At 47.2% G+C, this 127,301-nt stretch overlaps 4 protein-coding genes and 1 non-coding gene across 10 annotated transcripts; 2 read left to right on the top strand and 3 right to left on the bottom strand.

Moving 5' to 3' along the window:
• The first annotated feature begins 2,276 nt into the window (after positions 1–2,276).
• LOC123455555 (tubulin beta-2A chain) lies at positions 2,277–5,903 on the top strand. The gene is made up of 4 exons (XM_045136532.1): positions 2,277–2,416; positions 3,550–3,658; positions 3,937–4,047; positions 4,651–5,903. The coding sequence occupies exons 1-4, from the start codon at positions 2,360–2,362 to the stop codon at positions 5,709–5,711; spliced, it is 1,338 nt and encodes a 445-aa protein (XP_044992467.1). The 5' UTR covers positions 2,277–2,359; the 3' UTR covers positions 5,712–5,903.
• Positions 5,904–6,080: 177 nt separating this feature from the next.
• Bphl (biphenyl hydrolase like) lies at positions 6,081–52,857 on the bottom strand. The gene is made up of 7 exons (XM_045136533.1): positions 52,748–52,857; positions 46,606–46,709; positions 43,340–43,506; positions 36,650–36,803; positions 23,029–23,160; positions 17,319–17,442; positions 6,081–6,453 (listed from the first exon to the last, which is right to left on the bottom strand). The coding sequence occupies exons 1-7, from the start codon at positions 52,852–52,854 to the stop codon at positions 6,366–6,368; spliced, it is 876 nt and encodes a 291-aa protein (XP_044992468.1). The 5' UTR covers positions 52,855–52,857; the 3' UTR covers positions 6,081–6,365.
• Positions 52,858–53,926: 1,069 nt separating this feature from the next.
• Ripk1 (receptor interacting serine/threonine kinase 1) lies at positions 53,927–97,735 on the bottom strand. 6 transcript variants are annotated; one of them, XM_045136535.1, is made up of 12 exons: positions 97,595–97,735; positions 97,151–97,483; positions 82,501–82,739; positions 81,209–81,365; positions 77,727–77,864; positions 73,694–73,922; positions 67,682–67,831; positions 66,591–66,667; positions 65,839–65,929; positions 63,153–63,710; positions 58,630–58,782; positions 53,927–55,683 (listed from the first exon to the last, which is right to left on the bottom strand). In XM_045136535.1, exons 4-12 carry the CDS (start codon positions 81,329–81,331, stop codon positions 55,397–55,399), a joined length of 1,806 nt encoding a protein of 601 aa, XP_044992470.1. In that variant the 5' UTR covers positions 81,332–81,365; positions 82,501–82,739; positions 97,151–97,483; positions 97,595–97,735; the 3' UTR covers positions 53,927–55,396. The 6 variants fall into 6 exon arrangements, with proteins under 6 accessions (XP_044992470.1, XP_044992475.1, XP_044992474.1 ...); XM_045136540.1 differs by lacking the exons at positions 97,151–97,483; positions 97,595–97,735 and adding an exon at positions 95,148–95,219; XM_045136539.1 differs by lacking the exons at positions 97,151–97,483; positions 97,595–97,735 and adding an exon at positions 94,774–94,856.
• LOC123455635 lies at positions 74,547–74,653 on the top strand. Its single transcript, XR_006634024.1, has one exon. It is a non-coding gene; the product is annotated as a U6 spliceosomal RNA (small nuclear RNA).
• Positions 97,736–102,289: 4,554 nt separating the features above from the next.
• Positions 102,290–102,955, bottom strand: LOC123455577 (diamine acetyltransferase 1-like). The gene has a single exon (XM_045136909.1). The coding sequence runs from the start codon at positions 102,809–102,811 to the stop codon at positions 102,290–102,292; it is 522 nt and encodes a 173-aa protein (XP_044992844.1). The 5' UTR covers positions 102,812–102,955.
• Between the last annotated feature and the right edge of the window lie 24,346 nt (positions 102,956–127,301).

Here is a 127,301-nt window from a genome sequence, read left to right on the forward strand (position 1 = left end):
CCCAGCACACAGGCATCTCTCCTCCACACCTTTCAGATATGCGAGACAGGCTCAGAGCAGAGGCAGCATGAAGGAGCTACAAAGGAGCGAGCTAGGGAGCAGCAGGGCAGACATGCTCTGGGGTAACCCAGTCCCCACCTCCCAGGATCATCCTCCCCATGTCATATTCTATGTTCCTGTTGGCTTTAAACTTCCACATTTAACGAGACAACAAAGGCCAACAGGAACTGTCTCCAGAAATTCTTTGTGAAAATGCCACAACCAGTGACATTATCCAGAGCAGGGTCGTTTCTGGTGAGGTTCTGAAGGCTCCAGTTGGCTGTGAACAGCCAAAATGTGGAGCTGGAGGCAGGAGGGAGAAGATGAAGGCCAAGCCCTGGTCCCTGGTGAGAAAAGCTTCAAGTGCAGGCCTGGCAGCATAGGAGGGAGAGGAGACACTTATTCTGACACGAGGAGCCACAGCACCAGCAGCCTGAACTGATGGGGGACCCTGAAGACCTGGCTCCCCAAGCGGGCTGATGGAGATGTGACTTAATTGCCTTGATGCTTCCATCTGTGGTCCAGACCCACTATTAATGCTGCAAGCCGGATTCATATTTATAATGATAGCTTCACCTTGGGCTTTATGGAGGCATTTTTGTTCCATAAACCTGACTAGCTTTCATATATAGCTTCTCATTTCCTGCTCACAAAGCCAGCTCCGGGGAACCTACAATTATCATCATTTTATATTTGGAGAAACTGTCTCCAGAGAGGAAAAGGTGGAGGCCCCTGTTCACTGCCCACTGTTCATGATTGGATTGTTCTGGAGAATAATGTAGGCTGGTCTGGACCTCATCCTGCCCAAGCTTTTGAAGCTTGCCTGGCTTTCTCCTTATGGAGAGGATGCAGCAGATTCCTTGGCTTAAAAGCTTTGTGACCACTCAGGTTTCACAATCTTGCTTTTCTGACCTGTGAAGCTGGCATAGTAATATACTTTTGGTAGAACCATTTCTGTGTTTTTTATATTGTCCTCATTATCACTTTTTTTTTTTTACTTTTTAAATTTTTATTTATTTATTTTATTTTTTGAGGTAAGGTCTTATTCTAACCCAGGCTGACCTGGGGACTCACTCTGTAATCTCAGGCTGGCCTTGAATTCACAGCTATCCTCCCACCTCTGCCTCTAGAGTGCTGAGATTAAAAGCATGTACCACCATACCTGGCCTCATTATCACATTTTAAATGTAAACAAGCAAACAATTTCAAAAATATTTTATCTTGCACAGCATATCAAAAGATTATCATTTTTTTTTTTTTTTTTTGGTTTTTCGAGGTAGGGTCTCACCCTGGTCCAGGCTGACCTGGAATTAACTATGTAGTCTCAGGGTGGCCTCGAACTCATGGTGATCCTCCTACCTCTGCCTCCCGAGTGCTGGGATTAAAGACGTGCGCCACCACGCCCGGCATTTTGATTTCTTTTCTTTTTTTTTTCAAGGTAGGGTTTAGCATTATTTTACCTTAGTGTGCCCATAAACACAGGTGTGTATTTCATATCTATTTCAACATCTCAATTCGGACACCTGTGGCTGGTGGTTATTCAACTGGACATCGCAGGTCTGTAAGGTTCTCTGAGAATTAGATGGCTGTGTAAGGTGCGCACCTTACTGCAGCTGGCTCTCCTTTCTTCCTTCTCTCCCCAGAGGGCACACTGGCCTCTTTTAGGAGGCATCTACCAGGATTCCGGAATCCAAAGCAGATACGTGACAAATCCAGCCCAAGCACTCCTCTTCTCCCCGTCGACCATCTTTACCTGTAGCGCCTGCAGACACCCATGCCACCATGCTCTCATCCTTGAAGAAGCCGTCCATCACCTCCCCCAAGGCCCTCCCCCTCCCATGGGGTACCTGGCCAAATATCCAAAAGTAGGGGAGTCCAGGGCGCACAGCAACTGGGGTGACACCCTATTAGTGCCACTGGGAAGCGACGCCTGTCCCCGCCCCGGAGGCAAGGAACAGCGCTGGGAGCAGCTCCTCCCGCCGGTTGGGGAGAGTGGACGGGGACGGAGGGAGCCGCTGGGTGCTGGAGCGCCCGGGCGGAGTTGGGGGGAACCTCGCCTACGTTGCCAGGCGAGCCGCCCTGGGACGCGGGACGCCAGGGCTGGGCGCGAGGAACGGCCGCTCCGCGCCCCGGCTCCCCCTCGCGGTGCCGCAGTCCCGGCGCACCGCCCACCGCAGCCCCACCCCGTGACGCCGGCGGGCGGGCGGGTCCCGGCATAAAGGCCGGCGCGGGCGGGGGCGGCGGCAGGTCCTGCGCTCGCGAGCTGCGGTCCACCGCTCCCAGGGCAGCGCCTCCTCCGCTCCGCTCCGCAGCCGGCACCATGCGCGAGATTGTGCACATCCAGGCGGGCCAGTGCGGCAACCAGATCGGAGCCAAGGTGGGCACTCAGGGCCGGGAAGGCAGGGGGTGTCCCAAGGCTGGTGGGTGGGGACCCGGCGCTGGGGAACCCGCTGCATTCGGACCACGGCCCGGACGGCTCGACCCGCCGCGTCGCGCGAGGCCACTTGGCCCGTGGGCGTCTGAAATCCGGACTCATCCTGGGGCTCAGGGACGCCACCCCCTTCTGCGGGGCGCGGCTGGCATGCTTGTCTCCAAAACTTGGGTCGGGGGTGCCACCATCTCGTGTATCGATAGTCTCGAGTGAAGTGTAATTTGAATATTTTTGCCTTTCGTTGGAATGAAAAAAAAATGCAGTGTCATTGGGTTGACATGTGACAGGCGTCTCTTAGGATTAACAGACCAGGGTGTTAGGTCAATTCACACGGGCACCATCTGGGCATGGTGACATGAAGCGCCATAACCTTCCTTCTTTCCGGTCTGCGTGGCGGCAGGTGACTGCGTTGGGTGGGGGCCGTGCACCCGGACCGCATAGGAAGCAGCGTGCATGGATGGGTGTGGGCGGTGCAAGGACGTGGTCTCTTTCAAAACCGCCATATTGCCCACCCGACCTCCCCGCCCGCTTCCTGCTGCCAAGTCACAATGGAGGCTGCACCCTCACGGTGGCCAGCTTTTTCCAGGATTGTCCTACCTCTCTTGCCACACGCCCAGCCCGGGGGCAGTAGCCTGAGGCCAATATGTAGGTCAGTGGTATAGAGCTGTGCTGTTGAAAGCGGCTTGGGGTCTGAGCCAGGAGCCATTGATCCCTGGAGGCGCAGGAGGCGGGGCCACCGGACCCTCCCCTCTCCCCATACCCATTCATCAGCCTAGATGTAGGACACTCACGCCCGGTGGCAGAGAGCCCCAGCCTCCCAGCTTCCTGGTCTGGCAGGCATCTGCGGTGCCCCTCCTCCTCCTGGCCCCTCCCAGTGCTGCATCTGTGGTCATAACATGGCCGATGCTCTGCGGATGGCCCCGCACCTTCTCCGCAGCCTCTGCCGCCACAGCCGCAGCCACCACAGCCCAGGAAAGGGGACCAGCAGCTCTCTGGCCTCTTGTCTGACCAGCTGCTGTTCAAAGCCTTCCTGGGAAAAGTTAGAACCCCGGGCCACCAGCTGACTGTCTTCATTTCAGTTTTGGGAGGTCATCAGTGATGAGCATGGCATCGACCCCACCGGCAGTTACCATGGAGACAGTGACCTGCAGCTGGAGAGAATCAACGTGTATTACAATGAAGCTGCTGGTGAGGACCTGCTCCCCCACTGTGGGGAGGAAGTGGCTGGGAGCACACGGGTGGCAGTGGAGTGCTTTTGCATATCACTTAAAATGCCAACTGCAAGAAAAAATGCACTTTACACTTCCCAAAGACTGCGTGATTGGCCTGATGTGACGTATACTCTGTCTCCATTTTCTTTTTCTTCCCTTTGGGGAAATGCTGGAATCTTCAGTGAGCAGTTCAGCTAAGAGTCCATATTTCCTTGCCAAGCCCAGGTCTAAGGCAGCTCTTCTTCCTTCCCACAGGCAACAAATACGTACCCCGGGCCATCCTGGTGGACCTGGAGCCGGGCACCATGGACTCGGTGAGGTCGGGACCATTCGGCCAGATCTTCAGGCCAGACAACTTTGTGTTTGGTATGTCCTCATGCTCCATGGGAGCTGGCCAAGTGACTCACCTCCTTCCTGGCTCCTTCACAGCCCTGTGCTCAGCCCTGAGCCGGACCTGCCGCAGACAGCAAGGCCTGGCCTCACCCACCCTACTGCGGTCTGTGGCCACTCTCACCAGCTCAGGGGACTGTGCAAGGACTCCACATGGAGCAGCCTTGGGGGTGGGAATGGGGATAGAGAACAAGGATGACTTCAAGCAGGGTGTCATGGGCTGCAGGTAATTTCAAAGGATTACTGGCACTAGCTAACTTCAAGACACCAGGGTCCAAAAGCAAAGTTGAGACAGTCTCTAGAGCGCCTTCCCCCGCCTGCTTAATTGTACCTAATTAGAGTATTCAGTCTGCTCAGTACTTAATTTTAGAAGCAGCTGAGCTTGGTTAAATGCTGTCTTCTTCCCAATTATGTCTTGACTTCATTAGGATGCCCAGGGTTATTAAGGGTCACTGACACAGGAGCTATTTCTTTACAAAAGGGTAGCTAAAAGAATACCAAAGATTTCCTAAGACAGCTCCACCATCTCCACAGTTTCAATGACAGGCACATTCCTAATACTTCCTTTCCCTCCTGCAGGCCAGAGTGGTGCCGGAAACAACTGGGCCAAGGGCCACTACACAGAGGGCGCCGAGCTGGTGGACTCTGTCCTGGACGTGGTGAGGAAGGAGTCAGAAAGCTGTGACTGTCTGCAGGGCTTCCAGCTCACCCACTCGCTGGGGGGTGGCACTGGCTCTGGCATGGGCACCCTGCTCATCAGCAAGATCCGGGAAGAGTACCCCGACCGCATCATGAACACCTTCAGTGTCATGCCCTCGCCCAAGGTCTCTGACACTGTGGTCGAGCCCTACAACGCCACCCTCTCCGTGCACCAGCTGGTGGAGAACACGGATGAGACTTATTCCATCGACAACGAGGCCCTGTATGACATCTGCTTCCGCACGCTCAAGCTGACCACCCCCACCTACGGGGACCTCAACCACCTGGTGTCGGCCACCATGAGCGGGGTGACCACCTGCCTGCGCTTCCCGGGCCAGCTGAACGCAGACCTGCGCAAGCTGGCCGTGAACATGGTGCCCTTCCCGCGCCTGCACTTCTTCATGCCCGGCTTCGCGCCGCTGACCAGCAGGGGCAGCCAGCAGTACCGGGCGCTGACCGTGCCCGAGCTCACGCAGCAGATGTTCGACTCCAAGAACATGATGGCCGCGTGCGACCCGCGCCACGGCCGCTACCTGACGGTGGCCGCCATCTTCCGGGGCCGCATGTCCATGAAGGAGGTGGACGAGCAGATGCTCAACGTGCAGAACAAGAACAGCAGCTACTTCGTGGAGTGGATCCCCAACAACGTGAAGACGGCCGTGTGCGACATCCCACCCCGGGGCCTCAAGATGTCGGCCACCTTCATCGGCAACAGCACGGCCATCCAGGAGCTGTTCAAGCGCATCTCGGAGCAGTTCACGGCCATGTTCCGGCGCAAGGCCTTCCTGCACTGGTACACGGGCGAGGGCATGGACGAGATGGAGTTCACCGAGGCCGAGAGCAACATGAACGACCTGGTGTCCGAGTACCAGCAGTACCAGGACGCCACGGCCGACGAGCAGGGCGAGTTCGAGGAGGAGGAGGGCGAGGACGAGGCCTGAGAACTTCTCCAATGTGCTGTGCATCCGTAGTGAACTCTTTTTGTCCTCCAGCATGGTCTTTCTATTTGTCAACTATGGTGCTCAGTTTTGCCTCTGTCAGAAATTCACTGGTGATGTAATAATGTGGACCTTCTAAAGATCACAGTATTGTCTGTTAAGATATCTATACTAATAAAAAGCATGTGTATAAGACCTGTAGTTCTTCTTGCTCTTTTATTCTTTCACCTTTCACTAGTTTTGAAAGCCTCAGGGTTTGATCTTAACAGTAGTGCTGAGTTTCCTCTGTGGTGTTTTTACTTTGCAGGGCTCCAAACTCCCTAGGAAGCTGCAAATCAAGATGCCCTAAAACAGCATCAAGAACACTACAAATGTTGTATGTGAAATTTATTTGAAAATAAATTGTGGTAGAAACTTGAAGAATAGGATGATAGAAACTCATTTTAATGTTACCAAATTATTCATTCTTGTAGCTGCTATTAAAGCTACTGGCTGGTTTCAATATACCATTTTCCCCGCTTGATTAGGATCACTTGTGAGAGAGGGTGGAACATGCACAGGACTGTGAGGGAAGGCATGTCAGAGCCTGTGGTAACCACGACAGCATGATCAATCCCATTGATTCCAAACTACCAAGACACCAGTCCTGGAGTGTTTTCATTGGAGGAAGTCCTCTACCAGCTTATTGAATTCATTTGCAAACCGTAAGTGCAGGTTGTGCTTGCCTTCTGGCATCAGGTGCAACCTACAACAAAATAAAACAGTGGCAGGCCACTTTAATCCTTTCCCCACCAACACTGCATGAACATTCATAAACTCAAAAGCTGCCACATTTTCCCCATGATTACTAAGTGGGGAGACCCGTAAGCTAATTATAAACACTTTCCATGAGGGCTGGAGAGATAGCTTAGTGATTAAGCGCTTTGCCTGTGAAGCCTAAGGACCCAGGACCCACGTTAGCCAGATGCACAAGGGGGCACAAGCGTCTGGAGTTCATTTGCAGTGGCTGGAGGCCCTGACACACCCATTCTCTCTTTCTCTCTCTCTCTCTCTCTCTGCCTCCTTCTCTGTCACTCTCAAATAAATAAATAAACAAATAAACTTTCCACGAATATGGTTATCAGGGTAAACCCCTGGACAGTCTGACCTCCCTGCAGGTTGAAAATAAGGCCTTCATTTAATAGTGACAAGCTGCATTTGAATCACACCAGATAATAAGTTGGCTGGGAAACTGTGATTTGGCAACTATTATTTTAAGTTTTTTGTTTTTTAAGAGCAAATATTGGAAAGATTAAAATACCCAGATCTGGTTACTCACTTGTAATCCCAGCACATGAGAGGCAGAGATGGAGGATCACACATTTGAGGCCAGCAGCAAATTCAAGGCCAGGTTGGGCTCAACAAAGCAAAAACCTGGTCTTCAAAACAAAAGAATGAAGAAATGTCCAGAACTCACTGGGCAGGGCAGGTGAGTTTCTTGGGCTATCTGTATGTAGTAAGGAAGCCAAGTCGGAATTCCCAGCCAGCAGCTGCCCATGTTTAAGGCTCGAAGCCAGCCTATCATGTTTGGAATACACATGCCTGACTACAGACACCAGACAGATGGCAAAATTCCTTAGGACCTGTGGGTGGGTGATGGGCTCATCAGCAGTCCTGTGCTAGAGCCACTTCTGCAGCTGTCACGGCTCATCGTGGTGGCCCCTGTCCTTGAAGGCTGTCTCCCATTTCGTAAGATCTTGGTCAGAAGGGAATGGTTTGCAGTTTAATAAAAACCATCACTAGCTGGGCGTGGTGGTGCACGCCTTTAATCTCAGCTCTCGGGAGGCAGAGGTAGGAGGATCACTGAATCCTAGGCCAGCTACAGAGTGAGTTCCAGGTCATCCTGAGCTGGAGTGAGACTCTATACCTTGAACAAATAAACTGCTCACTTGCCAGCACTTACACTAAAACAAACAAAAAAAGAAAACCAGGTGCACAAAATGACACATGGATCTGGAGATTGTTTGCAGTGGCAGGAGTCCTTGAGGCACCCATAGTCTCTCAAAAAGAAGTAACTTAAAAAAAACTAATCTCTGAAATCTGGGCTGGAGAGATGGTTTAGCAGTTAAGGAGCTTGCCTCAAACCCTAATGACCCGGATTCGATTCCCCAGTACCCATATGTATAGCCAGATGCACATCGTGGCACATACATCTGGAGTTGACTGGCAGTGCTTGGAGGGCCCTGGCATGCCCATTTTATCTTTCTGTCTTGTCTCTATCTCTGCTTGCAAATAAATAAGTAAATAAATTAAACAATATATTTTACAAAATCTCTGAAATCTGTATTTTACTTATTAGCTTCCAAAATGGAGAAATAGTAAAAATTCTAAATAAAGCTTTGGAATATATGCTAAGGTTCAAGCCATTTTTTCTACAGTGGCAACAGGATGTTAAGAGGACCACATTGGAGCAAAATTCCAGTGGCTACATTGTATATTTTTTTGTTCTTTCAGCAGCAGAGACTGTTGGATCTCTGTGTGCTCTAGGGAGTACTCTTGGGGAAGGCAGCTGGCCTTGGAAAATGCTAGGCCTCTTGCCACTCAACCGTACCAGTGACAGGCAGGGGTGGGGACCAAAATAATAAATGGGAAAGAAAAAAATCTATTGTTGCTATGTTCTAGAGGCCACTGGAAGGTTAATAACGCTGTTAATAACAGGAACACCTAAAAAATATTTTTTATTTATTTGCAGGGAAAGAGAGAAAAAAATTGGCATGCCAGGACCTTTTGCCACTGGTAACAAAACCTCAGACACATGCACCACTTTGTGCATCTGGCTTTACATGGGTACTGGGGAATTGAACCTGGGCCAGCAGGCTTTGTTATCAAGTGCTCTTAACTTCTGAGCTATCTCCCCAGCTGATAACTAGAACATTTTAAGTTCAACCTATGCTGCTCGGAAGAAACACTGTACTAACCCTAAGGCAGGCATGGGGCTCAGGAGTGCCTGAGGCTATGGTGTTCTGGAGACAAAAAGAACTGCCCAGGATGCTGAGATAACAGAACAGTATGTCTGGGCTAAACTTCACCCCTCATCTGAGCTAAGCTGAGATTCTAAGGCTGAGAAACCCTGACCTGATAGCTCTGAAGATATCCTCAAGAGATGCCAAGCTAGCTGCCAGGTCCTCTGCCCTGTGTCCACAATGTATTTCTTCCTGGTGAGAACAGAAGGGGCCAGCTGTGAATCTGTTCTTAGCCTCTCAGTCCTGCCTGCAATCTTTCTACCAAATCTTTAGATCTTAGGGGTAATAAAAGCAAGGCCCCTCATATTCAAAGTATGGCAGACCTACTCTGGGTGTTAGTTAGGTGCATGGGTGGGCAGATGGATTGATGGATGGCTGCATGCATGCATGCATGAACAGAAAGATATAAGCATGAAGAAAACTGTTCTACTTGATACCTTCTGGGGGTCCTTAATGCAATGTCTTCCTTAAGGCCTGACACAAGGTTCACTCTATGAGAAACCTACGGTGTATGCTCCTGGAAACAAGACCACTACAGCCAGGCGTAAACACTGGCCATCAGGGCCACCAGAGCAGTTCTGCTGACCCAGTTCTCACCCAACAACAAGAGGGGTCTAGCACACACCTCATGGAGGGTGCCTTTCAAACACTCCCCCTGTCCAGAGGTAGCCCACCACTAAACACAGGGCTCACCTGACAGCCGAGGGGGTCCCACAAAATGTGTGCAAGTTCCTATGCACTGAGTGGGAGGGGGAGGGAGTTCCTTGTAGCACGTAGCATCTTTAAAAGAGACATGACCCTATACTGACTGTTTGGAGTGTGAGAAGCCGTGAGATCAAGGTAAACCCAGTGGTCATTTTATCTTTGCTGGGCACAACCCTTCTAGGACAAGATGGCATGAGTGAGACACTAGTCTCACCATTCTACCCTTCTCTCTCACTTTCAAATTAAACTGGGAGAGCTACAGACACTGACAAGAACATAAGGAGTGTGCTAGTGTGTGTCTTCACTTTGCATGAAGTGGGCCAAACTCGCGGTTGTTTATGAACCTTTCAAATGGCTAGGAAGAACGTGAGCATGTGTTTTCATTGAACACAGAAAGAGTTGCTGGAGCTGGGCATGGCGCACAACTTTAATCCCAGCACTCAGGAGGCAGAGGTAAGATTGCCTTGTGTTCGAGGCCATCCTGAGACTACATAGTTAATTCTGGGTCAGCCTGGGCCAGAGTGAGACCCTACCTCAAAAAATAAAAAGAGGGCTGGAGAGATGGCTTAGCGGTTAAGTACTTGCCTGTGAAGCCTAAGGACCCCGGTTCGAGGCTCAGTTCCCCAGGTCCCACGTTAGCCAGATGCACAAGGGGGCGCACGCATCTGGAGTTCGTTTGCAGAGGCTGGAAGCCCTGGTGCGCCCATTCTCTCTCTCTCCCTCTCTGTCTTTCTCTCTGTGTCTGTCGCTCTCAAAAAAAAAAAATAAATAAAAATAAAATAAAATAAAAAGAGTTGCTGGTTTTCTGTCTCGGGATCTTGTCCATCATGAAAGAAAAGAGTGGCATGGCTATGGAGTGGCCTTGTCCCCACCTCCCATATAAAGGCAAGAAGCAGCAGCCATGTGATCTTGGGCAAAGAAGTTCCTGAGGGAAAATGCTGAGCTGTGGCCTGAACAGTGCGTGCAGTAGGCAAGGAAGGGGCTAAGGCAAGCTGATACAGCTGGTTCTGAGATCCAGATCTGTCTGCTAATTCCTAAGAGCTGAACATGTCAAAAACATGGTTATGAAATGAACTGTATGTCCCTTCCCCCAGTTAATATCCTGAAATCCCAGTCTTTTCAGAGTGAGTTAGTTCAAAATGACGTCACACAGATGGTAGGCCCTAATTCATTACAACTGGTGTCCTTTTAAGAAGAGCAAATTTGCCAGGCTTCGTGGCGTATACCTTTAATCCCAGCACTCAGGACACAGAGGTAGGAGGATCGCCATGAGTTCGAGGCCCCCCCTGGGCTATATATAGAGTGAGTTTCAGGTCAGCCTGAGCTAGAGTGAGACCCTACCTCAAAAAAACAAAAAAAATAAAGAGCAAATTTGGACACGTGTTCAGAGGAAAGGCCAGCAGAGACACTGCAAAAGAAGGGCATCTATAAGCCAGGGTCAGAAGATCCAGGAGAAACTTGGCAGGCATGAAAACTACAAGGCCTAAGGGGCCATGGAGTCTTGTTCCATGGTCTCAGAAAGACGCTGGGGCTAGGCATTGTGTGTCAGTGTTGGAGTCCCTGTAATGCCAAGTAAGAGCACTGCACTGAGAGACCACTGTGTGAAGCCCCAAGTGTAAAGCCTAAGTTGTAATCGAGACCCCAGGACGTTAGAGATGCCAGGACCTTGGCACTTCAGCACAGGAAAGCTGGGGCTCAGAATTAAGCTGGCCTAAGAGAGAGGCAGCAATGGAGGGATGGGCTGATTCCATTATGAGCCCCAGATGCCAAAGGAGTGGTATTTGCCCTGCTGGGCTTCAGTCTTGCTTTGGTCCAATCTTTCCTTGCTATGCTCTATTCCTCTCCTTTGGAATGGAAACATTTACCCTGTGCCATGATATATTAGAAAGATGTAACAAAAAAAGCTATAGGCACTCAGCTGAGGAAGTGACTTTGAGTGTCAGAAGTGACTCTGGACTTCTGAACAGTGCTGGACCTGTTGAAAATGTTGGGGACTTCTGAAGTTGGTCTGAATGCATTCTACATTATGAGATGGTCATGAGTCTGAGGGCACAAGAGGTGAAAGGTTGTCATTTAAAGTGATGTGTTTGGGACTGAAGAGATTGCTTAGTGGTTAAGGCATTTGTCTGCAAAGCCTAAGGATCCAGGTTCAATTCCCCAGTATCCACATAAGCCAGATGCACAAGGTGGTGCATGCATCTGGAGTTCGTTTCCAGTGGCCAGAGGCCCTAGCATGCCCATTCTCTCTACCTGCCTCTCTCAAAATAAATAAATAAATAAAAATTTTCAAATAGGGCTAGAGAAATGGCTCAGTACTCAAGGCACTGGCCTGCAAAGCCTAAACACCCAGGTTCAATTCCCCAGGACCCATGTTAGCCAGATGTACAAGGGGGCACATGTGTCTGGAGTTTGTTTGTGGTAGCTGGAGGCCCTGGTGCACCCATTCTCTCTTTCTCCTTCCCTGTTTCTGTCAAATAAATTAAATTAAACTTAAAATTAAAAAAAAAAATTTTAAGTGATATGTTTGGGTGTCAAGTTGACAAGAGGAGGGCTTGTGATGATTAATCTCTACTGCCAACTTGATTGGATCTAGAATCACCTAGTAGACAAATTTCTGCACATGTCTAAGGAGGGAGTCTCAAGAGTGGGTTAACTTAGGGGAAGATCTTCCCTACCTGTGGGTGGCACCATTTCATGGACTGAATGAAAGGGAAAGAGCAAGTTGAGCCCTAGCACTCATCACTCTGCTTCCTGACTGCATGCGTGATGTGACCAGCTGCTTCGTGCTCCCGCCACCATGACAGACAACAACCTCAAATGCAAGCCAGTGGCTTTTGTCAGGTATCTTGTCGTAGACAAGAAATAGAAGTTAACAAGCTGTAACTAATACAGCTGCTTATAATGAAGTGTGCAGCACCTCTGTATACTGTACTGGAAGTGAAAAGCAGATGGTTGCACAGGGACGCTGGGCATCACTGCAAAGTTGAAAAGTCTCCATTGGAAGCATGGCTAGGTTAAGACCTCTTAACTTTTCTTTTTTTTTGGTTTTTCGAGGTAGGGGCTCACTCTAGCCCAGGCTGATCTGGAATTCACTATATAGTCTCAGGGTGGCCTTGAACTCACAGCAGTCCTCCTACCTCTTTCTCCCAAGTGCTGGGATTAAAGGTGTGCAGCACCGGCTTAAGAACTCAATTCTGTGTGGCAGCTTGGCTTCACAGCCTGAGCACACAGTGGCTTGACCAAACGATGCCATTACATCCTCTCTACGACCTGTTAGCCCTAGCTCTGGAGTGTGATGGGTACCAACTCCTGCACAATGAGAATTCTCTGATGGCAGGTGACACTGGCCTCGTGGTGACATCATGCTTTGTTACAGGAATCACCCCCAAGAGACTGACAGGTCCCAAGTGAGGAGCTTGGTCAGCCCTTCTCCATCCAGGAGGAAGGTCTGGACATGCAGGGGCCCAGAGACCGGGTGGGGTCAGGGAAGGAGGACCAAAAGGGCGGGGTCTGTCTCCACTGCTGCAGCCAAGACAAGGCTCGTGGGTGCTCCGCACCTCGGACTTCTGCACAAGAGTTGTGTGGGAGGAATTCAGCTGCCTAAAAACTTAAAACCACTGAACTTGAGTGATGTCTAAGGCCCCTTTGCTTCCAAGAGACCTGTGTTTCTATCCCCACTAGGGGAGAAAAGAGAAGACAGGCAAAACTGAAGCAGGTCTCCTTCCAGGGAGGGAAAGGCATATAGTGATGTTTGTTTACACAACATAGGAACTTCCTGGTAAAAAGCTGTGAAGGGATATATTGTGCCTTCAAGTAATTAAGAAGCTGGGCTGCCCCTCGTCTCATGAGCGGTACGGTCACAGGAGGAATGTGGATCTCTGGGAACCCAGCTTATTTTTGTGAGCTCCCAAGCAAGACAGCCATTTTTTTTTAGGTAGGCTCATGTCCAACATAGAGAGGTCCTAGCAGAGGAAGTGGAAAATACAGACCAGTTTTAGACAACCGTTGCTAATAACACTTCACACTCAATCCATCCATCTTAAAGAATGCTGCTATAAAAATGATCTTTCATAAAATGCACAATATTGATGTGTTCTGTTGCTAGGAGATGGCTGGAACAGAATTCTTAAACTAAACTTTCTTGCAGACTGACTTTTATTGAGCCTGGCTCTTTCAGAAGGCACTCAATGCATTTAGCATGAGGATCAGTGCTTTGTAAAAACCTGCTGCTTTCTGAAACAGAAAGCAATTAGTGAAGCCACCTAGCACCAGGCATCTTACCATCACGGTATGGGTGCACTTATGAGATGCAGCTGTGCTGTGGTAGAAACTCTCTCAGGAGAGAAAAATAATATATATCTAGGGCTGGGGAGATGGCTCAGCGGTTAAGGCATTTGCCTGTGGAGGCTAAGAACCCAGGTTCAACTCCCCAGAGCCCACATAAGCCAGCTACACAAAGTGGTGCATGTGTCTGGGGTTTGTCTGCAATAGCTAAAGGCCCTAGCAACCCATTCTCTCTCTCTCTCTCTGCCCCCTCTCTAACAAATAAAAAAATCAAGAATATATTTTTAAAAATCTAGGACTTGTAAGTCAGTAGGTATACAACCTTGAACCATTGCTTAGCATCAATCAGCCTTGATTTCTCGTCTGTAAAGTGAGTATATTTTTCTTAAGTTTGTAGCAAAGCATAGATCTTTTATGTAAAACAACTTAAAAAAATTTTTTTGAGAGAGAATGAATGAATGAGAACATGTCACAGCCTCTTGCTGCTACAAACTCTAGACGTATGTGCCACACACTTTGTATGTACTGGGTAACTGAATCTGGGCCAGCAGGCATTGCAAGCAATGTCTTAACTGCTGAGTCATCTCCCTAGACTCCTAAAATGTCCTTTAAAACATAAAATGCTATGTGAAAACAGCAATTTGTATACACTAAATATGTAAAATTAAGATAAAGCATAAAGACTGAGATTATCTATCTATCTTTGGGGAAGATTAATGAAAAGAAATACAGTATCAAATTTTGTGCCACAACCATGTCTTTAGTTAGTATTACATTTTCATAAAAAGCTTATTTGAAAGATGCTTATTGCATATTACCTCACCTGTACACTTTCCTAGACTCCTCTGCTCCCAGCAATGTGATCATGATCTGACTTCTACTTTACTCTCATTGGCTCTATGCTCTATCTATCCCATGGATTATTTGTTACATACAATCATGTGGGGTTTTTTTATTCATTGCTGAACTAGTAATAAGGGGGATGTGTGGAATAGAGTGAGACCCTTTGATCTAAAGAATGTTATATACCTGTACAGAAATTATAGTAGGAATTATATTTTGCTCTGGAATAAGAAACATCTCCCCTTATTGGAGAATTCCCAGAGGCACCCACTGTTGAGATAACTGGAGGTGAGTGGGCTGTTGGACACCCACCTTCCCTGGTGGACTGCAGGGGTTTGGAGGACAGGGACCACAATGCCGTGACCAGCATGCTGAGCAGGGCTGGCCCTGGACAGGCATCAGGACCACGCACATAGAGGTGTAGGAGGAGGGAGAATTTTCTTAGGCTGCTAGTAAGTCCAACAGTGAAAGTACTCAAAGCCGTCCTGAGTAACTCAGAGATGTCTAGAATAACGTGCAGTCTCTGGCGAGGCCAAGGCACACTTGAATGTTCACTGTCTAACACTTCTGTTTATGACATAAAGCACGCCAGGATTCCCTCTATGCTCCCAATTCTCACCTCCAACACTTGCATCTGTGACACGTGCAGAGCTTCTTCAACTCTGAATTGACAGCCTAATGTCAGCTGAAGAGTTTAAAACATAATTTTGTATTTCACACAGAAATTATGAGATTGAATGATGGATGCTCTGCTGATACAGGTTTTCTGATGTCCAAGGATGACTAGCAGATGTAAACATAAAGTAATCAGGCAACATGTACCTTCCATTTAATCTAGAGCCACAAACATGGCTGGGGTATTTTTAATTTTTTAAAATTTATGTATTTGTGTGTGTGTCTGTGTATATGCCACTGTCTCGTGTTTCTGAATATGAACGCCCATCTGGCTCTATGTGGGTGGCTGGGGAACTGAACCTGGAACAGCAGGCTTCGGAAACAAGTGCCTTTAACTGCTGAGCCATCACCCAAGCCCCATATGTTGTGTTTTGATTCATAACGGGCTCTTCATTTTGCTGTGTACGTATTTCAGGCTGAAATAACTTGAAAATTTTATATCATAATTTTAAGTAGAGCAAACAGGTTTCAGAGGTGAATACTGACTTTGGTTTCTAAGCCAGATACAAAAAAAGTGGTGCAAATATCTAGTGTACACATTCATGTGCAGTGACAAGAGACCCTAGCAAACCCCACACATGCAAATAAGTAAAAATTGAAGAAAAAAAAAAGGGGGGGGTCTGGAGAGATGGCTTAGCAGTTAAGTGCTTGCCTGTGAAGTCTAAGGACCCCAGGTTCAAGGCTGGGTTCGAGGCTCGATTCCCTAGGACCCACATTAGCCAGATGCACAAGGGGTGCACGCGTCTGGAGTTCATTTGCAGTGGATGGAGGCCCTGGTGCACCTATTCTCTCTCTCTCTATCTGCCTCTTTCTCTGTCTGTTGCTCTCAAACAAATAAATAAAAATTTTAAAAAGCTAAAATGACTTTATCCATGTACAAAAATCATAATAATAAAGCATTTAAATGTGTGGTTAACAAGGGACAATTGTTTTTCTTTTTTGGGGGTCTGTGATTTTTTTTTTTTTTCAAGGTAGGGTCTCACTCTAGCTCAGGGTGACCTGGAATTCACTATGTCTCAAACTCACAGTGATCCTCCTACTTCTTGCCTCCCAAGTGCTGGGATTGAAGGTGTGTGCCACCATGCCCAGCTAATTTTTTTTTTTTTTTTTACTGAGCAGGTAGTACTTGCTTTATCTAGCATTTTATTTATTTTTTGGGGGGAGGCAGACAGAGAGAATGGGCACACCATGGCTTCTGGCAACTGCAAACTAACTCCAGATACATACACCACCTTGTGCATCTAGCTTACATGGGTACTGGGAATTGGACCTGTGTCAGGCTTTACAAGCAAGTGTCTTAACTGCTGAGCCATCTCTCCAACCTTTATTTTATTTTATTTATTTACTTTTGGTGGTTTTTCAAGGTAGGATCTCACTCTAGCCCAGGCTGACCTGAAATTCACTATGTAGTCTTAGGGTGGCCTCTAACTCATGGCGATCCTCCCACCTCTGCCTCCCAAGTGCTGGAATTAAAGGTGTGCGTCACCACACCCAGTCTTATTTTATTTTTGGTTTCTTGAAGTAGGGTCTGGCTCCTAGTTCAGACTGAACTGGATTTCACTCTGTAGACCCAGGCTGGCCTCAAACTCACAGTGATCCTCCAACCTCTGCCTCCTGAGTGCTGGGATTAAAGAAAGGCATGTGTCACCATGCCTGGCCTAATTTTTTTATAAGATAAAAACTAAACTAAATATTTCCAAATGACACGGGATTGTTTCCGTTAACAATGACTGATACCATCTAGACCAGCATCTTGTTATGGAAGTCAATGTCCTGCACAGCCCTGAGGTGCTTATTAGAGGAGCCCTCGGGTCCACTATCAGCTTCCTACTGTTCTCTGAGTCCCTATGATACGGTAAAGACAGTGGTAGTAACTGGCCAAATAGGCGGTTATACACCCTAAGATCCCCATTTCTGCTTCCTTTCCTTCCTGTGGCTTCTCCCATTTACTCAGAGGCTTCGGGGACCCCCGAGGCTGCCAAGGGTTGGTGAGTCTGGTGCAAGTATCTAGTGTACACATTCATGTGCAGTGACAAGAGACCCTAGCAAACCCCACATGTGCAAATAAGTAAAAATTGAAGCAAAAGAAGACCAGACTCACCGCGATCCTTTGACGTTCTTATGAATGAAGTCGGCATGAAAACGCGGGACCAAAGGGTCCTTCTCCCCGTGCACGATGAGGGTGGGGCACTGGACCAGAGGCAGCAGGTGCCGACAGATGTTACCTGAGAGGCAGAGAGCGCGAAAGAACCTGAGCACAGCTGCCACGCCTGCCCGGCCACTGTTGCGGCTTGGGTCTTCGGTACCTCCCAGCCGCCCGCGTGTTGCTAGCTTGGTCCCCAGAGGGTGCCACTAGGAAATAATGGAACCTTCCAGAGACAGCCTTGTGGGAAGCAGCCCTCGACCCCTGGGGTGTGCACCTTGGGGAGCCGGTGCGATCTTTCCTGCTGACTTTCGACGTGAGCACCTGGCTCTTCCGTGTGCTCCCTCCATGCCCTGCAGCCTCCTCAGAGACCACGAGCAATGCGGCCCGCTGGGGACTGGCGCCTCCAGAAGGCCCCACATTGGCCCTCAGCTTCCCTGTCTATGGAGGCTGGTTTGGGGTTCCCTTCACACCTGATGTTCTTGGGGTTTCCTCTTCCCAAGACTTCTGTGCTCTTTTCCGTTTGTTTTGAAGCTCTGCCAGTAAACAAATGGCTTCACCCGACTGAAATGTGTGATTCATAATTCATATAAAATGAGAAGAAACCACGACAAAGAAACCCGCTGCTTATTTTGCAAATGGGCCACTCCTCAGCCACGTCACAAGAGACACCTGAGGAGCGGCCAGCCACTGGGGAGACCTCACGGCGGGGTGAGCGCGCGCGAGGGCCGACCTCACAGAGGGGTGAGCGCGCGCGAGGGCCGACCTCACAGAGGGGTGAGCGCGCGCGAGGGCCGACCTCACAGAGGGGTGAGCGCGCGCGAGGGCCGACCTCACAGAGGGGTGAGCGCGCGCCAGGGCCGACCTCACAGAGGGGTGAGCGCGCGCCAGGGCCGACCTCACAGAGGGGTGAGCGCGCGCGAGGGCCGACCTCACAGAGGGGTGAGCGCGCGCGAGGGCCGACCTCACAGAGGGGTGAGCGCGCGCGAGGGCCGACCTCACAGAGGGGTGAGCGCGCGCCAGGGCCGACCTCACAGAGGGGTGAGCGCGCGCCAGGGCCGACCTCACAGAGGGGTGAGCGCGCGCCAGGGCCGACCTCACAGAGGGGTGAGCGCGCGCGAGGGCCGACCTCACAGAGGGGTGAGCGCGCACGTGGGCCGACCTCACAGAGGGGTGAGCGCGCGCGAGGGCCGACCTCACAGAGGGGTGAGCGCGCGCGAGGGCCGACCTCACGGCGGGGTGAGCGCGCGCGTGGGCCGACCTCACAGAGGGGTGGGCGCGCGCGTGGGCCGACCTCACAGAGGGGTGAGCGCGCGCGAGGGCCGACCTCACAGAGAGGTGAGCGCGCGCGAGGGCCGACCTCACAGAGGGGTGAGCGCGCGCGAGGGCAGACCTCACAGAGGGGTGAGCGCGCGCCAGGGCCGACCTCACAGAGGGGTGAGCGCGCGCCAGGGCCGACCTCACAGAGGGGTGAGCACGCACGAGGGCCGACCTCACAGAGGGGTGAGGGCGCACAAGGGCAGACCTCACCGCGGGGTGAGCGCGCACGAGGGCCGACCTCACAGAGGAATGAGCACTCAAGAGGGCAGACCTCAGCGCGGGGTGAGCGCGCACGTGGGCAGACCTCACGGCGGGGTGGGCGCGCACGTGGGCAGACCTCACGGCGGGGTGGGCGCGCACGTGGGCAGACCTCACTGAGGGGTGAGCGCGCACGTGGGCAGACCTCCCCGCGGGGTGAGCGCACACGTGGTCCCGAAGCTGCTCTTCTCTTGGGCCTCGCGGGCTCCTGACCACACCTGAGAGCTGGCGGGCGGCCGCCCCACCGGAAGCAGCCTTCTGAGGCAACGTGGACAGCCCGCCCACCGGCCAGCACTGAGCCTCAGGCCCCAGCAGGGAGAACCTTCTTCCTGTGGCTGTGTTGTCCACACATGGGGACAGCCACACGGAAGGTCCTGGCTATCCACGCAGCCGACGCCTCCCTCCGGCCCTGACGTGTCCGCTGGCATTAACAGGGAGGTGATCCACTGAGCTGACTGGAAGCCAGCCCACGTGCAGCTTGCAGGGCTCTGCACCAGACAAGCGGCCTGCTGACCAGACTAGCCCTGCTCTAGACCTCTGCGCGCCGCCGGCCTCTCACCGGACGGCTCCCGGCTGCAGCTGAGGAAAGCCCTCCCGGCGCTCGCCCCGCTCCCGCGGGCCTCGGTGCTTGAGCCCTTGCAGCCTTGTCCAACACGTAGGGCACTTCGTGCTTTCGCTCACTCGGGACGCACAGCCATTTGTAAATTAAGTGCTTTCATAATACTAGCCAGAGCTATTTATAGCCAGTTCATAACTGCCTGTGGCCACACCGGAGCTGAGCTGAGCTACCAGAACTCAAGCCCAGGCCTGGTTCACTCCTCGCTGCAGCTAACCTTGGGCAAGGGAGCATCCCTGGCACAGCCAATGGCCAATGGCTACCGAGGGAGGAGCCCTCAACACCCCCGGCTGTGAGGCGGCTTCCCCACCAGCATGGTGAGTCATGAACTGCTGAGTTAACTCTTCTGTCCTGGTCCTCATATTTCATTACCGTCTTCAATAAAGTATCCAAGTTTACATTTCACACTGGAGTCTATTACATGGGTAACTGTCCCAGACTTTTGTTGCATCTATGTAGGCACATGTTCATACGTATGTACACACCTTTTATGCATGCCTGTGAGACCAGAAGACAACTTCAGGTGTCATCCTCAGGAATGCTGTCCACCTCTCTCTTTTTTTAAAAAAAATTATTTATTTATTTGAGACCAACAGAGAGAAAGGCAGAGACAGAGAGAGAATGGACGCGCCAGGGCCTCCAGCCACTGCAAACGAACTCCAGACGCATGCGCCCCCTTGTGCATCTGGCTAACGTGGGACCTGGGGAATCGAGCCTCGAACTGGGTTCCTTAGGCTTCACAGGCAAGCGGTTAACCACTAAGCCATTTCTCTAGCACATCCACCTCCTTTTGACACAGGGTCTCTCACTGGCCTGGAGGTCACTGATTGGCTAAAGTGGCTGGTCAATGAGCCTCAGCGCTGAGATGTGAAGCATGCATCACCACCCCCAGCATTTATGTGGGTTCTGAGGATCAAACCCAGGGCTTCACACTGGCAAGGCAAAACCCCTCCCCACTGGGCTGTCTCCCCAGCTCCTCAGACACTGGTTTGTGGCAGTTTCTTTTCCTTTCTGAACACAAGGAAGCAAATCCAAGGACCTTGCCTGTGGGCAGATGCTACATTACAACAGGATCAGCACAAGGCACACATTTGCTGTTCTGAACTTAAACCAGACACAGAACAAAGTCCCTATTGCAAAAGTTACTGGAAATGATTACTAAATAGATCAAATTGATCCTTCAGTCACAAACATTCTGTAACTGAGTGTCTTCAAGATTAATTCTTGGCCATTCTATTCCAGCAGCAATTACCAATATAAAATAATAATAACAACAACAATATAGAAAAAGGAAAAACAGATTCTAAACAGCTTGTTATAGTTTGGACCTTTTATTTTTTTGTGTGTGTCTGTTTTTGTTTTTCAAGGTAGGGTCTCACTTTAGCCCAGGCTGACCTAGAATTCACTATGTAGTTTCAGGTGGCCTCAAACTCACGGCAATCCTCCTACCTCTGTCTTGCGAGTGCTGGGATTAAAAGCGTGTGCCACATGCCCAGCTCTTAAAAAATATTTGAGAGAGGGCTGGAGAGATGGCTTAGCGGTTAAGTGCTTGCCTATGAAGCCTAAGGACCCCGGTTCGAGGCTCGGTTCCCCAGGTCCCACGTTAGCCAGATGCACAAGGGGGCGCACGCGTCTGGAGTTCATTTGCAGAGGCTGGAAGCCCTGGCACGCCCATTCTCTCTCTCCCTCTATATGTCTTTCTCTCTGTGTCTGTCGCTCTCAAATAAATAAATTAAAAAAAATATTTGAGAGAGAGAGAGAGAGAGTGAGTGAGAGTGAGTATGGGCATGTCAGGGCCTCTTGTCTCTGCAAACAAACTCCACATGCATACCTCTACTTTGTGCATCTGGCTTTATCTGGGTACTAGGGAACTGAACCCAGGCTATCAGGCTTTGTAAGCAAGTGCCTTTAACTAAACACTGGGCCAACTCTTCAGCCCCATAGTTTGGATCTTAATTCTCAAAGGCCCATGTGCTACAGGCTTGTTCTCAGAATGGCCCTGCTGGAATGTGATGAAATCTTTAAAAGGTGGAGCCTAGTGGGAGGCCTTCAGGGCCCTGAAGGGGTTTATGGGACCTCAGTCTATTCCTCTTTGTTTTTTTGCAATGAGGCAAATGGCTTTGGCTTGACACATGCTCCTGCCACCATACACTGTACTTACTGGCCAGGCCTATAATGATAGATCTTTCTAGCCCTAGACTGGAATCTCCAGTACTGTGAGCCAAAATAAATGACTAAATTACTTACTTAAGGTATTTGTCACAGTCACAGAAAAGTGATTAACATACAGTTATATAAAAATAGGCTGTATGGCCAGGCATGGTGGCACATGCCTTTAATCCCAGCACTTGGGAGGCAGAGGTAGGAGGATCACCATGAGTTCGAGGCCACCCTGAGACTACATAGTGAATTCCAGGTCAGCCTGGGATAAAGTGAGACCCTACCTTGAAAAACTAAAAAAAAAAAAGAAAGAAAGATTGTAATTCAAATCCCTCTGAAAGATGTTAATTCTTACTGGAAATCTTGCTGGTTTTTAGATAAAGGGAGGTAGCTATTGTTCATGACTGAGGTATCCATTGACTCTGAAATGGAAAAGAACAGTCTCTTCCCCACACTGACTCCACTGAGGGTGAAGATCACGGCAGGAACTTCTGCTTTGCTTCCGAGAGATGAGTGGTGGGGGTGGGGGACACATTCAAACAGGAAAAAGGAGAAAGATGCCTGGGGAAATGGCTCAGCAGTTAAAGACACTTGTTTGTCAAGCCTGTCCGCTCGGATTCAATTCCCTATTCATTTGCAGCAGCAAGGGACCCTGGTCATGCAAATAAATAAAATATTATCCACATAGTGGCTTGTTTTCCGATGACCTATCCCAGAGTTAGAAAATAGAAACATGGCTTCTAGAGAGCGATCTGTGTCACCACACACCCAAAGGATGGAAGGGAAGAGAGCAGTGTGCTGTCAGAGGCACAACAGCATGGGCTTTTACACACACAGTCCTGTCTCTAACTTAAGGCAGATTTATTACACAAGGACTCAGGCTGTTTACAATGAGCAGCATTCTCCATTCCCATCAGAGTGCGAGCATAATGGGTGGACTCATTTACCATGGAGGAAGGCTGGAACATCAGGGGAGGAACTACAGTCAGCAAGAGAACCACCAACCAGTCCGTGCAGGGCTGGGGATAAAGCATTGGCTGAGTCCAACCCCCAGACCGTATGGAAAAAGCTGGACACTGAGGCAAGCTTTGTCACCCCAGCACACGAATGGAAGTAGGAGGCAGAGATAAGAGAATTTCTAAGCTCCTGGAGAATAAGCAATCAGCAACAGCAAGAGTGAGAGCCCCACCTCACATGGGCAGAACACAAGCACCACCCAAAAAGTTGTGTCCTGACCTCCCTATGCATGCCTGCAAGCACACATCACACGTAGACATACACACAGAAAATTGAAAAGGAATCCACGCAACCTACCGTCTGGCAGATGTTTAAACTGTGTTATGCCATCCACCCACTTTTCACAGGTTTTGGCCAAGTAGTCATACCCGTAGAGGGTTTCTAGAGGCTTCCTTGCCTTCTCGCTCCATTTAGAAACATCTCGGATGCCTGGAAAACAGAAGTGTGGACAAGGATGGCTTTAGTCTCACACTCAGGTATCATCTTCTAGTATCCTAAGCCCAGACACCTGAGCCTCACACTTACTGTCCCAGCTCAAGCTTCATCCTCACACCCTCTGCCTCGATATTAGGTAGGCCTCCCCAACCACCCGCCATGACCCCCCCTTTCATCAACTGTGCTTAGCACTTACCACTGCTCCACAGGGCTTTCTGTACCCATGGCTGTCTGTCTCCCCTGAGGCCCGTGTCCAGTGTGACGGCTTTCTGTACCCATGGCTGTCTGTCTCCCCTGAGGCCCGTGTCCAGTGTGACGGCTTTCTGTACCCATGGCTGTCTGTCTCCCCTGAGGCCCATGTCCAGTGTGACGGCTTTCTGTACCCATGGCTGTCTGTCTCCCCTGAGGCCCATGTCCAGTGTGATGGCTTTCTGTACTCATGGCCGTATCTGACTCGTGTGCCCAGTGTGAGACTTTCGACACACAGGGCTGTGTGGCAGTTCCAGGGCATTCAATTTGCCCCTTGCTGTACACCAGACCCTTGGCCATACCTTCCACAAAATATCATGCATGGTGAGTGAAGGAAATCAGACATGTATTAAATGCCTTTCGTCCAAGGTATCATTTCTCTAATCAGTGCTACTGTAGTAAGAATGGCATTATAGCTTCCCCTTGGGACCTGGGGACTGTTTTCAGGAATACTTGTGAACTCCAAACTCTGTAGATGTTCTAGCCACTTATACAAAATACAGAGCATTTGCATAGAAGCAACACACATCCTCTCAAATACCTTTTATTATTATTATTATTATTATTATTATTATTATTATTGGTTTTTTCTAGGTAGGGTCTCACTCTCTGGCCCAGACTGACCTGGAATTTACTCTGTAGTCCCAAGTTGGCCTTTAACTCAAAGAAATCTTCCTATCTCTGCTTCCAAAGTGCTAGAAGTAAAGGTGTGCACCACCATGCTCAGCTCTATGTCTATTTTACTTACTGTACCTAATACAACTTACTATATAGTGTAGGGAAATCAAAACCAAAAATGTTCATACATGTTCCATGCAGAAGGGATTTTTTTTCCCCAAATATTTTCAACCATGATTTCTTGAACCCACATACACAGAGATGGAGGGCCAGCTACACATAGAAGTTTTTCTGGTACATTGAGAAACAAGTTTTATTATAAGTTCTATAATTGAAAAAAATAGTGTATAAAAGTGAACTACAAACTGAAAACTATATTATAGATGATTCATTAATAGTAAAGAAATAAGCTGAAATCTACCTTGAGAATGAACCAACTACTGAGATATTTGTTCACCCACTTAGCGCTCTTGGGTATGTGAAATGTTGCTTTTAAGAGCTTTCAGAGGGGTGCTTTTGCTAAAAGACACAGCTGAAAGACAAGGTGCCATTAATGACACGCATCAGCATCCAACAATGGCTTCTACAGAGCTGAGGGCAGTGCCTGGTGCCAGGCAGGATCTCAGGGTTCTCTGAAAATGCAAATGACAGAAGGAAAGACAGTGAGGCCTGCCTTCTGAAGAGGGGTTCCACTGGACCTCTGTGACTGGTTTAGATATCCTCAGAGAAGCTGGAGTGATTTGACTACAGAGGCTGGAGAGGTGGGGGAAACTTCAGAGGAGGGTGTGGTGGAGGAAACTGAATATCAAGAGATTTGGGAAGAGTAGGCAAAGGAGAGAAAGGCTAGCAAGATGGCACAAAGGAAAAAAAAATATTCTTGTAGCGGAGCCGGGGGGTGGGGGCAGAAACTCAAGGATCAACTGCATGCGTGAACATGGGACCTATGTTCAATCCCCAGTACTCTCCCTCCTCTGCCAAAAATTAATTTCAAAATTCCCTGTAGATGCTTGTATTCTGTGAAAGGACCTCTTATAGAAGAAGAGCTCCACACCTTCATAAAATATAATTCTGGGGCTAGGGAGACTGCACTTGTTTGCAAAGCCTGTCAGCCCAGGTTCAAGTCCCCAGTATCCATGGAAAGTCAGATGCGTCAAGTGGCACATGCATCTGGAATTCATTTGCAGTGGCAGGAGGCCTTGGTGTACCCATACTTTCTCTCTCAAGTAAATACCTGTGTGTGAGTGTGTCCCTAGGAGAGACAGTGAGGCCTGATGCAAGGAAAGGCAGCCATCAGCAGGAGAGCCAAGGCCAGCTTGTCAGTCTCACCCTCACCCTCACTGTTGCCTCCATTCTCAGAAGTGACAATCATATAATCTGGTCTCTGTGTACATAACAGCTGTTTCATGTGGGGGCTGGTATCCTGGAGATACTGTCACCCTGTGCCCAAGAGACAGTAGGAAGATGTTCACAGCAACGCTGGAGATAGGCAGCTGTCCACGGGTGAAGGCCTGAGCAGATGAACCTGCCCTATGGGCCCAGTGGTACACGACACAGCAACAGGAACCATGGCGTCATGGGCACCAGCAGCATCAGGAGTCAGGCTGGAGCGACGGCTCAGTGGTCAAAGGTGCTTGCTTGCAAAGCCTGTTGGCCTGGTTCAAATCCCCAGAACTCATGTAAAGTCAGATACAAAGTGGTTCCCATGACAATGGGAGGCACAGCCAGGAGAATCTAAATTTGCAGCAGCAAGAGACCCAGTCTCAGACTGGAGAAATGGCTTAGTGGTTAAGGTGCTTGCCTGCAAAGCCTAAGGACCCAGGTTTGATTCCCCAGAACCCACATAAGCCCAATGCACTAGGTGGCACATGAGTCTGGCGTTCATTTGCAATGGCTGGAGGCCCTGCTGCACCCATTCTCTATCTGCCCCTCCCTCTCTCTCTCTCTTTCTTAATTTAAAAAAAAAAGGAGACCCAGTCTGAAGGAAAGTGGAGCACAGTCCTGACCTCCATATGTGTGCCTTGGCCCACATGCTCCCACCACACACATCACACATACACGCAAAATAAATGAAGAGGTTTCTAAATTTAGTGGAGTCTAGGAGAACATGCAGTGGATTGTGCTTGTGTAGCTCCATGACCAATTCTGTTGCTGGGCAGGGGACAGCAGGAAGGATGCATGCACATACGGCAAGGGTACCGCGGTATCCGTCCTAGGCTGAATGGCAGGTTCATGGGAGTCACAACTCACATAGGCCACAGGGGTTGAATTCCAACTACCTAATATTATGTATTAGCACACTTTGAAGTCAACTTGGAAAAGAAAAGTTCTTTGTGGTGTGAAGGCCTGGATCTTTATGAACAAAGTTGGCTAGTATTCAGCATGGTTTTGTTAAAAATGTTTGTCTGAGAGACAGAGACAAAAAGAGGGAGAAGAAGAGGGAGAGAGAATAAGAATGGGTACGGTGTGCCAGGGCCTCCGGCTGCTGCAAACAAACTCCAGATACGTGCGCTTTGTGCATCTGGCTTTTATGTGAGTACCGGGGGAATTGAACCCAGGCCACCAGCCTTTGCAAGCAAACTTTCTTCTTTGTTTTAAGAGAGAGAGAGAGAATGAGAATGGGCACACCAGGGCCTTCAGCCACTGCAAACAAAGTCCAGACACACGCCACCTTGTGGTGCTAGTGCAGCACTGTGCACTTGTATCACTGCGTCCGGCTGTGTGGATCCTAGAGATCGGAACGTGAGTTCTTAGGCTTTGCAGGCAAGCACCTTAACTGCTATGCCATCTCTCCAGCCCACAAGCAAACATCTTTAATCACTGAGCCATCTCTCCAGTCCTGTGATATTTTTTTCTTGCTGAAACGTATAAATCTTCCTTGTAGGACAGAGATCCTTTTAACTTAGTGAAAGTGGACATATGGAGTGAGAAGTGTGTACTGAGATATCCAACCTGGGAAAGAATTCAGCCTTCCACAGGAAAGAGTATCACATTTCAGGGGAAGGAAGCTTTGGCCCCAGTTAGAGAAGTCATGTGAGCATTGTGGCAGAAGGAAGGCTGGGAAAATACCTGGGGGTAAATTCCAGCCCCTCCCCTATCACTCAATGATACTGAGCAAGTTATTTAACCTCTCTGTGCTAGTTTCCTTGTCAAAAAAAGTATGAATTATAACAGCACTGTGGTCATTTGAACATGGGATGTCTTTTGAATACTTGGTCTCCAGCTGGCAGCACTTCCTTCCAGGTGCTGTGGCAAGCTGTGATGTCCAGCCTCTGCTCCACCATCCTTTCCCTGTCATGATGCAACCTCCCCTTGAGGCTGTAAGCCGAAATAACCCTTTTCCTCCCCTCAGCTGCTTTTGTTTGGGTGTTCTGTCCCAGGAACAAGACAGTAACTGCAATAATCAGTCTGTAGTGAAGTGTAACTAAATATATGACATGTGCTAGGAACAGTGCCTGGCGCATAACACACACAAAAACAAGGGCTGGAGAGACAAGACGGCTCAGAGGAAGTGTGCTTCCCGTGAAAGCATGGGGGTCTGAGAGGGCCTGAGGTGCTGGAATTTAAATCTGTTGGGCATGGTCACACACACTTGTAACCCCAGTCCCACATGGGAGCAGAAATCCATGCTCTGGAAACAGTAAAAAGAGATTCTGGTTCAAAACAAGACCATATGGAGGAGCTACAGAGCAGAACACCCAAGAGTCCACTCCGGCCACTGCAGGCAAGTGTACGGGGCACTGCAAGGGCACACACACATATATATGAGACACACACACATGCAAAAATATTTCTTTAAGGTTAAAAGAAAAATACTCAAGGACCATCATTAAAGGAGTTTTCTTATAAAGCCTGCCAACCCACGTTCCATTCTCCAGCACCATGTAAAGCCAGCAGCAAACAGGCACGTGCATCTGTGATCCCAGTGCACGTATAACAATGGGAGGTGCAGCCAGGAGAATACAAAGCTCACAGGCCTTCATTTGCAACAGCAAGAGATCCTGTCTAGGGCTGGGAAGATGGTTCAGTAGTTAAGGGTGCTTGCCTACAAAGTCTACCGGCCTGGGGTTCAATTCTCAAACCCTACACAAAAAAAGCCAGATCAAAAAGTAGCACAAGTACCCGGCATTCTTTTGCAGTAGCAAGAGGTCTTGGTGTCCCCGCCCCCCAATGTAAATCAATAAATAATTTTTTTGACGTAGGATCTCACTTTAGCCACAGCTGACCAGGAATCCATTATGTAGTCTCAGGCTGGCCTTGACCTCACAACAATCTTCCTCCCTCTGCCTCTGCAGTGCTGGGATTAAAGGTGTGTGCCAATACACCCAGCTTAAATAAATAAATATTTTTAAAGAGATCCTGTCTCAAAGCCGGGTGTGGTGGCACACACCTTTAATCCCAGTACTCGGGAGGCAGAGGTAGGAGGATTGCCATGAGTTCAAGGCCACTCTGACATGACAGAGTTAATTCCAGGTCAGCCTGGACCAGAGTGAAACCCTACCTTGAAAACTCAAAAAAAAAAAAAAAAAAAAAAAAAAAGAGATCCTGTCTCAAAGAAGGCAGAAGAAAGGCATAGACATCTTGAGGTTGTCCTCTGACTTCCACATCAAGGGCTGCGATATGCATGCGCCCATATACACGTGTATGTGTGTGTGTGTGTGTGTGTGTGCGTGTGTGCGCGCACACACACACACAGATGCACATAAATGAATAAAATTTAAAAAATAAAACTATGCAGGACTTGAGGAGATGGCTGGGTGGATAAATTGTTCGCTGCTGAAGCCTGACTACCTGAGTTCGATTCCCAAGCCCATGTAAGAGGCCAGAAGCCATGGTGGGCTCCTGCGATACTAGAACACTGATGGCAAAATGGAGGTGGAGATCAGAGAATTTCTCTGAAGCCTGCAGCCAGCACAGCAAAGACTAAGAGTGAGAGCCAGAGAAAAAAGCCTGCTCAATGAGGCAGAAAGGCAAGGGCAGACCTGAAAGTTGTCCCTGCTCTCTCTCTCATACACACAAACAAAATATTTGTAAAACTTCATTATGGAGCTCGAGAAGATGGCTTGGCAGTTAAGGCGTTTGCCTGCAAAGCCAAAGGACCCCAGGTCAATTCCCCAGAACCCATGTAAGCCAGCTGCACAAGGGCACACATGTATCTAGAGTTCATTTGCAGTGGCTGGAGGCCCTGGCGTGCCCATTCCCTCTCTACCTCTTTTTTTTTTCTCTCAAATAAAGAAAGAACATATAAAAATTTAAAAAATTTAAAACTTCATTATCTTTATGTATTTGCTTCTGTTAAATTACTTCAAAGATGCCATTTCCGTCCCCAAGCACAATTACTACCAAAAATTAGTAATTATGTTTCACAGTTGAGCTCCCAAAACAACCATTTATCTCAGACTATTGGCTGACTGGAAGCAGAGCTCATTTAGATCCCAAAGGAGACATATTTCCTCTTTCTTTTTGTAAAGCATATAATCTGTGCAAAAATCACTGGAACTGCAATGAAAATTTGTGCACTCTAATTAGGAATCAGCCCAGAAAACAGTATTTGAAGTTTGTTCTGGGCCCATCTCCACCAGAATGAGGTGTGAGCTTTGCTTCCGTAGTGTCTGGTCAACAGTGGCTATGGTACAGCACCCCATGTCCATGGAAAACCTGCAAGATGCCCACTGGAATCTACACATGTGCTTTCTCCTTATATCGCCACCAAGTGTGGTTTACTTCATGTTCGGCCCAGTAAGACACAAACAGTGACAGATGAAACAGAACATGTTAAGAACACACCATGATGAAACTGCCACTACTGCCACTTGTGCTGTGTGCCAAAGCAAGGAAACAAGGCTGGCTCTGAAGGCAGGCACGGCAACATACTAATGGTGGCCTCGCAGTGACTGACAGGCAGGTAGCATGCATGGTGTAGACACGCTGGACAGAGGGAGGGCTGGGCAGAATGGAGTACAGGGACAGACAGACATGAGATTCCACTGGTACACTCGGAACGGTGCAGAGTTTAATATTTAGGGATTAGATATTTCTGGAATTTTCCATTCAGAATGTCAGACCAGTGGAGCCAGGGGAGGGAATAGAGAAGGGTTAATCAAAAGTTAAGATGTAGCCAGGCATGGTGGTACACACACACCTTTAATCCCAGCACTTGGGAGGCAGAGGTAGGAAGATCACTGTGAGTTCGAGGCCACCCTGAGACTACATAGTGAATTCCAGGTCAGCCTGAGCTAGAGTGAGTCCCTACCTTGATTTCCCCTCACAAAAAAAGTTAAGATGTTATGAATAAGCCATATAGAAACCTACTTATTTGCTAGCTAATAATATATATGTTTAAAAAAAGAAAAAGAAGCTGGGCGTGATGGCGCATGCCTTTCTAGCACCTGGGAGGCAGAAGGAGGAGGATCACTGTGAGTTCTAGGCCACCCTGAGACTACCAGGTCAGTCTTAGAAAATAAAATAAAGAAAAAGAGGGCTAGAGAAATGGCTCAGCCAAGCCTGCCAGCCTGGGTTTGATTCCCCAATACCCAGGTAAAGCCAGATGCACAAAGTGGCACATGTGGCTGGAGTTAGTTTGTGGTGAGAGGAGTCCATGGTGTGTCCATATTCTTTCTTTCTCTCATAAATAAATATTTAAAACAAACAAATATTAAAGAGATTGCTTGGGCAGAAGTGTCTTGTGGAGGTAGATAATGTCATGCTCAGAAGCCATAGGTTGTTATTAGAAAAATTTTGGTGCCAGAGGTGGAACACCTTCCAGTGAGTTGTTGACCAGGGAGGCCTGATGCCCACAAAACACTACAGGCTATTGCCAGGCTCCTGGTTGCCTACCAAAACTAAATGGTAAGACCCTATAGCTGAAGACACGTGCTTAGGCTACAGGTCACTGAGACATCAAGCTGTAGCTGATCTGGAGGCCTCCTCCTTGTCGACTAGCTGTGAGGATGCTGGAAGGAGCTGTGCAGCACACAGCCTTCTGGGGGAGAGACATCATCAACAGTTTTAACCAGCAGTGGATCCTGCAAGCTTTACAGCTGGTCAGCCAGGCCAAATGTACCAACTGGTGCAATGGTGGCATGTCTGTTAAGGGGGAAACCAACTGCTCTCCGATTGGACTTGAGACCTGTTCCAAAGAAGGGAATTCATGTCTGGTATTGAAAACCTAGCCAAAAGCCCATGAATGGGGAGGTTACAAGCCGTAGAGGAGTAACAACTACTGTTGTCTGGCTAAATGGATATATTATGCCCACCAAACTGCCTCTAAACACTTAAGTTTATGCCCATATTTTAATACTAATCTCATTGTTGGTTAGAGAAGCTTCTCTTTTCAGCTGGCAGTGATCACTGGGATGATTCAAAACTAACCATAGTGTTGAGAAGAAGTGACAGTGGAATATTCAGCACTAAGTGAGACATTTCTATCATACCTTCCAAGGCTCAGGGGCTATTGTGGAAGAGGTGGTCAAAAGAACATAAGAGCCAAAGGAAGGAGAGGAGTGCTTATACTGCTGTCTTCCAGACACAAAGTGACCATGGTATTCATGACCTCACAGTGTGTACACCAGACACGCATTACAGGTGGGGGGGGGGAAGACAACATCAAAATAGAAGAGAGTGCTGAGTGTGGTGGTGCACGTCTTTAATCCCAGCACTGGGGTGGTAGAGGTAGAAGGATAACAAATTCCAGATCAGCCTGGGATAGAGTGAGACTTTACCTAAAAACAAAACAAAAAGAAAAAAGAAAAAGAAAAGAAAAGAAAAGAGAATAGTTGGAAAGATGAAGGGATTCAGTGAAGGGGGACTTGGGAGGGATGATTATGATCATTTGTAAACAGCTGTGTTTATGGAAGTTGTCAATAAAAAGTTAAAAACAAAAGCCAGAATAAAAAACCCCAAATGTCTGACCACAGCTGAATGAAGGCATGGAGAGTAAAGCCCCAGGCAGCGGGGTGGGGGAGGGGCTCGGTGCTCCACCCAGGGTCGCTGACCAAGAGGAAGCATTCAGCAGGAGGGACAGATCAAGAGGAGGGCAACGAGCTCCATGGTTAGACGGCCAGACCTGAGGCATGTGCAAGGCAGCCAGATAAGAAAAAAATGAAACCAAATATCTGGGACTTAGAAGGTAGGAAAGACAGGGGTGGGCATCGACCCACAAGACAGCTGGCCCAGTGGGACCTGCAATCTAACCACCGGGGAGGCTGAGGCAGGAGTATTGCTTGGTCTGAGGAGTTTGATGCCAGCACCATTTCAAGATTCTGTTTAAATCAATAAAAAAGTGAAGAGCAGGTGTGGTAGCTCATGCCTTTAGTCCTAGCACTCAGAAGACTGTAAGAGGAGGATCATCATGAGTTCAAGGCCAACCTGGGATAAAAAGTAACCTAGGTTAGAGTGAGAACCTTACCTTGGAAAAAAAAAAAAATAGAGGGTGGGTATGGGAGATGGCTCAGCAGTTAAAGAAACTTGCTTGTATGCCCTGCCAGCCCAGGTTCAATTCCCCAGCACACACATAAAGCCAGACACACTTTTGTGTGACACACAAAATGCGTAGGTGCACTTGCAGCAACAAGAGACCCTGGCACGTGCACGTGTGTACATGTGGGCGCACATACACGCACCACATGCAAATACATTTAAAAAATTAAAATAGAAACTACTTATATTTTTTAAAAAGTGGGGGCTGACATGTTCTCTCTCATATGTGGATCCTAGCTACAGATGACTGGGCTTCTGCGTGAGAATGAAAATACTTAGTAGCAGAGGCCAGTAAGTTAAAAAGGGGACATAAAGGGTAGAGAAAGGAAGGGAGGAGGAGGATACTTAATAGGTTGATATTGTATATATGTAACTACAATGATTGTAATGGGGAGGTAATATGATGGAGAATGGAATTTCAAATGGGAAAGTGTGGGGGTGGGGAGGGAGGGAATTACCATGGGATATATTTTATAATCATGGAAAATGTTAATAAAAATTAAAAAAAAAAGTGGGGGCTGGAGAGATGGCTTAGTGGTTAAGGTACTTGCCTGCAAAGCCTAAGGATCCAGGTTTGATATCCCAGGACCCATGTAAAGCAGATGCACAAGGTGGCATATGTATCTGGCATTCATTCACAGTGGCTTGGGGCCCTGGCATGCCCATTCTTTCTATCTGCCTCTTTTTCTCTCTCAAATAAAAATAAATTTTTAAAAGAGTGAAAAGACGACACCATGGCACGGTCATGGCTCTGACATGTCAGAGGACCAGCAGGAACAGAGGCCTGGCAAAAACTACAGTGGCCAGAAATTGAGCTCAGAGGAAGCTCCAGTAGAGGGTCTGGCTCGTCCGTGAACATCACGAGCCTATTTCCAAATGAAGCGCCATGAACAAGTACGAAGTGGCAGTGGGCTTGGTCACACAGAAGGTACTCTCTCCACTGGCCTGCTGGTCGAGGCCACCTTGTCAGAAGGCAGAGACAGACTCGGGGATGAGGAGGTGGCAGTGATGGCTGGGGAGAGAGATGGAGACATACTGGACCACAGTGAGGAATGGAAGCATGAGACAGTCTTCTGTGCTGTGTTCACAGAGAAAGTCAGAACCCCCGGGACGCAGAGCTCACCTCCTAGTGACTGGGGCAAAGGAGTGCATGGGTGACAGTGTCCAGGATGAAGGATCACTGTACAGGCATGTTAAAGGTCCTGGAGAGTCATCAGGCCTTCGGACTTTGGGATTCCTTCTCAGAGGCAGTGACGGGGAGCTAGCTGGAAGGTGGGGCTGGTGCAAGCCAGCCAGAGCATGGAGGTGAGAGGGGAAGGTATGCTCAGGAAATACAGTCTCGCAATGCAAGAGGCACAGGAAGGCAGGGAGCAGAAGAGGCTAGAACACTGAGTGGAGCCAGACTGGCAGGGGCCACCTGAGCATGTGGACTTCTTTAAGGTCACTGAGGTTTTTTAAGTGGGGATGAAATGACCTGATTTTGCCTTATAAAGGACACTCTTTATTGGTGGACAAGGTGTCATAAGAGGTCACAGGCCTGACCCGGGAGGTTGGAGGGGAGGGGAAGAGAGGTGGGTATAAGTGGGAGGTGTTGAGAGTGCCATCCATCAACAAGAGAGTCACCATGACACCAGAGGAGGACTGCGCTCTTGCCCTTGCCCTCGCCCTCAAGATGCCCACCTCCATGGAGGTGGCTTATATGCGGTCAGAGGGTGGCCAGGAGCGAGCTTTACATAGGATTAGTACATGTTGCTGTCACCTCCTTGCTGGGAAAAGCACCTGACCAAAAGCAACTGATGGCAGCAAAGCTTTTATTTTGGCTTACAGCCTTGAGGGGATGCTCCATGATGGCAAGGGAAAGCATGGCATGAACAGAGGTCACATGTCACCTCCCTGCCACAGCAGGTAGAAAACAGCAGTAGGAGAATGAACTGAACTCTATCTAGCAGGGGGAGCTGAGTATGTACTCCTAAGCCTGCCCCCAACAACACACCTCCTCCACAAAGCTCCACCTCCCAATTGCCATCAGCTGGGGACCAAGCATTCAGAACACACGTGTTCATGAGAGACATCTGATTCAAACCACCATAGGAGGTTTGGGCTGAAGGCTGAGAGTGGGTTTGGGAAAGTGAACAGAGATGGGACAAGGAAAGGTCATGAAATAATGTGTTCTATTTCAGAATAAAGTCTTAAGAGAACTGAAATCACATAAGGTATATTTTCAGGATCCTATGGAATTAAATTAGATATCAATAGTAGAAAGAGAACTGGGAAACCCTAGACATTTGGAGATTAAACATTTTACATGTACCTATGGGTGAAAGAGAAAGTCTGTTGGGAAATTAGAAAAACTTTGTGAACTGAAGGAGAAAAACAGTTGTTGGGAGTGCAGACTGGAGGCCCAGGGTAACACAGCATTAAATGCTTCTATCAGAAGAAGGGAAGTGTCTCAAATCAAGAAGCAGAGATACCCTTTGAGACGATAGGTACAAAGCAATGGAGTAAGGAAGGCAGCAGTGACCCATTAGTCTGAAGATGGCACCAAAAGTGGCTTCTTTGAAAAGATCAGTAAAACTGACAAATCCTTTAGCCAGATTAACCGGGGGGGGGGGGGGAGACAAAAAAAAAACCATTACCAACATTAGGGGAACGAGGAATCATCTTACTGCAGACCCTTGAAGCCTACCGAGGGCAGTGAGGGATCGTTGCCCAGCGTGGAGGCCCAGGGAAGGATCCAGTGAGATCAGGAGAATCACCGTCTCCCAGACCGGCGGCAGCAGGGGCACGCGCAGGGAGTGACAGTGCAGAGGCTTACTGTGCACAGGGCATGCGCTAAGCCAGGCAGGAGGATTGGGGTTAAACCTGATTTACCACTTCAAATTTCTTTTCTTTTTTTCTTTTTCTGAGGTGGGGGTCTTGCTCTAGCCCAGACTGACCTAGAATTCACCATGTAGTCTCAAGGCTGGCCTCAAACTCAGAGCCATCCTCCTACCTCTGCCTCCTGAGTGCTGGGAATAGAGGCATGTGCCCCCATGCCTGGCTTCAAATTTCTTTATAAAACAAGAAGGCCATGAAGCACTACCATTTGACAGTAGGACTTGGCCCCTGAGTAACTCACTAAGTCACAGGAATGGCAGAATAGCTGAAAAGGACCCAGCTTGCGGAGCAGTCTACAGACTTTCCTGTCATGGCTATAGGATAAATGTTTAAGGCTCTGCAGGCCCCAGGCTATAGGGTAGATACTGATATCTGTGAAGAGAAAATGCCTGGCCTACCCAGACCTAGCTGCCTGGGGCGGGCCATGTGGTCTGCTATTAGTACACTTGGGGCAAAAGCTTCTAGGCAGAAGGGGAGGGGCCTGGCAGGCCAGGCTGGCAGGCGGAGGTGGGACAGCCCAAGTAGCCCACTTTCCCCTGCGCACCCCCAGCCATGGAGCCCTTCTCTCCTCTTACCTAGATAGCTTGCTGGGGGCCAAGCAACTCCCTAGCCGGGTACCTAGTACTTGCCAACTCTACCCACATGCCCTGGCTACCAGGGTAGGCCAGGTTAGCAATTCTAAGAGTGGAAGAGACATGAGGAAGGGTTAGGAAGTGGATGCTCCAGCCTGGCCTCCAGAATTAGCCTGAGTCTTACAACAGTAGGTGGCAGGCCTCAGTTCACTGGCCCTCCTCTAACGCCTCCAGAACCCTCAAGGGGAAAACGGAAGAGCCCCAAATATGTAGATAGCATAGACCACAGTCACCACTTGACAGGTTTGTTTCTGAGTCCAGTGCTCCCTTTTGCACTCATTTCTTTATTTCTGAGACAAGGTCATGCTACATTGACCAGGCTGGTTTCTCAACCTCCCAAGTGACTCGGATTATACATACGCCACTGTGCCTGGTTTTTGTTTTATTTCAAATGAGGTTATGAGTAGCACTTCACATCACCCCCTCCTTCCTTCAAGCTCACCATCTTGGTAGTGAATGTAAACACTACTCTAGTCTGAGTCATTGAAGTTTCACTTCTGGAAATAGAATGCTATATATTTCCAGGCTGGTTACACTGCGTGACTTTTCTGGCCTTAGAGCTGAGAACCGGAAGTGGATGAGATGTGACTTGTCAATACATTGTTACCCTTTCCCTGGATGTCAGAACTTACCCTGATAAATCCTGTCATCCTCCTCAGTGACGTAGGCATTTGCTCCCCAAATCACCATCTTGCGGATATAAGCTGGGTACTTGGCAGCCGCAATGAGTGCGGTTATGCCGCCGTCACTCCAGCCCAGCAGCGAGGCCTGCTTAAACTTCAGAGCCTGTGATCAACACGGCAGGATGCGAAATGTGGGTCACTGTTCCTCTCTGCTAAAAGAGCTGAGTGGTGGTGATAAGAGTCCCAGAGTCTCCCATTTGAGGACCCAGTGCAAATATAACAGTCATTAAAACTTGAGTACAGCCCAGGGAGGTAGCTCAGCAGATAAAGGCACTTGCTTGCCAAGTCTGCTGGCCTGGGTGCAATTTCCCAGCCACCTTTACATAAAGCCAGATGAACATTTATTTGCAGGAGCAAGAGACCCTGGGACACCCATGCAAATAAATAAATAATTTTTAAATCTTGAGTAAATAGTATGGTTTTGAATTATGCAGAAAATACCTTCTGGGGAACTGGGTGTGGTGGCACATGCCTTTAATCCAGGCACTCGGGAGGCAGAGGTAGGAGGATTACCGTTGAGTTTGAGGCCACCCTGAGACTACAGAGTGAATTCCAGGTCAGCTTCAGCTAGAGAGAAACCCTACCTCAAAAAACCAAATGTATGTATGTATGTATGTCTGTCTGTCTGTCTGTCTGTCTGTCTGTCTATCTATCTATCTATCTATCTATCTATCTATCTATCTATCTATCTTCCTTCTGGTCAGATAAAATGTCAAGAAAAAGGAAAAGGACCAACAGAGATCAGTCATATTTGAAAATGACACCATGTGTGCACCTGTGTGTGCATACTTGAACAAGACTTTTAGAACTAGTCTTTGGATTAGAGAGGGACTTAAGACTGTTGGATAAGGAGCTGGGAAGATGACGCAGTGATGAAAAACACTTGCTTGTGAATCCTGGCCTGGGTTCCATTCCTCAGCACCCATGTCAAGCTGGACACAAAGTAATGTGTGCATCTGGTGTCCATTTTCAAAATACTTGCTAGCATAGCTCAGTTGGTGGAGTGCTTTCCTAGAATGCATGAGGCCTTGGGTTCAATTCTCAACATAGCACAAGCCAGGCCTGGTGGCACATGCCTGTAATCCCTGTATTCAGGAGGTGGAGGCAGGAGATCAGACAGATGTTCAAAGTTATCCACAGCTACACAGAGAGTTTGAGGCCAGCTTAGGAAACATGAAACCTGTTCTCAAAAAAGGGGGGTGCTGGAGAGATGGCTTAGTGGTTAAGGTGTTTAACTGCAAAGCCATAGAACCCAAGGACCCAGGTTTGACTCTCCAGGACCCACATAAGACAGATACACAAGGGGGCGCATGCATCTGGAGTTCATTTGCAGTGGCTGGAGGCCGTGGCACACCCATTCATTCTGTCTCTCAAATAAACAAATAAAAGCAAAAAAATCTGTTGATCTGATGAGATGGCTTAGTGGTTGAAGTGCTTGTCTGCAAAGCCTATGGACCCAGGTTTGATTCCCCAGTACCCATGTAGCCATCTGGAGTTTGTTTGCAGTGGCTAGAGGTTCTGGCATGCACATTCTCTCTATCTGCCTTTCTTTCTTTCTCTCTCAAATAAATAAATATTTAAACAACTGGTATTATTGTATGAAGTGAAGTTGGGTATCTGGTAAAGCTACTAACTGTAGTAACTGCCGTTGTAGGAAGGGTTGGCTGGAGACACGACAGACGAACATGGTGTCATGTTGATGCCATAAGACTTGCAGTGTATCAAGCAGGATTCTGGAAATGAGTCTGGCACAGAAATAGAAAACTGACAAAGCATTGGAGAGAGGCTATTTAGAAACAAAACTAGAATGCTTGAGAATATTCAAGAATTATCAAATATTTATCAAGATACCTACTGACAGGGTTGCACATGGGTGTAAGTACCCTGGTGTGGTGGTTTGATTCAGGTGTCCCCCATAAACTTAGGTATTCAGAATGCTAGGTTCCCAGCTGATGGAGATTTCAGAATTAAAGCTTTCTGGAGGAAGTGTATTGTTGTGAGTGGACTTATGGGTGTTATAGCCAGTTTTCCCTTGCCAGTGTTTGGCACACTCTCTTGTTGCTATTGTCTACCTTATGTTGGCCAGGGGGTGATGTCCACCCTCTGCTCATGCCATCATTTTCCCCTGCCATTGTGGAGCTTCCCCTTCAGTCTGTGAGCCAAGATAAACCTCTTTTTCCCACAAGCTGCTGTTGGTTGGGTGATTTCTGCCAGCAATATGAACCTGGCTGCAACAGTAAAGTGGTACCAGGAGTAGGATGGCTGCTAGACACCTGACTATGTGGCTTTGGCCTTTTGGAGCTGAACTTCAAGAGGAATGCAGAAGGATTTGAAACCTTAGCCTAAGAGATGCCTTGCAGTGCTGTAAGTTCAGCTTAGTGGACTAGTCTGGTCAGAGTTGAAAGACCTGAATGCAGTAAGAACTATGAACTGTGAGGTTTGGCTTATGAGGGTGATAGGAGCTTTGCTTGGACTGGGCCTGCAGTTTGTGTGAGAAGCTTGCTGTTATGCCCAGGTCCTGAGAAGTTGTGCAGGGTTGTTTTGGGTAGAAATGAACTGGTGTGAGCAGAGGGATATGGCACAGAAACAAAAATCTTTGGGTGAACTGTTGCCCGTTCAGCTGCAAGTGAGATTACAACCTTTGAGATTGGGCCAGCTGATCTGCACGGGCGCAACAGGAAGAATATAGACTCTTTTGGAGGGGCTGAGTGCTCAAAAAGTGTCCTGTTCTTCAAAGTCTGCTTTATTTCCCCTTGAATTAACAAATTGGCACTCTACCTGGTATTGTGGAGTATAAGAAATGCAGGAAAGAAAGGGTCATTGAGTTTGCAACATGGTCTTGTGTTTTGGAAATGGCCATGGGCAGTGTGAAGCAGGTTTGCTGGATGTCTGCATGGAGACCCCATGGGGCCATGAGGATGAACCATGAGTGACAGTAGAGACCCAGTAGAGATGCTGGGACCAGAGATGGCTGCTAATGAAAACTGCTGGCCCCATTTAAGTTCCAGGACTGTGAGTAGCCTAGCTGGAGGGGTGGAATTGGAATGCCAGAGACTTGCTGTTGGTTAGAATTATTGGACTTAGAGATTTATCACTGACTAGATTTGTTGGACTTGAGGCTACAGTTTGATGTTTGCCCTGGTAAAGTCTTGTATTGGTTAAATATTTCTTTGCCATGCCCAATGCCATCTTTAGCACTGTGAATGTTTATTCTGTGCCATTATGGGTTTTGGGGGGATTTTTTTTGTACTATAGCTCAGTTAAAAGACCTTGGACTAGGGGATGTATGGACATCATTGGAATTGATAAAAACTATGGGGACTTTTAAAGTTGGGATGAATGTATTGTATTTTACATCATGTATGGATATCAGTTTATGGGGGCCAGGGGAAGAATGTGGTGGTTTGATTCAGGTGTCCCCATAAACTTAGGTGTTCTGAATGCTAGGTTCCCAGCTGATCCAGGTTTGGGAATTAACGCCTGCTGAAGGGAGTGTATTGCTGGGGGTGGGCTTATGTATGTTATAGCCAGTTTCCCCTTGCTAGTGTTTGGCACACTCTCCTGTTACTATGATCCACCTTATGTTGGCCAGGAGGTGATGCCCACCCTCTGCTCATACCATTGTTTACCCCTGCCATCGTGGAGCTTCCCCTTGAGTCTGTAAGCCAAAATAAACCTCTTTTTCCCAGAAGCTGCTCTTGGTCTGGAGATTTCTACCAGCAGTGCAAACCTGCCTGGATAATCATGTGACACTAAGTAGCACCTTCTATAGCCCAGCATATTATCTCCTGAATTCATATGAAATGTTGGCATGGTTACTAGGAGACAGGCTCAAGATGTATACAACATTATTCATAACTATAAAAAAGAGAATTAAAATATCCATGAGCAACAGAAGGTTCGCTATGTTTCTACTTATAACAATAAGTAACTTAAAGTTAGGCTGGGGAGATGGCTCAGCAGTTACAGGGGCTTGCTTGCAAAGCCTGATAACCTCAGTTCCCAAGGTGCACATGAAGCCAGATGCACAAACTGGTACACACATTACATCTCAAGTTCATTTGCAGTGGCAAGAGCCCCTGGAACACACATTCTCTCTCTGCTTGCTGCTTGCAAATAATAATAAAAAGTAGGGGCTGGAGAGATGGCTTAGTGGTTAAGATGCTTGCCTGCAAAGCCAAAGGACCTCCATTCGAATCCCCAGAACTCACATAAGCCAAATGGACAAGGTGGCAAATGCATCTGGAGTTCATTTGCAGTGGCTGGAGGCCCTGGTGTGCCTATTCTCTTTTTTTCTTTCTCAAATGAATAAAGAAAAAAGAACTTAAGCTATCTACCATTAGATGATACTTGGAATAAAAGTGTGTCTGTTCAGTGAACTACAGTAGCTGCCTCCTTTCTGCTGGAGGTGTCTCCCCAGCCCCACCCACAGGTCCCTAATAACAGACAGCACAAAGCCTGTACACCGTACTTTTCCTACGTGCATGTAGCACAGCGTGGGCATGCCAGAGGTGTGGATTTGCATGCTGGGTGCAATGGACAGGATGGGGTGGACAGTAAAAATTTGAGTGAACCAGTCAGAGAGTTATGTAATTTAATATTTACAATAGAGGGTGACTATAGAGAATATTAATCAACTTATGTTTCATCCACATAGAAGAAAATATTTTAAAAGTTCTTCCTAAGCTGGGTGTGGTGGCACACACCTTTGATCCCAACACTTGGGAAGCAGAGGTAGGAGGATCACTATAAGTTTGAGGCCACCCTGAAACTACATAGGGAATTCCAGGTAAGCCTGGCTACAGCGAGACCCTACCTAAAAAATCAAAAAAGTTTTCCCATGAAAATGATAAAAATTGGAGGATGTTAAATATTGGATGCTGTAGGTATTTAACCTAATGTAAACATTATGCAGTGTATTCATGGACTGAAGCATTACTTAACACCTTGGTATGTATAATTTTTATATTGTAGTTTAAATTTTAAAAAGAGTAATAAATTCTAACAATTAGTTTATATCTGGAATTTTCCACTTAATGTTATTTCCAGACACAGTTGAGCAAAAGATGAAGCCTTGGATAAAGGGGCCAAGATGGCGCCCATCCCTCACAGGACAGGCGCAGGCGCTTGCTGACTGACAAGATGGTGCATGGCCCTCACGGGACAGGCGCAGGCACTTGCTGACTGACAAGATGGTGCATGGCCCTCACGGGACAGGCGCAGGCACTTGCTGACTGACAAGATGGCGCCGCCCCTCACGGGACAGGCGCAGGCGCTTGCTGACTGACAAGATGGCGCCGCCCCTCACGGGACAGGCGCAGGCGCTTGCTGACTGACAAGATGGCGCCCGCCCCTCACGGGACAGGCGCAGGCGCTTGCTGACTGACAAGATGGCGCCGCCCCTCACGGGACAGGCGCAGGCGCTTGCTGACTGACAAGATGGCGCCGCCCCTCACGGGACAGGCGCAGGCGCTTGCTGACTGACAAGATGGTGCATGGCCCTCACGGGACAGGCGCAGGCGCTTGCTGACTGACAAGATGGCGCCGCCCCTCACGGGACAGGCGCAGGCGCTTGCTGACTGACAAGATGGCGCCCGCCCCTCACGGGACAGGCGCAGGCGCTTGCTGACTGACAAGATGGCGCCGCCCCTCACGGGACAGGTGCAGGCGCTTGCTGACTGACAAGATGGTGCCCACCCCTCACGGGACAGGTGCAGGCGCTTGCTGACTGACAAGATGGCGCCGCCCCTCACGGGACAGGTGCAGGCGCTTGCTGACTGACAAGATGGTGCCCGCCCCTCACGGGACAGGCGCAGGCGCTTGCTGACTGACAAGATGGCGCCCGCCCCTCACGGGACAGGCGCAGGCGCTTGCTGACTGACAAGATGGCGCCGCCCCTCACGGGACAGGCGCAGGCGCTTGCTGACTGACAAGATGGCGCCCGCCCCTCACGGGACAGGTGCAGGCGCTTGCTGACTGACAAGATGGCGCCGCTCCTCACGGGACAGGTGCAGGTGCTTGCTGACTGACAAGATGGTACCCCACCATTACCTCAGTACAATACTGGATGTTTCACTAAGCCGGTGCTGAGGCCTATACCCCTAGCGCTGGGGAGGCCGACGCAGCCGCCTGTGCTATGCTGCATGATGTGAACCCGTCTCCAAACCAGACAACACACGCTACGACCAGTCCTGCTGCGTGCCAAGGGACGGCCAGAGAGGCCGAGCCCTCAACGCTGGGAGGGGTGTCTTTAAACAGCTGCAGTATTTCTGCTCTCTCCTGTAGACTTTTGGAACGCTTTGGATTATTTTATTTTATTTGGCTTTTCGAGGTAGGGTCTCTAGACCAGACTGACCTGGAATTCTATGCAGTCTCAGGGTGGCCTCGAACTCATGGCAATCTCCTACCTCCTACCTCCGCTGGGATTAAAGGCATGTGCCACATCTCCCGGCTTCTTTGGATTTTTCCATAGCGACCAAAGGGTGGAAGGAAGAAAGGGAGAGAGGGCTAAAGAGAGAATGAAGGAAGGAAAGGAGGGAGGGGAAGGGGAAAATGAAAGAAAGTCTGAACGAGAAACCAGAATAAATGAAGACGGGCCTAGCCCCCTCTCCCGTTCCCCAGCACATTCCCGAGTCTCACCTTCATCAAGTCAACAGCATCTTTTGCGTCCCTTTCGAAAAAGTCCGCTGGGAAGTCTCGGTCTGGCGGTCTGGACTGTCCGTACCCTCGAGGGTCCCAGGCGACCACTGTGAAGAGCTTCCAACTCAAGCTCTGAAGCTGGGGCGCAAAATCAGTCTTGCCGCTTCCTGCAAGCAGCCGCTCGGTTACCCTCCCGTAAGCGCTCCCACTGTATCAAACACCCAGTGAAACAGCCACAGGAAGGGCCTAAAGCAAAGTACTTAGGTTCTACTCAAAATTAGCCGCGGAACAAACTCGGGAAAGTCGTCTTGCAATGGAGGGAGCCACCTGGAGGTGGACTTCCCATTCCTCCCGTGATGTTCCGACCTGCCGCTGATCCCCCTAGTGGCGACCTTAAGAAGGACAAGGGGGCCTGAGACTTGGGCCAGCATTATTTTTAGCACGTTTGATACATTTTCAGTTTAGTTCCTTGCTCCTGCTACCCCTTTTTTAATTGACATTTTATATATGCATATAATGTGTTTTTATCATAGTCCTCGCCCATAACTCTTTCCCCCAACTTCTACTGCCTCCCTTTAAGAAATATTAATGAAACTTATAGCAATAAACTTGCAGGTATGATATGCTTGGTTCTTTTTTTTATGCGAGAGTGAGCGTGCACCACCTTGTGCACATGTGCAATCTTGTGTGCTTGTGCCAATGTGCATCTGGCTAATTTGGGACCTGCAGAGTCGAACATGGGTCATTAGGCTTTGCAGGCAAATGCCTTAACCACTAAGCAATCTCTCCAGCCCTGTTTTTGTTGCTTTTTTTTTTTTAAAAAAAAAAAGGCTTACAAATGGCAGAGATTTCAATGATACCCATAAATAAATGTACGAGACTTAGTCCAAGTTATCTAAAGTAGAATTCTAAAATTCCAGAAGGCATCTTACTAAGCTAATATTCCTCAAGATTTTATAATTACAACTAAGAACCAGAAAACCATCCAGGCATGGTGGCTCATGCCTTTAATCCCAACACTCAGGAGGCTGAGTTAGGGGAAACAGCCATGATCTACAGTCAAGGCCAGTCTGGCCTACAGAGAGTGTCTCAGATCACCCTGGATTAGAGTGAGACCCTGCCTCAAAAATAAAACAAACACTAAAGAAAAGCCAGTGAAGCCAGGCGTGGTGGTGCACACCTTTAATCCCAGCACTTGGGAGGCAGAAGTAGGAGGATCGATGGCCATGAGTTTGAGGCCACCCTGAGACTACATAGTGAATTCCAGGTTTGCCTGGGCCAGAGTGAAACCCTACCTCGAAAAACCAAAAAAAAAAAAAAAAAAAAAAAAAACCAAAAAACAGTGAACTAAATTAAACACTGAAATGGGGATGGATGAAATCAAATTAATTTATATTATCAACGCAGCACAAAAGAGCCTGTGGCTGACTGGCAGTCTTTAGCGCTCAGGTTGCAGTGTGCTCATGACCACTGCTGAGCGAGTAAGGCCACTGGCCCAAAGCTCAGAGCAGAGACCGGTCAGCACTTCCTGAGGACTCAGAGCTCTCACACACGGACACTGAACACTGCCTGGTGAGCAGCCGCGTTGGAAAAGGTCTTTCCAGGCAGTCAGGATCACTTATTATTTATGATACAGATCTATCGTTCTTCCTGGCAAGGGGCCTTCTTTAAATTCTGTAAGTCACTCAGCTAGGTTCCCAGTCTCTCTGCTGTTCTCCCATGGAAGCTTCTCTTGTGTCCCTTAGCTGGAGGGAACTACCCTTACATTCATAAGAAGTAAACAGGTGAGCCAGGCGTGGTGGTGCACACCTGCAATCCCAGCACTTGGGAGGCAGGGGGGAGGATTGCTGTGAGTTTGAAGCCAGCCTGAGCTATAGAGAGAGTTCCGGGTCAGAATGTGCTAGAGTGAGGCCCTACCTCAAAACAACAACAACAAACCAAAAAACAACAACAACAACAAAAACACCAAAATAAAATAAACTGGTGAATGTTTTCAGGTTTCAATGAAATTTTCATTTCCTGTAGTGGAGGTCTTCAGCTATGGTCAGTGCCCTCCTTCATTACAGTCCTTCAAGTCACCACAAGGGGAAGAGGGAATCCCCAGTAGCTTAAGAAAAAACAAGCTCAGGTCATGTGCTGAAGAGCCTTATTTCCACAGTGATTATGACGTTAATGAGGCCTGGCCAAGTAGATCCAGAAATTATTTGAAAATTTTCAGGACTTCTAGGAGCAAGTGATCAGTAAGTAAGAATATACTAAGATTATTTTATTTCATTTTTATATTTCTATTTATTTGTTTGCAAGCAGAAAGAGAGCGAGAGAAAAAATATGGGTGTGTCAGGGCCTCCTGCCACTGTAAATGAACTCCAGATGTTTGTGCCACTTTGTACATCAGGCTTTATGTGGGTCCTGGGGAACTGAACCCAGGTCAGTAGGCTGTGAGGGTATGAGGGAAGTGCTTTCAACCTCGGAGCCCATCTCCCCAGCCCCAAGATTATTTTAAGGGTAGCCAAAATAAAGCAAGCATCCTAGCTGGGCGTGGTTCCAGATCAGCCTGCAATAGAGAGAAAAAAAGGAATCCTAGGCTCCTTAAAACTAGACCTTGGATGTCCCAAGACCACTGCACATATCCTTTCTGAATTTTCTGTTCTGGACTACTGCTTTGTAAAACAAGAGATTCAGTGGGCTCCACTAAACTTCCCACCTCCAGAGAGGGTTAAAAACTAATGTGACAGTGATCTCCAAAGTGATCTGAAAGAGCACAGTGGTGGCAGCCAGTAACCCCTGCCTGCCCTTGTAAGCCAAGCCAGAGGGTCTTCAGTGTGAGGCAGGCCTGGCCCCTAGAGCTAGACTCTGCCTCAAAAAAAAAAAAAAAAAAAAGCTTTTCCCCTAACCCCTTATTTCATTAAACATGTCCAGCACATCACTGAGCTATCTGTCCCTGTTTGAGCACTTCAAGTTCTCATTCTGGAAGACCCCTGGCTACCAAGCAAACCGGGGTGCCTGGTCACCAACCTACCTTGTTCCTTCACCTGCCCCGTCTTTCATACCCCTCTTTCCTCGACCCTCCACTCTCCCTAACTGGTCTCACAGTGTACTCGAGTGGCAAAAACTGAGTAAGTGGAGGAAATGAAAATACATGTGGTAGAAAGTTCTTCACTTTTCTAAGGGGCAAGCAGCAAGAGGACCCACTCTTTGCATCTGGGATTGTGATGCCCCTTGGAGAAGACACTGCACGGGGTGGAGCGAGCATCCCTCACGCCTACCCAGCATCCCAGGAAGCAGCAGCAGGGCGTGCTCGCCCTCTCCCACACGCTGGTAATGCAGGTGAACACCATTCACAGCCACCTTGTCCGAAGTTCCCGCAGTGCTGGAAGGAAAGGTCCCCGAGGGAAGATTATTTCTCAGGCCCAGTGACACATTTAATGACACACTTTTACATGCATGAGCTGGCTGTAGAACCCCACTCAGGCTTCCAGCAATACTTTCATATGTTTGGGAGCTGGGAAATGCAGTTTGCACATGAACAGACTGCAAAGTGCAGACTGTGTTTGTGTCAATCAGCTACAGCCTCCCCCCACCCACCAACCCTTCAAGAGCACCAAGAGGTTTGCTGGACTCAACAGCTGGATATGTGGACCCGGAACCTGGGGAGCTGGGAACCAGTGGTGCCCACTTGCAAGGGGTATGGGGATGCCACCAATGTGAGAGTAGCCTTGGGGACTGCAGGGGCTGGGGCTGCTGTGTGCACTTCACTAGGCCACGGCAGCTGCCTGGACCAGCCTTGCCGGCATTCCCAAGGACAGACTCACCCCAGGTCCAGGGAGGCTCTGATCTCAGTCTGCCCTAGGAACAGGGCTCCTTCAGTCATCTGGCCAGCTGCAGGGCTGCCCCTCTGCACCAACACGGCCTCCCTGGGCTTCCACTGGGAGTCATGCTCATAATCCTGCCCCTCTCAATGACCCTCCCATCGTCTAGCATCGAACTGGACTCGCCTGGCACAGGATAAAGCCTCACAATAGAACTATCACCTGTGCATGACCCCCCTCCCAGGATGTGCGCGCAGTGCAGGTGCTCTTGTGGAAGGGCTGAAACAGACTGTCCAGTGACTCGCAGCCCACAGCACATACAAGGCCCCAGACCCAGGCTCCAGGAGTCTTCTCTCCCACCTGCCCACAGGGGACAGTGACATGCCACAGGACACAGTGGTAAGCCACAAGAGATGTGAGGAGTAGCTGCTCTTCTCCTAACACACTGACAATAAGTTCAAATCAACATTAACATCCCTTTCTGCTCCCAAGTCCCTACTCCTACCTCTGCGTTGTCAACATGGTTATTGAAATGCAGGACTTATGAATCAACAAGAAATAGCACAAATTGGGCATGGTGGCACATGCCTGTAATCCCAGCATTTAGGAGGCACAGGCAGTAGGATTGTGCAAGTTCAAGGCCAGCCTGGTCTACATAGCAAGTTTTATCTCAAAATACATTAAAAAAATAGGGAATAAAGACCACTGGAAAAAATGTAAATGTGTTAGATACCAGTACATCTAAAATTAACATACAATTTCTGGAAAATTAAGACAGAATTGGAAAATAAGAAAGCCTGAAATAACTTAAGCTCATTATACACAGAAAAATTTTCAGAGGAACAATAATAAAGCTGTTAAGCAATGCCCATGTGATGCTATAAAATTCTACCAATTTCCTTACAGTCAATATCCCATTCCTTTTTGTTGCCAGGATGGCCGGGGGCATCTTAGACTCAAGGCAGAAGAAATTAATGTACCCCAGGAACAAAGACTCCCACCAGCATCCGTCACCTGGTATGCAGGCTTTCCTACCAGCCTAGCAGGAGCAAAGCCAGAGATAAGGGGATGCTCTGCAAACTCTGGGGAGGGCTGGGCTCTGCTGCAGGCGGCTGGGTGGGATACACATCTCACTGCTGCCCCAGAGTCTGACATTAGATGAGGCCACTCTGAGCATTTGCAGGGCTCACATTAGCAGTAAAGTACACAGCGCCACCTTCTTTCTTTACTACTCTGTGTGCTGGTGATTGTGAGGGGTCCTTTCCATGCCAGGGACATGCTTGTCAAAGTCATGGGCACTAGCGGCCATTATGTACCATGGGCAGCCCCTTTCCAGGTTCTTCAGTGCCACAGGCTTTCGGGACTGAGTGTTGCCACCACAGCTCTGAGCAGCTCTGCCTCACCCCAGGGCACTGGTTTTGATTTCCCACTCCACATTTCCTTCTTTCTAATAATCACCATCTCATGTTTTCTTAGCTGCCTAACAGAGGGAGAAGGACACCAGGGAGCTAGAGTTCAGCTTACTGGGAACTCCATGTTGGGGACAGGAGTCACAAAGGCAGAACCAGGAATCGCCCTGGAAGAGAGACGGAGAAGTTCTATCAGGTTGGATAGATGTATATGACAGGAAAAGAGTGTCTGCAGTTTAAAGAAGGGTAAAATGTGGAAAAGTATGATCACAGGGCAGCATTTCTGGCAGGACCAGCCTAGCAAGAGTGAGAAGGCAAAAGAGAGATGGGGAGAGAGGGAGGGTGAAGGCAGGTGACACACAGGGATGGCACTGCCCAGCGAAGCTCGCTGCAGTGGTGCCAAGTGGAAACTGTCCCTGGCCTGTCCGTCAGGGCTGATGGAGGCTGTGAAACAGCAGTGGTCAACCTCCAAGTGTGTGTGTGTGGTGATGGAATAAGGACAGAGAAGTATTTACAAACAAAATTCAATCAATTTCAAACACAAGGAAAACTTTCATTTTTAATAATAAGCAGCACTAAACGTTGCTTTATTCCTACAGAAACACAGCTGAAATGAACAAGGTGTGTTGGCTCCAGTTCATCAGGAGGCCTCTCAATGAGCTGCCAGGCCTCAGGTAGGATCATGTGGAAAGAATCAGGCCTTCAACAGCCACAACATGCTCTTAACCACGTGAACAAGCTCAGCACTGAATCTCCAACTCTCAGGTAGGGAAAGAAAACCTCAAAAAATTTAAAGATTGTCTTCCTTTGGCTGTCAACTGTCTTCTTCACCCCTTCTCCCTCCTAACTACCTCTCTAACCCAAGGGATCAGAAGCAGGTGTACGTATTAGACAACCTTCAGAGGTTTACAAACACATGTGCCTAAAACAAGCCCAAGAGACCTTCAGTAACAGAGCCACCAAGCTTCGATGCCCTGTATTTGCCTGAATACTCTGCAGGGTACTGGGGGCACACCCTCTTGAAGCTTGGAGGCTGGTTAAGAGATGGGTAAATCACTGTTGCCAGCATTTACTGTGCAGTCTTTTTTGAAGCAAGCCCAACAGACGGCCTTTTTAAAATTTTATGCAAAAAAGGAGAGAGAATTGGTGCACCAAGGCCTCCAGCCACTGAAATCAAACACCAGACATGTACACCCCCTTCTGCACATGTGCAACACTGCATGCTTGTGTCACTGCATTTGGCTTATGTGGGACCTAGAGAATGGAACATGAGTCCTTAGGCTTTGCAGGCAAGTGACCTAACTACCAAGCCCTCTCTACAGCCCTGTACAATCTATATTATTTTTTATGTGTGTGTGCATGTGCCACAGCACACATGTGGAAGTCTGAGGACAACCTGCAGGTGTTGGTTCTCTCTTTCCATTTTACTTGAGACAGGGTCTCCATTTTTTTTTTTTTTTCACTTTTGCTTATTTGTGTTTGACAGTGTAGCTGGCCATTGAGCTCTGGGATTCTCCTGTCTCCTCCCATTGCCACAGGTACCACTTTGTGTCCAGCTTGAGACGGGGACTGGGGAATTGAACTCAGGTTGGCAGACTTGCAAGCAAATACCTTTAACCCCTGAACCGTCTTCCCAGCCCCTGTTCAGTCTGTGGATAGAAGCTGGGCGATAGACGAGACCCTGAGCTGTAAGTCATCAGCTCAACCTATCTTCACCAGAATCTCCAGAGCTGCCCACTCAGCTCCTTTTGGCAAGACCGTTGCCAGCCTCCTGCTACCTCCGTGGGGCTCCGTTTTGAATACGGACCATTTGCCAGCCTTCTGCAGAGCTGAGCCCAGGCTGTACCACGTCCACATCTCTGAGTGGGAGCTGGGCTACTGTACTTTGTTTTGTTTTTTGTTTTGTTTTTCGAGGTAGGGTTTCACTCTAGTCTGGGCTGACCTGGAATTTACTATGTATTCTCAGGTTGGCTTTGAACTCATGGTGATCCTCCTACCTCTGCCTTCGCGAGTGCTGAGATTAAAGGCGTGCGCCCCCACGCCCCACTAACTGTACTTTTTAATTTCCTCAGGAGATTCCCACAGGCAAGGAAGACAGGGAACAGGTGTTTTGTTAATTTCTTAAGGTATGCCTTCCTCTCTGGACTCCAGGTAATTCTGTGTATTGTGCTGAGGGGGCTGGAAAAGTGACTGAGAGTGTGGAAGGAGGCTAGGGCATAATAGCCTGGGGGCAAAGTTGAGCGAAATCTAGTGTTGGTCACTATTTTCAGCACTCTGTGAGGTCTCTTACATGCCATTCATGTTCCTGAGTCACACAGTGCACTAAACTAACATGAGCACAGAGGAGCTGGGGGGGCGGAGGAGGAGTCACAGGGCTGCGGGTCTGCCAGGCCAAGGTGAGCATCAAGGGTCTGACCCAGAGTCTCTGCCTTAGAGCCTTGCTTCACAATAAAGTACTGGCTACTGTCAGAGCTGGAATGGACACGGATTTTGATGACTGGTTTGACTTCTATACACTGTACTGTTACTTATACACTCACTAGTGAATCGTTGCTAATTGAACCTGCTAGTTACTTACTTTACTGACCTCCAGGTCTTTCACATTCATTGTTTCACATACAAACTCTACAGGGCAGGAAGCTCAGAGAGGTTGAGTAGCTTGCCCACATCACAGCCAGGAAGGGCAGGTAGTTAAAAGCTATTCAAAGTCAAGAGGCTAAGATTTCTCTTTAATCTCCAGGCCAAAGTTCCCAACAGGGCAAAGGCACTGGGGCGGCACTCAATGTGACTGCCAAAGTGGGGTGGCGGCAGGCTGCAGAGGGAGGGTTGGATCTGATTCTCTACCTTAAGGGTGAGCTTAGAAAATATTTTTCTCAGGAAGACTTACATTATGAACATTATTAGCATCTTTATAAAATTTATTTGAGGGGATGGAGGGAGGGAGTGAATGGGCCTCTAGAGCCACTGCAAACAAACTCGACACATGCGTCACCATGTGCATCTGGCTTACGTGGGTCCTGGGGAATCAAACCTGGGTCCTTAGGCTTCTCAGGCGAGCCATCTCTCCAGCCCCATTACTAGTCACCTTCTCATTCCTGGGCAAGGCACAGCACATGACCAAAAGCAGCTGATGGGAACAAAGCATTTTTGGTTTACAGCTTGGAGGCGAACCTCCATGGTGGCAGGGGACAGCAGACATGGGCAGTGGCTGGACACCACCTCCTTGCCTCCTTGCCAACATTGGGTGGCAAACAGCATCAAGAGTGAGCCAACTAACACTGGCATGCTTGGGGCTAACAAAGCTCAAGGTCTACCTGCCCCCAGCAATACACCTCCTCCCACATTGCCATCAGCTGGAGGCAAGCAGACTAGGCGCATGAGTTTGTGGGGGACATGGGATTCAAGTCACCCCAACAACATACGACTGCAGGCAGAAAGACTTCGTGACCTGGTAGTACAGATTATGAAATAAGAAAATGGTCAAAGTCCCAACAGCAGGCTGGGCACTGTGGCTGGACAGCAGTTTTCACGGGGCTCTTTCTACTTGCTGGCATGGGGCTGTGGCCTCACAACAGGATTAACCAGCTGGCTTCTTAGATTACAAACCCTGTCAGCTTGCCACAACCTTTATAAAATGGCAGGACAAGACTGGCGGAACAGGAAGAATGGTTTACAGTGCAGCTTGGCAGACAGGGTCTTTCTGCAGCCAGCCACTCAATCACCTATCAGAGGCCCTCTATCTGGATCCTTTCCTGCAATCAGGAACTGAAGACAATGCCTGTGCTTTCACTACTGATTTACATACTTGCCACCAAAAGAAGTTCTACTTTTATGATTCGCTTAAAATAGAAGAGACAAATCAAATGCAAAAGCCAGAGCTAGACAGTTCTGCTATGGACATCTTAAAAGCTTGTCAAACTCGCCCTCCTTTCCACTTCTGAATTGTTTGCCAACTAGTAGTTTGCACGTTAGATAAAGTTCTAAATGCCAGGTAACCGTCTGGCCTGTATTTCCCTCAGTCACAAGTGGACACATCCCATCAACGGTTATCGCACGCTGGTCTCCGGGGTCTGGTAAGCACACAGGCACACCGGTAGATGGAGGGGCGCCGGCCCTCCATGTGTTCCATCACCTTCCTCCCCAATCTCCAGACGAGCACCCATGTTCAAGACAGCAGGTTAGCTACGAACCCAGGCGCTTGCTGTCGATTGTTCGGTCTGCCCAAGCTGTCCCGGCCCTCCGCGCACGCCCGCCCTAGCACCTCGGTCGAGGAGAGCCAGCCGCGGTGACCTCGCATGCATTCCCAGCCGACTCCGCGCACTTTAAAGTTCCAGACTAGCAAACACAAGGCCCCAGGGGACTCGGGCTCGGCGACTGACGGAAGCGGGTCGCGGGTCGGCGACATTCTCGGTTCCCGCAGGAGGCGGAGGCGTGACGGTGCCCAGCGGCGGCAGAGCCTGGACCCGGCCACCGGCTAGAGACCGGGGGTCGGGGCGCCCGCCCCCGAGTCCCCCAACCTGAGCCCATGCCCAGCCCGGGCCAGGGGGTCATGGCGCCGGGGCCAGGCCGCGCCCCGCTCCTCCCCGCCGTCCCCGAGCGCTTTACCCGAAGGCGGCCGCCGGCCCGGCCCGGGGCTCCGGGACCCCGGGCTTCGCGGACGCGAGGAGCCGCCGCAGCCGCAGCGCCGCCGCCATCTCTGCGCCGGGCCTGACGCGCGTGCGCTCGGCCGGCCCCGCCCCCCGCCCACGCCCCTCCCCGTCCACTTACAACTGCCCCGCGGACAGCGCGGAGGGCGCCTTTCTCCTTGCAGTTGTCACGTGTACAAAGCCACGGGCAGAGGAGGCCACCTGCACCCAAGCCCTCACCTGGTGGGCATCTAGGTAGGGCCTTTGATGGATAAGTGAACCTCTTAAGACAGGGGCTCATGGCTGGTGGACCTTGAATTTCTGACCCTCCTGTCTTGGCCTCCCAAGTGCTAGCTAACCTCTCCCTTCAACTTCTCCATGGAAAGATGGGCAAGAACTTAAGGTCTCACTTTTGTTTCTGACAGTCACACTGGCGCCGGTCTGGAGCGATCAGCACTCCAACCCCCCTCAGCCTCCAAAATGATTCAGATGGGAGCCAGCCACCAGGCCCAGCAAATGCATACTTACTTCGATAGTGGAGATTAAACTCAGGGTCTCATCTAGGCTATGCAGGTGCTCTACCACTAAGCTCTATCCCCAGCCCTGAATACCGTTTGGGAGTGACTTTTCACTATCAGCACCCTCTCCTACCAGCAGCAGAAAGGCAAAAGGGGAGAATATGCATAGGAAATTCAACTTGGGTCTAGTTACACCCATACAAACACATCCACCACTTCTGTGGGCTGTATTTAGGTATAAAACTTTATTTTAAAAAAGACATTAAAAATACTTTCCAATTTTGTCTTGTTAGAACACCATTGGAATGGGAGTGCAAGGAACACATTTAAGACCCTTCCCTGCTCCACGTTTCTTTCTGGTCTAATGCTGCCTGGCAGCTAAGGTGTGAACGGGGCTGCTGTGACTAGTCTGAGTCTTATATTACAACAGTGCCCTTCCAAGAACACATGGCCATGTCTAGAGACAGTTTTGCCATACCTAGGGTAGGGGACAGGAAACCTGAGCTGTGGGCATCCTGTGTGGAGACCACGGATGCTTCCGAGTCGTGAGGCACAAACGTGGCCGTGGAGAGCGGTCTGGGACTCAGGATGCAACAGGAGCTGCTTTACAGCCTCCCTGGGGAAGTTGGCTGCTGGGGCCAAGGGGATTCCTATCGACCCTACAGTGCTGTTATCAACCCACAGAAGACTGACACCCCAGTCTTGACAGCTAGCCTCCCCATAACTAGATTTTTCCCTTCCTCATCCTGGCAGAGCTGAGCACCATGGCACACCCTCTCAGTCGAGTACCAGCAGTGATGCTGGCTGGCAAGGGTCCTCAGTCTCTGCCTTTGCCTTGCTCCTGTGCTAGAGACACAACGACCAGGCTCTGGAGCGGTCCTTGCTGCGTGTCACACAGAACACAATGAAAGCATTCCTGCAGTGCACTGGGATGAACTGGGCCAACAGCTCAACAGTGAGCAACGCTGAGGCTCTGGTCACACCCAGAGTTACAAGGCCATTTCCTGATGACCACTTCCTGCACACCTGGTTCCCTCCGCAGGACGCACAGGCTGGGAAGGTGTGGTAAGCACCAGAATGCTAGGAAAAGAACCCCAAATCTTAACCTAGAATTTCATAGCAGTCACAATTCTCTTCTCCCCCACCCCTAACTGCCAGGAGAATCTGATATCTCCTGTTGTTCCATGTTTTTTCCTCCTTTTTAAAGTCCCATCAAATTATAACTGAATACTATAGACTGAATTGCACGTAATTCTTAAAGCCTGTAGTGCCTAATGTAGCATTTGACACTAAAGCTACCCGATCCTTGATTTCTGGGAAGAAGCGTGGCTGCCATACGGGACATGGATCTGAGCAGAGCTTAGATGTATTCTGTACTCCAAGAGCACAGAACAGAACGGAGGTTATTTTACATTCCCTGGAAGTTTTCTTCAGAACCACAGGACATGGAATGAAGCACATCACTGAATCATGGCACGAGCTGAAAGACCACTCTTCTGGGATGCGTCTCCTCTCCCAGTAAGCTGCTGCTTCCTGTTTGCATGGACCGTGGGCCACTTAGAAGTCTTCAAGCATGGGCTTTCCTGAAAGCAGGTGGTGGCTGCGGACTCGTGTTCCCATTCTCCTGCCCCAAGATGGAAGGGTGGGGGGCTCCTTACCAAGCAAGCACTCTGCTTGCGCAGCCAGGGCCCCAGGCTCAGCTCTGGCTAGCACGTTTCAAGTGGCTCAGCAGGTCTTTTCTGTGGCACTGGTGAAGTGCCCAGGCCAGCTTCCCCACTGTGGCCCCTCTAGAGCCTTCCCTCATCAGCCACTTCTGGAGCATCTGGTAAACCTTTTCCTTCAGCCCATCCCGCTCATAGTCATGGTCAATTTCGTCGATCTGGGACTCAGAGAAGGCCAGCTTCCGGGCACAGTTTTTCCACTGCTTTCCCAGGTTCTCCCTGATGTGGTTCAGGTGTTTATCAGTCAGAGGAGTACTATTATCTGTTGAATGGAAAGGAGAAGATCTGTTAGAACATTCTAGCTTCCAATATTGCTGCAAAACCCAAGTGAAGAGTATTGATGAGGCAGTGAAAAAGACAACTTTTTTTTGAGGCACTGTCTTGAATTCACTATCCTCCTAGGAACTGGAATTATAGACGTGTGCCACTATGCCTAGTGCTAATTATTTTTTTTATGAGACACACACACACACACACACACACACACACACACACACAGAAAAAGCGAGAATTGGCATGGTAGAGCCTCTAGACACTGCAACCAAACTCCAAACTCATGCACCATCTTGTATGCATGTGTCACCTTGTGCATTTGGCTTATGTGCATTCTGGGGAGTTGAATCTGGGTCCATAGGCTTCGCAGGCAAGTGCCTTAATCACTAAGCCATCTTTCCAGCCCATTACTAATTCTTAATTAGTAGTTTTCTCACTGGGTGACACCTGACGGCTAATAAGGAGTCTCTTTGGGACACAGAATGCCCTTTCTCCCTGGAAGATGCACTTAGGCGACACTGCTGATGGTTTCATGGATAAAAACCCCTATGTGCTTGGGTGTTCTAGTCAGCCCTCGTTAGCATCCCTACTCACGTTAGGCTTTCTGAAAAAAAAAAAAAACACACACACACATTTTAAAAAGATTATTTATTTATTTATTAGAGAGAGACATACAGAGAGTGCGAATAGGAGCACCAGGGCCTTCAGCCGCTGCAAACGAACTCCAGATGCATGTACCACCACATGCATCTGGCTTACATGGGACCTGGGGAACTGAACCTGGGTCCCTAGGCTTCACAGGCATACACCTTAACCACTAAGCCATCTCTGCAGCCCCAAAAGAATTTTTTTTAATTTTTTTGTTTTTTTGAGGTAGGGTCTTGTTCTAGCTCAGGCTGACCTGGAATTCATTCTGTATTCTCAGGATGGCCTCAAACTCATAGCAACCCTCCTACCTCTGCCTCCCATGTGCTGGGATTAAAGACGTGCACCACCACACCCGGCAATTGGAAAAAAACATTTTTGTTCTTTTGGGACATTTACCACTTACATCTGACCAGAGTCCAGGCCTCCCATCTCCAGCCAGTCCACTTTCTTCTTCAACAAGGACATGAGACCACCAAGTGTGAGCATACCGACTCTGACCTCTCAGTGGGTGAGGCATACGCCTCTTTCCAGGCTCATCTTACACCTGCACACTTACTTCCTTTCCCCTCACCACACTCCTGGCCCTTCATTTACACTATAACCCAGACTTCCCCTTGCTACTGGCTCTGTCCCCCTTGACCTTCGTAAAAATGCTGAGCAAAGGAAAATGAAAATAAGACGCTGTCGCCACAAGCAGACGCCGACCCAAGATCTCATCCTTCCCTCGGCAGGCTAAACAGAAGACTTCATTCCCCAACTCCCCAGTCTTTCCTCAGCATAGTGTGGTGCCTGTCCCTTCTGACACCAGCCCCCAAACTGCCAAGAATCTGCTAATGGTCCTTCTGTCGGGGGAGGAGCCCTGGATGTTCCTAGACTCACAAAGATAACTTTGGTTCCTCAAGGGCTAGGTGCCTCTGCTATAGGTATTTTCAAGGCTGTCCTTCAAATGGCTTCTGTCAGGGACTGGCAAGCCATGGCCTGTAGGCCAGTGTGGCTCCAGCCTGTTTTTGAAAATAGTTTTCCAAGAATACCCTGCACTCATCCTCCGCTTACACTGCAATGGCCAAGGCCGCCAGCCAGCAGAGCCCATGCGTTTATTACGTGGCTCCACAGAACCACAGAACAAGTTTGCCAACCTCAAACTTAACCAGATTCCTTTGTATTCTGGTTCCTTTTGGAAACAGGGTCTCAGTATATAGTCCAGGTTAGCTCTCAACTTGCATTCCTTCTGCCCCAGCCTCCTCAGCAATGGGATTACAGGTGTGCGTCACATCGTGTCTTTGATGAAGTATGTTGTGGGCCTGCTTAGTGAGACCTAGGAGGGCGCCCTCTCATTTTCACAACAGAAGTGCTGCTGACAGAATCATTTCAGGCTGAGGGGTGACTGCCCCGAGCATGATGAGTGTCACTGGTGAGGACCTCAGAGATCTTGCTGTGTCGCTGGCTCTAGCTTGTTTGACGCTGCTGTTCCTCACTCTAGCCTGGGCAGACCTGAGCTCACTCCACATGAACTCACAGCAATCCTTCCAACTTAGCCTCCCAGCGCTGGGAGGAAAGGTGTGTGCCATGACACACAGCTTTAAGCTCTTAACACATATTGACTTACCCAAGATACTAAGATTCTTTTTTTTTTAAGGCAAATTTAAGGATTAAAAAGTAACTGAGGCAACTGGAGAGATGGCTCAAAGATTAAGGCACTTTCCTGCAAAGCCTAATGACCTGGGTTCAAGTCCCCAGTACCCATGTAAAGCCAGACACACAAAGTGACACATGTACTGTGTGGAATTCGTTTGCAGTGGCTAGAGGCCCTGACATGCTCGTTCATTCTCTCTCTCTCTCTCTGCATGCAAATAGAATAAAATAAATTTTAAAAAATAACAGGAAGGCTGAAGAGATGGCTTAGAGGTTAAAGTGCTTGCCTGCAAAGCCAAAGGTCCCAGGTTTGATTCCTAAGGACCCACATAAGGCAGATACACAAGGTGACACATGCATCTGGACTTTGTTTCCAGTGGCTAGAGGCGCTGGTATGCCCATTCTCATTCTCTCTCTCTGCCTCTTTCAAATGAATGAATAAATAAATAACTGAGGAAACATGGAATAACATTCAGAGAAAATCATATGGGAAACGTTAAGACTATACATATCTTAACAAGTAAAACTGTTCAAGCAAAGTTCAAGATTGCTAGGGATTAGTCCGTTCTTATCTCCTTCAGTGCTAGGGACTGATCTCCAGACTGCATGCACGCTAGGCAAGCATTCTACCACAGACCAGCCCAGTGCATCTTACCAAAGATGGGGTGCTCGCTGGAAGCTGGCTCTTCTTTCACGTCCATGCATGTGTTGCCCAACAGCTGTGAATTCATTCTACCCACATCCATGTAATTGTAGCTCCCGATCTGAATGCCAGTGCTGTTGTATAAGGCACATGCTATAGGAGCATCTGAAGAGAGAAGGGCCACAGTCATCAGTGTGGAAAGCAAGAGAGAAAACATGGCGTGGTAAAGGGGTCTTTCCCACAAATGTTCACTTGTGCTCTGTCACCCCACGTTTGTTCCCTCCTTTAAAATGTAGCTATGCTATTTCACACCCATTAAGGAAAAAAAAATACTAGTGTTGTTGAGAATGTGGAGAAAACAAAACTCCTGCACACTGCTGGTGGGACTGTAAATAGAGATAGCCAGAGGGGAAGACAGTACAGTGTCCTCAGACATTTAAGAGAGAACTACCATGATTCTGAATTGAATGCAGAAATATTTTCACATCCATATTTATAAGAGCTAAAAGAATGAAGCAACCCAAATGCCTATCAACATAAGGATGGATAAACCAAATATAGTCAATAGAGGAGAAAGAACCTTTTTGGGTTTGCTCTGTTTTAGAGACAGGGTCATATTTATAGCCCAAGCTGGCCTAGCTGAGCTCACCCTCCTGCCTCATCCTCACAAATGGTTGAATTATACACATTCCCCATCCTGTTGGGCACAAAATGATTCTTACTCAATCTCAGAAGGAAAAGACTGACATATGCATGGGTCCTAAGGAATCTGTGAGGTACAGAAGGCCAAATCCTGCAAAGCTCCACTCATGTGAGGTGTCCAGAATGACGAACTCAGAGACAGAATGGTAGTCGACTGGCACTGGGAGAGTGGGAATGGACAGCTTGTGTTTAATGAAGCAGAGGTTCTGTTAGGGGGATGAGAACAATCTAGAGAAGGCTGGTGGTGTGGCTGCAAACGTGAATGCCCTTAATGTCTCTGGACAGTGTAACTAAAAATGGTGAAGATTCCACTGACTTCATCCTTCCCCAGTTTATAAGAACACATTTCATTAACAGTCGTGGTACTACTGCCTTACAGTTTACAGAACACTCTTCCTTAACAGTCATGGTACTACTGACTTTGAGGTTTGTTTTTTTTTTTAAATATTTTTTATTTTTATTTATTTATTTGAGAGCGGGAAAGAGGCAGGTAGATAGAGAGAGAAGGGATGTGCCAGGGCCTCCAGCCACTGCAAATGAACTCCAGATGCATATGCCGCCTTGTGCATCTGGCTTATGTGGGTACTGGGGAATTGAACTGAGGTCCTTTGGCTTTTCAGGCAAGTGCCTTAATTGCTAAGCCATCTCTCCAGCCCGACTTACAGTTTATGGAACACTCTTCCTTAACAGTCATGGTACTACTGACTTACAGTTTATAGAACAGTCCTCACTTACAGCCATACTGACTCACAGTACTACTGTCAGTACTACTGACTTACAGTTTCCAGAACACTCCTCATTAACAGTCGTGGTACTACTGACTTACAGTTTACAGAAAACTCCTCATTAACAGTTCTGGTACTACTGACTTGTTTACAGGAACACTCTTTATTAACAGTCATGGTACTTCTGATGTACACAGTTAAGTTGGAGTGGAGGGTTTCTAACTCAAGTTTCAGGATCTTACCCTAACCTGGTGTGACCTGAAACCTATTTTCAAGCACCTCTTTTGTCTACTTTTCCACCCTTAATAGGGGGCTGGAGAGACGGTGCTTGTTTGCAAAGCCTGCTGGCCTGGATTTGACTCCCCACTACCCAGGTAAAGCCAGATGCACAAAGTGGTATATGTGTCCAGAGTTTGCAGTGGTAGGAGGCCCTGGTGTGCCTATTCTTTCTCTCTCTCAAATAAATAAAAATATTTTTAAAACCCTTAGTAGTTGCGAAGTGCAGAAACAAGGGAAATAATATAAGTACATGTGAGCTTCCAGTATACAAACTTCGGGGATAATACTTTCACAGAGGACAAGGAGCCCTGAAGAGGCCAAATGACTTGCCCAGAGTACCACAGATAGGCCCTGCCAACAACAGGACTGAACTTGGTTCTCAGAACTCTCAACCACATGAGCGGTTCTTTCTTAATCACCCTCGAAGCAGCACAGGCAGGTCCTCAGAGCATCTCACATTTCATTACAATGCAGAAATAGCGACTCTCCTTATTCCCTTACTGGTAGACATGCCCTGGTACAGTTAGGTCCAAGTGATGATCATAAAGGTAAGCAGAAACATCAGTTAAATTTATAATGAGTTACTAACTCAGTGCTTTGGGGGATCAAATATAGTAGTCCCATTACTGACAGACATCTTCCAGCTACCACTGAGCACGACTTTAGTCCCTTTAGGGATGGAGCCCTCTATGCCATGGGCAGAACCAGAGCTCGTAGGGAGACTAAGGACTCCTAGGAAGCCTGGGTTATTCATCTGAAGAAAGGACCACAGAATGACACATTAATACTGACTCATGATCAGCCTTCCACCCACCCCAATCTAAGGGAAGGGTCTTCAGGCTGCTCCTTCACATTACATCTCTCCAGCTACCTGAAATAGTCCAGAAACTTTCTCTAAATTGATCACTAATGAATAAATGACATGGTGACATGGAACATTTTGGCTGCAAACACAAAGGAAACTAAAAGGCATCTCCCTATACATTATGTGTGACTAGATTTCCTGAATACTGAACCCAATACTGTGCTTTCCATAGATCTTATAATGTACAATGTTTTGAAGAATAAGCCATTTTCAAAGAAAATGTTTTTTTTGTTGTTGTTGCTTTTGTTCTGAGCACTACACATAGGGCCTCATGCATGCGAGACAAGCACTGTACCACTGAGTTACACTCCTCTTTGAGAACATGCTAATGGTTCTCAAGCTTCCTCTGTCCATGCTAAGATCCCAGAACACAGTTATAGGTATTGCTAGTAGATGATGTTAAGGCGGTAAGTACTGTTTGGTAGCAATGCTGTATATTAAGTCACTTCTGCTACAGTAATGCTATCAGCTAGCTTGGGCTTCATAGATAGTAATGGAAACTGAAAAAAATATTTCATAACAAGTAGTAGTTGTTTGTGGTCTAAACAAAAGTAGAAATATCCAAGACATATTTCTTTTAAAAAAATTTTTTTTTGGTTTTTCAAGGAAGGGTGTCACTCTAGTCCAGGCTGACCTGGAATTCACTATGGAGTCTCAGGGCAGCCTCGAACTCACAGCAATCCTCCTACCTCCGCCTTCCGAGTGCTGGGATTAAAGGCATGTGTCACGACGCCTGGCTTTTTTAATTTTATTACTTATTTGAGATTGACAGAGAGACAGAGAGAGAGAGAGAGAGAGAGAGAATGGCACACCAGGGCCTCCAGTCACTGCAAATGAACTCCAGTTGCATGTGCCACCTGTGCATCTAGCTTACGTGGGTAATGGGGAATCGAGCCTCCAATGGTGGTTCTTAGGCTTCACAGGCAAGAGCTTAACCTCTAAGCTATCTCTCCAGCCCCTAAGACATATTTCTTACCATAAGAAAACCAGAGTATAAAAAGCCAGGTGTGGTAGCTCACACTTAATCCCAGCACTTGGGAGGCTGAGGTAGGAGGATTCGTTTGAGACTACCCTGAGAATACAGAATAAATTTCAGGTCAGCCTGGGCTACAGTGAGACCCTAAAAAAAACTGCAAGTATCTTGTATTTATCCAAGAGGCTGAGTGTCATAGGATCACTCAAGGAATGCCGGTTAGAATGGTGAAGCCTAGCACTTACAAGGCCCTATAAACCCACATTTGCAGGGCAGCATCTGTGATGAGTCCTAGGCCAACTGGAATAGTCCCAGACAGAGCGGTCCTACAGAGGCCATTTAAGTTAGCAAGCTGTGTCTAGAAATTGATGAGTCCGAACAACTTGCCCTACCACCAACCTAGTGACTGTATTTATTAATTTTTTGAGATGGAGTCTCGCTCAAGCCAAGGATGACCTGGAACTCATCGTGTAGTCTCAGAGTGGCCTTTGAACTCACGGTAATTCTCCTACCTCTGCCTCCTGAGTGCTGGGATTAAAAGCATGCACCATCATGTCTGGCTGTTTATTTATTTATTTACATTTATTTATTTATTTTGGTTTTTCAAAGTAGGGTCTCACTCTAGACCAGGCTAACCTGGAATTCACTATGGAGTCTCAGAGTGGCCTCGAACTCATGGTGATCCTCCTACCTCTGCCTCCCGAGTGCACCATCATGCCAGGCTGTTTTTTTTTTAATAACTTATTTGCAAGTACAGAGAGAAAAAAAAAATGACTATGAATATGAGTGCCAGGGCCTCCTGCCACTACAAACAAACTATAGATACATGCACCACCTTATGCATCTGGATTTACCTTGGGTACTGGAAAATCAAACCCAGTACATCAGGTTTTCCAAGCAAGTGTGTTTAAATGCTGGACCATCTTTTCCAGCTCAGAAACACTGTAAAAGGATATGATGATGGCTATTGAAGTATTAAGGATTCACTGACCTGGTGGTGACAAGGAGCTGAATGGAATGGTGGGTGCGCTTCCCAGTAGGTTGGTCTCGGGCACTGGAGTTTTATATAAACTCTGAATATGGCTTGGGTTTGGGCCACACCAAATGCCTCCACTTGCTGCTCCTGGATCCAGTGGACTTGTTCCAAACCCATGTGAGTTAAACAAGCCATCGTTCCAATAAGACATCTGTGTGTGGCTGGTCAGCCCCATCACCTGGGGTACTGTGTTCCCATTGCTGGTTGTACCGGGACTGGCAAGGCCTTTCACTGTGCTTTGGACATTCTCAGGTCTGTGCTGTGCAAAGGGGTCATGGGAGACCCTTCGTCTCCTCTCTTCTTCTCTGCTACAAACCACGTTCTGTCTGGGCTGCTGCTTCGTCTGCTTCACAGTGAACCTGCCAAATGCATGGTAGCTGGCTTCCTCTTGGAGTTTATCCTGCACACTGATCTCATCACCGTCTGCTGGGGTGTCCGGGGAGAAGGAAAACCATGACTCCTCCACGGGCCCCATCAGAAATCCCTGGGAACTGTGCAGTGAACCAGGCTGTTCTGCAATAGAGAAGAAATGACCAACATGGATTTCATGAAACATTCAAAAGTCTAACAAGGGCTGGAGAGATGGCTTAGTGGTTAAGGCGCTTGCCTGTGAAGCCCAAGGACCATGTTCAACTCTCCAGATTGCATAAAGTCAGATACACAAGGTGACATATGTGCAAAGTTGCACATGCACACAAGGTGGCACATGGGTCTGTCTGGAGTTCGATTGCAGTGGCTGAGGCCCTGGTGCACTAATTCTCTCTCATAAAAAAAAAAGTCAAACAACTTGAGCACCAGCATGAACGTGTTCTGGAGTAACATGCTGAAAGTGCGAAGAACAGTGGGAAGCATCTCTTCCCACAAGGTTACTACATGGCCAGCTGAAGGCCCTGGCTGGAGAGAGAGTACAAGGGAGATTTTAACAAGCAACCAAGGAGACCTGTGTTAGAGCAGCGAAGGACTCTCTCACACCTTGGAACCAGTTGGGGACATAAGAACAGAGGCAGCTATGTCCTATATGCAGGTATTAGAGCTGAGAAGGCCACTCTCACACCTCACTATGTCCTATACTCATCGTTCATGTTCCTTCATTCTTTAAAAGCTCTGTGGGGAAGACGGGTGTGTTGGCACATGCCTTTAATCCCAGCACTAGGGAGGCAGAGGTAGGACCACAGTGAGTTCAAGGCCAGCCTGAGACTACATAGTTAATTCCAGGTCAGCCTGGGATAGAGGGAGACCCTACCCCCCCACCCAAAAATGCAGGTGAGATGGCTTAGTGGTTAAGGCACTTGCCTACAAAGCCTAAGGACCCAGGTTCAACACCCCAATACCCATGTAAGCCAGATGCACAGAGTGGCGCATGTGCCTGGAGTTTGTTTGCAGTGGCTGGAGGCCCTGGAGTGCCCATTCTCACCTTCTTTCTCCCTCTCAAATAAATAAATTAAAAAAATATTTAAAAAAAAAAGGCTGGAGAGATGGCTTAGCGGTTAAGCGCTTGCCTGTGAAGCCTAAGGACCCCGGTTCGAGGCTCGGTTCCCCAGGTCCCACGTTAGCCAGATGCACAAGGGGGCGCACGCGTCTGGAGTTCGTTTGCAGAGGCTGGAAGCTCTGGCGCGCCCATTCTCTCTCTCTTCCTCTATCGGTCTTTCTCTCTGTGTCTGTCGCTCTCAAATAAATAAATAAATTTTTTAAAAAAATTATAAAAAAAAAAAAGAAAAACCAAACCAAACCAAAATGAAACAAAGCTCTGTGGGAGCTGAGTGTGGTAGCACACACCTTTAATCTCAGCACTCAGGAGGCTGAGGCACATGGAGAGCCTTGAGTTTGAGGCCTGGACTAGAGTGAGTTCCAGGTCAGCAGTGAGACCAGTCTCAAAACCAGCTCTGTGGAGCAGAGGGTCATTACTCTTAGGGCTTGATGAGGTTTGAGTGCCAGATGTGGTTTGAGTGTCCTCCTTCCCTTCTGTCAGAATGAAAACTGTGTTCTTGTGTGTGGTGGTTTGAGGGTGAAAAGTCCCTCATGTGTTTGGGATTAATCCCCAGCGGGTGGAGCCTTTAGACGGCAGAACCTACCTGGAGCAGGTGTGTCACTTGGAACAGGCTTTGGGAATTTTATAACCCAGCCCCACTTGCCAGTGCTGGCCAGCTCACTCCCACTCTCCTTCCTGCCTGTTAATCCATAAGGAGATGTGATACCCAGCTGGCTGCTCCTGCTATGCTTCCCCACCAAGATGAAACTGTGCGCCCCAAATAAACCCTTTCTTTCTGTAAGCTGCTCTTCTGGTTGGTGTTTTGCTCTAACAACGAGAAGATGACTGCTGCACGGTGAAGCATCCTCTCTGCCATGCCCTGACCTCAAGACCTTTGTGTCCACGTGGGTCCAGGTGTCACTGAACCATCACTTTTTTCCTATGAAGGCAGGCCTCTTGTGGCTAGACACTGTTTTTGGTGAGTTCACTGTTACTTAGCATTTCCAAGGTTTTTAAATGGCTTCCAGCATATGTCATAAATTCCCTTAAGGCAGACATTCAATTTTACACTCCCTTCTGGTTCCCATGCAGCTCTCAGTAGCATTAGAGAGATAACAGGAAATAAATGATAAAGCAAATGAATAAACAGATTTTATCCAGAGAGTAAGTTACCTGAATTTGACCTGCTTGGTGGTAATGCCACACAATCTTGTTGGAGAGACTGCATTCTCTTCAAAACAGTATTTTGATCTGGATACTCTCTCTACAGTTAACAGACATATACATTTCAGTATTCACAAGAAAATATTCACTCCCAGAAAATTATTATTATTTCTTTAGGGAGGGGGTGGTTTCAAGGTAGGGTCTCACTGTAGCTCAGGCTGACCTGGAACTTACTATGTAATCTCAGGGTGGCCTCAAACTCGAGGCAATCCTCCTACCTCTGCCTCCTGGGTGCTGGGATTAAAGGCATGCACCACCACGCCCGGCTTCCAGAAAAATATTATTATGAGAACAGATCTTTTCAGAAGGTAGACATTTCATAGAAGGTAGTATACATTTTCACAAAAATGAAACTTTTTTCCAAATTGCTAAGATGATCTTACAAATAAATACATAAACAAATACTGTAACCAAAGTAGACATTGGCATAAAAATAAATACACACAAGGAATAGAAAAGAGAAACTAAAAATAAATGTCCCATATATGGTCAACTAGCTTTATACCAGGGTGGCAGGAGCAATGAGGAAAAGGGGATATACACATATGAAATAATGAAGCTAGACGCTTACCATGTTAGGTCAGGTTCCTCATGCTCTGAGCTACATGTGAGCACAGGTTCCTAATGCAGTGAGCTGCACATGAGCACAGGGTCCTCATGATTTGGTTGATATTTTGTTAAACACTTATTGTATCACTTACCTTTAAATGCTCAACATCCTCCTCTATATTTTCTTCAAGGTGCCTTACATAAAAAGGCCTAAACTTTTCTTCAATGCCTATGAAAAAACAGTTCTATAAATTTCTTATTAAAAAACCATACAAGGGCTGGAGAGATGGCTTAGTGGTTAAGGCACTTGCCTTTGAAGCCTACGGACCCAGGTTCAATCCCCCAGTACCCACATAAGCAAGATGCACAAGGTGGCACATACATCTGTAGTTTGTTAGCAGTGGCTAGAGGTCCTAGTGCACCCATTCTCTCTATCTGCCCCTTTCTTTCTCTCTCAAATAAATAAATAAATGAAGTATTACTTAAAAAAATACTAAAGTACCTGCAGCGTATTACCTCTCAATCACTTAAGCTTAATCAGAGATCAACGCATTAAAATAGCATCTTAAATTCCAAATCACTGAGTGTGAGAGAAGTAAGGTGACCCAACAAAAGCTACACAGAAGAGGGTAGGACACCACTGGACTCTGTGGGAAGGATGGACGACACCCTGTGATGGGGAAAGGTGGCTGGAAACCCGTAATGTAGGAAGACTGGCACCTTCCACTGATCTACCTACTCACAGTCTGGAAAGTGGTGTGAACGCCACATGAGGTGGAACTCTGCTCTACCACTCTGACCACATTCCTTAATGTCAATGCTGATACTCATATTCAACCTGACTACATGGAGAATCACTACAGAAACACACCTCTGTGTTTGGCTTTGAGGGGGATTTTCCAGAATGGTTTAAATTAACAGAAAAGACCCACCCAGAGAGTGGGCAGATCCATCCCATGGGCTAGGCTCCTGAAATGTAAGAACAGAAGACAACTGAACAACAGCCATTCTCGCTGTGCTCCCTGACTGCAGAAGCAATGTCACCAGCTGCCTCATGCTCCTGCCACCACGTCTGCCTGCCATGATGGACTGTGCCTCCAAACTGTGAGCCAGAACAACCTTTTCCTTGCTTAGGTTGTTTCTGTCAGGTATTCTGTCACAGCAACACTGAAAGGAACTATCCCAGGGACATCAGCCTACTCAGAAGTAGCACCAGACTCTAGAGCACACAAGACGCTCTCACCAGGAAATGTCGGCCTGTCTTCTGGGTTCGCCTGCCAGCACTGCTCCATGAGGTGGATGATTTCCTGGGGGCAGTACTCAATGATGTCTTCCATGTTGGGCCTGTTTCCCAATGTTATACAGAGCAAGAGCTGCTTTGCACAGATGGCATCTGCAAAGCAAGGAGGAGCTCAAGCAGAAAGACAACAAGACCATGACAATCCTGCCAATGCATCCCTGCCTAGGGCACACCTTCAGCAGGGCTGTCTCAATTTAGGGCATCAATGTCTAGGGCACACCTTCAGCAGGGCTGTCTCACTGCAGTGCAACGCCGTCTAGGGCACACCTTCAGCAGGGCTTCTCACTGCAGTGCAACGCAGTCTAGGGAACACCTTCTACAGGGCTGTCTCACTGCAGTGCAATGCCTTCCAGGGCACACCTTCAGCAGGGCTGTCTCACTGCAGTGCAGCGCCGTCTAGGGCACACCTTCAGCAGGGCTGTCTCACTGCAGTGCAGCGCCGTCTAGGGCACACCTTCAGCAGGGCTGTCTCACTGCAGTGCAGCGCCGTCTAGGGCACACCTTCAGCAGGGCTGTCTCACTGCAGTGCAGCGCTGTCTAGGGCACACCTTCAGCAGGGCTGTCTCACTGCAGTACAATGCCGTCTAGGGCACACCTTCAGCAGGGCTGTCTCACTGCAGTGCAGCGCCGTCTAGGGCACACCTTCAGCAGGGCTGTCTCACTGCAGTACAATGCCGTCTAGGGCACACCTTCAGCAGGGCTTCTCACTGCAGTACAACGCTGTCTAGGGCACACCTTCAGCAGGGCTGTCTCACTGCAGTGCAACGCCATCTAGGGCACACCTTCAGCAGGGCTGTCTCACTGCAGTACAATGCCGTCTAGGGCACACCTTCAGCAGGGTTGTCTCACTGCAGTACAACGCTGCCTAGGGCACACCTTCAGCAGGGCTTCTCACTGCAGTGCAACGCTGTCTAGGGCACACCTTCAGCAGGGCTTCTCACTGCAGTACAATGCCGTCTAGGGCACACCTTCAGCAGGGCTTCTCACTGCAGTGCAACGCTGTCTAGGGCACACCTTCAGCAGGGCTGTCTCACTGCAGTACAATGCCGTCTAGGGCACACCTTCAGCAGGGCTTCTCACTGCAGTACAACGCTGTCTAGGGCACACCTTCAGCAGGGCTGTCTCACTGCAGTGCAACGCCATCTAGGGCACACCTTCAGCAGGGCTGTCTCACTGCAGTACAATGCCGTCTAGGGCACACCTTCAGCAGGGTTGTCTCACTGCAGTACAACGCTGCCTAGGGCACACCTTCAGCAGGGCTTCTCACTGCAGTGCAATGCTGTCTAGGGCACACTTTCAGCAGGGCTTCTCACTGCAGTACAATGCCGTCTAGGGCACACCTTCAGCAGGGCTTCTCACTGCAGTACAACGCTGTCTAGGGCACACCTTCAGCAGGGCTGTCTCACTGCAGTGCAACGCCATCTAGGGCACACCTTCAGCAGGGCTGTCTCACTGCAGTACAATGCTGTCTAGGGCACACCTTCAGCAGGGTTGTCTCACTGCAGTACAACGCTGCCTAGGGCACACCTTCAGCAGGGCTTCTCACTGCAGTGCAACGCTGTCTAGGGCACACCTTCAGCAGGGCTGTATCACTGCAGTGCAATGCCGTCTAGGGCACACCTTCAGCAGGGCTTCTCACTGCAGTGCAACGCTGTCTAGGGCACACCTTCAGCAGGGCTGTCTCACTGCAGTGCAGCGCCGTCTAGGGCACACCTTCAGCAGGGCTATGTCACTTCATAGGGAGGAACAGCCTTGTCAGAGGGAACTGATATAGTATACTGCAGAGATATCAAACTTTTCGGATAAATGAAACAAAATTCTAGACAAGACTGCTTGTTCATCAAACAGAGACTGTGGGGTAAAGCCAATGGCATTCTCCAGGTTTTGTTAAGAAGGCAATACAGCATGGCCTAGCCTTTAGGACTCAGTGTAGTGAGTGTGATTAAAACATAGATTAAAGCTGTGCATGGTGGTGCAGGCCGTTAAGAGCAGCACTCAGGAGGTAAAGATAAGAGTTTGAGGCTACTTCGATACTACATAGTGAAGTACAGGTTGGCTTGGGCTAGAGCAAGACCCTACTTCAAAAAACAATAGTAATAGGGCTGGAAAGATGGCTTAGTGGTTAAGGCGCATGCCTACGAAGCCTAAGGACCCCAGTTCAATTCTTCAGGTCCCACATAAGCCAGACGCACATGGTGGCGCATGTGTCTGGAGTTTGTATGCAGTGGCTAGAGACCCTGGCGTGCCCATTTTCACTCTCTCTCTCTCTGTCTGTAATAAATAAAAACAAAATCTTAAAATAATAATAAAAATAAAATAATAATAAAAATATAGAGTGATATTCGAGAAGCAAGTATATGGGGTTCTGGTAACACAATCATGTCCAGAATAGGTCTGAGAAGGTTATTGAGTCCAGAAAAGACAACCAGCAGACACCCAGATAAAGACCAGGAAAGGAGGACTGGGGAGGATTCCAGGCAATCAGGAAGTCAACAGGTTGGAAAGGACAGAAATCATGATGCCTGCCAGAAAAGAGGAGCTTGGTCTAAGTGGGCACACTGACAAAGGGCTGGCAAGAAGCAAAGGGAGGACCAGACAGGGCCTTAAGGGACATACTGAGGAACCTAAACTTTATCCTGAAGGCCAAGAGAAGTCTTCAAAGGGTTTTAAGTGCATGAAATGAATCATCTTGGCTGCCATGTGCCGACGAGTACACAGGATCCTCAGCAGAAATAAAGAGGGAATGAGATGAATAGGCCGGTGGGGATGTAGAGTAGATAAGACTCATCATGGAGTCATGCACGTGTGCACACATGCACGCGTGCATACACACATATGGTGCAGTGGCAGTGCTGGGGACCAAAGCCAGTACCATCCACGTTACATATACACTGTACCACTGAGCTCCACTCCTACCCTCCACATGCATAGTTTCTGGAATCCTGGATGTGGGAGCTAATGTTAAGGCAGCTGTGGGCAGCTCAGTGAAGGTGGTGATGCCACATTTTCTGAACACACACAAAGAAACGAAGCTGGGCCCTAAAGGCAGAATATTCCCAGACTTATGAACCTGTGTGGGGGTGTTGCTTTGGAGTTTTGATGGTACATATGGTGGTTCTAACAGGCAAGTGGACATGTGGACCACAGCCAGGGATGGACATTTAAGAGACAAGGACAAAGGGATGATCATTAAACCATGAAAGGCCAGGGAGAATGCAGAGAAAAGCTACCCCTTCACCCTTAAACCAAAGGGTGACTGCCCACTTGTCTGTTCCCCTGCAGGGAACATGGCTTACTTAGTATCACAGTCCCAGTGCTGACCAAACTGCCATAGTCAACAATGGGAAAAAAATTATCAAAAATATTTTTATTCATTTGAAAGAGAGAAAGAGACAGATAGACAGAGACAGAGAGAAGGAGAAAAGAATGAGTGCCAGGGCCTCCTGACATTGACATGAACTCCAAACATACAAAACTTTGTAGATCTGGCTTTACTTGGGTACTGAGCAATAAAAGCCAGGTTTGCGGACTTTGCAAGCAAGTGCCTTTAACTACTGAGCCATTTATCCAGCCCAGGGGGGATTAATTTTCAAAAGGAGTCAGTGAATGAATATATATGAAGCACATTCTCTGTATATGAAAGGCTGTCCTCATTCTAGGAGGACTTCTGGACTTCGACAGCAATTCCCAGCCCTGGATTCTGTTCACCACATGATCTGATCTTACACCTGGACTACTCACCAACAAACATCTCCTGTTCACCTCATGATCTGATCCTTATACTTGGACTACTCACCAACAAACGTCTTCTGTTCACCTCATGATCTGACCCTTACACCTGGACTACTCACCAACAAACGTTTTCTGTTCACCTCATGATCTGATCTTACACCTGGACTACTCACCAACAAACGTCTCCTGTTCACTTCATGATCTGATCTTACACCTGGACTACTCACCAAGAAACGTCTCCTGTTCACCTCACGATCTGATCCTTACACCTGGACTACTCACCAACAAACATCTCCTGTTCACCTCACGATCTGATCTTACACCTGGACTACTCACCAACAAATGTCTCTGTTCACCTCATCATCTGATCTTATACCTGGACTACTCATCCAACAAACATCTCCTGTTCACCTCATGATCTGATCTTACACCTGGACTACTCACCAACAAACATCTCCTGTTCACCTCATGATCTGATCTTACACCTGGACTACTCACCAACAAATGTCTTCTGTTCACCTCATGATCTGATCTTACACCGGGACTACTCACCAACAAACGTCTTCTGTTCACCTCATGATCTGATCTTACACCAGGACTACTCACCAACAAACGTCTTCTGTTCACCTCATGATCTGATCTTACACCGGGACTACTCACCAACAAACGTCTTCTGTTCACCTCATGATCTGACCCTTACACCTGGACTACTCACCAACAAACGTCTTCTGTTCACCTCATGATCTGATCTTACACCTGGACTACTCACCAACAAATGTCTTCTGTTCACCTCATGATCTGATCTTACACCTGGACTACTCACCAACAAACGTCTCTGTTCACCTCATGATCTGATCTTACACCTGGACTACTCACCAACAAACATCTCCTGTTCACCTCATGATCTGATCTTACACCTGGACTACTCACCAACAAATGTCTTCTGTTCACCTCATGATCTGATCTTACACCTGGACTACTCACCAACAAACGTCTTCTGTTCACCTCATGATCTGATCTTACACCGGGACTACTCACCAACAAACGTCTTCTGTTCACCTCATGATCTGATCTTACACCGGGACTACTCACCAACAAACGTCTTCTGTTCACCTCATGATCTGACCCTTACACCTGGACTACTCACCAACAAACGTCTTCTGTTCACCTCATGATCTGATCTTACACCTGGACTACTCACCAACAAATGTCTTCTGTTCACCTCATGATCTGATCTTACACCTGGACTACTCACCAACAAACGTCTCTGTTCACCTCATGATCTGATCTTACACCTGGACTACTCACCAACAAACATCTCCTGTTCACCTCATGATCTGATCTTACACCTGGACTACTCACCAACAAATGTCTTCTGTTCACCTCATGATCTGATCTTACACCTGGACTACTCACCAACAAACGTCTTCTGTTCACCTCATGATCTGATCTTACACCTGGACTACTCACCAACAAACATCTCCTGTTCACCTCATGATCTGATCTTACACCTGGACTACTCATCCAACAAACATCTTCTGGCACCAACTGTTTTTTTACCATGTATGTATGTACGTACACATGTCTGTCTGTGCATGTGCATGTATCAATGTCCGCATGTATGTTTGTGCACATATATTTGTGTGTGTATGTATGCCTACTGAAAAAAATGCCAGAGTAAATCAGATGTGGTACCATTAAGCAATTATGCAAGCATACAAATATATTAAATTGATTTCTCTGAAGGCTGTTGTTTAAAACAGTTTTGATTATTACTAAAACCCTATGCTTGTGCGAGAGAGATGGCTTAGTGGTTAAGGCACTTGCCTGCAAAGCCTACGGACCTAGGTTTGATTGGCCAGAACCCACGTAAGTCAGATGCACATGGTAACATGCATCTAGAGTTCATCTGCAGTGGCTAGAGGCTCTAGCATGCCCATTCCCACACCCCCAGCTCTTTCTCTTACATACATAAATAAATAAATAAATAAATAAATAAATAAATAAATAAATAACTTACTTTACAAAAAGGAGGAAAAAATCATGACATCAAAATAAAAGAGAGACTAAGGAAGGGATATAACAGAGAATGGAATTTCAAAGGGGAAAGTTGGGGGAGGGAGGGTATTGCCATGGAATACTTTTTATAATCATGGAAGATGTTAATAAAAATTGAGGGGAAAAAAAGCTTTACAAATAAATACTCTTTGGCAGATGACTTACTCTCATAGGGCTCCTTCTTTGCAAATATTGCCCAGAGCACTATGCCGAAGCTGTAAACGTCCGACTTCTCTGTTGGCTTTGTGTTGATGTTGCTCAGGTGCTCAGGGGCCATGTAGTGCAGGGTGCCGCCCTTGCTCTTGGAGACGCCACTCGTCTTCCTCTCTTCGTTGTGCTCCTCATTGGTCAGTTTGCTCCACGTCTTGAAGGAAGCCACGCCGAGATCAGCTATCTACACAAAAGGTCAGGTCAACAGCATGATTGTGTGATGGCTACAAGAAAGTCCATCCTGACCTTCATTACATGTGGGCTTATTCATTTCCCAACACAGCTGCACTGGGCTTACGTGGGCAGCTACCTCACTATAGACCAGGAAAGGGAGAGTCCTCTTACCCAAGGAAAGTTCACGGAGAATCTGACATCTAGAGGGGTGGAAAGAATGGATGGGAAGGTGTACTCTAAGGCACTGTCCCCACCAGACAATGAGTGGGACATTCATATCCCAGTAATTACTGAAAACTTCACTGCAGGGGCAAGGGGGGGGGGGGACATAACATTATGACTCAATGGTAATATGACCAATTTTCAATATGTTCATGTATTACTGTTCTCAATTTTAAAAATCAGCACTAGTATTAAAAATGTTTAATAGTGGGCTGGAGAGATGGCTCAGCAGTGAAGGTACTTGCCTACAAAAACAAAGGTCCTATGATTGATTTCCCAGACTTACATAAGCCAGATGCACAAGGTGGCACATGCATCTGGAGTTCATTTCCAGCAGCTGGAGGCCCTGGTGTTCCCATTATCTCTATCTCTCAAATAAATTCAAATAAACAAAATAATAAAATACATAATAGTGCTTGCTTTGGCAGCACACATATTAAAATTGGAATGATACAGAGAAGATTAACATGGTCTCTGCACAAGAATGACATGCAAATTTGTGACATATTCACATTTTAAAAAATGCACAATAGGGCTGGAGAGATGGCTTAGTAGTTAAGGCACATGCCTATGAAGCCTAAGAACCCAGGTTCGATTCTCCTGGTCCTGCGTAAGCCAGATGCAAAATGGTGGCGCATGTATCTGGAGGTTGTTTGCAGTGGCTAGAGGCTCTGGTGTGCCCATTCTGTCTCTTCCTCTCTGTTTCTCATAAATAAATAAATAAAAATAGAATCTTAAAAAAATACACAATACATGTAAGAAATTATTAATAACTTTTGCCCTTTTTTGTTTGTTTTTGAGGCAGGGTCTTACTCTAGCCCAGGCTGACCTGGAATTCACTGTGTTGTATCAGGGTGGCCTCAAATTCACAACGATCCTCCCATGTCTGCCTCCCAAATGCTGGGATTAAAGGCGTGCGCCACCACGCTCAGCTTAGGGCTTTTTTTTTTTTTTTTTTTTTTAGTGTAGGGTTTTGCTAGTCTAGCCCAGGCTAACCTGGAATTCACTATGGGTAGCCTCAAACTCATGGCAATCCTCCTACTGCCTCCCATGTGACTGGATTAAAGGTGTTTGAGACCACACCCAGCAAAATTAATAACTTAAAGAGAGAATTCTGACGTCTTACGCAATAAAGAAAGTAAAGGTATTTCTGGCCTGGAGAGATAGCTCAGAAGTTAAAGGTGTTTGCATGCAAAGCCTGACTGTCCAGATTTGATTCCCCAGGACCCATGTAAAGCCAGATGCATAAAGTGGTACATGTATCTGGAATTCATCTGCAATGGCAAGAGACCTTGGCACTCCCATACTCTTTCTTGCTCTCATATAAATAAGCAAAAATATTTTTTTAAAATAATGTAGGGCTGGAGAGATGGCTTAACAGTCAAAGCATTAGCCTGCAAAGCCAAAGGACCCCTGTTCAATTCCCCAGGACCCATGTAAGCCAGATGCACAAGGTGGCGCATGCATCTGGAGTTCATTTACAGTGGCTGGAGGCCCTGCGCACCTATTCTCTCTCTCTCTCTCTTTCAAATAAATAAAATGAAAATAAATTAAAATTTTAAAAAGAGAAAAGCAGCCCGAAATGTTGCCTCTTAAAAAACTTTTTTTTAGGGCTGGAGAGATGGCTTAGCGGTTATGCGCTTGCCTGTGAAGCCTAAGGACCCCGGTTCGAGGCTCGGTTCCCCAGGTCCCACGTTAGCCAGATGCACAAAGGGGCACACACATCTGGAGTTCGTTTGCAGAGGCTAGATGCCCTGGCGCACCCATTCTCTCTCTCTCTGCCTCTTCTTCTCTCTGTCGCTGTCAAATAAATAAATAAAAATAAAAACAAACAAAAAAAATTTTTTTTAAATAAAACAAAAAAAACTTTTTTTTTTAAAAATAGAAAGAATGTAAAGACATTTCTAACATAAACAGTAACTGTGCACACTCCTCATTTACTTATTTATTTTGGCTCCTTCTGGATCTGTAGAGAGCACGACCCAATGGGCAGACAGAGACCAGAGACCACACCTTCTACTCCCCACACGGTGTCCAGAGGACCACGGCTGCACGTGGCCAAGGATCCAGAGCCACCCAAGAAGGACGGTGCTGCAGTTTGTTTCGAGTAGTAGCCTGAACCTGAGAGAAGACAGGGTGCAGAGAAGGAAAACGAGACAGAAAAGCAGAGAAAGTGCCCACATTACGCAGAGCAAAGCAGCAAGTATCATGGCAGAATGGTGGAACTGGACAGCTAAGAAAGAACCCACATTAACAGTTGCCCTTCTGTCTTTAGGAAACATTTAGGGATGAACTATGGAATGCAATTACCTAAAACATCACAGATTTTAACCCAGAATAGAAGAGAGAGGTTGTTAATTTATTTATTTATTTATTTATTTTTATTTTTTGGTTTTTTCGAGTTAGGGTCTCACTCTGGCTCAGGCTGACCTGGAATTCACTATGTAGTCTCAGGGTGGCCTCGAACTCTCGGCGATCCTCCTACCTCTGCCTCCCGAGTGCTGGGATTAAAGGCGTGCGCCACCACGCCCGGCTGAGGTTGTTAATTTAAAGAGAGATGCTTCTTAAAAAACACTGGGATAAAAATCTGCACAAGCCAGGTATGATGGTACATGCCTTTCTTCCTAGCCCTCTGGAGTAGGACTACTGTGAGTTCAAGGCCAGCACAGGCTAGTGTGACCCTGCTTCAAAACAAAACATCTGCCTAAGATTTCCAGTCATGCAGGCAGGTTCTGGAAGAGCATCTTCCGGGATTTAAGGTGTCATTCTATTGCTAAGACGGTTCTGCGGGTGACCCCAGGGCTCTGCCGCAGAGCCTGACTCCTTGCTCACTTTCAGATTCTGAAGCTCGGATTCCAGCTGCCAAAACCAATTATGGTATGCTCTGTGTTACCTTAGCTACAATGAGAATAGCTTTCAAAAGGAAAATTTCTTTAAATGCAGTCAGAGGAAAACAGAAGTCCTGAATCATCGGAATTTCAAAGCAGAGGGCTTGACTTTTGGGGGCTGGAACTGAATCATGGCACCTCAAGTGTTGACCAGTACTCCAAAACAGAGCCACGTCCTCAGCTCCTCAGAGCATAAGATCTGATGCCCAAATGCTTAATTCACTGTTGATCTGACCTCAGACCATTGCTGAATTCTAGTTTTCTTCAGCACACCTCCACATTCCCAGTATCTCTGGGGATAGAAGTCTTGGTTACACAGGTCTCCTAGGAGAAGTGATGAGGTAGCCAGCCTGGTCCTCAGAATACACGGCGACCCCTGACAATTTCCATCTCAAAGTCTAGCAGAGCAGGGAAGCAATGGTGGGAAGAGACTTTCTTGCCTTCTACCTTTATCTTCTCTCCTTCCCAGAAGATCTCTACTACACCCTTAGTTATTTCCCAACCTAGTCAAGCCTGAACGTGCCCTTGAAAATATGGGCACACCTGTCTGCAGCACCATGCTTAGCTATACCGAACTAGGTCTCCTTTACCATCCATCACCTTCAAGGCTGGATTTATAGCCAAAATTTCGAACGGACATTACTCAGCCTTCCTAAAGTTTGTGACTGACCTTAATGCCAAAGTCACTGTCTACAAGATTTTACCTTAATGTGAAAGTCATTGTCCACAAGGATATTTTCAGGCTTCAGATCTTTGTGTATCACACCTTCACCATGTAAGTAGCACATCCCTTCAATGGTCTCTACAATTATCCTTCCTTTTACAGAAAGTGGGATATTGACCTGAAAGAAATGAGAGTGAACTCATGAAGGAGAAAGGACAGTACCAAGACTCCTTCCCAAAGCGGAGGGATTTGAGCCCAAGGAGAGTTACCAGGTTTCCCCCCTCCAGATGGTCTGTAATGCTGCCCATTTTCAAGAAGGATCCCACTCTGGGCCTAAAAAGTGCTGATGTTGTATTTGTCTGTGCAAAAACAAAACTCCATTGCCAATGTGGTGACATATAAAACTCTATAAAAGCAGGGCACAGTGGCACACACCTTTAACCCCAGCAATCAGGAGGCAGAAGTAGGAAGATCTCCATGAGTTCAAGACCACCCTGAGACTACATAGTGAATTCTAGGTAAGCCTGGGCTAGAGTGAGACCCTACCTTAAAAAAAAAAAAAGTCTATAAAATCAAGTTCCAGGGCTGGAGAGATGGCTTAGTGGTTAAGCGCTTGCCTGTGAAGCCTAAGGACCCCGGTTCGAGGCTCAATTCCCCAGGTCCCACATTAGCCAGATGCACAAGGGGGCACATGCGTCTGGAGTTCGTTTGCAGAGGCTGGAAGCCCTGGCGAGCCCATTCTCTCTCTCTCCCTCTATCTGTCTTTCTCTCTGTGTCTGTCGCTCTCAAATAAATAAATAAAAAATTTAAAAAAATATTAAAAAAAAATCAAGTTCCATACAAACAATGACTTATTAATATGATTAAAGATTGTTTCTTTAGCACCTACAATGGAACCTAGAACGTCTGAATGAATGAATGCACAAATGCCTTCAAGGCATATGACAGTTATTTACATTAACTACATGAAATACATAAGGAAAATGTACATGTGAAATATGCTGCTAAGAGAAAAAGAATACAAGGAATTATGTACATATGAATCACAGCCAAGTCAAAAACTAGGTTATATGCATGATTCTAAAACTACATCGAAGGAGACTAGTACTAACTTAGTGATCTAATATCAGACTCTTTGGGCCTTTATAGAATTACAGCTCACTCTTAATTATATCAATATCAGTGTTAGTATAAACAATTCAAGTTTCTATTCTAGTAATTTTTTTGTTTGTTTGTTTTGGTTTTTTGAGGAAGGGTTTTACTCTAGCTCAGGCTGACCTGGAATTTACTATGTAGTCTCAGGGTAGCCTCAAACTCACGGTGATCCTCCTACCTCTGCCTACCGAGTGCTGGGATTAAAGGCATGCACCACCATGCCCAGCTCTTCCGGTAATTAAGTTTTAGTTTTTCCTAAAATTGAAATCAGTTTACAAATAAAATATATCCTAAAAATCTATGTGCATATTGTTAGTCAACAGGGAAACTGAGATGATAAAACTTGATCTGCAAGTCACTGAGCTGAGAAGGTGGTAGAGCCTTTGCCTAGCATGTGCAGGGCCCTGGTTCTCATCCACAGTACTGCAAATAAAACCCCAAACCAAAAATGAAAGGAAAAAAAAATTTGTGCATCATAGAAAACCATACCTTTAATCATATTTAATCATATCACACTGTCATTTGACCACAATATAAAAACAGCAGGGCTAGGCCAGGCGTGGTGGCACACGTCTTTAATCCCAGCACTCAGGAAGCAGAGGTAGGAGGATTGCAGTGAGTTCGAGGCCACCTTGAGACTACATAGTGAACTCCAGGTCAGCCTGAGCTAGAGTGAGACCCTACCTCTATTAAGAAAAAAAAAGCAGGGCTAGAGAGATGGCTTAGCAATTAAGGTGTGTGCAAAGGATCCTGGTTCAACTCTCCAGGACCCACATAAGCCAGATGCACAAGGGGGCACATGCATCTGGAGTTCATTGGCAGTGGCTGGAGGCCCTGGCGCACCCAGTCTCTCTCTCTCTTTTCATATGCCTCTTTCTCTCTCAAGTAAATAAATAAAATATATTTTAAAAAATAGCATAAGAAAGTTGCTTTGGGGTGGTACATGCCTATAGTTCCTCCAGGAGGGACTCAGGAGGATTCACTGAGCCCACAAATTTAAGATGAGTACTGTCAACATAATATAACCCTGCTTATAAAAACTCCCTAACTAATTAGTTCCAACAGCAGAGGAGATCTGTTTCCTTCTTCAGTACAGTGCTGCACTGGGCTCTGCACAAGCTGACTGCCACCTACTCTTCCTCTTCCTGCTTCTCCCTTGGGTCCTACTGACTCTTTCCAAGTCCCGGCCTGCAAAGCTCGTCACCAGCTGCTCCCATGAACACTTCTGTCCCAATGACTATCTCCAGTCAAAATGCCCACTTCTGCCATGCATCTGAGCTTACCTGGCTTGAGGAAGGAGAGCAGTCTGATCAAATGACAAGGCAGTGTGTGCAATGATCATCTTCTGTCTTTCCGTGGGCGTTCATGTTCTAAGAGACCTACTGGCTTAGCACTTGGGGATGAGGGGCGGGGCGAGGACAGGAGGGGAGCAGACAGACAGGAGAAACACGGGCCAAAATGGCAGCCAAATCCCGCAGTGCCTCACAGGCAATCTGTGCTACGGCCAAAGCCAGTGGTTGGCAGTTGGGCAAACAGGCACCCTCTTATTCCTTTGCAAGTGCCATTCTCTAGGCCCAGAACACTTTCAAGTTCCTACTCGCCCTTCAGACTGATGCCTTTCCCATTGGTTAAACTGGGATGGGCACCTCCCCTGTGTTCCACGTCAGACTGTGGCATGTTATCAAATCCCATCTCATCACGTGGTGCTCACTGGCTCACCGGCCTCCCTTTACTAGCTTGTGTCACCCTGGCTCTGGTCTCCTTAGCAACTAGCAAAGACTGCATGGTAACAGCTACAGGAAATTTTTAAATGACTTTAAGATTATTTGGTTTTCATAAATAAGTTTTACTTTCCTGTTTGTATATCTCATCTGTTCTTGTTGCTTATTTTCTACACTCAACCTCTGGTAAGTTTCTTCAATGATACTGAAATGCAATTGTTGCTCATACTCGCCTCCCTACAGTCACATCACGTACAGTGCACGCTTTCCCCAGTCAGCATGTCACAACCATTGGCAGGGTAGGTGCTTTCATCTCTTAACCCAAATTCCTCATCCCTCGCACATATCGGACCATGAGTTTCTGAACTCAGGTCTATTTCTGAACTGTGGATCTTAGAAAGACGAGACAACATGTTTCAAGACACAGGGGATCTGTGAAGGAGACACAGAGAACTGTCAGCAGGACTAATAGGAGAGCAACAGCCCAGGGCAGGCAACGTCATGGAAGATACAAGAGGGACTGACTAGAAAATCAAAGCTACAGATCAACTCAGAGGGTTTATCTTACACCAGCAAGTGACAAATCAACGCCCCAACCCGCGCCAAGGCCGCACACGGGGCGCAGAGTGCGCAAGGAGCCGCCCACCTCGGCCTGCAGCACGTGCATCAGGTTGCCCTTCTCCATGAACTCCATCACCAGCGCGTAGTTCCCGTCCTCTATGATGACGCCCAGCAGCTTCACCACCCGGCAGTGCTGCAGCCTGCGCATGACCTGGCCCTCCTCCAGCAGGGCCTCATTGTACCTGTGGCCAGGAAGGCACCAAGTGAGGAGCACACCCCTTCCACCCACATGCCCACAGTGCCACACGTGCCTCGTCGATTCTGATGTCTTCCTTCCAGGGAGACAGCCTCAGAAGGCAGAGGGGCTTCTCACAGGTCAGCCTCCTTCCTAGTACCAGAAGTGGTGCCCAGGACACAAAAAATGAACGTGGGAAGAGTACCGAACAGCAGCAACCCAGCCTGATAAGACTGAGCTGGACAGTTGCAGAGACTACACAGTGGTTAAAGGTACTTGCTTGCAAAGCCTATAAGCCCAGGTTTGAATCCCTAGTACCCATGTAAAACTAGATACACAAAATGGTGCATGCGTCTGCAGGGGCAAGAGGCCATGATGCAACTATATTCATTCTCCTCGTAAATACATAAAAATATTTCAAAAAAGATTGAGCTGGAAAGTACAATACAAGAAGGCATCAGAGAATCCTTCCACTGGCTGCTTTTAGAGGGTTCCTGGGACTTCACACAGGAATCTGCTTCTTTCTGTACTCCTACTTGGGGATGGTCAGTACCAACCTACACAGGGTTTGTTTCCACCTTTTGTTCCTGTTGTGTTTTCATTGCCTTCCTTACCACCCTCCTTTCTGACCTTCTCAGCTTTGGCCCCTGCATTTCTCTTCAAGAACTTACTAGCTTTTCACTACCTACCTTGGAGTCCTCACCTAAAACAACAGTGTGAGGTCTGATTCAGGTGTCCCCCATAAACTTAGGGGTTCTGAATGCTAGGTCCCCAGCTGATGGCAATCTCGACATTAATGGCAGTGGGCTTATGGGTATTATAGCCAGCTTCCTCTTGCCAGTGTTTGGCACCCTGTCCTGTTGCTGTTGTCCACCTTATGTTGGCCAGGGGTGAAATCCACCCTCTGCTCATGCCATCATTTCCCCTGCCATCGTGGAGCTTCCCCTCGAGTCTATAAGCCACCATAAACTCATTTTTCCCACAAGCGGGTTCTGGCAGCAGTGCAGACCTGACCACAAGGAACAGCGATGAGATTCTCTCATGCCCAACACAGAGCCATCATGTTACATCCCCACAGGGCTTCACAGCACACTAACCACAGTGACCATTTTCGGGGTGCAGCTAGGACATGGCCCACCCACCTCTACTCCACACTCACTCGGCACGGTTGGGTCCCGTGTACACCTTCTTCAGGATCACAAACCCATGGTTTCTATGGAAACACAAGGACACCTTCCCAAAGCCACCACTGTCCAGATTGTTCTTCTCCAAGAGGTCACTGGATGTCATCCTTAGGTCCTCCAAGGACATGGCTGGTTGTCTTCTGAATGCTGAATCCCAAGAACACACTTGTGCTTTTTACTTTCCTTGGCACTGTGCCCTACGAAGAAAAGAGAGGTCGTCTCAGCACAAGGACCACTCACTCTGCCAGGTGAGCGGCACAGGCTTGAAAGGCCAGTAGTCAGAAGGCTGAGGCAGGACTGGGTGTCCGAAGCCCACCTGGGCTCCACAGGGAGTTCCAGGACAGCCTGAAAAGTCACCACATACTTTGGGTACCTTTACTTTTGCTAAGGACACATATAATTTCTACCACAAGCTATTTTTTTTTCCAAGGAAGGCAATCATGTTTAGTCCAGTTGACTTTTCATTTCGGGAAACAGGAAACACTAGAAAAAAATTTAATGTGCCGCCACAAAGAACTTATATGCATTTTAAATAACATGATTGAAGGGGCTAGACGGTCTAGACAGTTCCACAGTTAGAGGCACTTGCTTGCAAAACATGTAGCCTAAGTTCGATTCCCCAGTACCCACATAAAACCAGATGCACAAAGTAGTGCGTGCATCTTGAGTTTGTTTGCTGTGGTAAGAGATCCTGGTGCGCCATTTCTTTCTTTCTCTCTGCTTGCAAATAAATATTTCTTTTAAAAAGAATAACATAATTCAAGCATCCAACTCAAATGCATACCTGAGCTCAGTGGAAAAAAAATCCCAGAGACAGAAAACAGAGCACTGGGCAAGATGTCATCACTGGGTACCCTTATCACCCAGACATCAGGTTGAAAGCCCACACAGGAGAGCAGCTGTGAGCCCCGCGGTGTCAGAGGTTGGACTGAGCCCCCTCACCTTCTCAATGGAAGGATGGACTAGGGAACGACAGGCAGCCCCCTAGCAAAGGAATACATTTGCCTAGGACCTGGTGTGAAGTGTTAAAAAAAAATCTCTGTGTGAATTTATAACCTTGGGCTGATCTTCAAGTAAGTTTGGACTTTGAATTTATAGTATCCAGGCCATCCTCTTTAGGCTAGTGTTCCCCAAATTAACAGTATTCAGGCAAAAAGTGATCACAGATTGAAAAAAATTCACAATAAGCCAGACCCTGCTGGTCCAATTGCAGTAACAAGCACCAGGAAATGACTTTACGTAACTTAAGTATTGAAGAGAATTAAAAAAATAAATAGACTTTGGATAACTGTGAGAAAAGTAGAAACTAGAAGAATTTAAATAGAACAATGGATTCTGAATAGAAACACGTGAAAAAGAAGAGGATTCAGGTGTAGTGGCACATGCCTTTAATCTCAGCACTTGGGAGGCGTAGGTAGTAGGGTGGCTATGAGTTCAAAGCTAGCCTTAAACTACACAGTGAATTCCAAGTCAGTAGGCTAGAATGAGATCATACCATAAAAAAATAGGGGTGGCTAGAGAGATGGTTTATCAATTAAAGCTCTTACCTGCAAAGCCTAAGGACTCAGGTTCAACTCTCCAGTACCCATGTAAGCCAGATACATAAGGTGGCACATGTGTCTGCAGTTTGTTTCCAGTGGCTAGAGGCCCTGGCATGCACTCTCTCCCTTCCTCTCTCTCTCAAGTATACACACACACAGTCTTAAAGGATTTGTTCTCTCCCTCTCTCTCAAGTATACACACACATACACACAGAAGACTTAGAGAATTTGTTCTCTCCCTCCCTCTCTCTCTCGCTCAAGTACACACACACAGAAGACTTGGAGGATTTGTTCTCTCCCTCCCTCTCTCTTTCTCAAGTGTGTACACACACACACACACACAGAAGACTTAAGAAAATCTGTTCTCTCCCTCCCTCTCTCTCTCGAGTACACACACACACACACACACACACACACACACACACACAAAGACTTAGAGGATTTGTTCATCTAGCCAGGTACGTGCAATGTCAGATCTCAACACAGAACTACCTGCTTCAGCCTTCTTTTTATTGATATCACTGATTTTCCCCAAAATGAAATGAAGAGTAAAGTCCCATGATTCCAACATCTACCACACACCTACCAGGATATACAAAACAAAGGCCAGCAGTACCAAATACTGACAAACATGGGAAGCAATGGGAATTCTCATGTTCTTGGTAGAAGCATAAATTGGTACAACTGCCTTGGAAAATTATTTGATAGTTTCTTATAAAATGAAACACACTGTTATCTACTATGACCAAGTAATTCCAGTCCCAAAAGTAAAACATATGTCCAAATGAAATATTACTCATCAATGAGAATGAGCTGGGTTACTAACACACCAAACAGCATGAAAAAAATGCAAAAAAACATTGCTGAGTAAACAGTAATACTGAAGAATGTGTGCAGTGTGATTGATCACCCTTCTATGAAGTTCTAGAACAGTCAGATCTATGGTTGAAAAAGAAAGCTGATTGTCTGGGAAAGGGTGAGAAGTGAGTGGGATGGGGTGTGACAGTTAAGTTCTGTTGTCAACTTGATCACATTAGAAATCAAGAGACATGGCGCACACCTTTAATCCCAGCACTTGGGAGGCAGAGGTAGGAGGATTGCCGTGAGTTCGAGGCCATCCTGAGACTCCATAGTGAATTCCAGGTCAGCCTGGGATAGAGTGAGACCCTACCTCAAAAAAAAAAAAAAAAAAAAGAGAGAGAGAGAGAGAGAGAGAGAGGCGCAGAGACATTCCTCTTGGATGGGTCTGTGTGGGTGTTTTCAGGAAGGATTAACCGAGGGAGTCCTCCCTTTGGAGTAGATGGCCCTTTCTGGGGAATGGCTGCCCATGCTATTCACTTGTGTGCTTTTTACCTGCCCGTCTCTGCTACTCACTCATGGGGGGTTTTTAAAAGGTACCAGGGTTTATTTGATTGGTTGGTAAAAAAGTATGGGTCAAAAGATAGGCTACTATGGACAAGCTGGAGCTGCCTTATCACCCTCTGCTTAGTGAGGGAAACAGAATGCTGGAGTGGATGTGCCACATACACTCACCTTATCCTCCACAATGGCAGGGTCCAGAAGATGTGCCCCTCACTAAGATTATAAGAAGCAGATGTCACACAGTGCACCCAAGAGGGAAATAGCTTCAGTCAAACCTTCTTTGCAGATGGCAGAGACCCCTGGGACGACTCCAAACTCGCCAAAGTACTGACAAGTGACAGTGGAGTGTCCAGCACTGAGACATCTCTATCACACCTCCAAGGCTCGGAACCACTTGCAGAAGAAGTGGCAGAAGGAATGTAAGAGCTAAAGGAAGGGGGAGAGTGCTTTGCAATACTGTCTTTCAGAAACAAGGTGGCTTTGATATTCATAGCCTCACAGTGGCTAATGCTACCTACACAAGACCTGTGTAATAGGAGGGAAAAGTGACATCAAAATAGGAGATTAGAGTTGGAAGGAAGAAGAGATTCAGTGGAGGGGGGATTTGGGAGGGGATAAAAGGAGGGTGGTGGGATGAGGTTATAGTCATGGTATACTGTCTATATATGTATGATGGTTGTCAATAAAAAAAGTATTTTTAGTAGCCAGGCATGGTGGTGCACACCTTTAATCACAGCACTTGAGAAGCAGAGGTAAGACGATCACCATTAGTTCAAGGCCACATAATGAGTTCCAGGTCAGCCTGGGCTAGAGCAAGACCCTACCTTGAAAAAAAAAAAAATCAAGCAGACACAGTGACAGAGAGAAAGACAGAGTGAGAGAGAGAGAGAGAGAGAGAGAGAGAGAATGGGTGTGCCAGGGCCTCCAGCCACTGCAATCAAACTCAAGATGCATGCACCACTTTGTGCATCTGGCTGTACTTGGGTACTGGGGAATTGAACCCGTTTGTTAGGTTTTGCAGGCAAGTGCCTTAACTGCTAAGCCATCTCTCCAGACCCAAAAGTATTTTTAAAAAAAGGGCGGGGAAGGGGTGCTGAAGAGATGGCTTAGCTGTTTGTTAAGCACTTGCCTGTGAAGCCTGAGGACCCTGGTTCCAGGCTTGATTCCCCGGGACCCACATTAGTCAGATGCACAAGGGGGTGCACCTGTCTGGAGTTTGTTTGCAGTGGCTAGAGGCCCTGGCGTGCCCATTCTATCTGCCTCTTTCTTTCTCTGTCGCTCTCAAATAAATAAATAAACAACAACAACAACAACAAAAAACAGATTTGGGCTGGAGAGATGGCTTCGTGGTTAAGTGCTTGCCTGTGAACCATAAAGACCCTGGTTCGAGGCTACATTCCCCAGGACCCACCTTAGCACAAGGGGGCGCATGCATCTGAAGTTCATTTGCAGTGGCTGGAGGCCCTGGCATGCCCATTCTTTCTCTATCTGCCTCTTTCTCTCTCTGTTGCTCTCAAATAAATAAAAATGAAAGAAAAAAAAAAACCCAGATTTGTGGCAGGCACACCAGCATATGTGAAGAGCCCAGTCCTATGTAATGTGGACCTAACGGTGGGAGCCGTGATTGCTGAATTAGATGACTTATATGCAATGGGCGTAACTGGATCCTGGAGTACCAAAGACCAAGTGGTGACACTGAACTGCCAAGGAGGAGGTGAGCTGATTTAGCATAATGGACAGTATGGGCAAAGCAAGTCATAATGGTGTGACTCATGTAGACCCAAAGGTCTAGCTGATCAAATCATGGTATACCCAGAAGTGAAAGAGAAAAGAAACATACTAAGGCCGGGCGTGGTGACGCACGCCTTTAATCCCAGCACTCAGGAGGCAGAGGTAGGAGGATCACTGTGAGTTCAAGGCCACCCTGAGACTACATAGTGAATTCCAGACCAGCCGGGGCTAGAGTGAGACCCTACCTTGAAAAACCAAAAAAAAAAAAAAGAAAGAAAGAAAAGAAAAGAAACCTACTAAGCTCTTGCTAGATCTGTAAGAGAAACATTCGTTGTCAGAGCCCCTTGAGGAAGGAACCATCTACAATCCTAAACACTTTTATTAAGCTTATTCCATTCTCTTCTCAAGGGACCTATGTCCTACATGGGGAAAGGAAACAGACCTTTTAGGACTACAGAACACTGGCTCTGGGTTGACAATGACTCTAGGAGACCTCAAACATCACTTGGCCCTCCAGTTAAAGTAGGTCCTAATGGAGGTCAGGTGATCAATGGAGTTTTAGCCAAGTCTGACTCACAGTGGGTCCCGGTACTCATCCTTGGTTATTTCCCCAGTCCCAGAACACATAATTGGGATAGACAGGAGTTGGCAGAAAAGATCCTCACATTTTTTCTCTGATTGAGGGCTACTATGGTGGCCAAATGGAAGCCATTAGAGCTGATGCTACCAGGGAAAAAAAACAACATCACATCCCCCTTTAACTTTCCTACTTGGTCTGTGCAAGGAGACAGATGGATCCTGGAGAACAACAGTCACATACTGGAAACTTGATCAAGAAGAGTGTCCAGTAGCCCCAGATGTGGCCTCCTTGCTTGAGCAGATGACCACATCTCCTGGCTCACGGTATGCAGCTACTGATCTTGCAAACAGAGCTTTCCCATTTTAGCTCAAGGTTACATTAATTCTCCATCCCTGTATCATAACTTAGTTTGCAGGGATCTTGATCGCCTGTCCCTTCCATAAGGTGTCATGTTGGTCCCTTACATTGATGACACTATGCTTACTGGGCTATGTAAGAGGTGGCAACCACTCTGGAGCTGTTGGTACATGTATGCATAGTAGGGCATGGGAAGCAAACCCAACCAAAATTCAAGGACCTTCCACCTCAGTGAGATTTCCAGTTCAGGGGTGTGGGCCCAGCAGAGACATTCATTCCACAGTGAAGGTAAGTTGTTGCCCTGGGCCCCTTCTACCACTAAGAAAGAAGCACAACACCTTTTTTGACCCATTCAGGTTTTGGAGGCAGCGCATTCCTCATGAATGTGTGTGATTCCAGCCCATATTCCAAGTGACTCAGAAAGCTGAAGTTTTCCGTGGGGCCCACAACAAGAGAAGGCTCTTCAACAGGCAGGCTGCTCTGCCAACTGGGACATGTGATCTAGCAGATCTGATGGGTCTTGAGGTGTCATGGGCAGACAGGTATGCTGTTTGGAACCTGTGTCAGAGGCCCTAGGGACTTGGGGGCAATGCCCTGCCATCATCTGCAGACAATTATTCTCCCTTTGAGAGCCAGTTCTTGGCCTGCTACTAGGCCTTACTGGAAACTGAACTTGATAATGGGCCTTCAAAAGAGCCTCCCATTAGGAGCTAGGTGTTACCTCACCCACCATGCCATAAACTTGATGGCAGCAGTCCATCAAGTGGAAGTGGCATCTAAGTGATTGGGCTCGAGCAGGTCCTGAAGGCACAAGTAAATTACATAAGGAAGTTGCCCAAATGCCTATGGTTGGTAGTCCTGTTATGATCCTTTCTGTCCCCAAGCATACACCTATGGCATCATGGGGTATGCCCTGTGATCGACTGAGGAGGAGAGGACTAGGGCATGGTTTACAGATGGTTCGGTGCATTATGTGGGCACCTCCCAGAAGTGGACAGCTGCAGCATCACAGCCCCTTTCTGGGACAACTTTGAAGGACTGTGGTGAAGGGAAGTCTTTACAATGGGCAGAACTTTGGGCAGTGTACATGGTTGTGCATTTTCTTGGAAGGAAAAATGGCCAGCTAAGTGGTCATACACTAATTCATGGGCTATGGCCAATGGTTTAGCTGGACAGTCTGGGCCCTGGAAGGAGCACAATTCAAAAACTGGTGAGAAAGACGTTTGGGAAAGGTACATGCAGACAGGTTTCTCCAAATGGGCAAAGGATGAAAAGACACTTTGTCCCATGTAGTCATCCAAAGGGGACCTCGGTAGAGGATGACTTGACTTGTTCCATGGAAAGCAGTCAACTTCTTTCCCTGGCCATCCTTGTCATTGCCCAAAGGGCCCATGAACAAAGTGGCCACGGTGGCAGGGATGGATGTTAGGCATGGGCTCAAGAACATGGACTTCCACTCAGCACCTCTCAGTACTGCCACGTCCTGTGATCAAGGTCAGGCAGGGCGGCAGATGGCCTAGACCCTTTAGAAGTGAAGTGTGGGTCACCCTTCAGGCAAAGAGCCAAGACCTTCTGAGGCACTTGCTGAGGGTGGAGAAAATACACAATGGGTAGCAGGAACCAGGAATGGTGGAGCCTTCCTTTAATCTGAGCACTTGGGAGGCAGAGGTAGGAGGATTGCTGTGAGCTTGGGACTACAGAATGAGTTCTGGGTCAGCTTGAGCTAGGGTGAGACCCGACCTCAAAAAAAATTCACAGGAACAAAATAAAAATGGATAGTAGGGGCTGGAGAGATGACAGCTCAGTGGTTAAAGGCACTTTCTTACAAACCCTGATGACCCAGGTTCAGTTCCCCAGGACCCACAAAAAGCTAGATATAAAAAGAGGTGCATGTGTCTGGAGTTAGTTTGCAGTGGCAGTAGGCCCCGATGGCACCCATACTCTCTGTCTGCTTCTTTCTGTCTCAAATATATATATAAACACACACATATATATTTTTTTAAGCAGAATGGGTAGTAGTAGGTTACAAATACCAGCGAAGGCCAAATGACCCACTCTGGAACAAGGGTTGTAAATACTACAAGTGTTTCTGTTCTATTTGTTAAGGATGTTTGTGCATATGTACACAAGTAAGATGTATTTGTTTTTCTTTCCTCAATTTCTTTCTTTTCCTTTTTGCTTTTTGTTAGTTAGTTTGTTTGTTTTGGTTTCTTGAGGAAGAGTCTCACTCCAGGCTGACCTGGAATTCACTATGTAGTCTCAGAGCGGCCTTGAACTCATGGTGATCCTACCTGTCTCCCAAGTGCTGGGATTAAAGGCGTATGCCACCACACTCAGCTCTTCTAATGTCAACTGAGATAATTTCTGTAGTTGAATGTTGTTAAACCTCTATTTAAATCATTGGATAGTAGAGACTAAGCATGCCTTAAGAGTTTTTGTTATGCATTTGAGGAGAAAGCCTAGTGTAATTCCGGTGGCATGTTGGGTAGTTGTATCATGTTAGGTGGAATAACGACCTTATTTTGTCTTCATTTATAAATGAAGCCTGACATAGGAGATGTGGTCTGGGGTCAAGTTGACAGGAGGTGGACTTGTGATGGCTAAGCTCTTCTATCAATTTATCAGGTTAGGAATCTGTAAGAGACACGCCTTAGGAGGGGCCTGTGTGGGCGTTTCCAGAAAGAAGTCCTTTCTCACAAGCAGGCGGCTGGCCCTTCTGGTGGTGGACTATTTCTGCCTGACTGTCCTTGCTGCTTGCTGTTGTGTTTCTACCCAGCTGTCTTTGCTACCCACTGGTAGGTGCACCTGGTCCTCATATATATAGAGAGAATGGGCATGCCAGGGCCTCCAGCCACTGCAAACGAACTCCAGACGCATGCGCCCCCTTATACATCTGGCTAACGTGGGTCCTGGAGAATCAAGCCTCGAACAGGGGTCCTAAGGCTTCACGGGCAAGCACTTAACTGCTAAGCCATCTTTCCAGCCCAGTAAAATGTTTTGAAAGGAGTAATTCCTTAACTCAGTCGCTTACTCTGAGAAATCAAATCTGAAGCGTTCATGTTATGTGCAGCAGTGATGCTCTTGGTAATTTTACGCAGAGCGGTGAAAGCATGGAAAGCAATGTGCATACAGACAGGAGGTTATGACCCATTCACACTAAGATACAACAACCATGCCCTGAAGTATGCCCACTGGGAAGCAAGATTTCAAGTCTGAGTTCTACCTGGTTCGCTGCTGCCCAGGCCACCCCTCCTCCAGCAGGCTCATACAGACACTGACTGCACCCTTATTAGTTCCCACTTCCATCCTGTGCTCAGTTAATTTAGTCTCAAGCGTGTGCCTCTTTGGAGGGTTTTCAATGATTTGTGTTTTTACTTTTCCCCCCTTGAATGACAATTTTATGTTCTTACAAGTATTTTTACTTATTTGAGAGAGAGAGTAAGGGAACTCCAGATGCATGGGCCATTTTGTGCATGGCTTTATGCAGGTACAGGGGCATAGAAGCCAGACCAGCAGGGCTTGCGAGCAGGTGCCTTTACCCGCTGAGCCAACCCCCCCCCCCCCAGTCCCTGTGTTTCTTGCAAGGCCAAACACATGCTAGACAAGGGCCCTACTGATGAGCTTCATGCAGGTTTATCAGCACAAATATCTTGGGAAAGCCTTGGAAGCAGTATAATGAGGGAGACCGAAGGGCAGCAGAAACAGAAACCGTAGGGTGTAATATGAAACGTGATGAAGTAATTCACTAAGACATACTGACTTTTCATATCATGCTATAGCTTACAATTTTCAATTAATTAAGGTCCTTTTAAATGGGATTGGTTGGTGTTTTCAGTCAAGTGCATACTGATTATAGAACTCAAGGAAATAATTTTTTTCCATTAAATTAAGGGGAAATCCCAAGATATTTCACATTTTTAGCTTCAAAAGCAGGATAATACTACATATTAAAATGTGTATATTTATTTTTCAATGGCTGAACTCCCTTTTTAGCCTAATGCATTCCCCTCTCTGGCAGCCCACCTGAAATGGCTAGCTCAGGAAGTGGACACAGGGGTCCCCGGGGCAAGCCAGCCAGTTTGTTGAGGTCCGAATTCAAATAAGATCCTATCTTACTAAGAGAATGAGGAAGATGTCTGACATTAACTTCTGTCCCCCACATGCATTCACCCATGCATACACACATCCCTTGCACATAATGTACATGCACACATGTATACCCCCACACATATGTAAAAAAAAAAAAAAAAAAAAAAAAGCTAAGGTTAAAGGATCCAGCTGAAGTGGTAGATCTTACAAGCAAACCATGTTCCTCTCTCAAACTTCCACAATCAGTTCTCTGACACATGTCATTTTCCTAGAAGGCAAATAATAGTTTTGTCTTTTGTAAGCTCCAGATGCCAAGATCAATCACGCACCTGTCCTTGCTGCCACAATGAGCACACTGCAGTTAAACACGAGGGAGGAACAGACTGAATTTTACAAACTTATGAAAAAGTATGCTTCAGAGGCTGGAGAGATGGCTCAGTAGGTAAAGGCACTTCCTTGCAAAGCCTGAAGGCCTGGGTTTGATTCCCCCAGTACCCACATAAAGCCAGATGCACAAAATGGCCTCATGTGTCTGGAGTTCACTGACCAGGAAGCCCTGACATACCCATGGTCACTGTCTCTCTGTGTACCTTATTCTCTCTCTTTCAAATAAATAAGTAAAAATATTTTAAAAGTATGACTCAAAAAAAAATCAATTAAATACATTAATATAATCAGTCATTTCTAGCAGAGTAACCAACCAAGCAAAGGAAGCTCTATTTCTGTTTCAATGCCTAAATCATATTGGTGATATTAACCTGTAATAGATTACTAAGTACCAAACAGTACATTATCTAGCTCTGAAGTTGGTCTCTTTGAAATTTTTCTTAATGCTTATTAATATTTATAATCCTTAAAGTAACAATATACCTATGGGGCTTAATGCAGAACATGAAAAGGAAAATATAAACTAAACTTGATAATCATTACTGCTATTTTATCCGTAGTAAAAATGAAGCACTTAGGGGCTGGAGAGATTGCTTAGCAGTTAAGGCGTTTGCCTGCAAAGCCAAAGGATCCTGGTTAAACTCTCCAGACCCACCTAAGCCAGATGCACAAGGAGGCCCATGCTTCTGCAGTTAGTTTGTAGTGCCTGGAGGCCCTGGGGGGCCCATTCTCTCTCTCTCTCTCTCTCCCTCTCTCTGCCTTTCTCTCTCTCTCTCTCGCAAATAAAATAAAATAAAAATAGTTTTAAAAAATGAGGAACTTAAAATTTCATCTTAAACAAGACTATTGTCCAGTTTTCGTGTACACCAGAGCTGCAATATTCCACATTTCTTTCTTTGTTATTTGGTTCTTTGAGGTAAGGTCTCACTCTAGCCCAGGCTGACCTGAAATTCTTGGGCTGACCTGTAGTCAGGGTGGCCTCAAACTCACAGCGATAGCACTACCTTTGCCTCTTGAGTGCTGGGATTAAAGGCATGCCACCAGGCTTGGCAATATTCCACATTTTTAGGAGGACACCATGCGCCCCCTCCCTCACCCCACTCTACTTCTAGTGGTTACAAAGTTAGAAGAGGACTGAATCACTGGATTTTAAAGTTAAACTCTGTGCCTAGGTTTCTTTTGGTGCTATCAAGAAGAAATCCCTTGAAAAGAGCTTTCAAAAGACAAAAGGCCTTCTACAGACTAGACTCCCTGGAATAAAACAGCTTCACTCTTGGGAAAGGAAGCTCTGAGCACGACCAACGGGCTGTGCTGCCAGACAAGGGAGCCCCTGGGCCCACGCCACCCCATCCTCCAAAGGAGTGCTTCGGTCAGACGCTCGGCAACTCACACAAGCAAATGCTACCTGCCACCCTCGCAGATGTACGACACGGTGCCCTGGGTCCCTGCGGCTGTGAAATGCTCCTTACTTGCCAGCTCACACTTAAAGAGTTTGCTGATCGCTTCTGTCTTCCCAACCTTCCACCACTTCTCGTGCAACAGTAACAGGCCCTTTCAAAGGGTCGCGCCGGGCTAGATGGCTCCGAGCTCTGTGAAAGGCTCTAGCTTGCAGAGCACACCCGCGGGGGTCGGGCGGTTGTGTGCAGTGGCAAGAGGCCCTGGCATGCCTACACACACACACACACACACACACACACACACACACACACGTGCAAATAAAATTTAAGATTTTTTTTTAAAAAATAAAAGGCTTGGCCTAGAGAGATGGCACAGCAAAGCCTAAGGACCCAGGTTCAACTCCCCTGGTCTCAAGTAAGCCAGTCGCCCAAGATGACGCAAGCACGCAAAGTCGCACATGCGCACAAGACGGCCACGCATCTGACGTTCAACTACAGTGGCTGAGGCCCTGGCACGCCAATTGTCACTCAATAAAATAAAATCAAAGGCTTGTTAAGTCCTACCAAGAACATTACCGTGACCCTGCTGGACCAAAAGTACACACATTTTCTTTTCTTTTCTTTTCTTTTCTTTTTTTCGAGGTAGGGTTTCACTCTAACCTAGACAGTTCCAGGCTGGCCTCGAACTCACAGCAATCCTCCTACCTCTGCCGCCCGAGAACATCTTCGTGCTGATAACGTCCTAATAGCCCACGATCGTTATCACGACAGTCCACACCTGCCCTACCGTGCCGCCGTCACCGTGGCCCCAACGCGCACCTCCGACCTCGTCGCTTCAGGAGCTGAACCGACCCGGAGGAGCGCCCCGTGACAGCCCGCAGGGGCGACCCGCCCCACTTCCGGCGACGCCCGCCGCCGGCCCCGCCCACGCCCCGCCCCTTCCGGGAAGGCCCCGGGAAGCCCCGGGAGCGCGCGGACGCGGCGCGCTTTGCTTTCGATTTCGCCGCCACAGTGGCAGGCCCGGGCAGGAAGGAGGGGCGCGGCGAGCGCGCGGAGCTGCACGGCCCGGCCGCCCCGTCCCCAGGCGCCCGAGCCCCGACGGGGCTCCGCGGGCCGCCGAGCCCGGGCTGGCCCGCCGCACGGCCCCGCACCCCGGCTCACCGATCGGGCCCGGGGTCCCGCGTCCACCTGCGCGTCCTCCACCGCCGCGAGGCCCGGAGAGGAGCGCGAGGCCGGACAGCCGCGCCCGGTGCCCGGCGCCCCGCAGATGCCCTTCCCCCGGCCCGGCTCCCGCTCGCCGACGCTCCCGCAGCCAGACGCTCGCGCTCCGCAGCCGCGCGCCTCCGGCCCGGGATTTTGAGGAAGAGGGCGGAGCCAGGGCCGGGGCGGGACGAGCGTCTTCCAGCTAATGGGGACACCTACGAGAAGGGCAGAGCTCTTCTCGGCCTCGGGCTTAGGCCGCGGGCGTGGTGCCACGCGCGGCTTGTGCTGGGGAGACACCCTGAGGATGGCAGCCCCGTGGGCCCCTCGGCGTTACAGCCGTAGGCAAGTCGTCATTCGAGGAAAAATGTGATTCCTTTGTAGCCCTCGGCGGCTCGAGACGCTTGCTTGCAAAGCCGAGCACTCTGCGGTCTACTCAGGACCCGTGTAAGGCCCTAGGTACAAAGTAGGGCTTGCGGCTGGATTCGTTAAACCCATCCGCACGCGCTCACACAAATGAGAGTTCATTTTACTTTACTGTTTTTTGAAATATCTAGAAAAATAGCTTGCTCGTGATGTCTTTTTTTTTTTTATTTATTTAAGAGCGAAAGACACAGAGAGAAAGACAGAGAGGGAGAGAGAGAGAATGGGCGTGCCAGGGCTTCCAGCCTCTGCAAACGAACTCCAGATGCGTGCGCCCCCTTGTGCATCTGGCTAACGTGGGACCTGGGGAAACGAGCCTCGAACTAGGGTCCTTAGGCTTCACAGGCAAGCGCTTAACCGCTAAGCCATCTCTCCAGCCCTCGTGATGTCGGTTTTTTTTTTTTTAATTTATTTGGGAGCAACAGACACACAGAGAAGGACACATAGAGGGAGAGAGAGAGAGAATGGGCGCGCCAGGGCTTCTAGCCTCTGCAAACGAACTCCAGACGCGTGCGCCCCCTTGTGCATCTGGCTAACGTGGGACCTGGGGAACCGAGCCTTGAACGGGGGTCCTTAGGCTTCACAGGCAAGCGCTTAACCGCTAAGCCATCTCTCCAGCCCTCGTGATGTCTTTTAAAAGAGTTGTAGCGGTGCGTGGTGGCACTTGCCTTGAATAGCAGTACTGGGGAGGCAGAGGTAGGAGGTTGCCCTGATTCCAGATCAGCCTGGGCTAGAGTGAGACCCTGCCTCGTAAAAACAGTAACAAAAAAGCTAGTTGTTCAAATATGTGTATGGTGGTTACTTATTGTTAAATGCCAAGGAGTGGAAAAGACACAACTGGAGAGAAAATATTTACAAAAGACATATGATGCTGGGCGTGGGCACACATCTTTAATCCCAGCACTCAGGAAGTAGAAGCAGGAGCATCACCACGAGTTCAAGGCCACCCTGACTACATAGTGAATTCCAGGCCACCCTGGACTAGAATGAATCTCTACTTCAAACAAAGATATCTAATAAAACTCATCCAAAGCATACCAAAAAACTAGACAAACCTAAGATACAATAACAATGCAAACCTAGGCCAGGCATGGTGGCGCATGCCTTTAATCTCAACACTCAGGAGGCTGAGGCAGGAGGATCACCATAAGTTCGAGGCCACCCTGAGACTAGAGTAAATTCCAGGAAAGCCTGAAGTATAATGAGACCTTTCCTCGAAAAAACCAAAGGAAAAAAAAAAAAAAAGACTACAACCCTATTAAAAGTATGGGGTGCTGGAGAGATGGCTTAGCAGTTAACCACTTGCCTGCAAAACCTAAGAACCCAGGTTCCATTCCCCAGTACGCACGGAAGCCACTACAGTTTTTTGCCTTCACCCAGAGCAGGCCATAGAGAGGGCCAAAACAATACATCTCATTAATGGCTTGGTTTGGTCTAGCATTCACTGCTGGCATCCTGGCAGCTAGGGAGACTGCCACGGCAGCTGCTCCCAGGGAACCCACTTCATGGCGTCCCTTAAGGGCTCAGCACTTGCTGCTCACCTAGCAAGCGGTTGTCTCCATTGGCTCAAGTCCTTCGCGGGGCCCTTCGTCCCCCAGCCACCGTCAAAATGGTCTGCGATGCTCCTAGAAAATGTGGAAGTCCGCAAATGTCTGCTGGTAGCCGGCTTCAAAAGAGCCTCTCCAGCTGGGCAAACAGCTGGCTGGAGGCATCTGAGGCTGGTACCAGCAGGGATGTCCTTGAAGGAGCCGAGGTCGGTTCTCCTTGGCGGTGGAAAATGTCGATTTTGATGAGAAGGGAGGCCAACTCCGGGTCTTCACTGTAGTTGTTCATCAAAGGCACCACTCTGTATCATGCAGGCCCATTCTCTCTCTCTAATATATGTAAATAAATATAAAAATGGTGGGAATCAGTGATTGGGAAAATGCAGCCTAAAAGAATAACAACACCTATTAGAAAAGGTAAAATCCAAACATTGGCCATACATGCTCCTGAGGACAGAGAGCGGCAGAGCTCTCGTTGGCTCCTGGTGGGAATGCAAAATGTTAAGGCAAGTCTGGAAAACAGTCAGACAGGTTTTTGTCCGAGTTTAAAACAGGCTCTGAAGTCACGCGTTTTCTCGGAATAGGGAGTTTACTTATTAAGGCTGGGAGTGGAACAGTTTGCAAGCGCAGGGGCGGACCATTGGGAGAGCAGAGGGCAGAAGGCAGGATGTGCCTCAAAAGAAGTCAGGAGCTGTTAGCCTGCAGGTGTATGGGGAATTAGCAAAACCCGGAGCGGATTAGCAAGGAAGACAGAGGAGCCTGGCTCAAGCTGAGCGGCAGGGGAAGAGGGAGTGAGAATGGACAGGGAAAGAAGGGAAGGTACGTGTTGAAAGAGAAGAGATTCAGAACACACGTCTTATTTTCAGAAACTAGTGAAGGGCTCCTGGCCAGGCCTTTAGGTTTCATCACCTTGGGGGAGGGTGAGAGCCCAGAGTGGAGGGCCTTGGGAGATGTGTGGTGTGAGCCGCTGCCAGGGAAGGAGCCTGGATGGCTAGGTCTCCCAGCTTGGGAGGCAGGGTGGTGGTGGTGGGGGGAATGGATAGAGGCTTTGAGACCCTAACAGTTTTCACAAAGCTAGATTGTTCTGTATGATTTAGCAGCTGCACACTTTGGTATTTACTGAAATGGACCGAGAGCTTCTGTCCACGCACCTTAGTTTTTATAGCAGCTTTATAAAGTTTTCAAAACTTGAAAGCCACCAAGATCCTTCCCAGTGGCCATAGCACATCGGAACAATGGAATATTACTCAGCAATAAACATAAATGGGATGTGGAGTTCCAAAAATGCATGGGGGGAATGAAGTGCACGTTTTGAAGCAAAAGAAGCCAATACACAGTGAGTGTGTGGTTCCAACTGTGTGACATGCTGAAGACAGCAGAGCTACGGAGATGTGCAAAGGCAGCCATGGGGTTGCCTGGAGAGACGGCTGGGAAGAGAAGAATGGAGGCTCTCGGAGCACGGACGCTGCCGTCTGAAACTACAGTGGTGTTCACCTGCCAGGACACTTAGTAATTCTGGAACTGGAGAGAGGCAGAGCCCATAGGATGCATAGAGAAAGGAAGGCAGATAGGACTAGATGTGTGAGGAGAACGGGCTCGTGCAGTTACGGGCGGACAAGTCTCATGACAGGCTTCAGGCTGGAGACGGACCTGTGATGGTTACTGTAGTTTGGCCCGTGTCCTGAGACCTCAGAACGAGGGACACTGGTGTGCACCTTTACAAGGGAGGGGTATTGCAAGCTTTTATTGCTGTTGTTAATCTTCCTGTGCATAATTTACAGGTGAAAAATGATCATTATCATTAGTATTTACGTACTACACAGGAAAAAAAATAAACGGAGGTCTATGCCACCCACGGTTTCAAGCATTCCCTGGGCCATTTGGGATGTATACTCCATGGATAAGGAAGGACTATTGATAATTTATGTTTTCTTTTTTGCTTTGTCTTTCTAGAGATTTACTGCTTTTGAATTAGAAGAGTCACATGGGTTTTATTTCCTTTATGTGCTGGGGGGCACATATGAGCACATAGAGGACAGTTGACCTTGGGAATAATTTTTCAGGCGCTGCCCACCTTTTCTTGTTTGTGTTTGTTTTGTTTTTGAGGCAAGTTGTTGCTCTAGTTCAGGCTGACCTGTAACCCACTCTGTAGTTCCAAGCTGGCCTCAAGCTCACAGCAGTCCCCCTACCTCTGCCTTCCAGTGCTGGCATTAAAGGCGTGAACTACCAGCTGTCCACTCCAGAGACATGCTCCACTTTGTGCTTTATGTGGGTACTGGGGATTGAACCCAGGCTGTCCAACTTTGTAAGAGAGCACCTTTCACCACTCAGTCATCTTTCTCACCTATATTGAGATTTTTGGTTTTTTTTTTTTCAAGGTAGGGTCTCACTGTAGCCCAGGCTGACCTTGAATTTACTTTGTGGTTTCACGCTGGCCTCAAACTCACAGCAATCCTCTTACCTCTGCCTACCAAGTGCTGGGATTAAAGGCATGTGCCACCAGACCCGACTTTGTTTTGGTTTTTTGTTTTTTTTTTTTCTGTATTAGGTTTTTAATATTTTATTTATTTATTTGAGGAGACAGAGAGAGAGAAAGAGAAAAATAATGGGTGCAACAGGGCCTCTGAGCCACTGAAAACGAACTTCAGACACACCTACCACCCTGTGCATCTTGCTTACTTGGGTACTGGGGAATCGAACCTGGGTCCTTAGGCCTCACAGGCAAGCACCTTAACCTCTAAGCCATCCCTCTTGGCCTGTATTGAGTATTGACAGGTGCACAGCATAACTGCCACCACAGTCATGATTCAGAAGACCTATGACATGTAAGAAGTTCCCCATCTTTTTTTTTATAGTCTCTCTCTCTCCCTCCCTCTCTCTCTCTCTCTCTCTCTCTCTCTCTCTCTCTCTCTCTCTCTTCTCTCTGTGCATCTAGTCCCTGGAAACCATGGATCTTTTTGTTAGTGCAATTATCTTTTATTTCCAAAATGCACTCTAAGTGAAATATAAATGCACAGACAATGTGACATCCTTTGCTGCTGAGAATCACCTGTGTTATGTGTACCTATGGCATCAATAGGTTTGAAAATGCTTGAACTTAAAAATAAGTTGCATGGCTGGACAGATGGCTCAGCAGTTAAAGGCACTTGCTTGCAAAGGCTGACAGTCCAGTTCAATTCCCCTGTGCACACAGGAAGTCAGACAAAGTGACACATCCATCTGGAGTTCATCTGCAGTGGCAGGGGCTAGCTGTGCCCATATTCTCTCCCTCTCCCAAATAAATAATACAAATTTAAAAATATTAAAAATAATAGTTAAACAAATATTTAAAAATAAGTTGCAGGCTGGAGAGGTGGCTTAGTGGTTAAGGTGCTTGCCTGCGAAACCTAAGGATGTATGTTTGACTTTCCAGATCCCATATTAGCCAGACGCACAAAGATGAGGCAAGCACAAGGTCACACATGCCCACTAGGTGGCACAAATGTCTGGAGGACAATTGCAGTGGCTGAGGCCCTGGTATGCCAATTCTCTTTCTCTCTAAAAATTTCTAAAAATAAGTTTCAAATATAGTATAATGAATATCTGCCTCATCACCTCTCATTTATAAACATTTCTCATGCTTGTATTTTCTTTCCCTTATCCATCACAGACCTGTACATGTTCTCTGTAACACCACTGCCTCCTTCAGCTTATGTCCACCAAGAACAGAGGTATTCTGCTGGACCACTTTCATAACAGCTACTGCAAAGGTACTGTCATTTTTGTCCTGGTCTGTTGTGTGAGCATGTTCTGTGCAAGTGTTCACAAAGAAGAAACAAAAGAGCTATTCAGAGATGAAAGGATGGAGGTCTGGACACCTGTGGTGGCATCTTGATTCTCCCATGGGTTGGAGTCTGATCCAGGTATCCCCCATAAACTTAGGTGTTCTGAATGCTAGGTTACCAGCTGATGGAGATGTGGGAATTGACACCTCCTGGAGGCTGTGTATTGTTGGGGGTGGGCTTATGGGTGTTATAACCAGTGTCCCCTTTCCAGTGTTTGGCACACTCCTGTTGCTGTTGTCCACCTTATGTAGACCAGGGATTGATGTCCACCCTCTCTCTGCTCATGCCAGCGTTTTCCCTGCCATCACAGAGCATCCTCTCAAGTTTGTAAGCCAAAATAAATCCTTTTTTCCCAAAAGCTGCTCTTGGTTGGGTGATTTCTGCCAGCTATGTGAACCTGACTACAACAGCAATGTTGGTACCGAGGAGTGGTGTCACTTGTTGCTAGACACCTGACTGTGTGGTTTTTGCCTTTTGGAGCTGATTTTTTTTTTTTCGTTTGTTTCAGAGTAGTTTATTAAAAAAAGAATCAAAACAGAAACTCTAAGTACCAGTGTGTACATTGTACACATTTAAATGACTCACAAGAATGAAGTTTTTTCATACATATTATTAAGATCATACAACCTTGTTTTTTAAAATCAAAAGATGTTTAAGAATTCTGACTCCAGGGCTGGAGAGATGGCTTAGCTGTTAAGCACTTGCCTGTGAAGCCTAAGGGCCCCGGTTCGAGGCTCGGTTCCCCAGGTCCCACGTTAGCCAGATGCACAAGGGGGCGCACGCGTCTGGAGTTCGTTTGCAGTGGCTGGAAGCCCTGGTGCGCCCATTCTCTCTCTCCCTCTATCTGTCTTTCTCTCTATGTGTGTCGCTTTCAAATAAATAAATAAAAACTGAACAACAACAAAAAAAGAATAGGATAAGGTTGTTAAAAAAAAAAAAGAATTCTGACTCCAAACTGCATATATGATTGCCATTTTAAATATATTTATTTATTTATTTATTTATTTATTTATTTATTTATTTATTTATTTGACAGCGACAGACACAGAGAGAAAGACAGATAGAGGAAGAGAGAATGGGTGCACCAGGGCTTCCAGCCTCTGCAAACGAACTCCAGACGCGTGCAGCCCCTTGTATGATTGCCATTTTAAACAGACCACATTTCAAACATGCAACAATGCCACTGGTAATAAAGCTTTGGAATGGGTGTTCATTCTATTATTTCACTACGTACAGAATAGAAAGCAAGATAAGTTGAGAATTTATTCTAACATAGAATAGAGGTTGTCATTGTCTACACCAACACTCCTCCTCACTCCTCTGCTGCCATTTTTAGCAAGTACTCCTTGTCAATCTTGAAGAGCCTCCATCCCTCTTCTCTGGACAAATCGGAAGCACCTCTTCTTTTGTAGAAGTTGATAGATGGTTCATTCCATTCTGCTACCAAGAAGTGCATGCTGCTGCAGCGACACTTCATGGCAACCTGGCTTAGATTCTTCAAAATTTCTGATCCTATACCAAAGCCTCTATAATCACTCATCACGAAGAAGTCTTCAAGATACAGTAACTTGCCAATCCATGGGTCGTAGGTAAAATAGTACATGGCAAAACCAACAATGCTGTGTCCTTCCGGAGTCCAGTGCTCTTTGGGCACTTCCGCAACAAGGCCGTGGTAGAAAGGGTGCTCTCCAAAACCATCCTCTAGGAGATCTTTTTCAGTTAATATTACTCGGTCTTCCATGTATTCATATTTAGCCAGTTCCTTGATCAGCCGCAGCATGTCACTGCAGTCGGTGGCAGTCGCCGGGCGGATCACGAATTTAGCCATTTTCATCTTTTGCTTTTCTTCCCTTTGCTCACTAGGCCCCTGTACTTGAACAGCAGGAGGAGGTGGTTCCTCCTTCGTCTCCCGGGAGCGTCCTCTTCTCAGTCAGGCTGGCACCATGACCCAGCGAACCTTGGGAAATGAAGGACCTCCTGCAGACGTGCAACACCGAGCTGTGCCTGGAGCTGATTTCCTTTGTTTTTAATTTTAATTTTAATTTATTTATTAGAGACAAAGAGAGAATGAGGGAGAGAGAGAGTGTGTGTGTGAGAGAGAGAAAATGGGCACACCAGGGCCACTAGCCACTGCAAACAAACTCCAGACGCATGTGCCCCTATGTGTCTGGCCTTCGTGGGACCTGGAGAATCGAACCTGGGTCCTTAGGCTTCACAGGTAAGCATCTTAACCACTAAGCCATCTCTACAGCCTTGGAGATGATTTTTGTTTGTTTGTTTGTTTTTATTTATTTATTTGAGAGCGACAGAGAGAAGGAGGCAGAGAGAGAGAGAGAGAGAGAGAGAGAATGGGTATGCCAGGGCTTCTAGCCACTGCAAACAAACTCCAGACGTGTGCACCCTCTTGTGCATCTGGCTAACATGGGTCCTGAGGAATCGAGCCTCGAACCAGGGTCCTTAGGCTTCACAGGCAAGTGCTTAACCACTAAGCCATCTCTTCAGCCCTCTGGAGCTGATTTTTAAAAGGAATGTGGAAGGATTTGAAACCTTGGCCTAAGAGATGCCTTGTAGTGTGCCGGCCTGCAGCACAAAGGTCAAAACAGACTCTGAAGGAGGGAGTGGGAATGAATCTGAGACAAGAACACAAGGAATGGAGCCAAGACAAGTTCTGATCAAGGCTCAGGCTTATTCAGGCAGACACAAGCTTATATACGGAAGATAGAACTCAGGTGCCTATGCCTTATGTTAAATAATGCCTGGCATCATCTCACCTAGCTGTAGGATAAGGCCTTTGTGTTAGGAGATTAAAGACCACCTGTAGCTCCTGAAGTCAAAGAGCTCCCCTGCAGCTCCTGACACTGTAGTGCTGTAAGTACAGCTTGGTGGACTATTCTGGCCAGAGTTGAAAGACCTGAATGCAATAAGAACTATGGACTGTGAGGTTTGGCTTATGAGGGTGAGAAAGAGCGTTGCTTGGACTGGGCTAGAAGCAGTTTGTGTGAGAGGCTTGCTGTAATGCCAGTATCCTGAGAAGTTGTGAAGGATTGCTTTGCACAGAAATAGACTGGTGTGAGCAGAGGGATATGGCACAGAAAAAAATGAAATCTTTGGACCAAAACTTCTGCCTGTTCAACTGCAATTATATGAGAGATTACAACCTTTGAGATTGGGCCAGCTGACCTGCACTGGGGCAACAGGAAGAATGTAGATTCTTTTGAAGGAGGCTGAGTTCTCAAGGAGTGTCCAGTGTTCAAAGTCTGACTTATTCCCCCCGGGATTAACAAATTGGCACTCTACCTGGTATCATGGAGTATAAAAAATACAGGAAAGAGAGGGTCATTGAATTTGCAACACGATCTTGTGTTTTGGAAACAGCCATGGGTAGTGTGAAGCAGGTTTGCTGGATGTCTGCATGGAGACCCAATGGAGTCATGAGGATGAACTGTGGATTGCAATGGAGACCCAGTGGAGATGCCAGGACCACGAGATGGCTGCTAAGGAAAACTGCCAGCCCCAGATGAAGTTTTCCAGGACTGTGAGTAGCCTAGCTGGAGGGGTGGAATTGGAAGTCCAGAGAATTGTTGCTGGTTAGAATTATTGAACTTGGGGATTTGTCACTGACTAGAATTGTTGGACTTGGAGCTAGAGTGATGTTTGCCCTATTTAAATCTTGTATTGATTGAATATTTCATTGCTATGCCCAACACATCTTTTGCAGTGTGAGTGTTTATTCTGTCCCATTATGGTTTTTTAAGGGGGAATGTATGAACATCATTGGGATTGATAAAAACTATGGGGACTTTCAAAGTTCGACTGAATGCATATCAGATTATAGGGGCCGGGGTGGAATGTGGTGGTTTAATTCAGGTGTCCCTCATAAACTTAGATGTTCTGAATGCTAAGTTCCCAGCTGGTGGATATTTTGGGAATTAGGGCCTCCTGGAGGCAGTGTATTGTTGGAAGTGGGTTTAAAGGTATTGTAGCCAGTGTCCCCTTGCCAGTGTTTGGCACACTCTCCTGTTGCTATTGTCCACCTGATGTTGGCCCAGGGTGTGGGTGATGTCCACCCTCTGCTCATGCCAATGTTACCCCAGCCATTGTGGAGCATCCCCTAGAATCTATATGCTAAAACAAACCCTTTTTACCAAAAAGCTGCTCTTGGTTAGGTTATTTCTGCCAGCAATGCGAACCTGACTTCAGCACCACGCAAACTGGGGTTTACCAGCCCTCTGAAAGTCAAGTAATTTTGGATTCTACTTTTGTAATCTGTTACGCAGTGCTAGGTTCTGTCAGAGCTTGTGAGGAATGTTATCCCCACGCTCCATTCAACATTTAGTGGGCTGGCTCTCAGCGCCTTCGTTATGCAGTTCTGGCTCACGCTCTATGTGTGTCCTCAGTGGCTCAATCAAGCTTCTTTCTTTTAGGTCAGGTCTCAATGCTATTGCTGTGCTGGGTGGAGCAGATCCACATGTATGCATCCTGGAGATGAGCCCAGATGTCCATGCAGGGCTTCACAGTGCTTCTTCTTTCTGTCCAGCTCCTCCTTCACTGCGGTGTTTAGGAGACCTCATTCCCTATAGCAGTCAGTTTTGCATTGCTGGTAGAAATCACCCAACCAAGAACAGCTTGTGGGAAAAAGAGGTTTATTTTGACTTACAGGCTCGAGGGGGAAGCTCCATGATGACAGGGAAAACAATGGCATGAGCAGAGGGTGGACATCACCCCCTTGCTGATATAAGGTAGACAACAGGAACAGGAGAGTGTGCCAAACACTGGCATGGGGAAACTGGCTTTAACACCCATAAACCCGCCCTCAACAATACACTGCCTTCTGTGCATTCTGGCCTTATACTGAGAAAGGTTCCTTTCTAGTTAACTAATATTTAATTATCTCACAAAGGCACATAGAGTGCTATTTATATGTTGGGAGTAAATTCTTAATGGTTTTTTTCATTGTGCTGTGTGATGTCTGTGTGTGTGTTCATAAGAAAAATCTCATGAAATTATAAGATTTAGCATCAGATACATAGGTTTTTAATAATTTCCTTCCAAAATAGCTTCTAAAAATAATTAACTCTATTTTATTTGTTTAATAGTTCTGGGTAACAAAAGATTAAAAAAAATCACACATCCAAAATGTAAAATTAAAGGTCTTTTATTAGATTAGTTGCTATAGATTTCTTTTTTTAATATTTTATTTTTATTTATTTATTTGAGAGACAGAGTCAGACAGGAGAGAGAAGGAGAGAGAGAATGGGTGCACCAGGGCCTCAAGCCACTGTTAAAAAATCCAGACACATGTGTCATCTTGTGCATTTTGGTTACATGGGCCCTGGAAAAATCAAACGTAGGTCCTTTGGCTTTACAGGCAAATGCCTTAACCACTAAGCCATCTCTCCAGCCCCTATAGATTTCATTTACAAAAATGTTCCTAACAACCAGGCATGGTGGCACATACCTTTAATCCCAGCACTTGGGAGGCAGAGGTAAGAGAATTGCTGTGAGTTTGAGGCCAACGTGAGACTACATACATAGTGAATTCCAGGTCACCTTGGGCTATAGTGAGACCCTACCTGGGGGAAAAACAAAAAGTTTCTAACATACAAATGCTAAATGTAAGTTTTTAGTGCCATGATTTTATATATATGTATATATACATATAAATGTATTTGTCAAATATCTTTATGTTGAATTTTCCTTTCATAGTAAAAATTATGGATACAATCCCAAGAAATAATAATTCAAAATCTGGATATGCCTGGGCTGGAGAGATGCCTTAGAGGTTAAGACACTTGCCTGTGAATCCTAAGGACCCAGGTTTGATTCTGCAGTACCCATGTAAGCCAGATGCACAAAGTGGTATATGCATCTGGAGTTTGTTTGCAGTGGCTAGAGGCCCTGGTGTGCCCATTTTCTCTTTCTCTATCTGCCTCTTTCTCTCGCTCGATCTCTCAATAAATAAATAAAATGCTTTTTAAAAACAAATCTGGGTAAATTTAAGATAACTTTGGGGGTGGGGGTTGAGGTAGGGTCTCACGCTAGCCCAGGCTGACCTGGAATTCATTATGTAATCTCAGGGTGGCCTCGAACTGTCCGTGATCTTCCTACCTCTGCCTCCTGAGTGTTGGGATTGAAGATGTTTGCCACCACACCCAGCTTGGTTTTGTTTTGTTTTGTTTTGAGGTAGAGTCTCACTCTAGGTCAGGCTGACCTGGAACTCACTCTGTAGTCCCAGGCTGGCACCAAACTCATGACAATCCTCCTACCTCTATTCCCAAAGGTTGGGATTAAACGAGTAAACCACCATGTCCAGTTTTAAGCTGAGTTTTAACTTAAAATTGTTGCATTAAGATATAAAGACTTCTCTTTTGAAACAAGGTTGTGTCTTTTAAGGTTTTATATTGTCCAATTTCAAAGAGGAAAAAAAGAGGCCATTTTAAAGGCTCTGATTTTTTTTTTTTTTTTTTGTTGTTGTTTGATTGTTTTAATTTTCTAAGGCAGGGTCTCATTCTAGCCCAGACTAACCTGGAACTCACTCTGTAGTCTCAGGTTAGCCTCGAACTTATGATGATTCTCCTCCCTAAGACTCCCCAGTACTGGAATTAAAAACATGTGCCTGCCAGCTCAAAGGGTCTGTTTTCTACTTTCTTATTATTACATCTCCTTCTCCCTCTTGTCCCCTTCTTTCCTCCTCTTCTTCATTCTCTCTCTTTCTGTGTGTGTTCTTATGGTGCCATCGCTCACCTGTAAAAGCCTGAGTAGAACTTTGGGTGTCTGGTGTCAGCCCCAATCATTCTTCCTCCTGGTCCTGGTCTTGTTCTGAGCCAGTCTCCTTTTACTAATTCCAGAGCTTGAGGGTCTCAGAAGATTCTCCAATCTGAGAGAGAGGGGGCGGGGCACCAGGGCCTCTTGCCACACTGCAAACCAACTCCAGATGCATGCACCACTTTATGCATCTGGCTCTATGTGAATCTGGGAAATCAAACCTGAGAGAGAGAATCGGCACACCAGGGCCTTCAGCTGCTGTGAAGGAACTCCAGGTGTGTGCACCCCCTTTGTGCTCATGTGTGACACTGTGTGCTTGCATTACTGTGTGTCTGGCCATATGGGACCTAGAGATTCGAACTGAGTTCTTAGGTTTCGCAGGCAAGTGCCTGAACCACCAAGCCGTCTCTCCAGCCCTCTGCGCATATTTTTAAAAGAATGAACCTACCAGGTATGGTGGTGCACACCATTAATCCCTGCACTCAGGAGGCAGAGGTAGGAGGATTGCCATGAGTTCAAGGCCACCCTGAGACTACATAGTAAATTCCAGGTCAGCCTGAACTAGAGTGAGACCCTTACTCGAAAAACCAAAAAAAAGAACAAACCAGATATACCAAAATTTTATCCAGCTTTGATTATGTTAAGTAAATACTTTTTATCAAAAATTGTTTCTCTGTGTTTCTTATAATAAGATAAATGTTTTAAACAGCCACTAATTTAAACTTATTTAAAAATGCCAGACTGGAGAGATGGCTTAGCGGTTAAGCGCTTGTCTGCGAAGCCTAAGGACCCCGGTTCGAGGCTTGATTCCCCAGGACCCACGTTAGCCAGATGCACAAGGGGGCGCCCGCATCTGGAATTCGTCTGCAGTGGCTGGAAGCCCTGGCACGCCCATTCTCTCTCTCTCTCTGCCTCTTTCTCTGTCTGTAACTCTCAAATAAATAAAGAAAAATAAACCAAAAAAAAAAATTAAAAAAAAAAAGCCAGACTGTTCATGTTTTCCCTGTAGTTACAACTAACTTATAGTTTCTGTGTTTCAGATAGATTTCATTTAAAAATAGTTTCTAAATTTTGTACTAACAATAACAACAATAATAATAAAGTTATAAGTATAAAATGTGTTTTTAATAAGGAAGTTTAAGAAGGCATGTATTCAGATAAGAAAAGAAGCCAAGAAGTGAAACCAAGTACCATGCTGTTTCTGTTACTATGGCTCTGTAGTATAGGTTAAAATTAAGTATGGTGATACCACCAGCCTCATTTTTGTTGCTCAGTATTATTTTAGATATTCGAGGTTTTTTTGTTATTCCAAATGAATTTTTGGATTGATTTTTCTATTTCCATGAAGAATGCCTTTGGAATTTTGATAGGGATTGCATTAAATGTGTAGATTGCTTTTAGTAAGATTGCCATTTTCACAATATTGATTCTTCCAATCCAGGAACAAGGGATGTTTCTCCACTTTCTAGTGTCTTCTGCAATTTCTCACTTGAGTGTTTTAAAGTTCTCATTGTAGAGATTCTTTACATCCTTAGTTAGGTTTATTCCAAGGTACTTTATTTTGTTTGATGCAATTGTGAACGGGAGTGATTGTCTTATTTCATATTCTGTGTGTTGTTGTTAGCATATATGAAGGCTACTGATTTCTGTGTATTCATTTTGTATCCTGCTACATGGCTGTAGGTTTTTATCAGCTCTAGCAGTTTGCTAGTAGAGTCTTTAGGGTCTTTTATGTATAGAGTCATGTCATCTGCAAATAATGATAACTTGATCTCTTTCTTTCCAATTTGAATACCTTTTATGTGTGTCTCTTGCCTTATTGCTATGGCTAAGACTTCCAGTACTATATTAAATAAAAGTGGGGACAGTGGACACGCTTGTCTTGTTCCTGATTTTAGTGGAAAAGCTTCCAGTTTTTCCCCATTTAGTAATATGTTGGTTGTAGGCTTGTCATAAATAACTTTTATTATATTGAGATATGTTCCTTCTATTCCCAGTCTCTGTAGGACTTTTATCATGAAGGGATGTTGGATTTTGCCAAAGGCTTTCTCTGCATCTAATGAGATGATCATGTGATTTTTGTCCTTCAACCCATTTATATAATGTATTACATTTATAGATTTGCATATATTGAACCATCCCTACATCTCTGGGATAAAGCCTGCTTGGTCAGGGTGAATGATCTTTTTGATATATTCTTGTATTCTGTTTGCCAATATTTTGTTGAGAATTTTTGCATCTATGTTCATGAGGGAAATTGGTCTGTAATTTTGTTTTTTTGTTCTATCTTTGCCTGGTTTTGGTATCAGGGTGATGCTGGATTCATAGAAGGAGTTTGGTAGAATTCCTTCTTTTTCTATTTCCTGGAAAAGCTTAAGAAGCAATGGTGTTAATAGACATTCCTGGAGCATGGAGATCCAAGACCTGTTGAGGAGACTCCTGCTGAGGAGAGCTGCCACGGGACTGGACCCAGGCCGAGGGAGGTTGGGTGCTGCAGGCAACAAGGACCTGGCAGAGCTGGAGGGACAGGGTTACCCAAGGCTGTTGGGACCCAGGTGATGCCAAGAGAGCCCCAGACGCCAGATATGGCAACAAGAGTTTGGTGTTTGCCTGCAGATACACTGAGATTATCCTCTAACCTCCACATACACACTTAAATAGACCTATAACAAGCATGGAGATCCGAACAGTTATCAATAATCTCCCAACCAAAAACAGCCCAGGCAAAGATGGATTCACTGCTGAATTTTACCAGACTTTTAAGGAAGAGCTAACACCATGGCATGTGTATGTATAACACGCACACGCACGCACACACACACACACACACACACACACACACGCGCGCACACACACACACACACACACGTGCACACAGGCACACATACACAGCAGGTACTTGACATTGTTTTTTCTGGGTTATTTCTTAGGACGTGTTTGCAAGGAATAATCTGAAGGAATGAGTCGATGCCTCCTCACAGCAAGGGCAGCTTGCTTCTGCTTTTTGTAAGCAAGTGCTTCTAACCCGGAGCCGTGTTCCCAGGCCACTGCCTTCTGCACACCAGTGAGCCCCAAGCTCAGTGTTTGCGTTCTGAGAGGCTGGGCACCTGCATCTTGTGATTTGTTAAGAATTCACCATTGGTGTGATGAATAATACCCAATGCTATTGAATATTATGAAGTATACATACAGATAACCTGGTTTTTACTAATTTTAAAAATTTATTTATTTTTTCAAGCAGAAAGAGAGATGGAGGGAGAAAGAATGTGTATGCCAGAGTCTCCTGCTACTGCAAATGAACTCTGAATATATGCATCACATTGTGCATCTGGCTTTTAGTGAGTACTGGGGAATTGAACCTAGGATGTCAGGCTTTGCCAGCAAGCACCTTAACTGTTGAGCCAGCTCTCCAGTCCCTCCTTTTAACTAATTTTAAGTGATCTTTGTGTTTGTGAAACTTGTTTTGGTCATTTGGTGTTCTTTTTTTTTTTTTAATTAATTAATTTATTTATTTGAGAGCGACAGACACAGAGAGAAAGACAGATAGAGGGAGAGAGAGAATGGGCGCGCCAGGGCTTCCAGCCTCTGCAAACGAACTCCAGACGCGTGCGCCCCCTTGTGCATCTGGCTAACGTGGGACCTGGGGAACCGAGCCTCAAACCGGGGTCCTTAGGCTTCACAGGCAAGCACTTAACCGCTAAGCCATCTCTCCAGCCCTGGTGTTCTTTTTTATATCCTGATGAATTCTGTTTTTTTTTTTTTTTTAAACAGTTGGGATAAAAGTTTTATATTAATATTGATTAATTTAAAATAGCCTGTAATTTTCTCTCCTGTCCTTATCTAATTTAATATGGAGTGCACCTAATAACATTAAGTTGGAGAGTTTCTTTCTCTGTCCTCTGGATTAGCTAGATTAAAAATTAATTTATTTGGGGCTGGGGAGATGTCTCAGCAGTTAAAGTGTCTGCTGATCTGAGATTGGTTCTCCCCATCACAGAATGGTACATGCTTCTGTTACCCCAATTCCCGGCAGCAATGGGAGGTGGGGCCAGGAGAACCTGAGGCTCACGGGCCAGTTTCTGGCAGGGCAAGAGACTCGGGCTCCTGGAAGGTGGGAAAGGAGCACACATACCTTCAAGTTGTCCTCTGACCTCCACACGTGCACTGGGGTGTGCACTCCCCATCCATGCACAAGTAAATGAAAGGGAGGGCTGAGGAGATGTCTCAGCAGCTAAAGGGGCTTGCTTACAAAGCTCCCCAGTACCCATGTAAAGCACGGAATACAAAGTGGGCCATGCACCTGTGACCTCACTGTGCCTATGACAAGGGGAGGTGGAGCCAGGAAGGCTGAGGCTCACGGGCCAGCAGCAAGAAGCCCTGTCTCAGAGAAGGTGGAACACAGATACCTCCAAGTTGTCTGTGTCCACATAGGTGTGCCATGGCATGTGCCCCCCAAGTGCACACAAATAACTTAAAAAAAATAATATCATTTGTTCCTTAGTAGTTGGTTGCACTCACCAGTAACCGTATGTGGGTATTTCCCCTCAGTACCCCTCAGCCAAACTCTGAACCAGCATGGTTGAGGACAGAACCAGCTCCAGGACGAGTCCTCAAGTCCAGGCTGAATGGCAGGGATGGGATAACTAATATGGAAGGACACTGTGATATCCTCATATTGTTTATTTATTTAATTTATTTTTAAATTGTACTTTTTCATTTGCATGTGTGTATGGGTATGGGGGTCTCTGCCTCAGCATTAAATGGGTGCTGGGGAATCAAACCCACGTCCTTAGGGTTTTCAAGCAAGCACTTTTAATGGCTGACCCATCTCCCCAGATCCCCCACTTGTGATTTTTAAATTTAATTGACTAATTAATTTGAGAGACTGCAAGAGTGAAAGAGGCAGACACACACACACACACACACACACACACAGAGAGAGAGAGAGAGAGAGAGAGAGAGAGAGAGAGAGAGAGATTGAGAATGGGCATGCCAGGGCCTCCAGCCACTACAAAGAAACTCCAGATGTATATGCCACCTTGTGCATCTGGCTTATGTGGGTCCTGGGGGATCGAACCTGGGTCTTTTGGCTTTGCAAGCAAACACCTTAACCGCTAAGCCCTCTCTCCAGCCTGTGATTTTTTTGTTTAACAATTCTATTTATTTAAGAGTGAGAAAGAGAGAGACAGACAGAATGGGCATACCAGGGCCTTGAGTATACTGCAAATAAACTCCAGACAGATGTGCCACTTTGTGCATCTGGCTTTATGTGGGTAATTGAACCTGAGGCCTTAGGCTTTGTAGGCAATCGCCTTAACTGCTGAGCCTTTTATCCAGCCCCCTCATGGTTTTTTAGTCTTTTTTTTTTCTCACATTACAGTCTACAGGAAATATTTCAGTCATAACAAATGAGGCCTTCAAGAGCTAAAGCCCTGAAGAGCAACAGTTCTGTATTCAGTCAGGGACACTGTAGTCCCAAGAGGTTGGACCAACTTTTCCTGTTTTCTTTGCTGTCTTTTCGTCTCTTGGCTGTAGTCAGCGATGCACTGGGGGAAGTCAGAGGTGGTGCACTAGTAAAGCCCTGGCTCTCTCTCTGCAGATGGAGGTGTGGGGGTCTGATTCAGGTGTCACCCATAAACTCAGGTGTCCCCACACACTCAGGGGTTCTGAATGCGAGGTTCCCAGATGATGGAGATTTGGGAATTAATGCCTCCTGGAGGCAGTGTACTGTTGGGGGAGGGCTTATGGGTGTTATAGCCAGTGTCCCCTTGTCGGTGTTTGGCACACTCTCCTGTTGCTGTTGTCCACCTTGTGTGGGTCAGGGGTTGATGTCCACCCTCTGCTCATGCCATCATTTTCCCCTGCCATTATGGAGCTTCCCCTTGAGTCTGCAAGGCAAAATAAATCCTTTCTTCCCCCAAAGCTGCTCTTGGTCAGGTGATTTCTGCCAGCCATGCTAACCTGACGGCATAGCCACCATGCCCAGCTTTTACTTTTTTTTTTAAATATATGCTTTTATTTATTTGATAAAGAGAGAGAAGGAGAAAGAGACAGAGGGAGAGAAGGAGAGAAATGGAGAGAGAATGGGTGCACAAGGGCCTCTAGCCACTGCAATCAAACTCCAGACGCATGTACCGCTTTGTGCATATGGCTTCACATGGGTACTGGGGAATGAAACCCAGATCCTTAGGCTTTGCAGGCGTGTGTGTGTGTGTGTGTGTGGTTTTTTGAGGTTTGGTCTCACTCTGTACTACAAGGCTGGCCTTGAACTCACAGCAATCTTCCTACCTCTGCCTGCTGAGTGCTGGCATTCAAGGCGTGGGCCACCACGCCCGGCTCTGATGCAACTATATTTCAAGCAGAGTGCTGCCTCTAGGTTGTAAATTCCCTGGAATGTGTTGAGGTCAGAATATTTATGATTACTACATGAGTGCCTGAGGAAGATGTGAATTTCCCTGCTGTGGGGCGGCGAGTTTTACATCATTTTTGACTATGGCTTACCAAGAGAAGCAAAGTGACAGTCTCCTGCTCTAATGGTGATTTTGTTGGCTTCCTTTTATAATCCATAGTTTGCTTTATACAGTCTAAAGTTGCATATCATATATATACAAGTTTTTAAGTGATCTAATCTCATACTAAATTGAAACTTTTTTTTTTTTTTTTTCGAGGTAGGGTCTCACTCCAGCCCAGGCTGACCTGGAATTCACTCTTTATTCTCAGGGTGGCCTCGAACTCATGGTGATCCTCCTACCTCTGCCTCCTGAGTGCTGGGATTAAAGGCGTGTGCCACCATGCCCGGCAAAACTTTTTTAAAGGTAATGCCAAATATTTATATTTTATTTATTTATTTGAGAGAAAGAGACAGAGACAAGGACAGAGAAAATGGATATGCCATGGCCTGTAGCCACTGCAAACAAACTCCAGACGCATGCGCCACCTTGTGCATCTGGCTTATGTGGGGCCTGGGAAATTGGACCTGGGCCCTTAGGCTTTTCAGGCAAGCACCTTAACCACTAAGCCATCTCTCTAGCCCTAACTTGAAACTTTGATGATTACACTGAGACCCTCTTTATCCTTAGCAATGCACTGTGATCTACTTTTGCTTGCTATTGTGATTCAGCTAGCCTACATCTCTTCAGTACAGGCAAGTGTCACTTAATGATGGTGACAATTCAGGGAAATTCTCTAACGATTTTGTCATTGCATAAACAGTGTGCATTCGCAAACCTACACTGCCTTGCTCAGTCACTAGATGGCAATAAAGGACAGGGTAGAGGCCAGGAGTTGGCTCAGCTGCTAAGCACTGGCTTGCTGCACAACCTGAGGACCTGAATCTGGATGTCCACACCCACATAAAAAGCAGCGACAGCAGTGTGCGCCTGTTATTCCGTGTGGGGCTGGGGAGAAGAGACACGATGACCCCAGGGCGTTGCTGGCTGGCTTGGCTAGCTGAATTGGTAATCTCCAGGCTAAGCAAGAGAAACTGCCTCAGAAAACAAGGTGGAAAGGCAGGTGTAGTGGCACCCGCCTTTAGTCCCAGCACTCAGGAGGCAGAGACAGGAGGATCGCCATGAGTTCAAGGCCAGCCTGGGACTACAGAGTTTGTTAGCCTGGGCGAGAGTGAGACCCTACCTTGAAAAAACAACAATGACGACAAATACAGTAAGGTGGAGCATAACTGAGGAAGGCACTTCACATCGACTGCTAGCCCCCGTACACACTTGCCCACACACACACACACACACACACACGAGCATGTACACACATGCACACACACATGCAAGTGCTGTACTTACACACACATTGGTGCACTCAGGTTCACATCACTGGCAGAAAACACCCAACTAAGAGCAGCTTGTGGGGAAAAAGGGGGTTTATTTTGGCTTACAGACTCAAGGGTAAGCTTCATGATGGCAGGGAAAATGATGGCATGAGCAGAGGGTGGACAATAGCAGAGAGTGTGCCAAACACCGGCATGGGGACACTGGCTGTAACACCCATAAGCCCGCCCCCAACAATACACTGCCTCCAGGAGGCGTTAATTCCCAAATCTCCATCAGCTGGGAACCTAGCATTCAGAACACCTAAGTTTATGGGAGACACCTGAATCAAACCACCAAACACATGTATGCACACACACTTGCAAGTGCTGTACCTACACACATACACACATGAACATGTGTACACATGTGAAGTGCCATACCCACACAACATGAGCATGTATATACACACATATGCACACCACACACACACACACACACACACACACACACACACACACACGCCAGTAAAAGGATGGCTTTATCTGCCTCTTTCTCTCTCTCTCTAAATAAATAAAATATTTTTTAAGGATGGGTTAAACACAACACAGACGAGGCTGCTGCTGGCATAAGTGGCATCGTGTTTGCATTAATTTTTGTTGCTTAGTGCTGAGTACTGACTGGTCTCCAGCCTGCTACAGGTGCTGTACCACTGAGCCACACCCCAATCCTAAATCTTTTGCTTTACAAGTAGGAGTATACTTTAAACTACTGACAATAAGCCGGGCGTGGTGGCGCACGCCTTTAATCCCAGCACTCGGGAGGCAGAGGTAGGAGGATCGCTGAGAGTTCGAGGCCACCCTGAGACTACAAAGTGAATTCCAGGTCAGCCTGAGCCAGAGTGAGACCCTAACTCGATAAACCAAAAAAAATAAAAAATAAAAAAAATAAACTACTGACAATAAGAAGAGTATAGAAAATGCATAAGCCTGGCCAGGGATTAAAGGCGTGCGCCACCATGCATGTTTATTGTTTTGGCCAGGCCTGCTGGTGCAGCTGTAATCCAGCGGTTGGCTTCCAGGGCGGGCCTCCCATCTCACTGGTAGGAGCACTGGGATTGCAGACACATGGGTCCTGGGATCCGAACTCAGGTCCTTACACTTACACAGCAAGTGCTTTTAGCCATTGCTGTAGCCATGTTACTGCACAAAGGGCCTGGCCAGAAGCAGCTGGTGGAAGCGGAGGAAGGGATTTATGTTGGCTTCTATACTTGGGGGAAAGTTCATGATGGTTGGGGAAGATGGACCAGAGGCTAGACATCGCCTTCCAGCCAGTGTCAAGTGGACAATAGCAGCGGGACAGTGAGCCAGTCTCTGGCTCTAATACCCTTAGGCCCACCCCAACAACACAGTTCCTCCAGCAGGGTTCCCATTCCCAAACTGCCAACAGCTGGAGACTCAGCATTCCAAACACATGAGTTTATGGGGACATCTGATTGAAACCACCACAGCCACTGAACCAAGTTCCCAGCCAGTTTTCTTCCATTCCTTCTAAATTTATTATTTATTTGCAAGGAGAGAGAGAATGAGCACACCAGGGCCTCTTGCCATTGCAAAGAAACTCCAGATGCACGCACCGTTTTGTGCATCTGGCTTCATATGGGTACTGGGGAATCAAACTGGTCATCAAGCTTTGCAGGCAAGCATCTTTAACCACTGAACTATCTTTTCAGTCTTTCCTTTATTCCTATCTTCTTTTGGACAATTGAATGGTTTTGTTGCTGTTAATTCTTTTAATTTATCTGCATCTCTTTCTCTCTTTCTCTCTCTCTCTTGTTCTATGTATGTATGTATAGGTGCACCAGGGTCTGTTGCCTGCAAACAAATGCCTTTCCAGCTTTATGTGAGGCTGAGGAATTGAACCCCGACCAGCAAGCTTTGCAAACAAGTACCTCTAACCACTGCGCCACCCATCCCTAACATCTGAGTGCTTTACTCCATTTTCTCTTCGCATTGCCCCTCAATTTCCATTATGCTAATGCTAACTCTTGAAACTTGAGTATTTACATATCACTTAAAGATGCCTGCTTCATTTTCCCATCTTTTCCATCTACAAGGGAGATTCCTGGCATTGCGGTTCTGTCGGCTGCCCTCCCGCCCTGAGCTACCGTGTGGGTCCACGCCGCCCTCGTTCACTGAGCCGCGACTCACTTGTCACAGTCCTTCTCTCCTGCTCCAGCTCTGCTTTGACCTTCTGTCTTTCTTGTGGAACAATTGCCCTTCTAAAAGATGTATAGTTTCAAGAGATTCATCTAGTCATGTCTGTTTGTTGCAAACTGTATTTTCATTTTACTCTTAGTAATTGAAGGGGAGGTCTGCATGCCATGATCTTTTTGCAGCACGTTGATGATACTATCCCACTGTTTGCTGGTTTCCTTTGTTGCTATGGAGAAACCCATGGCCACTTAAATTGTCCCTTCATAGTTGATGATCTGTTCTTTTTGTTTCTCCGTTGTGTTGGCATTTCACCAACATACTATGTCTGATACTCGTTTTATTTGGCCTGCTTGGCAGATGTGGCACTTAGGAAATCTAAGTACTAGTTAATGTTTAGCTATGAATCCTGGGAAATCTCAGCTCTTGTCTGTTTCTGAAATGTGGCCCTCTCTCATTTTCTCATTCTGGAAAACCAATTAAAAATATATTGGGCCAGGCATGGTGGTGCACACCTTTGATCCCAGCACTCGGGAGGCAGAGGGAGATGGATCGCTGTGAGTTCGAGGCCACCCTGAGACTACATAGTGAATTCCAGTTCAGCCTGGGCTACAGTGAGACCCTACCTCAAAAAACCTATATCTATATTGGATCTTTTTTGCTCTATTCTCCATGAACTTTTAAAATATTTAAAAAATTTATTTGAGGGAGAGAAAACATGGCACATAGGGCCTCTTGTTGCTGCAAATGAACTCCAGACACATGCACCCACTTCGTGCATCTGGCTTTATATGGGTACTGGGGATCTGAACCCAGGCCATAAGGCTGTGCAAGCACATGCCTTAACCATGAGCCATCCCCCAGCCCTTTCCATGCCGTTTAACCCTGCTCTCCTCCTTCTCACTTCTCTCTATTTGTTCAGCTCTGCGAGTTCACTAATTCTGTCGGTATATAACCTCTTTAATCCAGTCACAGATTTAATGTCAGTGTTTTAAATGTATTTATCTATTTAAAAGAGAGAGGGGGGATGGGCACACCAGGGCCTCTCTCCACTGCACGCAAATTCAACACATGCTCCACTTTGTGCATCGGCTTTACCTGGGTATTGGGGAATCAAACCTGAGCCTGCAAACTTTGAAGCTAGTGCCTTTAACTACTGAGCCATGTCTGCAGCCCCATTGTTCAGTTTTAAATGACTGTCTTTGTACACTTTATACATGGTTGTTTGGGGAGACATGTCTCATACTTCCACTACTTGAAGCTCATGGGTGACTAGCTCAATTGCTTGGGGGCTTTGCTAATTGCAGAGATGTTTCCTTGTGTGTGTGGTGGTTTGGAAGACTTATACCTAACTGATCTTGGGGTTGCTCACATATATGAGATGGCATTTTCCTCCAGGAAGAACAGATGCTCCTTTACCATATGCCAAGACCTGCTCTCGTTGCTTTATTTAGATTCCTTTAGATTTGCCCAACTGTGTTGATGAGGAGACACAGGTACACAGTCTAAGATTTTATGGTACAGGATAGTTCCACTGCCAATCCAGGGCTAAGACAGAGATTTGCCTGCCTTTTAAATGTCTTTTTTTTTTTTTTTTGCATGCAAATGGGCATGCACGTGTGTATTCATGATAGAGCTGTGAGGGCATGCATGTGTGTATGGCTAGCCAGAAGTGGCCATTTGCCATTTTCCTCAATTGCTCTCAACTTTATTTGTGACAGAGTCTCCCACTGAACCCAGAGCTCACTGGTTCAGCCAGTATGACTGGTTGGCTTGCTCTGCGGGTCCTCCTGTCTGTGCTGGAATTACGGGCACATGGCATCACTCCTGGCGTTCTACATGGGTGCTGGAGATTCATACTCAGAACTTCACACTTGTGTAAAAAGCATTTTACTAACCAAGCCATCTCTTCAACCCCAGTCTGCTTTTAAGGATACACACACACACACACATATATAGCTTTCTTTTCACAAGGGTGGGGCCCCTTTAATTAAAAACAAAATAAAACAACAAACAAACAAACAAACAAAACATCCAAGGAGACAGGGTCTTGCTGGTCATCCTGGCTGGCTTGACACTTGTCATGTTTTGCACTCTAGCACTGGACTTGCTGTGGCCTGCCTGCTAATGCCTTCCCAGTGTTACAGTTACAGGCAGGTGCCACCAGCTCCTGCTCACTCGGCTGCCTGCATGCCCCACGCCTGGACACTCACCTACTGGGCAGCCGGGCTCCTTCTGAGGGCTTGTTGTGTCTGCATGAGACAGACCAAGGCAGCACAAGGCTCCACACTTGCCTGCCATTCTGCTGTCAGTAACTAGTTTTGTTGTTGGGGGCTGAGGATTGGGGATATGCTTGGATATTTCCCCTAGTATTTCAAGACCTTCGTAACGCATTTAAAAGTGTATTCGTTGTGGGAATAGAGAGATGGCTTAGCAGTTCAAGGCACTTGCTTGCAAAGTCCATTGGCCCGGGTTCAATTTCCCAGCCACCCATGTAAAGCCAGATGCAAAAAGTGGCACAAGTGTTTGACACCCAGGTACATCCATCCACAAAACACGCACATGCAAATAAACAGACCGATTTTTACGAAGTGCATTCATCTGACAACTAGCAGTGCCACGGCTGTAGCAAGAGGCCCTTGTGCCCCCATTCTGTCTTTCGAAAATAAACAAACAAGTGACTTATCTGACAACCAGAAGTGTTGTCACTGTGGGAGGACTTTCAGGACATCTCATCTGACACGGAGCAGGAAATGAAGTCTCAGCTGCTGGTTAACCAGTCACCTAGGCAACGAGTTTCTGACAAAACACTGGGCTGTTTCACCAAGCAGAGATTTCGTCGTGAACCTCGTATGGTCCCTGAGAGTCATTTCCTACAAATGGGTTTGTTCAAGGTTGCTCAAGATGGATCTTCCCAGCAGAAGTCCTGTAGAGGCTGCAGGGTTGGACTTTAATGTGAGTCCATTTCCCCACCTGTAAAATGGAGCTGATCCAGGCTGGAGAGATGGCTTAGCGGTAAAGGTATTTATTTGTCTGTAAAGCCCAACGACCCAGGTTCGATGCCCAGTACCCATGTAAACCAGACACACATGGTGGCACATGTGTCTGAAGTTGGTTTACAGTGGCTAGAGGCCCTGCGCACCCATCCTCTCTATCTGAATCTTTCTCTCTCTCAAACAAGTAAATAAATTTTGTTTGTTTGTTTTGTTTTTTGAGGTAGGGTCTCACTCTAGCCCAGGCTGACCTGGAACTCACTATGTAGTCTCAGGGCAGCCTTGAATTCACAGTGATTCTCCCACCTCTGCCTCCCGAGTGCTGGGATTAAAGGCATGCACCACCACGCCTGGCTTAATAAAATATTTTTTAATGGGGCTGGAGGGATGGCTTAATGGTTAAGGTGTTTGCCTGTGAAGCCAAAGGACCCAGTTTCAATTCCCCAGGACCCAGGTAAGCCAGATGCACAAGGGGGCACACACGTCTGGAGCTCGTTTGCAATGGCTGGAGGCCCTGGCATGCCCATTTTCTCTATGTCTATCTCTCTCTCTGCTTGCAAATAAATAAATAAAAATTATAAATAAATAAACAAATAAAATATTTTCTAAATGTAGATGACCCGAGACCTTCCTATAGGCTGAAGCTCATGCTGGGCAACCCCTCTGTCACTGATTCCTAATCAGCTTCCTCCTCAGCAGCTCATGTCCGCTTGACTGGATGTAAAATCGCTGAGGAGATCAGTCTCTGGCATGTCTGTGAGGGAGTTTCCAGATTGTTCACAGGGGTAGGGAGACCCACCCTAACTGTTGGGGCACCACCTCATGGGCTGGAGTCCTGGACGGAGTGGAAAGGAGAGAGCACTGAGCAGCAGTGTTCATCCCTCTGCCTCCTCACTGCAAACTGAATTTTGAAGTGTTTCCTTCTTTCAAAGGAGGTTGATAATTTGGATTTTTTTTTTTTTGAGACAGGTTCTCTTTATGTAATCCTGGTGGGAAGGAGTTGATACTTTTGCCCTATCTGTCCTCACAGAGATTGTTAAACTTGAATAATATAAAATGTGAAGGGGTTTAACCTGTAAGACTGCAGATGTGCACTGCTGTTTAGAAAAGCCAAAATGAGCAGCCAGCCCCAGGAGGAATCTGGGACTGTGCACCCTCTAGTGACGAAGTTGGTTAAGAGCGCCTGAAATTCTAAGGTGCTGTCATTGTGGAAGTGGTATTATTTATTTATTTAAAAGCAGAGAGAGATAGAAGAGAGACAGAGAGAATGGGCATGCCAGGGTCTCCAGCTGCTGCAAATGAACCCCAGATGCATGCACCACTTTGTGCATCTGGCTTTACATGGGAACTGGGGAATCAAGCCTGGGTGGTTAGGCTTTGCAGGCAAGGGACTTAACTGCTGAGTCATCTCTCCAGCCCAAGGGGTACTGTCATTTGGAAGTGTTTATTATTATTATTTCTTTTTGAGAGAGAGAGAGGGGGGGGAATTGATGCACCAGGGCCTCAGCCATTGAAATCAAACTCCAGGAGCTTGTGCCACCTAGTTGGCATGTGGGACCTTGTGCTTGCCTCACCTTTGTGCGTTTGGCTTACATGGGATCTGGAGAGTCAAACATGGGTCCTTAGGCTTTGCTAAGCCATCTCTCCATCCCAGAACTATATAAGTATCTTATATTTTATTGGGGGGGGGAGAGGATGAGTGTGGTGCCAGGGTCTCTAGCCACTGTAAACAAACTCCAGATGTATGCACCAGTTTGTGCAAATGGATTTATGTGGGTATGCGGGAACTGAACCACTGGCCATTAGGCATTGAAGACAAGCACATAAACTGCTGAACCATCTTTCCAGCACCTGAAAGTGATTTCTGTTATCAGAAATCCTTCCCCAAGCTGGATTTGGTGGTTCATGTCTTTAAGACTTTAATCCTAGATGAGGTAGAAGGACCACCATGAGTTCAAGGCCAGCCTGGGCTACAGAGTGAGTTCCAAGTCAGTGGGGGTTAAAGTGAGACCCTGGCTCAAAACAAACAAAAAAGAAACGAAGGAATGAGGGAGGAAAGAAGAGAGAAAAGGAAGGAAGAAAGGAAAAAGAAAGGAAAAAAGAAATCCTTAGGGCTGGAAAGATGGGTAGGCAGTTAAGGTCCTTGCTTGCAAAGCCTGATGGCTTGAATTTGATCCTCCAGTATCCATGTAGAGCCAGATGTACACAGTGATGCATGTTTCTGACGTTGAATTGCAGTGGCAGGAGGCCCTGGTGTGCCCATCCCCCACTCCTTGGAAATAAATAAAAATGACAAAATGAGAAAAGTCATGAACACGCCCAGTTTTCATCAGCTGAACACCCAGGCTGTTTGTACTTTTCACACAGTAATTCCACTTTTCATAAAGAAGTGGTGAGGGTGCATCAAATCAGATCTGGACGTGGACATATCCTGAGCCAGTCAGCACTGGTGGCAGAGCAGCCAGTTCATATAGCCTTATACTGGAAGCAAAGAAAAGGAAGGGGATTCAGGAAGGGGCCATGATGAGATATAACCCTCAGTGCGTCACAATATAAACTCTTCGAGTGGCTAATACCTTCACTAGGTCACAGCCCTTAAGATCCAACTGTCACTGAGTTAGGGAGATGTGAGGAAAGCAAAAGAAAGGACTGGACTTGAGCTCTACAGACAGACTGTTCATTGAGAAAAACAGTGAGGGGTACCAGCCTTCCCGCAGGATGGAGGCAGAACATAGTAAGTTCAAGTCCAGCTTGGGACATGCAGCTCTCTCTCCCTCTCGCTCTCTCAAGAAAAAGACTTTGATCAAAAGGGCACAACTTTAAAATCTGTTCTAATTGTTATGTAACTATGGTTATAATGTAGGATTGCTTTGGTAATAAGTGGTATAAATCCAACCCAAGCCACTTGAGCAAAAGAGACGACGTCAGGAGTTCTCACTATACAGCCTGAAACACCTCTTCACCTTGTGGCTTTGGTTAGAGGCCAGCGCCACTGCATGGTTCCTGAATGACTCACATCCTCACAGCTACAGGTCCTACATCAGAAAGACTTCTTTCCCAGTCGGTCCAATCAGTCCTGAATTTAATCTCCCAGCCTGTCTTGGGTTATTGCTGGGCCACAGAACTCTGTGACTGGCTGGGTCCGTCTGGTGACAGCGAGTACAGAGGAGGGGCCACTGCTAAGAAAACATTCATAGGCCAAAGGACATGATTCCCAAATGAGAATCAGTGTTGCCACCAGAAGAGAGATGTAGGACAGACTAAGATGACTGTTCACAATGTCTCCCCTCTGACAGTTCTTTTGGATTCAAATCCTTCTTATAACTATGAACTTTGGACCTGAGTCTTAACCTAACTTGGCCTATTTCTGCATCCGTGAAATGGGATACTAGTAGTACCTGTCTGTAAGGCTGTCAAGAGGATTAAATGAGCTACAACACAATTTTTAAAAAATCTTAAAAAAACTTTTTAGAGAGAGAGTGAGACAGAGAAAGAGAGAGCGTGCCAGGGCCTCAGCCACTGAAATTGAACACCAGACGCTTGCGCCACCTAGTGGACGTGTGCGACCTTGTTCTTGCCTCACCTTTCATGCATCTGGCTAACATGGGATCTGGAGAGTAGAACATGGGTTCTTAGGCTGTGCAGGCAAATGCCTTAACCACTAAAGCATTTCTCCAGCCCCCCAAAATTAATTTTATGAGAGAGTCTTGTCAGGCTGACCTAGAACTCACTCTGTAGCCTAGGGTGGTCTCAAACTCATGGCAATCCTCCTACCTCAGTTTCCCAAGTGCTGGGATTATAAGCATGAACCACTATGCTAGGCAACAACTTATTTTATTTATTTGAGAAAAAGAGGCAGAGAGGGGGGCAGGGAACAGGCACACCAGGGCTTTCAGCCACTGTAAACAAACTGCAGATGCATGCACCACCTTGTGTATCTGGCTTACGTGATTCCTAGGGAATTGAACCTGTGTCCTTTGGCTTCACAGGCAAATGCATTAACCACTAAGCCATCTATTCAGCCTGAAAAATTAATTTTTATCATCCTCTGGCACATTAAAAAAGTTAACTCTCCAAGTACTTTTGCTTTCTTTGTATTTCTTTAGAATGCATGTCTTTCGAGGGGAATTGGCTAGTCAGAGGACTAGATATCGTGAAGCTCGTGCTTTTCTCACCTGCTAGCAAGAAATTAGTAATAATTAATACTGTCTGTAAGGAAAGTGAAAAAGAAAAGCAATCAGGACTTGATTTGAAAAGGCTGTTTATTGAAGCACGGTGAGGGGCTTCATCCTTCCCCAACTTCTCAGAGCTTTCTGAGTTAGAGAGATCTCATCATTCTTAAATGAAGACAGTCCGTTGACCCTTCTGCCTCCAACAAAGAAGGGCCGTGCTGGTGTAACCCAAGTGCAGGACTATTTTCCTTTAAGGGCAAAGCTGTCACCCTGGCACACATACTGGGGTTAGGGTTGCCTAGGACAAGACAGGTCACCCCAAGGTGACCACACCACCTTCATCACCAAACTGCTCAAAAGCCATCCCATTTGTGATCTTGGCCTTATTGCCACTTTCTGGGGATTGTTTTCTCTATCTTGAGACTTGTACCAGTGTCCCTCCCCTCTGGGCAAGGACCCACCCGACCACAGGAGCTGCCAGCATAAAATTCCAAAGAGTCCTGTTACTTTCCTACACTGAGCAATACTGCACACCTCCAACCAGAGCAGCACAGGGAACTGAAGTCAACAGAGCTCACAGGGCTTTTGCAACCCCACGCTGGCCCTGTTGTGGCAAGGGCCCCCCACAGAACAGCTGAGGGGGCTGTCGGTCTGTGTGCACGCTGTGAGCTTGAAGCAAGGAATGTGCCCAGTAGCTTAGAACAGTCTGTTGCCGTATTGTGGTGGGGAGGAGGCTCATAAGGGGGCACAAGGAGCATCTGCAGCAGGCTGGTCAGCATCCCCGAGCCTACCTCCTCTCCCCTCCCCCCAAGCAATGGTGACAATTTTGTGTTTCAGTAAATTCTGCTTAACAAGTTCAGGGTAACCAATCAGTATGAGTATCACGCTGTGTGAGACACAAAGAGACTAAAAGCATATATAAGGCAGTGCCCCGCTGCGTTCTGGATCAGCCTTTGGATATAAATCTGCTGAGTTTGTATTAACATACTGCTTCCTGACAATATGGCTGCTTGGGGTCCCATATCTTTATTCTCCACTGTAACATTTTGCTCCCAAGGGAACAATGCAGTCATTTTCTTTATTTGTAGAGCAGAAATTCCCACAGTCCTGGTGATACTGGATTTATTTTTACATTTTTTTTTTTTTAGCAACCAGATTTAATAGCTAGCTATTCATCTGATTAGGTAAAAGCAGGACCTCAGCTCTGGAGCTGCCCACCGTTCCCCCTGGGTGTGGTGGCAGAATTAACAACCCAAAGATATGTGAGACCAAGCTGGTTAGTCCCTCTTTTGTGGCCGGAGGGGCAGCAAGATTCCCTCCCTTAGGAATCCCATCTTGTCTTTCTAAACGGGAATCGGTGAAGGACTTCCTGCTTCCCAGCACTGTGGAATCCAGTAACATACAAGGGTCCCCTGGAAGAGGTTTCCCTTCCAGGCTTGGGCGGTCTGGGGCCCTCCTCAAGTCCTCAGAGGTTTCTGAGGTTTCTTCCAGAGCAGGGTGAGAGCTTGCTTCAGGAGGATGAGTGACAGAGGCAGCTACGTCACTGACAGGCTCACCCCAGCACGGTGACGAGCACAGAAACTGCACCCCCAGAACTAGCTGCCCTACCTGCAGCTTGTCTCCTGTATACTGCGTCCCTGCAGGCAGCCAGGGGAGTCTCTTCCCAGGCTGTCGTTCTCCCTTATGTAGCCTTTGAGGGGGCATCGTGCACCCTTTCCCCAGGCTTGCAGATTTCCTGAGTCTCTTGGGCTTCCTCCCACCCCACCTCCGGGGGGGAAGTTTCAATTTCTAATGAACATTGGTGAAAGTCTGCCCTTCATAATTATTACAACATTGAGAAATTGTCTTTCAGATCTCCCAGACTTGACTTCCTGAATCCCCAGAGCCTCCTTCCATCCCTCAGGAGAGAATATTTCAATTCAGAGGGGGATTTGGCTACACTTCCTTATCAAGAGCTGGGGCCAGTCTGTGCAAGCCCAGGGGCAGGGGCACAACCAGGGAGTGAGTAAAGATCAATGCAAAGGTCTTAATTGGTTAGGTTAACCTCCATCTTGGAGGAATGTACAGTTGACAAGTACTGCATTCAAACCTTTTATGGTTTGGTGGCTACAGATCTATGTCCAAGCACACGATGGGTCTACAGAGCATCAGGTATAGAGCTCAGGCTGACAGAATGGGAGGAAGGCTTGTTGTAATGTCCTGGACCCAACACAGGCATCGTGACCCCAGTGCACCTTTGCTTGACACCCAGCAGGCTTTCTACAGCAGGCCTGTTTGGAGTATCCCAGCACATCCCCAACAGACACTGGAGAAGCCACCACTAACATGGTTTTTAGCCTCTATGTTAAAAGATGTAAATCAGGGCTAGAGAGATAGCTTACTGGCTAAGGCGCTTGCTGGTGAAGCCTAAGAACTCATGTT

The sequence above is a fragment of the Jaculus jaculus genome, chromosome 17 (assembly GCF_020740685.1).
Source record: "Jaculus jaculus isolate mJacJac1 chromosome 17, mJacJac1.mat.Y.cur, whole genome shotgun sequence".
Lineage (NCBI taxonomy): Eukaryota > Metazoa > Chordata > Mammalia > Rodentia > Dipodidae > Jaculus > Jaculus jaculus.

What these genes read in the sequence shown, in the direction of transcription:
- LOC123455555 (XM_045136532.1), top strand. Translation starts at nt 2,360, where the DNA reads ATGCGCGAGATTGTGCACATCCAGGCGGGCCAGTGCGGCAACCAGATC. An exon ending in GTATTACAATGAAGCTGCTG is followed by an intron (nt 3,659 to 3,936) that starts GTGAGGACCTGC and finishes TCCTTCCCACAG; the next exon opens with GCAACAAATACGTACCCCGG. An exon ending in GCCAGACAACTTTGTGTTTG is followed by an intron (nt 4,048 to 4,650) that starts GTATGTCCTCAT and finishes TCCCTCCTGCAG; the next exon opens with GCCAGAGTGGTGCCGGAAAC.
- Bphl (XM_045136533.1), bottom strand. Translation starts at nt 52,854, where the DNA reads ATGCGAGGTCACCGCGGCTGGCTCTCCTCGACCGAGGTGCTAGGGCGG. An exon ending in ATGCTGTTGACTTGATGAAG is followed by an intron (nt 36,804 to 43,339) that starts GTGAGACTCGGG and finishes TGTTGATCACAG; the next exon opens with GCTCTGAAGTTTAAGCAGGC. An exon ending in GTTTAAACATCTGCCAGACG is followed by an intron (nt 17,443 to 23,028) that starts GTAGGTTGCGTG and finishes TCTGCCTCTCAG; the next exon opens with GTAACATCTGTCGGCACCTG.
- Ripk1 (XM_045136535.1), bottom strand. Translation starts at nt 81,331, where the DNA reads ATGCGCAGGCTGCAGCACTGCCGGGTGGTGAAGCTGCTGGGCGTCATC. An exon ending in AGACAGGCCGACATTTCCTG is followed by an intron (nt 66,668 to 67,681) that starts GTGAGAGCGTCT and finishes GTTTTTTCATAG; the next exon opens with GCATTGAAGAAAAGTTTAGG. An exon ending in ACCAAGCAGGTCAAATTCAG is followed by an intron (nt 63,711 to 65,838) that starts GTAACTTACTCT and finishes TCTCTATTGCAG; the next exon opens with AACAGCCTGGTTCACTGCAC.
- LOC123455577 (XM_045136909.1), bottom strand. Translation starts at nt 102,811, where the DNA reads ATGAAAATGGCTAAATTCGTGATCCGCCCGGCGACTGCCACCGACTGC.